General features: G+C 40.3%; 2 protein-coding genes across 2 annotated transcripts; one reads left to right on the top strand and one right to left on the bottom strand.

Moving 5' to 3' along the window:
• Positions 1-1,090: 1,090 nt before the first annotated feature.
• dolpp1 (dolichyldiphosphatase 1) lies at positions 1,091-6,950 on the top strand. The gene is made up of 8 exons (XM_006796783.3): positions 1,091-1,183; positions 1,856-1,956; positions 2,126-2,210; positions 3,515-3,614; positions 3,915-4,013; positions 4,931-5,059; positions 5,205-5,294; positions 5,712-6,950. Exons 1-8 carry the CDS (start codon positions 1,108-1,110, stop codon positions 5,746-5,748), a joined length of 717 nt encoding a protein of 238 aa, XP_006796846.1. The 5' UTR covers positions 1,091-1,107; the 3' UTR covers positions 5,749-6,950.
• Positions 6,951-41,146: 34,196 nt separating this feature from the next.
• Positions 41,147-114,258, bottom strand: ntng2b (netrin g2b). Its single transcript, XM_087843819.1, is given in 26 exon segments — positions 41,147-42,392; positions 43,526-43,660; positions 47,276-47,443; positions 52,509-52,583; positions 53,736-53,828; positions 56,261-56,338; positions 56,499-56,594; positions 56,781-56,861; positions 58,029-59,888; positions 59,996-60,076; positions 60,989-61,090; positions 61,180-61,275; positions 61,405-61,512; positions 61,700-61,804; positions 61,939-62,052; positions 62,258-62,353; positions 62,670-62,792; positions 62,965-63,078; positions 68,732-68,756; positions 68,758-68,819; positions 71,692-71,889; positions 72,820-72,849; positions 73,945-74,123; positions 98,112-98,755; positions 111,554-112,312; positions 113,612-114,258. Coding segments are annotated over 25 exon segments (5,106 nt in total). The 5' UTR covers positions 111,773-112,312; positions 113,612-114,258; the 3' UTR covers positions 41,147-42,168.
• Positions 114,259-143,803: the final 29,545 nt, after the last annotated feature.

Genomic DNA, 143,803 nt, shown 5'->3' with positions numbered 1-143,803 from the left:
TAAAATCATCAGGAAAGTGTTTACAGGGGTTAGAGCTGAAGGCAGTTTTCCCACAGACTTCTGTAGGACTAAAGTCTTTTTGCAACCACAGCGATTTGCCCCTTGTGGTCATGAAATAGAATACAGGCAAAAGTAAATCAGCATTGGCTTCACTTTTTTGGACCTGAAAGCTACGCCCATGTTTAGTTGTTTAATATTCTCAAATAAATCCTTCTGGCTTTGAACATTGTTCAGAAATGATGGCGGGCCAGTAAAGTGTAGGATAGTGAAAAGGCTCAAATTAAGCTTAATCAGTAATGAAATTAATTCAAAATGCACTGATACCCCCATATTGGCCCTGCCATTCACCTATTAGCAGTTAAGATGACATTTATGTGTTGTGTGAAGGCTAAATGTACAAATATTTCAAAACACTTCAGTTTAAAAAAAAATAAATTAAATAATCTGCTTCTTGGACACAAGGTGGAGTAGGTAACATCTATTCCAAACAAAACAAGTAAAATAACACAAGTAAATATTAAAAAACAAACAAATCCACAGACCACTTGCATTTGTGTTTACCTTAAAATCTTAAAATCAGTGTATCCCTATTATTAGTTTTGAACGACAGTTCCACTTTTTAAGTGGCTTATAATGGATCTATACAGTATTAGCCACAGTTTATCAAGTCTCCTGTAAGGATAATTTATACCTTAGCCTTTGTAAAGGTTAGCTTAAGACTACTAAATTATGTTTTGACATTTGACAATTTGGCTCAAATTAATTCATATTTTAACACACAAAGAAATCTCAGATGCAAATTAGGTCAATTATTCAAAGGTTAAAAAATAGTCTGGGTTAATGCCTTAAATTAATGAAGACAATTGTAGATCATACATGTTTTTGAATGAGTGCATTTTTGGTATTTTAATGTAGGCGGCCCATTTTTTTTTTTGGTTCATTCAATAATTCTTCTCTATGGACAAAATAGCTCGTCTGCAGATTGCAGCTGGGATTGGTCGTCGCTTCCACTGTCAGGGGACGTTTAAGTGCTGAGCTCCGCTCTCCATTGGCTGGACACGTGTCTGGGCGTTTCACTGTGGGACTGCCCGGTTGTGTCCGGGTAAGATGGCGTTGGAAGAGCAGTGCTCGGCACCACCTCGATGGCGGTCCATATCTTTGACACACGTAGAGTTCCCCGAGGGTACGTACACTTAGCGTCTTTATGTGTCTGCTGAAGCTCTGTCGACACCGGCTGTTGTGTAATTTTTCGGGCAGTGCGTGTTTTGTTGCTGCTGAATGAACACGGCCGTCGGTGTTGCTGCCAAATTGTGAGCTGCTGTAGAACCAGCAACACAGCGGGAAATGTAACCCGGACTGCAAAATTGTGAGACAGCGTCGCATGCGCAGTTTGTCACAATGTCCACAATGAAGGCTAGTTAGCCTGCTAGCTGTCTTTATATCGTCTTCGGTATTTTCTTTCCGCTCTCTGCTAATACGCCGTGTACTGTAACGGTTATTTGACCAAACTCAAGTATTTAAAAAATAGGGAAAAAAAGTATGACTACAGTAGAAATAAATTGGTACTCCTCGTAAAGCATTGTAGCCAGCATTGTAGCTAACATACTAGCTAGTCCCATGGCCTGATACTGATCAGTGTGACTAAATCTCATTGCACGTATATGTCTGAATTGCACCCAATAATGTGCTCTGTTAGTTTAAATATGGCTTAGCTACTTAACCACAACAGCTTCCTTCTTGTAGCCACAGTGTCTTGGTCATCCGGGTTCACTGAGAGACACAACTTGTCACTCCCACCAGTGACTTCTACTGTTTATGTGCCATTTAATATCTGTAATCTGTTAATGTGTTTTAGATGATCTGACGGGACACTTGCTGGCCTACATCAGCCTCATCCCTATAGCAATTCTTGTGGGCTTTGTTACACTCATAGTGTTTAAACGGGAACTGCACACGGTGAGTCCTGCACATGTACTTGACAAAGTTGTGGTTTTAGAAAGGGCACAATGTTTAAAAGTCCGCCTGTGAAACTGTCAATTGTCTCACAGGAACTTGATCAGCATTGTCAGACAGGGCAGAAGTCTGCAAACACTCATGCATTGCCTTTTTTTTCTCATAAAACTAGATTTCCTTCTTTGGAGGGCTTCTCCTAAATGAAGGAGTGAACTGGCTGCTGAAGCACATTCTCAGAGAGCCGCGCCCATGCGCAGGTGGGTGAAGGAACAAGTTTTTTTTAGTTTTTTTTTTTTTTACGTATAGCAGGTTGGGTTGGGCAAGCATTACAAAAACGTAACGGTAGCTAGAGTTCATCTTCTGCTATCAACCACAATATCTATTCAGGTGCACAGCACTGAAACCTGAGATTACAAATTTATCTTGCTATTATCTCTTTATCTCCGAACTGTGTGATGATGGCATCAAGATGATTCGAGAGCCCCAATTTAATATAAAAATGGACTAATAGCATCTATCATCATTTTTTTTCATCCAAAATTTTTTTTTTTTTTGTCAAATATTGAATTAGAGCTAAATAGAAGTACCTGTAGAAAATGCCGATATCCACTTCAGCTTCATGAGTAGTTTTATTCTTTTACTAAACCCAAAACAGTGCCTGCACTGGATACGCTGATCAGCCACAACACAAAAACCACTGGTCACCTCATTAAATGGAGAATATTGGGCTGATGGCGTTTCTCTTTAGTTTGTAGTTGCAGTCCGCCTAATATGCCGCTCCTGCCTTATCCTCTTGGTGAAAGTACTCAGTTTGAGGCTACATAATAGATGTGGCCCAGTGGCTACACCCATCTTTTATTTTGTCCTAACCTCACTACTTGACAAAAACTCCTCAGGAACATAATAATAGGCCATATCCAGCCTCCAAATGTCCCAGAATTCTATCATCATCATTTGCTGGAATAACTGGAAAAAGCTCACTAAAAGACTCCACCCCACAGCACCCAGGGGATCATCTGCCATTGACCCAGAAATCCTGTGCCAATGCTCCATCTGTTTAAGAGTGGGACGTACACATTGTTAGACACATGGTATTATATTTTTGGTTGATGAATACTTCATTGAAGGGGAGAAAAGTTTTATTGGCTGATAATAATGGCTTTGTTTTCTTTTGTTTTTTTTCCCCTCTTCTTCCAGGTTTTTGGACAAGAGCATTTAATTGTTTTCTTTACGCATGATTAAAAAAACTGAATAATTTTTGGGTTTTGTTTGTCATAGCCGAACTGTTGTAAAGCTGGAGTTACTGTGGAGAAATACTTTATTTTTCTTAAGAAATATAAGTAAACAAAATCATAACCTAACCTGGAATCAAAAACTGCAATTTTGTTTTCTTTAGATATACTATAATCTTGTTACTATAATGAAGTTAAATAATGAGATGCATTTAAGAGTGGACTAGTAAACATTGGTGCCTGTCCTGACCAGAGTGTTTTACATTAAGATATTAGGTAAAACCAATATTGTAAATTAATGTTTATAAGATTCTGTTGTCTCTCTGCAGGGGCTCACACAACCGTGCACACAGAGTATGGGATGCCCTCCAGTCATTCCCAGCTTATCTGGTTCTTTGTTGTTTACTTCTTTCTTTTCCTTTATTTAAGGTGAGTTATTTTGTTGTTATTTGGGGAAGTTTAATGATAGAAACATAGTTGTGAAATAATTCAAATTGCAGCAGCTACTTGACAAAGTGAATTTAGTCTAGCAGTAGGACTAGTGCAAACATGCAATGTGTATTGTGTGCATCTCAAACAAGCATTTCATTTCTAGTTTTCATCTGGTGCTCAGTTTGGTTATTTGAGGTCATTACAAGAATGGTTTGGGTTATCAGTAATTATTCCACCTTAACTTTAAAATGTGCCAAACTGCTGTATATTATTATTTATTTATTTTCCCCCCGTCAGAATGCATCAAACGAACAATGCTCGATGTGTGGACCTTCTGTGGAGACACATACTGTCCATTATCCTCTTGGGCATAGCCTTATCAGTGTCATACAGCAGGTAAAATCCAATCCCTATCCTCTTCACATATTCCAGATCATTCCTAAAATCTGAAGTTCATAGAAGAGTACTCTAACAAACAGTAATATTAGTACTTGTTTTACTAAAGTTGACCCTCATTATATAGGTCTTATGCATGCACTGTACACCACATCCTTGCCCCTTTTCTTATTAACTGTTTTCTCGGCCCTTGTTATGATAAACAGGCAGGTTATTTATTTTATTTATTTATTTTTGCTGGTTCAGGAGGTTCCCAGCATGTTATGTGATCATTTGTGACACTAGACTACATGCCTGTACTCTGTTTACAGATGCCCATTCAACTCTGCACTTTCATGAGCCGTCTTTATTTGTTGAGTATGTTTAGGACTTTAGTCCATTCATGACTGTTCAGTAGTGTTACAGAGTGAAGCTGCTTCCCTCGCAGGTGATCTTTGGGGAGGAGGGAGAAACGCGTTATTGCAACAGAAGTCGATTTAAAGTCAAGGAAGTTTTGACCTGAATTGGCAACCATTACTGATGTGATGGGGGACGCAAAGCTCAGTGGTTCTGTATTGGCATTTCTGCCAGAAATTACATAAGCAACACTCGATATAATTGTATATTCTTATAGTGCAGAAGCTTTTTATGTTCTCTTATCTATAAATAATTGAGATATTGACTTTTTTTTTTTTTTTTTTTTTTTTTAAATTAGATGGTGGCAATTATTTGATGAAATGAAGCATGAGCATGAAGAATGAATGTCAGTAGTGGGTGTAAAACTCAGAGATGACATTTGACCAGGCTGCTCACACTTTGCAAAGAACTTGATTTCATTTGTAACAGCATCACTTTTGCTGAGCTGATAACACTTTGAAATGGTTTGAAATGCATTTTGATTTTTTTTCTTTTCTCTTACTCACTCACTCATTCTTCAGAGTCTATTTGTTGTATCACACCTGGAGCCAGGTTTTCTACGGTGGAGTGGCTGGTAGTACGATTGGCATAATCTGGTTCTTTATTACACAAGAGGTGCTGACACCAATATTCCCCAAAATAGCTGCATGGTAAGTAGTTCTCTCATTTTTCTGCTTCCTTCATGTGTCACAGGGGAGGGCAACTCATCCTCTGCCTGAGTTGCATGAAAATGGTCTAGTATCTATTGTCTAATGTTCATATTTTTCTTTTTTCTTTCTTTTAAACAATTCACAGGCCAATATCAGAGTACTTCCTGGTACGAGACACAAGCCTGATCCCAAACATCTTGTGGTTTGAGTACACAGTGACCAGATCAGAGGCACGGTAAGATACTGTGGTGGTGGCATTTCACTCGCTCTTCTACATCTGTGACTATCGAGGCCTGACTAAAACAGGTTTTCCGCTATTCAGATTTTAGACACTTGGTGATGGTAGCAGCTAACATGTGGGCAAGCCGGTGCTAATTAGACGTGACACATTTAGAGGTCTTCCTGTTTTCTTTTTACTGTGCCGTTAACTGAATGAAAATTTGGTGAAGGAGTGTTGTTCAGCACTTTCAAAGCCAAGTTCAGCTTCAGTAGCGCTGAGAGCTTGAGACAAAAATATTCATGTCACGTTTCTCCCTGCTTAGCAAGACCGTTGATCCATTAAAATATTTGGTGCTTTAAATATGACTGGGTCTCCTAATATTTTGAATTTGCTAATTTTCTTTTCTTTTTTTTTTCTTTTCTTTTCTTCCAGGAACAGACAACGAAAGCTTGGAACAAAAGTTCAGTGATCTACAAAGTTCATTTGTGAAACTGAGTTTAGGACCACACACGTGCACACAGATACATTCCCATTTACAGACGCAAACAAATGTTCACTCAATCCCTCCCTCCCCCCAACCAAAAAATGGCAAAAAAGTAAACACAAAAACGACACTGGAGAACCATCATCTGGACTGACGTGGTTGCAAAGGAGTAAAGGGCAAAAAAAACAAACACAAAAAAAAAATATTTACAGGTGGCAAGAGTGCCTGGACCTGGCCCGGAGCCTACAGCCTGAGCAAGTCCGTCCCCACGCCTCTCCTCCTTGTACAGCTTGCCTAAAAATGCTCTTCAGTGCATGCAAGACTGTGTAAGAGGCATACTATTTAATGATAGATTAATATATATATTTTAACTATAAACTCACGCTGACAGTAACGGTGTGTTGCAAGAGCTTCAAGGAGCCAATTACAGGAGCCTTTGCTCAAGTTTCAAACAGATTGATGGGCGTCATTGCAGCATGTACTTAGTGATTCTTTTTTTTTTTTTTTTTTTTTTTCCCTTTAAAAGAAATATTCTGTTGGATACTATAGCTGGTGGGGTGGGTGGGTTGATTATGGCTTTGTTGGGGGTGATGTGGAGTCGACCATTTTTCATTGTTATAGACTAGAGAATGAACAGTTTTTAAAATTGGTTATGATGTAGTATAAATATGAATTTGCACTTTGTTAAATTTACAAGTTAAAATAAGACTAACACTAGTTAAGTATCATGAATGACCTTCCCTGTCTTTTTCCCTCATTGGGTTTTGCTTTGTGTCTCTGCCAGTCCTCATAATAATGATATTAGACTCCAAAGCTGATCTGTAAGCAGTGTAAATTTAATGAACCTTCTGAACTAACAAGCTATAAGTTATGGTTTCTGTTCATATCAACCTTTAAGTGGCACAGCAGTGGGTTTGAGTTATTCTTTTTTTTGTTGAACACACTTTGGACCGAGGTGTTTTGTTAATGCCTCTTGCATAGTAGCAGCCTGGGAACAGAATTCTGGGATTTGTAATTTTATTTTCTTTCTTTCTTTCTTCTTCTTTTTTTTTTTCCCCCCAGCAAGTTTCAGGTCTTTTCTGCAGTTGCGGAGACCCTTTTTTTTTTTTTTTTTTTAAATTTTCCTTCTCCCCACTTTTCCCAACACAACATTCCATATCAGATAGTGAGAAAATGAGTGCTGAGGGTGGACTTTTTTTTTTTTTTTTCTCTCTCTCAAGACAGGAAAAAATCCTCAGGTCAGTAGTAGCATGTGATTATGCTTATTCCTCAAAGCCTGCGGCAGCTGATGTTGGAGGCTGTCAAGTGAGCGCCGAAGCTGATTTTAAGTGTCACCATTAGCTCCACAAAGGGAAGTAGATCTCTTAGTTTGTTTTGGGTTTTTGTTTTGTTTTGTTTTGGTTTCTTGTTTTTTTTTTTCCCCATGTGTAACCTATATCAGGCTGAATAAAAATGTGTTTATGTACAAGTGATGGTCAAATGTCTTACTTTGAAATATAGTGACACCTTGTAATGGCTAACACATTCACTTGACTAGCAAAAGGTTGCTGGTTTGATTCCAGCCCTTTGGGGTTGAGTTAGGAAGGGCAAGGCCAGTGTGAAGTTGCCAAATCAAACATGAACAGCTACCTGCTGTAGTGACCCCACTGTGACCATGGATCAGCGGAAAATGGTTTCTTTGCTTACATATAACATTTTACTTTGTAGCATATTTATTGAGCCAATGCGGCACTAAAACAATAAGACAAACACTACTTTTTTTTTTTTTTTTTTTTTTTTTTTAAAGAAAGTTCAGCTTGGTTATAATTTACAATTTAGACTGCTACATCTTTTCCAGCATTCTCAGAAAAAAAAAAGACATCCTCACTTTCCTCACATCAGTTTGCACATTTCCAGCAAGTCTGAAAGTCAATATTTGGTACGACCATCTTTATTCTCCAACATAGCCTGAGCTGTCTCGGGCAACTTTTTTCAGCTTTGTTTCTTAAAGAAGTCTTAAGGAATAGTTTTCCAGGTTTCTTGTTGGGCATTCAAAGCTTTTCTTTTGATTTTGTCTACCTTTTGTTCTTTTCTCTGTTAAAATGATCCTACATTGCTTTAATAATGTTGAGGTCCATGCTCTGGGGAGGCCAATCTGTGACTGGTGGTGGTCCATTGTGTCGCTTCTATCCAGCTATTCTGTTACTGTTTTAGCAGTGTGCCTGGGATCATTGTCATGCTGTAAAATGAAGCCAGTCCCGATGACATGCTTCTCAGATTTTATTGCTGGATAGATTAAAATCTGACAGTATTTATATATTTATTTATGAGTCAACCAGTTTTGAAAGCATCCTTGACACTATCATCAGTGTCATCAGTCTAACATGTTTAAACGAATCACTTGTTTCCCCAGTCCCCCTTACTCTGCTGTAAAATGACAGTGAAACATATTGTTGTGGAAAATATGTTAAAATTCAGTTTTTTGCTTCATTTGCCAGAGACTGGGGAATTTAAACATGTACCGTATGTTAACACAATATGATCCAGTGTTGGTGACAAATCCATGCATCCGTCTGTTTAGTTGAAACAACGAACACGCTCTCTGTCTTGTTAAGGAAACTTCATGCACTTCTCTTCCTCTATTCCCCAAAGTGACTGCTGAACACTGCTGAGAAAATACTTCAGGCATATCCTCACGACTTGCACGGCTCAAAAGAAACGTCTGCCCTATTTAAACGACCCATTCCATTTTTGATTCACTTTTCAGGTCCTACCTCAGGCTATCCCCAAACACCCATCGGGAACAAGAATAGCCTAAATTATGAAGACTGCAGTCTATTTCTGTTCCTTCAAGCTATTACTTCTGTGTTGCACTGTTCAGTTAAGCAGCAAGCACTCCTGAAGAAAAAACCCTTTGGATGTGATTCAGAGGAATGGCTCAGAGCTGTTTGGTCAGTCTCCACTCCAAATATGTCAGATGTTTAATTCTGGTTTTTCATAGTTCATCAAAAAATGAAGGCATCAAACTCTTGAATTAAGAGTCACAGAGGTACCTTGAACTTAAAGAAATGTAAATCAAAACAGAAACCTCTCGGCACTATTGTGATCAACACAGCCAGACTTCTGTTTTTTAAGCGGTCAATAATGTTAAACGTATGACCAGCTATCTCAAACAGGAGAAAGATAAAATTGTTTCTTTTAGGAAGAAAAAGCAGGTTGGGCCTATTTATTAAAGGGGAAATGAGATGATGCAAAAATAATTATTCATCTTAAGTTTGTTTCCTGTTTTGTTTTTAAAACCTCACCATCTCCACTTCCTGCCCTTGTGTACTTTTCCAGTTAGCACTCCCACCTTTGTGTATTTAGTCTACATGTTCACTTTTTACCACAATTATTTCTTGTCAGATGCCCTGCCTTTGTACTGACAGGATCATCAAACTGTTTATTAAACCACATTGAAAGTAATGATTGAGTTTTAAACTTTTTTCATCCTACTAAACCAGGGGTCGGCAACCTGCGGCTCTTTTGTCCTTATACTGCGGCTCTGCGTGGTTTGGGAAAATAAATTAGAAGTATTTAGCTGAAGTGTATTTTATTTGTGTTTAGTTCTTTTTTTAACTTGTAGTTATAAATTGGAAAATTATGATTTTGAAATATAAAAATAAAATTATATTCTATTATTTTTTCATCGCTCAAAATAAGCGTCACACTCGCGGAAGCCAGTATACCCGCCGAAACGCCGTGCATTTATCGAGACTTTCGACCCCAGGTAGGCCAGTTATGGATCTTCGGATCCACATTATGTCGGCAGCTGTTCTCCACGGTGAACTATGTTAAAAACAAACACCGCTCACGCCTCACAGAGGACAGCTTACAGTCCTGCGTAAAGATGAAAGCCCCGATTCGCGCTGCAGACCACGCCCCGCCACACACATTAACCAGGTAAAATACATATTTAGGCAGAATTTTGCAAATATCTATTTTTTTTTCCAACGGAATAGTGGTTTTTTTTCCAATTACTTTTTAAAAGTCAGGTCAAGGCTCCAAAAGCCCAAAGGCAATATAAGGGTGGCAGCTCACAACAGTTTTTGTTTGCTACATGGATCATTTTAGTTCAGCTGGGTGTCTTTCCTTTTGTTATATTTCTTTAAGAGTTCAAAATATGTTAATTACATAAATAAAATTTAATTTTCTCTGTAGCACTTCATGGATTTCATAAGCAACACACCTTAGTTGCTCTGTGGATTCTTTTAAAAAGCAGTTAAAAACTTTTCTGTTCAAACAAGCCTATTGTTGATCTACATATTTTATATTCTTTACATTATTTACATTTGATCTTTTACATTGTGTATAATGTCTATTGATTGTATTGTTTATTTTAATATTTGTGTACAGCGCTTTGTGACTGCCTGTCTGTGAAAAGCGCTTAATAAATAAACTTTACTTACTTAATTTAGTTGTTCACACAAAGCATAAAGGTAAAAAAACAAAACAAAAAAACACTATATACAGTGTTATCTTCATTTCAGATTTCAAAAAGTATTTGCGGCTCCCAGTGTTTTCTTTTGCGTGGAAACCGGGTCCAAGTGGCTCTTTGGGTGTTAAAGGTTGCAGACCCCTGTACTAAACCCTTCTATTGAGTTCATATTTGTCCAGCCAACCTGCTGAAGTTCAAACAGAACATCAAAATGGGCAAGAAAGGTGATTTAAGTGGTTGTTCGAGCCCGACCAGCTGGTGTGAGTTTTTCAGAAAGTGCTGATCTGCTGGGATTTCCCCACAAAACAACCTTGCCAAAAAACAAAAAAAGCTAAAAAAGATGAGATGTCCAAGATCCAAGTCCTCGGATCTCAAACTCAGTGGGAGGGAGTTCCAGAGTTTGGGGGGTTACTGATGCAAAGGCTTTCGTTCTCATCCTTGTATGACGTACAGCCAGCAGGCCCTGATTACATCACCTCAGGGACCTGTTGGGGATGCATTGATGAAAAAGTTCACTGATGTATGTCAGTGCTTGTCCATCCAGGGTTTTAAAAGTCAAAACCAGAATCTTAAAGTTGACCCCAAAGTAATAGGATACTCCGTGTATCAACCATTTGTGACAGCTTGTTTTGATACTTCTTAAATTTGACACTTGTTTTTATATTAAAACATGTTTTAAGGACTCTTAAGAAGGCTTCTGCTCTTTGTGCAGACAATAATCAACATGAAATTTCTTCTATAGACCACTCTGTAAATATCCCGTTGTTCCCTCTGATGTTGCAAAACCATTAGATGCACCACTGTCACATCGGTTGACGTGTTCATTAGCCTAAACATGAACATTGTTGTAAATCCTACATACAGCATCCTGCCGCTGTGAATACTTGCATCGCCAAAAATGTATCAGTCCACAGATGAAAATAGTCCCAAACAAATGCATTATTTAGTCCTGCTAAAAACTACAATGCCCAGCATATTCATGGAGAACAAATGGCTTCAGACTAATGCATTTCCAGCCTTTTTGTTTGTTTGTTTTTTGGGGGGGTGGGGGATGGATTCTGCGCACCTACTGACGTGCGCTTTAATTAGTTCCCCGGAGAACAAATTAAATTGCTAATCAAACAGCAGCCCCAGTTAGATTAGTAAGCAGCTGTGTAATTCAGCTCCTCCACAGTGGAATGATTTGTTGGGATCTTGTGTGCCATGTTAATCGCTTAACGGCTGGCTGACATGTATAAATGGTACGTACCGTTTTCAGCGAGGCTTTGTATTGTGTCGTGTTAGCCTGGCATTTTGCTTTTGTAATGGCAGCTAATGACAGATGTGAGTTGTGCCAACCTGTGGCTGTGCGAAACCGAGACAAACAAAATGTCAAGCTCCTCATTCCTGTACAAATGACGTCATCACATGGTGGCGTGCTCGGAAGGGTAAATATTATTTATCTGAACGTGATTAAAAAAAAGGACAGGGAATAAATCGAGTTTACTGGTTGTATTTTACAAGCTTATTTGTATTTGTCCCCTGGTTTGGTTTCTTTCTCCTTTAAAAGCTAACCAGGCTTCTGTGAATAAAGGGCTGCCTCAACATTTACTACAACAAATAGAATGGCTATCTTTCTAAGTTGACATTTCTGTAAGATTTTTACTTTCAGACAAGTTACATTTGTGCCAGCAGACACTGGCAAGAATTTCAGTGTGTAATCTCACTGGAGGTTGGCAGCAACTTTGAGTGTGTTCTGTCTTGGCAATGGAAGCTGTTCAACATCTCTGTTCAGATTTAAAGAAATCAAGAAGCTTATAAAGGCTCCTTTCCCTTTCTGCAGTATTTACATGGTAAGAGTCGTTCCACGATTTGACACAGTGATTCCAAAGAGTCTTCAGAAAGTTAAATTACAGTGAAGTCCACACGGCTTATTATTATCCTTAACTTGCTACATAAACTGTGTAAAACAAGCATTTACAACCAATCTACATAAATGATGTCCTACTGAAATAAATCGCCCCTTTAAAATACCGGCGACCACCAGTGCTACCCCTCAGCCTCCTCGTAGACATGCCTATGGAATCAATTTCAAAATCCTCTTGACCTCCGACCTTGAACTTGAGGTCAAGGTCACTGTAGATCCCATCAGGGCGGAGGTGGCATGAGGTGGCCACCCCTAGTGCCACCCTAATTTTGCATATGGCAGTGTTGTTTATGAATATAAGCTAGCATGAACACTTTGAGCCTAGCTACAATTAACACTGAATATGAATTCTAAAACTGAATATATACATATTGTAACTCCCCTTCTTTGAAAAATGGTTTACTCGAAACTTCAAAATGGCATAAGGATAAGTGTTATTAACCCAATAAATCAAAATGAGGTTTACATTTTTGGTGAAAAATACATAATTTTGTTCAGGACAGAGTAGATTTCTGACTTTCTTCTGTCAATTTAAGCACGTAACACTTTAAAAAAAAAAAAAGTATGTCCAACGCCGCCCATCTGGTGGGGTAATGTCAATACCCCAAACTAAGTGCTTTCTATCTAACATTCACACTGCAATGAACACACTGAGAGCAACTCAGGGCTTGGTATCCTTCCCAAGGATACTTTGGCTGGAGCAGTCAGGGATTGAACCGCCAGCTTTCTAATTAGTATTAGAATGAGAAGACCTGCTGTACCTACTGAGCCACAGCTGCCCCAGAAAGTGAGGCAAGTTAGATTAACTTATTTGTTTTTAGTAAGAATTACTTAAGGTTGATGCAGTCATTTGAAAAAGTTTTCACAGGGCTTAAAAAAGCTTGTAAAATCACCATAAACAGCAATAAACGTGCAGTGTTTGTTTTCTGTATGAATTTATCAGTCACTTACATTGTTATGGAGGAATTTTGGACCACTCTTCCTTAAAATATTGCGTTGGCTTGTTGATGCACAGCTCCCTTAGGGTCATTCTATGGCATTTCAGTCAGGTTTATGTCTAGACTTTGACTTGGCCATTGCAGCACCTCGATTCCTTTCTTTTTCAGCAGTTCTGTTGTAGATTTGCTTTGTACCACTGTGCTCGATAGTTGGTTTGAAGTGCTGGTGCTAATATGAGATGTTCGGTTGTCTCCAAATGTAGTGCTGAGCATCATCCCCAAACATCTTCACTTTGGTCTCATTTGTATGCCGCACTGTCAGTGAACTTTAACATGCCGACTCAGCATTATAGAGCCTGAGATGTAAGCTCTTAGGCTTTTTGCCAGCTTCTCAACATTGCACAGTCTGAAGATGGGGTGAATTTGCTGGGACATCCACTCCTGGTAAGATTATGGCATTGTGTTAACACACACTTGAATACTGAAGACCTGGATTCTGCTTTTATAGCAGAGCTTACACTTCCTGATCAGGTGCATTTGATTAGCAGCGCCTAGCTGCTACTTACCCTCTTAGTTCTGATGAAAGCAATCAGGATGTAATTAGTTTTGTATCAGCTGTAGCACTGGTATCACATTGCTGTAAGTCACATGAACCTAAGAGTGTAATGAGGCAAAGAAGCTCTACTTAATTACAAGTTAAATGAACATCAAAATGAGTTTATTAAATGGTAGTTAAATCAGTGTTCCTGTCCCTGTGTGGTGTGTGGGGCACCCAAATACAAGAAAATCTTTACATTATATACAAAATGTAGATATTATGTTTAAGTTAATGTTATTTTTTTCTCTCGAGGCATGCTGTGAGTTTACATTTTTAAATAATAAATAAAGGTAAGTGAATTTGTCACAGAAAGACAACTTTCTGAAAGGCAACAGCATAAATTTAGAAGAACATATCTACTGAGAATTGGACGATCTTGGAACTGGATAGTAGAATGAAACTGCAAAAAATGGCAAAGACAAGTGAAGTATGCTCAGAGAAAAGGTCAAACACAGAGAAGGCTACTCTCTTTGTCAGCAAAAAAACAAAAACAAAAAACTTTTTCTATCCTCCACAGATGGGAATATTGTCAAGGACTGAAAACAGGCAGACCCAGAAATACTAACAGCAGATTGGAGCACAATCTGAGTGAAGCACGAAAGACCACTTTGGAGATGAACAAAATGTCCTAATAAAATCTAATGTACTCACAGTTTTATGATCAACAAGGAATAAATAATGATGTTCATGCAAAGAATCATAGCAACACTTTAACCCTATATTCATATTATTATTTGTTATAGGAAGAATGAATTAGCAGCAAAATTATCCAAAGCTTACTGCCACCTGCTCAAATAAATATTTTGGCTATCAAAAAATCAAAGTCTTGGCCTTCCCAGAGTCCTTCCCTAAAACCCAAAGTCCCACAGTACAACTGTGCGGTCTTCCTTGTAGGTTGTTGCCAGGTTGTCAATGATCATATCTGTCAGATACATGCGTGATTGAAATATGGAGAAAGCGGTTTATGCCTCACTAAGCAGTTCTGCAAGGCAAATTATGTCAAATCAAATACTAAGACACTCAAACTGCAATATTTATTGAAGCCAAATACTTTATCTTCATCTTGAACATCAATCCCAAATACATCTTGTTGCTGGATATTTTTGGTTTAGAAAAGTGTGGTATCTTCCTTTAAAAAAAGTAAAATCATTTTCTTAGATGTCTGATTACCAAATAAATTAAATTCAGTTATTGAAGTTAGTGTGGCTCATTGTATTGAAACTTTGTATCCTCATATTGGGAAATGTTGACTTTATTGTGTTATGCTGTGAAAGAACCCGATGACTGCATATGTGCACCCCCATTACTTAGAGATGTGTGACTGCTATGGAACAAAGTAATAACTTCCTGCTCATAGAAGAAGCTTAGTATATATACTTATTAGGTTCAGCAAATCACAAATGGCTAGGAGAAATTAAAAATGGATTGCAAACAGGAGCTCGGGTTTAAGGATATTAAAAACGGGATTCAGTCTCTAGGAAAAATGGAAATAATGATTTTTAGTATATTTTGTATATTTTCCTCTATTTGCATACCTAATGAAGGTGTTTTTTTTTAGCATTTAGATAACATATGCTCTAACTACAACTATAATTCAGTCTACATGCTATGGTGGAACAAACCTTTGTATTCTGTATGCTTTATATTTGACTTTACTGTTGAATAAGTACCACTAGATGGCACCCAGCGCACATTGGCAGTGAGCAGGTTGCCATCACAGACACAAAGATAGTACAGGTTTATTGGAACTCACCACCAATCAAAACACAAACACTGCACCAATTTGCACCTGCTGTGTGGCACAGTTAAATTAAATAAAACACAATGGAAAAAGAAAACCCTCAAAACAAAATACAACAAAAAGGACAGTGGAAGTGTTTTTGGGAGAGGTTAATGTGACAGAACAGCTGTGAAGAGTTGCACTTACACACTTAAAAGAAGCAAAGGATTCACTGGTGTTGTGACAGAGAAAAAGCTGCAAGTTAATGTGTGTTTTAATCATGTGATTCATATAATACTGTATGTACGTTTGACATTAGCCGTTTACTATTAGCTTGTCAGTTCCACAGCTGTTTTGTCACGTTATTGTCTTCCAAAAACCACTCCCACTGTGTTTTCCGAGTTGTTGTTTTTTTTGTGTGCTTTTGATGCATTTTTCATTTGCTGATGTTTTTTGAAAAAAAAAAAAATGCAGTGGATATGACCTTTCAGGGCCACTGTAGTTTATGCTTCAGATTTGTTGAGTGAAATCTCATTTAATACTCTGTCTCTGTGCATTGCACTTGCACAGTTCTGAAATTTGCTTGTAAACTATATTCGCTAACAATAGCTGATAAGAACTCTAGCCTCTCATCTAAATATGGTAACTTGCAGCTCCCAAATACTAACACAGCATCCTCCAAAATGCTAAAGAAAAATGGAATTGCAAAATCACTGGGTGATGGCTCTGTCCATCTTTGATATATAGTCCAGATACCACAACAAGACTGATATCACCTTAAAAAAATCTAAGTGTTTCACAAAATACTTTGGCAGTATTCTTGCTGGCTTCCTCACACGGATTTCTTTTTCTCCTTTTCTTGTTCAATAGTGTTTAATATGTTGGGAGCGACTGTCTTAATCCTAGCTCACTGGGTTCATTGATTAACTCACAAGTCAGTTGATATACAGCCAGTTCATGAGAAATACAGTATGAGAAAATATGGCGAAAGTTCACCCTCACGTTGGTTTGATTTGATTATCCAGACACAACACTTGTGGAGCACTGGAACACATAATATAACCAAAACCACTGTGCATCACTGGATACAGGAAACTCCCAACAACCTGCTGTTTTGAGCATCCTGGTGTCCAGCCCTCACAATATGATTTTCACTGTTCACTTCCTGCCTGTTTGGTCCAAGTTCTTGATAGGTAGGATATGAGCAGATAAATAATGTTATTCTTTCCACTTTCAGCAGCTTTAATGTTGTTAGAGAACTATTTGACCAGTCTAACTGATCAAACTGGAGCTAATTTTGACTTACTGGGCATTTTAGTGTCTAGTGGTGCAAATTCTTCTATAGCTGAATAAAAAAGAAAGTCAGTGTTAAAAAAGTTAGTTGGTAAAAAGAAAGCAAAAAATGAAGATTCAACAGCATCTTGAGCCATATTTAGCAGCAATAGCATGCAGTATTTGTTTTCTGTATGACTTTATGAGTATTTTTCATTATTGTGTGGAAATTTCAGTTCACGGAGGTGTAGGCATTCATTTAAATATAGCCGTCCTAAGGTTCCACCACAGCATTTCAATCAGATTGGAGTCTGGGGGATTGTAAGATCTTGATTCTTGTCTTTTTCAGCAATTCTGTTGCAGACAGTCTGATCTTGGAATGAGTTTCTGGGAATGTCCACTCCTGGGAAGATTATGGTATTTGGGTTAACACACATCTGAATGCATCAAGCCAGCAAACTGCAAAAACCTTTGCTTTTACAGAGCTGCTCGTAGTTGTTGATGATGAATTAATCAAATAAATTGGATTAGCAGTACCTGGCTGCTACTAACCTTCTTATTTTATATGGAAGCAGTCAGGATATAATTCGTTTTATATCAAGGATAACACTGGTATCAGATTGCTGTAAATCACATCATCTCAAAAGTGTAACAAAGTAAATGAGCTCAACTTAATCTGAGGGTAAATTAACTTGGCTTATTTATTTATTTGTAAAAATACATTAAGAACATATCACATGAATGACTTTATTTATATATTCATTTGTTCCCCATTTAAGTGGGCAGAGGTCCCTGTGTGGTGAATGTGGGCCTTAATCTAAGAGAATCTTAACATTACATACAAAATGTAAATACTTAATTCCTATGGAGGCAGTAAGGATGTACTGTGTTTTTTCCACAGGACCACACAGAGTCCAGGGAGGAATTTCATTTTCACACGAGTGTATTTATTAAAGAAATTTCTCTAGCTGTTAGCTCTACCTGTTAAATAGAGCTGTAAAAACTTCATTTCGTCCAGTCAAAATCATCTGTCATATGCATCGCTGGCTATTCAGCCTGCTTTAATTAAATGTGATATAAGCAGGGTGGGGAGTTATTTCTAAGAAGATAGACTATGGCATGTTGCTGCACTAAAATTATGATAACTGATTTGCAATTAAATACCGGAGAGAATTTTTTTTTTACATGCAATACAATAGGGATTTAAATTCAAGATATAAATGAATTGATAAAGTAATTAAATGCATCTCATTTTGTTTTGTTTGAATAGAAACTGAAGTAACTGATGGAAGCTTTTGTGGTAAATGGAAGAAGAGTAACTTGAATAAAAATACATTCCCATCTTAAATGTAGTGTAGTAATAGGATGAATTACCATAAGATGGAAGTACAAATATTAAAAAGTCTGATGCGCTTCAATAAGTATCATTTATGTAAGTAAACATAATTTTCGTGTAAATACTTTTAATGGCCGGACCTCTCTCCCTGTCTTTACATAGGCTTTCCACTTGGGGGCAACAAACACTCACCTGCACGGGTTGGTTGGTTCAAGGACAAAACCGCTATTTAAAGGACAAAAAACTAAGGTAATTGATATCGTCATTAAATTTTACTGAAGTCTACTATTAGTTTCACTACGCATCTAACAAATGGCTGGTAGACTTAAGAAGTGAAAGACTTTGTAAAAGCTTTGATTGCTGAGATTTCTTTTTTAAACCTGTCCTCTCACCTCCAACAGTTTTATTCTTTATTTAGACACAGAGAGAGAACACTGAGGGAAAGAGACAAGAGTCTCCGACAGGTCCCACTCCTGGGCCAGTTTCTAAACGTGTACTTCTATTTTTACACAATATCAAGCTCATGTTGCAATTTTAATATTCTCGAGGATGGAACAAACAGAGCAGTGGTACAGTTCTCAAGCTGTGGTCTGGTACTATTTATCCCAGATATTGGTGTGCGTGAAACATCTGTTTATGTAGCCTACAGCTGCTTTTGTGAAACCCCAACACATTCTTATTCCCAAGGCATCGCATAGTGATGCTTGCTCGGAAACCTTGGGTGTCAAATTTTAAAGCACTGGGAAACCCTGTAGCATAAAGGTAGCATTATGTCGCATTGTAAGCAGGTGTTTTTGACTGTTTTGCTTTTTTTTATCAATTAGCTCTGAGTACCTATTCTGCTTGTTTAGATTACTGATAAAACAATGCACTATATTGCCACAAGTATTCACTCAAGCATCCAAATCATTGAAATTCATATGTTTCAATCACTTACATGGTCACAGGTGTAAACAAAACAAAAAAACACCTTCTTTTACAAGCATCTGTTAAAGAATGAGTCGTTCTCAAGAGCTCAGGGAATTACTTGCTATTAAATATTCCATAGTCAACTGCTAGTGCTATTTTAACAAAGTGGAAGTGATTGGGAACAACAGCAACTCGGGCACAAAGTGGTAGACCATGTAAAACTTCATGTCATCTTCACATTAGCTCAAGAACACGTAGAGCTTCATGGAGCAGTTTTCCATGGCCAAGCAGCTGCATCCAAGACTTAAATTGCCATACCCAATGCAAAATGTGGAATGCAGTGGTATAAGCACATCGCTACTGGACCATTGTTACGCCGGTTTATTGTCGGTTTATGTCCGACAATAATTTCACGGACCAGCCTTTAAGGTGTTGCAGATAAATACAACAAAATAAAACCAGTACCGGTACAAAAAAATATATATTCATAACACAAGGGAAAAGAAATAACGCTCAAAACTGATAAAAAACCTGAAAACCATGAATTTCACAACCAAGCCTCAACCCGGTACTAAAACGACTCACGGACCGGCCCAGGGGTTGGGGACCACTGCTCTAGAGCACTAGAAATGTGTTTTCTTCAGTAACGAATCACGCCTCCCCGTCTGGCAATATGATGGACAAGTTTGGGTTGGCAGTTGTGACTGTGGCTACGTCCACACTGATCTCTCCGTTTTGGCCTCCCGTCCACAGCGAAAACGCAGACTTTTGAAAATGATGACGCATGTTAGTCATATGATGCAGTCATGTGACCAATTAAACTAAGATAGCAGAGGGCATTATACAGCAGTTGTTTTGTTTGCTCTCAATTTTGACAGCCCCATTGAAGATTAATATCAGTTTGTACATGCTCCAGATAGCTTTTCTTCAAATTCTTTAACTCTCAATTGCTTTTGCAACTTAGTACTTTTGTGTTACTCGCAGCAACAACTCCACCTCATTGTTAGTCCATTTAGACTAGCCAGAAAGTAAATAAGTGGCAGACAGAAATGAGGCAGGTCGAATCTTTTTGCGTTTACTGCAGTACTGGAACGTAAGTGTTTTCGGCCGTTTCAATGTGGACGTGCAACTCTGTAAAAATGACTGAAAACGCTAGTGTGGACGCGGAGCGTTTTCAGACGAAAACGCCGTTTTCAAATCTATCCGGGCTAGTGTGGATGTAGTCTGTATTGTGCCAAGCGTAAAGTTTGGAGTAGGGGGATTATGGTGTGGGGTTGCTTTACAGGAGCTGGGCCCCTTAGTTCTTAATACTTCAGCATACCACGACATCCCCAAACTGACTTTACAAATATGCTTCTGGAAGAATGGTCAAGAATTCCCATAAACGCTCCTAAACCTTGTAGAAAGCCTTCCCAGAAGAGTTGAAGGTGTTATAGCTGCCATTAGATTAACTGTGGATTAGGAATTGGATGTCACTGAAGTTCTTATACAGACAAATGAGCAAATACAGTGTAGTTTGGGTTAAGTTTAGGCCTTTTACACTGGTTTTCAAAACCACATGTTAGAACTAACATCTGATATCTGCAAGAGGCTTTTACTTCGATTTATTTATTGGCAACAGTGACTGACACCAGCTGATAGCATATGGCGTTTATGTAAAGCCCTTACAGTGCTGCTTTATCAAAGCTGCCCGCACCTCAGTGATATACACTATGGTCCAGATTTACTAATGCGTTGTGCCAGCGCAAACTGGGCTTTGACTTCCAAAAAACCCCCAAAAAACATAATGTTGGCCTTTACAAAGAGAGCGCAGCGAGAAGTACACCAGCTTATCGCTTACTTGAGTTTTGCCATAATATAACTGTGACTCGTAATTTGCTTTGCACTACGAAATTTGATCCTGGTTATTTAGCTCACTGCTCTGCCCACTCTTTATTCCTGACCCCCTCTCCATCACACTTTCGCCTCCTTTGTCCTTTCTCTATGTGCCCCCCTCCCATCTTCCTTTCTACTTCTTTTCACCTGTTTTCTTTTACAGCAACACTTAACCTCTTCACGACTCCAGATCATCACTTTGCCTTACCACCTAGCCTTTTATGTCTTTTCAGTCTTCACTTCCTATTGATGCCTTTTCCATTTCACAGCCAGACCTTTTTGTGTACTGCCTTCTTCCTTGTGCTGCAGTTGCTTGTACGGTTACCACAGCAGCCACTACTTGATTCAGGTGAAGGCCGGTTTCTTTCAAAATTCCCCTTACTTTTGACTTCAGGGCACAAAGAAGGTGTTAAAGGAGCCAAACAACAAAATGTCTTTGCTAATTCACATCGCTTTAAAGTAAACTAACATGATAAATAACAGATTGCAAGACCATGACCTGTGCATTATTAAATGGTTTATACATGAGACTGAACTCAGTTAAGTTGAATCTGTGAGTAAAACTGTGCCAGTATTGACCTCTTTGTGTTTGTGCTTTTCTTGAGCTTTTGCTTCTTTGTATTATATTCACACACTTTCAGAAATAAGAAATAAGGGTACAGTAAAAGCTCCTTTCTGTCCTTACAGGAAGATGAATGTATCCCCTGGGGCTATTAAATGACATAAAGGTAACTGTGTGTACTTTTTAGAGCGCCAAAACTGGCACATATATGTTCCCAAATAGTAAAATATACACACTTGCACTGTCTCCTCTAGATTTTATGAATAATAACAAAAATATAATATAAATAAATAGGTTCCCCTACACTGTTTTGCACCCTTTTTTAAAGGTCAGTTTTTGTAGACCAGAATTTATATGGCACTTTTCTAGTCCTACTGATCGCTGAAAGCTTTAGACTGAAAGCGACATTTAAGCATGTATTCATAAAGTGCTTTTAATCTTTACACTTCTATCCCACATTTGGCTCACAGCCAATGCCAAATCACCAGCTAAGTCAGTGGTACCCAAACTTTTTTTGCTGGGCCCTCCTTTGTTTTACAAGAAAAATGTTGCTCCATTGCGGTTTATTTCACACCTCAAACATTTAGTAAACAATTAAGCAAATACAAGTAATCTGCAATAAATTACAGGTAGTAAGAAAATAAACTACTAACTCTTTTACGCTACGTCCACACCTACACGGGTATTTTTGAAAACGCAGCTCTTTCGTCCACATGTAAATGGCGTTTTGAATCACCGAAAACAGAGATTTTTTTAAAACTCCTTTTTTTCGTTTACATGTGGACGAGGAATACAGAGGTCAAAGGTATGTGCCTTTTTTTCACGTCACGCTGTGCGCCACGTTATTGTTTACATGAGATGAATTGCAGAATGGCAGATAGAGACAAAATACTGTTAATCTGACTATCTTCAGGTTTTACACGCTTACGCGGTGTAATTATTTTACATGTAGCTGTTTTTTTCCTGTGTAATAATATTCAACATTGCTATCAATACATTTTTCAAAAAAATGCCTCTCTGTGCAAAATGGGTTTAAAAACATAAACAACTGTGGGATCCTGTTTGTCCGTGATTTAGACAGGGGGAACAAATTGTAGCAGGATCAGCCTGATATTATTTGTATCTCGCTGTAACTTTACTGTATAAAGAGCAAACATCTCCAAAATGTCAGGAGTAGTTAGTCATTACAACAAGTGTTTGTGAACTGAAAAATTGTTTGTCCGTGATTTGGAGAGCCCAGCACTGCTCCCGACAAAGGGTATACTAATTCTGCAGGGGAGACCTACCTCGGCACTTGTGCAGGTGAAACCAAAGGGAAGATATGCTTCACCAGATTTTCTAGTCTTTGGCTTAGAATGAAGTTGGTTTGGTAACATGTTCAGCTATGCTTCATCTCCTGCCTTGCGTTTGTGTGGGTGCCCCATGCTAGCAGTGTACAAGCATTGTTTTTTGTTTTTTTCCCTTTTATGCCGCACCCTGCAATGGCTCTGTGCCCCCCCTAGGGGGCAGGCCCCACACTTTGGGAAGGTCTGAGCTAAGTAAACCCACATGTGCTTGGACTTTGGGAGGAAGCTGAAGTTACCCAAGGAAACTCATACAGACACAGCAAGGACGTGGTTACTCTACATAAATAGGTTACATCCATTCTTGGCTCAGGAGGTAGAGCAGTTTGTCCACAAATAAGTAGGTTTGTGGTCCTTTGTTGGCTCCAGACTGTCCTTGGAAAAAATATTAAACCCCAAATTTTCCACAAAAATGCAATTTATTCCATATGTGTATACGTTAAAAAAGGGAATTTATAATAAATGTTTTTTTTTAAACATATAAATGTTAATAATTACTGTGTACGGCCAATCTTAATTCACAGTTTCACCAAGATCGGCTCACCTGTTAAGGAGGAGACAGACAGACATATCTTTCTACAATTATAAGGCTGTTGTCGAAATTAAACCATATCAGCCTCGCTTCCCTAACTGTACCCATTTCTAATCTTTTCTAATCCCAATAAAAATGTTAAAATCTTCAGCTCTGCCACCTCCAGCTCAGCAAACCACACATTTTAGCCGGTCAGTCCTCTTCTCTCTAGAGCATACCTCCACCTCTTCAGGCTTGCTTGTTGCCTACGCTCACTACAGATCACACTGTCATCTATGAACATCTCATTGATGGAGACACCTGCCTGACCTCTGTCAGAGCTGATCCTTGATGTAGTCCCACCCCTACTTTGAATCCATCTATCACTCCTGAAACGAAAACATGGTGAAGCTCCTTCTGACTTTCTGTACTTCTCCATCAACACTCTCATAGCAAACATCGCATCTGTAGTTACTACAGCTAGATCAAGCTATCCTTGATCTTTAGAATCAGTACCAGTACACTTCTTCTCTCTTTGTCAGACATCCTTTCACTCTTCAAAATTGTGGTAAACAATCTTGATAAAAAGTCAAGTGCCCTCTCGCCCAGACATCTCCATACCTCCACAAATATGGCATATGGACCAAACACCTTTCCTTCTTCTTTACATGTCACTAATCCTATGTTGACTTTTGAAATATATACATTTGTATTTAAAGTAAAACCAAGCTTTTTTTGTGCTCATTGGGTGTGTGCACTCCTTGTGAATTCTTAAACTCTAAGCACCTTTCCTATTAGGTTATCAGGCAGACATCAGGCTCAGGATTACAGCCAGGATCTGTCTGCATTCCTCCCGCATCTTCATAATCCTCACAGTCTGAAAGAATTGCTTGTGAGCCTTCTTGTGGTTATGTGTGTTGTCACCTGTTCATACTTCTGTTGTGTCTTAACAGGGATGTTGACGCTTCCCATTATAGCTTCTTATTATCATCCTGTACTGTAGATGGGCTGCTACAGCACTCTGATACAAAAGTTGTCTTCGAGGGAGTTTGAGTGAAAACCAATCAAAGACAGGAATGGGCGTAATCCAATTCAGGCAAAATTTGAACTGCTATATTTGTGCAATTTGTATGTGGAGCAGCAGGTGAATCACTATCCAGTAATTCACAAGAAAGAAAAATTAATGGAAATTGTAACATAATAACCATAAATGAATGCATCAGATTTGTTTTTCTGTTTTTCTCTTCTCTCTCATGGCAGATTTGTCCTTTATAACTCAAATATAACAAGATGTTTTGCCTATATCCATCTCCTATGTTTTCCACTGTTTACAGGAATCACTCAGACAGGTTTTGTAATGTTAAATGATTCAACAGCCCAATCAAACTGATGAAGGCTTCAAGATAGTGAGCACTGGACTTTACTAGATGTAAAATTATTATGATGATTTCAGTCTCACATCTAAAATATGACAAATCTTTGGTTCAAGTTAAAATTTTGTGCAATCTAATGTTCTCATTTTTGGTTTTTGCCATGATCTTTGCAGGTTAACCTGAACAGAATGCTGCCTGTGTGATTACTCAACTTTAAGGGCAGTGCTGCCAATACCCTAAAAATACCCCAAAATGTCAGTTTACAAGTCTCCGGCACTCATTTTATTAGACCACAGTCTTTTGCATCATGCATTTAGAATCTTTCAGTGCCTTTTTGTAAAGTCCTGTCTTCTGCCATCTGGCCACTCTCCCACACAATCCAGATTTGTGAAGTGCAGCACTGACTGTTGCCTCTCCAGAAAAATGTCTTGTTGCAGCCAAGCAGTGCTGTAGCCCGGTTGGGCAGGTCCTGGGATCCCTGTCACCTGCACGACTGGGGCTGGCCGTTGCATGTCCGGATATCCAGTTGTGGAAAAGAAGCTGAACTCTATTGACGTCCATATTTCTGACGTTCTCATCATCCAAAGTATTTTTCATGCATTGGCGTATGAATTTACCAAAACAGTGACGTGAATTTTCTGCGAGTGTGATTTGGTGGATCGGTTTTGTTGTTTTTCACTGCAGTACTTCTGAATACTCCACTGAGTTAAACAGTAAGTTATTCCTGAGAAGCTCCTTGTCATGCTTTGTGTTTAACTGATGGTACGTGTCACAAAGTGTGCAGTGATGGACAGCAGAGATCCATCTGAGAGCTGCGGGGAGCTTAGTTCACATGCTTTTCTGATTTCTTGAGCTTTCTGACAGCATCATGAATATTTGCCCGTATCGACACCCTTCACCACTGCAATGTTTCTGAATGTTTCCTGAATCTCGTTAAATTTTCAAACACCACAGGGTGTGCAGCTTTTAGGCAAGCTCTAGTTATTTGTTCATTTATTTTTAACAGCAGCAGGCCAGCAATTAATAATTTTCCACCGTGAAAATCAGAGTAGCAGTTTATCCTCGAGGATTTGCCTTTGTACGTCAAATCGTCATTTGAATCAACACATTTATCGATTCCCTAGTTTGAGGTCAAGCGCAAGGCTCAATACAAGGTAGTTATTGGAAGGAGGGATTAAAGGAGAATTGCAGCAAAGCCGGAAAAAACAGAAATAGATTGTTAGTAAGATAATGTGAAAAATGTTGCTCTGTTATGCTTCAGTCTGACTCTTGTAAGAGTCCTAAATTATATATATATATATATGTTTATTTATATTGGAGGTAAGAAAAATAGTTTTAAATAGATCTATATGTCATTATTACTGCTTTGACCTACATCTCAGTCTCCTGACCTTGAACTAGAGGTCAAATATGAATCTTTATACAGACTTTCTATATGTTTACACCACAAACAAGGCTTTTTATCAATATCTGACCAATAAATGATTACGTTGACCTTGGCTGTGGACTGTTAACATGAGCACACTCTACACCCCTACAAAGTTTTATCAAAACATTTTCAAGCTATTGTGTTTACAAAATTTAACCTTGTAACAATACCACTGTTACATGTGTTGGCAGGAACTTTTGTATGTGTAGTATGATGTATAATTTTTTTAAAGAAATTTTTATGGTAATATTTACAGACTTTGATATTTTTATGGCCATATTTTTAAGCATTTTAAGGTGTTTACATTCAAAGCAGCAACAGTAAAGATATGATAATAATGAGGATGGTGATGATAATGATTATTTTTAATTGAGCCATTATCTATGATTAGTTACTCCTCTTTTGACAAGTCAAAAAGTTTCCATTAGTAATGGTTTAACAGTATAGAACTACATGGAGCACTGCTGCTCTATAAATGCATTAAGGAAATGCTTCCAGTTTGCAACACTTCAATCCATCTGATAACGGTGTGCAAGCAGTTGTAAATGTTCATTTTAAACAGCAGGTACAACATCGGGTTTTTGTGGCATATCTTGCAGGACTTTATTTATTTACTTTTTATCTTACCTTTGTCAGAGCTGGGTAATAAGAAAAAGGAAACTTTACTAAATTTGGGCCACTGAATTTTGGTAAAAAAACAAAAAAACAAAAAACATTTTAAGTGTGTAGAGCAATATGTATGAAAACAGCATTTCTCATGGCCAACAGGGTGTTTAAAGAAAGAAAAACAAATTACGCTATTTCCTGTTGGCTCTTATCTGCAGCTCTCTTGCTGTGAAAGCATAAGTCATGTGCTCCAGTACGTCGCCATCGTCAATGGCAGTGGTACAGCATATGATGGCATGGCAGACCTGGTCACAGATGGTACACTTAGGCGCCCCAGAGGCTGCCTGCTGGCAGGACACACACATTACACAAGAAAACACTGTTATGTTCTGCTTCCGCTTCAGACACGCTGACCAAACACCTTCGTTAGGTCCTCGCCTGTACAAATATCACTGATATGCTCTTTGGGTATCTGGCAGATTCTTCATAAAGCTCAGTCTTTCTTTCTTTCTTTTTTTCTTGTGTTGAGAGCGGTGGATATACAGTGGATTTACAGCAGTTGTGAATTAAGTCTTGCTTTCCCTAATTGTTTTGAACATGCTAAAATCAGATCTGCAAAACATATGCCGCAGCATGTGTTCACTGCAAAAAGAAAACAAAATTCTAGCAGTATGCAGTACATTTTAAAAGCTTGACACACAGATGAGTGTATTAGTATTTTCTCATATCCTCAAGATTGAAAACCTTGACTTACATTTTTGAATTATGTTGATTTTTCTGAAGAACTATTTTAAACACAAGCAGAGTTTTATGTAAAATCCAAAGATGTTGATAACCGGTCGCGCGACAGATAATTGCACTCCCTGGTGTTAGTTCTGAGTTCGGGTTCCTAGGTCTGCAGGGAGATGCTGAGCAGGCTGCCTTTCTTGCTCTTTTTAGATTGACCTTATTGACTTCATCTCTCTCTTTCTTGTGATAAAGTGCTTTTGGCAGATCTCATTAAAGCTAGACTTTACATCTAAAAGAGGTATATAGCAGATCTCCTCAAGGCTTTGCATCTCTTTAGCAACACTGAAAAGTTGTTGAACTACTCAGAATTTTTAAAGTCCCTCCGTTTCTTTTCCTAACCTCTTCAGTCTTGATATTTAGAGAGTTCAGTGGTGACGCGAGCTCTAAGACGCCAAAAATAAAAATGCAGATGAAAGGCTAAATAAAAGTAAGGCTTGTAAGTTAACTCATTAGCAGAGTGAAAATGACTGTGATTGTTTAGTTTCCTCATTTTTGGGGTTGTTCTATGGATTATAATGGGTCCCAATTAGCACACCTCCTCTCTTTGATTTGGACTGAAAACTCTCATATATTATTGGAAGGATTTGTGTCTTCAGAGTGAAATCTCTTGAGAAGTATCAGATGGATTACCATGAAATTTACATAGAAGTCTCCTGTAAAGTTAAATAACAGCAGCTTTGCCAATGCCAAATTCAAATCCAAGTCACATGTTTATTCCTGCACAGCAGTGTGGACTTTGAAAACCTGCAACTATTGTTTTCTTATTTTAGAAACACATTTCTTTTTTCCCCATCAGTATACAGTAAATGCACATCTGAAGCTTTCATTTGATCATTTAGACGTGTGACAGTAGCTGACACAGTGCTCTGCCATCCATAAAGAAGCTCCAGGAATGGGATGAGTGTGAGAGGAGCGTTTGAGAGAGGCACGCAAGAGCAGAGACCGCAAAAGGGATGGAAATATATTTCCTAACAGAGTTCAACAAAAGCAGGGCAACTTGGGACGTCCTTTCAAAAACTGGTAAAAATGGAAAAAAAAAACAAATACATTGAAAAAAGGAGTCTTTTCTTGAAGAGATATAGGAGGGCAATGTGCACTCGAGATTTGATATAGTATTTAATACCCACAGGTTTAAAAAAATAAAGAAATAAGCAAACAAAAAATCCTACATTAAAACAGGAACTGTATATGTTACCCTGGTTAAATATTTTCACAGCATCACTTTTACTGACTTTTTGCATGCCTTCTCCAGTTTGTGCTGACAGTTTCACTGAGAAGAGACCGGGCTGTTTTGTCTTTAAGGCAAAATTCTCAGTCTTCAGGTGACCTAAACGACAGGTAGCGATGATGTTTACTCTGCAGATATGCCTTTCTTAAATGCTGGTAATACTTTGCTCATGTACCAAGCTTATTTAGCTGCCACGTTGTCTCTCTTTTGTCTGTTTCTTTTACAGTATAGTTCTTGCTGTGCTTTGTTTTGACCTCCATATTGCTGAGTGGCGCAGTCCTCTCGGATCTCATTTTTAATCGGCTCAGTTGGACAGGCTGAAATCAGAGAAGCTGGTTTGTGAATTCCCTCTCGGTGCTTGCACTGAATAAATGTGTAAACCTAACTGCCTTGATGTGTGATGGTTCAGCGGAAGAGGACCCAAACGCAGGACACCAGAGAGAGAGATAAAAATAGAAAATCCAATTCTATACTACCAGCCTTAGGCGTGTGATTTTTAAAATAAGAGCGTTAAATATGTATCTCTATTCTTCTCAGAATATTTCTTAGTTTTTAATGTTTTCTGCAATAAAATCTCAATTTGTCTTTTTTGTTTTGTGACAGAATGAAGTCAGTTCATTTTTTCTGGCACATTTTTGTAAGCCTCTGTAAGCCATCACAGAGGATTTTAAATAAGACAGTCAAGATGTGATTGAAGCGCAGACTTTCAGCTTTAATTGAAAATGGTTTCACTAAATTATTTCATTAACTGTTTAGGAATTACAGCCATTTATATACACAGCTCACACATTTTAAAAGTTTCAAAAGTAAGGCGACAAACTGACATCCTTTTAAATATGAGGGTTACTTTTAATACTCGAACGAAGATCTTTTGCAGTCAAAGACGAAGATCTGTCTGATCGGGTTTGCAGCATTTGACTGAATTTGAGGAGAGACTACAGATGTGTACACTTCACAATTCCTTCTGATACTTCTATTAGCTGTGACATCATCAGTAGACACCAGCGAAATGGCGGTGATACATGCCACCATGTTTAACAGACGACGAGGTATGCTTTTGCAATACTTTTATCTTCCCATCACTCTAGTGCAAGTTAATATTGTATTTCTTCAGAAATATCGCCTTCCTCTTCTTCAGTGTAACCAGTTGAGTGCACCTTGATGCAAACCTTTAATATAGAAATTAAAACATCTCTTGGTTATGGACTTTGGCATTGCACATCTTTCTACTTAACAGTATCCTTGAGTTGTAAGATCTTGTGATGTTGTTTTTCATAACCAAGGAAACAATTTTGCAGTCGTCTACTGTAGCTATTTTCTGTGGTTTTCCCAACCTTTTGATGTTGCTGAGCTGGCCAGTGAATTAGCTTTGAGGATGTAAAAGCTTGTTGATTAGGCCACTCCAGGCATGTCTAAAGTTTATTTGGCTTTTTAAGCCCAATAACGGCCTGATTCACTTGTGTTAACAGTTCAACACTTTCCCTTTGGTATCTTGTACAGCGCTTTCTGCTTTATTTGTCATGGTATAATAAAAGGACAGGCCTTACCCATCTATGGCCCTTACCCGTCTAAACTCTTGATAAGTCACCAGTCACATCTTGTGTGTCTGATTTAAAGGCTCTGTGTCTATCTGCAAAGGTATAATTACAAAAAATTGTGCCACTGTTTAGCTGTACACATTAAAGTACATGGACTCTGGCACTTGAATGTGGATGCGTGTGGGGAATGACAGTCAGGTCCCTGGTGTCCCTTAATGGCTAAAGTTCCCTCATATGAATAAAAGTGTCTAGTCTGCAGATGGCGGCACCCTGCACCTGTGATTTTGGCATATCATTGCCAAAACGCATACCAGATGTATCAGTGATAAAAATGCAAAAATATTCATGCCCAACATTTCATGCAAACGCTGAAATCCCGCTGTAGAGCTTCAAACATTCTCCTTAGAACGATTTTATCAATGTAACTTCTGGCTTACATTGCAGAGACAATGCAGAGACAATGCAGATGACAAACAGTGGAGACATTTACTCCATGTGCAGAATTGGATCAATGAACTCACCACACGCTACAGCAGACTGCGAGCGTGCAATATTCTCAGCACATTTCTATACCATTTGTTTTGCAATTTTCAAGTAGGGTCATGCTTTAAAATAGCTGTATTAGCTCATGAATCACCTCTTTTTAGTTTCAAAGAGACATGAGAGGTACTTCCCAAAGTCTGACCTGCACAGTGTCCTCCTCAGTCATGCTAGTTACCACTACAGGATTGCTGCAGAAGCACCAAACTACAGTGAACCATCAGTGATGCGGATGTTTAAGTTTACATCACCAAATGGTATGAATTATTATAACCTAAGCAAAGTGTATTAGCAGAATTCAGCTGTGGGGGAAGGGTGATTTTATTGGGTGGACCTGAGCCCCGTCCATAATGTTGACACTGGTGTGAAACCAGTTTCAGATCAGGCATATTGCTGTGTCACTTTGTGTGACTTTACATCATCCCGATCGGTTTCCTTGTCACAGGAAAGTCTTTGTTTTGTTTTTACATTTTTGATTTGGATAGTTTTACAAAGTTTTGCAGAATTTCTTTTTCTCATTTTTTCATTACAAACTGAGAGGCAAACAGTGTTAAATTTGCATATCCGTGAAAAAAAGTAGTTAGCACATTTAGTAATGAAAAACACGATGGAGTTAGCTTGTTACTGCTGTTTTTCTGACCTCCTCGTTTTGGCTAGCTGCAGTGTTTGTGTAGGAAACAAGCCACTGCTGTGAGATGACAGCAACAAATAGGGCATACTAGATTAAAGGACTATCTCCACGAAATAAACAAGCGTGGACTTCCACGAAAAAGTGAGTCCAATTCACACCTCGTTTGCCTTGTTTTCCTGTTTCTCTCACGCTTTCATTATTTGTGGTTAAATGTCGTGCCATCGCTGTTTGCACAGTATTTAACTACCTGCAGTGAAGTTCCTGTGGTGGTTTTTCACAGGCCTGGGAAATCAGGCATTCATAGTTTTCCCAGTGTGATGTTCAATAAAATGTGCAAAAAGGCTTAAAAAAAAGGTCCTAATTTATCTATTTATGTTTTGTAAGTTGTGATTCAGTATGAGTCAGGAGCTTATATAAGAAGTCAGGAAATATTGTATTGTGTGCAGCAAACTGAAATCATGTTCTTTTTTTAGTCTTTTAGTATTTAAAGCTGAACCTTCATCAGTGTAAGGTCTGAGTTCTTGTTGAAACTCACTCTTGTTTTTATTTTTAGCAGCACAAATGAAAATTCTGAGAAGAAATAAGAAACCTGATGATGATGATGAAAATGTAGTATTGCAAGATATTAGACTTAATATTGTGAGTGCTTTGATTCACCCTGGTCTCGTGGCTTCTGCTGCTGTGATGTGACAAAGGCTCCTTTTGCAATGAAACAAAGCGTCTTGTCTGCAGGACATGCTTTCTCATCCGTCCTCTGTCTTCCCAATTGTCTCCTATTTTTCTATATCGTGTGTTGCTCGAGAAAGCGATGAAGTCAGCATACGCCAAAAAGCTGATTGCCAGCAGAGGTGCATTGGAATCAGTCTTATTCATGATGATTTACTCATCTATCTAGCCTGCGCTCACAGTGCCCTTGACTGTCCAGGCCAGAGTACACTCCAGTTTGTCTCAGCATCTTAACTCCTCTCTCACCCTCGCTATCTCTGTCTTTCATGCACAGCAGGGCTTTTGAAATGCACTCCAGCAGAGCTCGCATTTCAAGATTTTATGCATTTGCAGTGACACACTGTCCTCTCACATATTAGCAAAATTTGATTGGTGGATTTGATTGATTTTTATTTCAGACGCTGCTGTCACCGAGGAAGCATTGGGGATCTGTGTCTGGGCATGACATGCAGCAATCATGTCAACCAGTCAAACAAACTGGACTTTGCACTCAATCAGTCACTCTTGGGTACCGTACAGGTGGCCTAGTGTGAGTACAAACTAAAATGCTGCTTCAGCAACAGAAAACAACCCCCTTCCTTTATCACCTCAAGCCTTGTGTGTACTTTGGTGCCTTCATTTCCCTTTATCTCTCTCTCCCTCTCATGTGACTCTTTTTTGTTTGTTTGTTTTTTAATGTGGGAAGGTTGCAGATATTGTGGTAAAATTCTTAAAATGTCAGAATATAATTTTTCAAGCAATATAATTGTGTCAGTGGAGGTGGGAAGTAATGAAGTACAACACTTTGCTACTGAACTTTTTACTTTTACTCCCCACATTTTCTACTTTTTCACACAAATACCTGTACTTCCTACTCCTTATATTTTCAGGCTTGTTACTTTTGGTTTTGGTTATTATTTCTGGTCAGTGCAAGCCCTCAAATATCAAACCAATTTAAGTCTAAACAGAGACACATGAAAGGAAATCCTGTTTGTGTATTAATCACCAGGGCATGTAGCTTAAAAACAGATGAAACCTTATGCCATAGTCAGGGGCCTTGTTACTGGCTAAGGGTCCAGCTGCTGTATTTCACAGGGAGAGAAAACTTCACTCAGAGATGGAGAAAGATAAGAAAGACAGGGCAGGGGAGGAAGAAGAGAGGTTAGATTTAAAGATAAGAATGGCTCAGTTGGACTGGAAATGTAAAGGTTAGATGTTCATGTTTTTAAATCAGAGATTGGGTCTGTACATGTGACATTATGTTTTTATATTGTGAAACATGCTGCAAAACAAACTAAGGTACACTAACTGTGTTATTTAAAGCTTGTATGAAATGCAATGTATGGTGCACAGTGGCTGTGGTCCTTATGGTTGGAGTTCGGTTACATGAAGTGTAGCAGAGATTAATATAGCACACATCAGCTGATCACAGCCTTTATATCAACAAAATCTCTCTGGAACTCTTAATAGCAATTATTGTGAGTGGTTTCCCTGTGTTGAGTCACTACAACCGATTTCAGGGTTCCCCCAAATGCTGAATCCCACTTTAACCTCTTTCCCACTCATCTGGTTGTTTAGAGGTAAAGTCACTCCCTACAATGTCGGCAACAGAAAAGAGAGATAATGTTTTTCCTTCTTTCCTTTGCTCTTTACTTCAGTGATTCAAGCTGATTACAATTATAATTAAAAATTAGGAATACAAACTTTATTTTAGTCTATCTACTAATATTATTTTATTATTGCATTAATATAGCACAAGTTAGTTTTTGACTTTCTTACTTTGAGTATATTTCAAAGTACCATTACCTTTTCACTTTTACCTGAATAACAAAGTTGAATCAGTACTTCAACTTTTGTATTTTTTAACACAGGTATCTGTATTTCTGTTTAAGAACACAATGTCTGTACTTTTGCCACCTCTGTGTGTCGGTATAAATGTGCTGTTTCTATGCATTTTACTTAAGATGCATATACAGATTAACCCTGTTCCTTAAAAGACACACCAAACTGTGACCAGCAGTAGTAGGGATTATAATGCAAAGAAATTAGACTAGAATGTTTTTTTCCCCTAAATTTGTTTTCAATTTTTCTATAGTTACTAACAACAAGTATGTAAAGTGTTAGTTTATGAAGTTCACAGACATCCAGTTGTACATTTCCACATTAATGTACATTTGCAGAAGCAGCATAAAGGCCAGACATCTGAGCCCTTAAGTTTTACAACTGGTATTCTGGAGCATTGGTGTCAGAACCACTGCTACCCTGAGCCTGACAGCTCAGTGAATTGACAAAGATTTTATTTTCTGGCCTGAAGCACCGACAGTTTGAGGGTTACATGCTGCACAGCAGCAGCCATTTCTCAGACATATGCCAACACATTTGAAATATGGGACACTGATACTTCAGAAGTGCGAGTGCTACTAAAGGACAGTGTGAGAAATAAGAATAGGGAAGACAGCCAGTCTAAGGGCCATTGTAAGCTCTTTCCACTTGCTTATTCGTCAAACAGTCAACAGACAATAAAACCATCACCTTGAATGTTTCAGCAGGTTGTGACAACAAGGTTAAACATTTCATTTTAGGTGGCAAAAGCATTGCCACATAAGGATCTAGGACAACTAGAGTGTGTAGCTTCATATTTAACACACTGTAATGTGTCATTCAGTGGGCATCACTGGGCGTTTACCTTTATAGAGATAATAAAGATGGTAATGTTGCATCTTTTGCAGATGTTACACCTATGCAGGGATCCGTGAGGTTGTTAGGATACGATGACGTGTGAACAGACAGAGTCTTATTGTTTTCTGTGAACAATCTCTGGCCCAATAATTAAAACAATATATATAGGGGGACTAATAATTATGTCCTCATCTGTACATCCATAAATACAGTCATTCATTTTCTGTATGAGAATACACCACTGAGACATGTCAGCCTTCCTGCTCCTACACTTTTAAAATATCCATTATGGGTATTAGTGCTTGACATCAGGGGGTGCACAGCATCAGCAGAGACTGCAGCCCCAGGTGGAGATGAGTGGCTGTGTAACCCAGCAGCCAACTGATGTTCTACATTTATGACACTAATATTTTTTTCAATAAACTAGTATTTACTAGAGAAATTCTCTATACTGTGGTGAAATCCCCAAAAAGTATTAAGGTATGAAAAAGGGCCCTGCTAAAGTCAGAAACCCTATACAGCATAAACTTTGCATGCTTAAAATCAATACTGATTCTGTATCATTTATGCCATATACAAGTAATAAGCTCCGTTATAAGTACATTATTAGTATTTTATCCCTGCTGTCATTAGGGATGCTTCTTTGTGACCCAGCAATAATTTGATTTCCTCTTTAGGTAGATTTCATTATTGCTGACATGAACTGGCTGCTCCTGTGTTCATAAAGTTGTGCATTGTTAGTAGATTCTTTTGGACCGGCCACTCCTCTCAGCGCTTTTTGTCTTTTTTCTTTAGGTAAATTTGCTCTGCTCAGCAAATAAGTGTAAGTCGCACTCACAAACTCACATAGCCGGTGTGTCGTAGTCTTTCATAGGAGTAGTGCCTAGACACCTCACTGAACCACCGTATCACTATTTCATGTGCAGAATTTTAGCATGCTCTTTCTCTGTAATGCATCTGTGAACCTGTTAATTTGACCGGTTAATTTTTTCATTTATTTTTAAATATTTGTGTTGGATTTTGTACCCAACAGATTTTTTACCTTCTTAAATATATATCTAAATATTTTGCCCTCAAAACTGTAGTGTAGCATTATATGGGCTGTTTCATTTTTGACCTGTCATTAGCATCACTCACCTCCACCGTATATCTTGATCCAACTCGTTTCTTCTTAACTACAATCCACCATGTGGACTTCAGAGTGTTGAAGATACATTTATTTCAGCATACAGCATACATTTTACTCATGTTTTAATATTTAATATATATTCATTATTTTTATATTTTCTTTTTTCATTCTATGTATTATTTTATTGTTATTTTTATATATATTTCTTTGTCTGCTTAATGTATGGTTTCTAACTGTCATCTCTGTTTTTTTTATTACTGGAAAGCACTTTGGTCAAATATGTTGTTTTTAAAGTGCTCTCTAAATAAAGTTGGATTGGATTGGATTGAATGCACGCAGTTACATTAAAGCATAGACACAAAAACATTTGAGTGTGCATGCCTGTGGTGTATTTTTGTGAGTTGCTTAGCTCACAAAAAGCAGTACCATGATAAAAAATGAAGGATGCCCACTCTAACGCTTGTGGTAGTCTCTCCTCTGAGTTTATCACAGGCTAATCCATGAAAACAGTGTCAGTCTCATTAATTGCTTACAATAAACAGATAATAAGCAAATCCATTTTATGAGCTACTTTGCTTTAATTCACAGTTTAAGAAGTAAGTTTAATAATCCGAGTCACTTTCTAGTGTTTACTAAACCATCTATGGACACCATATACTTTCTTTTACAGTGTTGCCTCTTTAATTAACAACGGGACTATCAAAATGATTGCCATGCTAATAAATCCTTATGTACTGTATCAATCACTTAATGTACCCTGACTGAATGGATTATTTTCATGGATTGATGTGGCCAGTAGTGATACGTCTTCTGTGGTATTGGGTTTTTGTGTAGCTAGTATCTCAGAACACAACTTACGTTAACTACGGATGTTATTACTGGTCTATCCCTTTTTTCCTATCAAGTGATGTAAACAGATATCACAGTATGAACAGAAACACACAGAGTTGTCAAGTCATGTCAAGTCTGTGCAAGTTAAACAAACTCCAAAAACCCCCAAAACATGAGGTGTTCTGTCAGGCTTTTTCCACGGGGATTGTATCGAGCAATGCTTTGCTAACCATTTTTGCAAAAGATGATGAAACACGAGTAAAACTTCAGAGAAACAACTGGCCCTAGAAGAGAAATCAGGTCATGTACAAGAGATGGTAGGCTGTGTAAAGAATGACTGGCAGAGATCCCTGGGCACCAGCCAGGGGGAAGGTAATCGACAATTGTATCCGCAAAACAAAAGATGTTTAGAAAAGGAAATATTAGGGCAATAAAGACGTAGAAGCCTCAAGGACCCAATGGAAATCTAAGAAGCTGAAAATTTAAACAGGAGTCAGTGTTACAGCTGGGACAACAGTGTCGAGATGACGTGGACAAATAGAGACGGTTTTCAGCAAACTGAGTCAGATTCAGGAGTTACATTCAAGGCGATAAAGACAAACTTCAGCTGTTGTTCTTTGTCTCTGATCTTAAAAATACACACACACACCAGCCCATCTATAAGATCATAGCGTAGTAGTGATGTCGGTGGAATGTATGTGGCACCTTGTATTTATTCCTTTATCTAATGGTTGGCTGTTGAAATTGAAATCTGATTCTACACAGACTCATTCTCTATTAAAACATATAAAGCATTAGCATAAATTAAAAGATTTGTTTCGTTTTCACTAAATATTCAACTATTAAGAGGTGAAGTGAAAAGATGAGCCGTCTGCTGATCAAAGAGTTTGCTCTCATTCAAATTTTATAGATCTCTGGGTTCAGCTCAGAGTAGCAAAACACAGTGTTGCTCTGTTTTAATTTAATTGGGTAGGTTAATTTGAATATTCATTAATGTCTATATTAAACCCTGGTGTTAAAAGTGCTCAGTTTTGCCTTGAATAGAGGCATCTTTTGTCACTTCCAAACTTATTTGTCTGTTTCTAATCACAAAAAAGGGAAGTGCACTATTTGTTTTGGTGAACTACAGCCCTGTTTCCAGAAAAAAGTTGGGTTATGGTAAAAATTGTCTGCAAAGGTAACACAGCAAAAGTGAGGTATTGTTTTGTTAGTATTGTTCTTTGAAACATAAGCAAATTTGAAATCTAATACCAGTAAGCTAGCTTATCTGGTTTTAAATTCAGAGCTGTGTGAAGGCTCACAGATTACAGCCATTTGTTATAGCATTCATCTTTGTACTTAAACACCAGTTATTTCAGACGTTTTCTGTCTTTTGTTGCTTGTTTTTTTATTTTCTTGCTTATTATGTTTAATCCAGTATATGTGTCGATCACTTATTATAATCATGAGTGAGTCTTTAGGTAAAATGACAACTTGTTGCTTTTTCAAGTTTGTAAAAAAATGAAACAAACCTTCAGACTTGCGTCTCAGACAGTGTTGTGCCCCACAAATGATCTCATGTTGCCTCTTCACATCTATCTTCTAAATTAAAGCTATCTTGCGACTGCAGCTATCAGTTGTATGTGGAAGCTCGGTTGACTCGGAGCTATTGGTTTTTATAGTTTGTCATTTTCATGGGTATGTTTATATCCCATTAACAGAGGCTTTTTTTTTTTTTTTTTAGCTCTTTGCACAAACACATTGTGGATAAACCTGAGCTGTCTTGCTTGAGGCTGAAGGATGACTAGCTTGCTTGCTACTCCTGACTCTGCTTTAGTTCTGATCTGCAATTCCTGACGTGTGAAAGCAGAGTAAACGTTAGCAAGTGAACAATCTAATTACTCTAATGTGATTTCTTATCTTTAAAGATATGTTCTGCTAAAATTACCTTCGTCAACATCTGTGTAGCGAAGAAAGAGAGACTTTTAAACATGATAGCAACAAAACTCAGACTGTAAAGAAGTAACAACTCTAACAACTCTAACAGGTGCAGAAATCCGCTTGGTGGAGCAGATGGACCAAGTTGAACTCGTATTTTTATTTCCCTGTATACAGTATACTGACTGTTAAGTCTGTTACACATTGCTCAAGACTTCTAATTCAGCTGTGTGGTTTTTTTTTTTTGTCGATATTATATGAATACATTTTAATTTTAATTAAGGTGTAGGATTGTTTTTCTGAGCTTACAGAACACCCCTGCTACTAACTTATGACAGTGCTGTAGATTATGATTTATTACCTTAGATTAAAGTGTACACAAAGCAATGTATTAAAAATTAGCTCAAACGTAATCATCTATAGCCATAATAATAACCCAAATAACACTGATGGGGAATGTTTTTCTGGAGAATGAGAACTTTTACATTTGATATTTAAAGTTTGCTTGTAATACACAGGAGTCATGTGTTTTCGTAGTGTAGTGTTGCTACTTTTACTAAGGGAACAGCTCTTGAAAAGTCCTCCACCATTGCTCATTGTCATCTAATGGTAAATATTTGATGGTAAGCATGGAGGTAATAACCTTTTTCAGCCAGGCCAGGAAGGAGTGCAGAAAATACTCAAAACTGTCAGGACATATAAAAGACTAGAAGTCATTTATCACATAATCATAAATCTGGACGTTTTGATCTGGTACAGTTTGTCTCATTAGTGTGTTAAATGTGTATAGTCAGGGGATGTCTTCTCTCATTAGCTCTCTACAAAAGTCACTTCATGGAACTTATATATATAGTGTGTGTTTGTGTGTTTTTTTTTTTTTTTTAAATTTCCTGTAAACCAATTAAACCATTAAAACCATCTGGTAAAACTGTGTATTTCCCCTTCAGCCATAACAGCGCTGGCCGGGTGGGATATGGGTACAGGAGCTCTGGGGAAGTCTGGCACCAGGACATTGGCAGTGGATCCTTCGTGTCCTGTGGGATACAAGTGAAGCCTCGATGGATTAATCTTTTCCCAGCACATCCCACGGATACTTGATTGGAATGGGAAGTTGGCAATGCGTTGATGAGAGTGCTTCTACTGTGGGAGCCCACAGCAACAACCTTTTGGTGGGTGGTCAGAAACAGAAATGCCACAAGCCAGTGTGTCCCAACATAACATTGTGTTGCAACCAGATGATCAGTATTATTCAATGTCGTGGCCTATGTATTATTTTACAATGGCTTGCTATTTCCTTGCGCTTCAAACGTACCTAATAAGCCAACCTAACTACCTTCTCTCTGTAACCTTTCTGTGTATTTTCAGTATGAAGCTGATATCAATATTCTTAATAAATCAAATCTGCTTATTTCCAAAATGTAAAAGTATTTCTTTAATTTAAAATACCGTGCGCTGTCTTTACAGTCCTGAACTTCACGAAGTAACTTAGTAAGGTCATGCACTTCTTTGTCGTTTCAAATCACAGACCTTATTATCAACCAGACTTAATCACGTTTTCCTTGTTCACAAGGTGGATATTTGTACTGCGTCTAGTACACTCAGTCAATAATGCATTTTCTTCTCAGCATGACTATTACCTGCTCTTTGATCCACAATGAAACGTGAGCTTACATCATTTCTCAGTGTTCTACATTCATAAACTATTCCTTCCCAAGTCTCAGTTCTTGACACCGTTCAGGCTCTGAGGGGATGAGCCCTACACACAGAATGGCTAATACAGCTACCAGCAGCTCAGACAGAGGGGAGTAATACCAGAATCCCCGTCTTGTCATTTCTCACAGGCTTAGTCCCGCTTTCATCTTTGATGTACACTGTATCCTAATGTAATGCAGCATTCATGTATCTTGATCCACTTTTGTACTTTGACTGACTCAGCAATGGGATAAGTGTAATTAAACTGTAGTTTTGCATAAAATAGAGGCTTTAAAGACATTTTCGCATGAACGTCTCGTAGCCTTGAATGTAGAGAAGAGTGAAAGATCTGGCGTCAGGGTCAGTCCCTTGGTCACTCAGGGCTGACGTGAATCACCGTGTTTATACTGTGGAAAAGGTTTTTAATTAGCCCCTTATTTTCACTGCATCTGCAAGTGGCATTTCCAGATATAAAAACTCGTTTGCAACTTTTATCAGAATAAAATAATTTATATTCTCTTGACAGGAAACAGTTCTTTGTGATTGTCAGACAGACTGTCGGCGGATAAATCGGAATAATCCGTTCGCAGTAATAAGCATTCAACACTATGTCCAAAGAGAATAAAATAGATAAAATGAATGACTTGCAACGATGCCTTTTTTCTTTCTTTCTTTTTTTTTTTGGTAACACCCCCTCTCCGCCTGCTACACCCCCCCCCCCCCCCCCCCCCGAAAAAGAAGATGATTAATAGCAAGTAACTGTGGACACCAAATGAATGAAAAAAAGTACAATCAAGAAGGCAAATTAACAGTCATATTTACTGCAAGGTTTAGACTCAGTGTAATAAAATGCTCTTTTTGGAATAGATGTAAATGTATTTCTTTTTTTATAATTTATTGTAACTCCAAACAAAAATAATTTCTACAAAAAATATTCAAATAATGTCATATAATATCGATACGTGGTTCATATCTTTTCTCTCTCTTTTAGACTTCTGATTAGTTAAATTCTTCTTCCTGAATACTGTGTGAAGATTAAATCTCGCTAAGTGTGGCAACAATCACTCATTCCTATAACAACCATAATAGTGACTAATGTATTATAATTCATAACCCCCTGGATATTATATAATATGTATAATCTCAGCAACTGCTAGTGGGCACATTAGATACAATGACTGAAGATATATATTTTTTTTTTTAGAAAAAAAATGCAGCAGGAATAGAATAAATGTAAAATCAAGTCTCAGATTAAGAGAAAAAAATGAAACCTGGTTAATATACTACGTAGGCCTCAGCAATAGGATCAAACAAGCGCCTCTCCGCTCGACCCTTGTCGACATGCCTTGTCCTCACTCTGAGCCCGACCGCACGCCCTCGACGTCAGTTGCAAGTGAGATCCGCAAGTCAACCGAGAAAGAGAAGACATTTAAAAAAAGAAAAGAAAAGTTTCGTGATTACAACAGCCATTCCCTTTGATGTGAAACAGTGGTGATTAAGTTTTTGTCTATGCTTTTTGGTTTGATGCACATTGCTCCAGCTTAGGAATAAAGGGAACAGTGGTTGGTATGATTTTTCTTTCCCCCCCTGCATCTTTTTTCTGTGAGGTTGCTCATATTTATTCTCTGTTTGTCCTTCGCACACCTGAGTGTACACCCAGTGCCATTACAGTCCTGTGAAGTGCGCATGTGTGTTTGAAACGGGAACGGGAGTCGAGTAGTGATCGGTGAGCGTGTGCGCTTTTAAGAGTGCTGCAGTGTTGGGTCCATTACAGGGACGACCCATTCCCATTTTGGGTCACCCATCGCCTCACAAATACGCTCATATACACATGTTTTAGGTGTGAGGCAGGGGGGTGGGTGGAGTTGGGGGGTGGGGAGGATTTTCGTGGCTCAATGGGGCGTTAATGTGGCCAGCAGGTAGGTTAGCAGAGTGCCGAGCAGCAGGGTGGCCGTGGAAGGGTGCGGCAAAGAAGCGCCGTTGCAGTCCTTGCCCGCCTCACAGCGCGAATGTTGGCACAGTACCCCCTTGAACTCTGGAGGACAGATGCACTTCAGGTTCTGGTAGCACGTTCCTCCGTTCTGGCACAGGAGCATCTCCTCGTCACAAACGTTAGCTGCAGAAAAGAAAAGAAAGGCGAGAATAGAAAGTGCAGCATAGGGAGGAAGTGGCGTAGAGGATGGAGGGTGAAGGATTTGCAGAGGTAAGGTGAACGGGAGAGACGAGTCGTGAATAAAGAGCGTGCGGGGAAGTGACAGAATGACAGGCGGTAAAAGGATAGTGGGGGAGTAAAGAGCACAAAGACGAAGGAAAGATGTACGGCAAAGAGGGAGACAGGTGGGGGATGATAGAAGGGGCAATGTTAGACAAAACATGATAGGAAACAGAAATGGGGAGGAGGAGAGGAATCCAGGGCAGAAAGAACAAAGTAGAAAAGAAAGAGCAGGAAGGAAAGAGCCAAGATAAATTCTCCAGTCTTTGCCCTGGGGACTACAACAGGTAACACCTGCCTTTTTTTTTTTTTTCGTTATTGCAGCCCTTTTCCTTGACTGTTTTTCTTGAGCATGCACTTCCCAGGGTGAGGTCAGAATCACTGTATCAAATCCAGCAGAAAATACACAACATGTGTTTTATTTGTTCAGAGTCTTTTGGAAGAATGAGCATCGTTGGGAACATAGGTACTGTAGTAGTAGTAGTAACTGTACCACATAACATACTTGACCGAAAAATGTTCTGAGGGGAAACGGGATCCAGCTTCCGTGACAAGAAGTAATTACATGTGCTAACATTTTTTTACTACACCAAAGATAATTGGCTCTGTTGCCTGGGAGTATCTGGAGTAAGATGTCACGGCTAAAACAAACTGCACGGCCTTTTAGTGCAGCATGTTCCATATTGTAATAAAAAACTCACAGACAGATGCATTTGTTTTCGTGTGTGTGTGTGTGTGTGCGCGCGTGTGTGTGTGGGTAGTTGGGTCTACTTGAGACTGAGGCCAATGGCTCGATGGTAGATGGCATAAGGAAGGCGTTTCCCCATAATAGGGTTAAGGTGCGACAGGGTCATCAATTAAATAAGAGGCTGATGTCACTAATGAGCTACGTGATCTATTCCTCTGTGAGAACGGACGACATCCAGAGCTGCACGAGCTAAATGGATGGTGCACTTGCAAAGGCCCTGGAAAGACTGCAACGTTTCCTCAACTCGAAATATTTTTAAACCACCAGAAGTCAGTATCCCCATACTCACGGTAACAGCCTTGCTTCCAGTAGTATCCTGGCAGACAGTCGTCACATTTGGCCCCCGTGGCCCCGTCTTTACACTGACAGAAACCTGTGCCGTTACACCGGTCATGAACAGAGCCCATCTGGTTGCAGTTACACTCTGAAAGAAGAGAAGGGTGGAGAAGAAGAACAGAATGAGTTAGTTATAAAAGCTGTCCTCTTTTCATTTTTTTCCCTGTTTTTTGGGTGGGGGCGGGGTTAATCTAGAGTAGAAATGAGTTTGGCTCAAAATCTACACATTTGTATTCAGACCACTGAGTTGTGTTTGATGTTCAACATCTTCAGAGCTCTGGTTCTGTGCGTGTGAGGTGGAGTTTCTCTAAAGGCGTCCAAGCGTTCAAGACATTCAGGGCTGAATTTGAGGGAATTTTTCAGCCTGCAGTGTATCACCTTGTTGAAAATTCAGTGTAGTTTTTCTTTACTTTCTTTTTTCATGCAAAACTCCATGACTATGTGATCAACGTAGTCCTGTCTGGGCTACCAAACTGTTATGATTTCAAAGGCATCTCACAGGTAACATTTATTCTAAAACAGCAGAGCACAAATTTTCAAGGTCTAGAAGTTATGGAGTTTCTCTATACTCATAATTATATAATTATGAGTATAGAAGGAAAAAACTTGGTACAACTGCCTTTATTCTCTAAATAGCCTGAGCTCTCTCAGGCAGCTTTCCTGTAATTTCTTAGTAGTAGTCTTCAGGAATAGTTCTCCAGGTTTCTTGAAGGACATTCAAAGCTCTTCTTTGGATGTTCGCTGTACTTTTTTTGTGTTCATAATTCCAGTAATTTTGACAAGACCCCCAACATCACTGGCTGAACAGCAGCCTCAAACCAGGACAGGTCCTCCACTGTGTTTCGCAGGTTGCTGTAGACACTCACTGTTACACCTCTCTTCTCTCCTCTCAATGGTTCTTGTGTAATTACGCATGCCTCAGCTTTTTCTCCCTGTTTCTCTTCCTTAAGAATGGCTTCTTAACAGCTTCCACTGAGACTATTTCTGATGAGGCTTCATTGAACAGTAGATGGATGAACTGAGGGGCCAGATGTAGCTCTCAGGTCCTGCGTCAGGTCTTTACTGGATCCCCACCCCCCCACTTCTTAGAGACAAGATTTTCAGATATTGTTCATCTGTTATAGATAGTTTTTTTAGGCCTGGCACTTCTACTTCTAGCCTCCACTTGTCCAGTTTCCTCAATTTGTTTTAAAGACACACTGCATACCATGCTGAAAAATGCCAAGTGTTCATCTATTTGCATAACTTTTTAAAAATTATTTTTGGCATTATTGCCAAAAATGATGGGGTTTTGTGACAGGCTGCTAGTAACAAAGTGCCTAAACATACAATTTAAAATGGTTTCTTTTGGTTCTTTTTTTGGTGTAGACACTACACTGGTTCTTCCCTTGAATTAGGTGACTTTTTAAATGCTCAGTTGGGTGAGAAAACCTGGAGAACTAGTGCTGTAGACAACTTTAAGAAATACAAGAATGTCTGGCTCCTTGAAAGCAAAATATCAAGAACTGAAGGATGGCACAAGACCCTTGCAGGTAAGCATTTTTCAACAACTTTAGAAGCCTTCTTAAAGTGTGAGTTTTTAACGCGGGGAGCATGGTAGTGTGGTGGTTAGCACGTCATAGCTAAAAGGTCCTGGGTTCGAATCTACAGGCCACAGCTGTGATCCAACTTCCTCCCATAGTTCAAAGACATGCACATTAGGTTAACTGGTAATTGTAAATTGCCTATAGCTGTTGTGTCCCTCTGTGGGATAGACTGGCAATCTGTCCAGGGTGTAGCCCACCTCTTGCCCTATGACAGCTGGGCTCCAGTCCAGTTATGACCCTGAATTAGATGAACCAAAGAAGATAGATGGATCCCAGTGCCATTATCAGGTAGTTTTTAAATTGGGTTACAAACTGCCTGTGCTGGAGAAACAGCTGCAAAGTCACAAACATACTCCATATATACAGTGTGCTGTGAAGTCTCCCCTGCCTGCTGTAGTTTGGTTAAAACACTCTCAGTTCATTTGTCTATTTAGTGCATTTCACTTGAGCTGATGTGAGAGCTGTCAGTCAGTGCACAGGCGCCCTATATTAATATGTATAGACTAAACATAATACTATTTTTTCTTAATAAATTGCTTTATTTCCACTAGTTACTAGGATTCCAAATATCCATATATCCTTGAATAATATTGAGATCAGTGACAGCTGGCAGCAGATAAAAGGTTCAAAAACTGCAGAGCTGCGTATTTAGGATACATTTGTCAGTGAGTTGATGATGAACTGATGATTCTATCATAATTTGATGTAAGCCAATAGCTTGTCTTTTGAGAAAACCCAAGATCGCCTTTAGTAATTTATTATAAAATTTAGCATTAAAAATTAATAGAAGTGGGGAAAAGTCTGAGATTAAGACAACCACAGCGCTGTGGTTGGCATTCCTGTGTTTGTGGGTCATGTGCATCAGTATTGGTTGACGTATGGGAGCTTTTATCTGTGAATGTGTGTGGGGAGACTGAGTGCAAACACATTTGTGTTTTACAGTGTTTGGCTTCTTGCTCAAGAGATGCTAGTTTGAACTGATTTCTGTTGCCACACTTGGTGTGCCAGTGTGCTGGCAGATAAGCTAATGGGACCTTATTTGTGCTGACTCCAAGGCCTGGCCCTGTGTGTGCCCTGACCGCAGTGAGTTTACCCTCCAACCCCCTGCAGTCCACCTAGAGATGGATCCAAATCAACACCAGATTTTCCGCTCCACAGCTATGCAAACAGAGTGACCTCTTATCAGGACGTGCCCTTAATGTGACTGACTTTAAAACAAACACACATTATCCTGCATATCACTGCAAATAACAATACAAAACTATTCTTTTTTTACACTACACTTATAAAATAATCCTACAGTTTCTGTTCTTCATTGTTTTGGCTTTGCATGGTAGAAGAGAAGACATGATATGAGTTTAAAGAGTTGGCTTCTAGCTTAAAGGATGCCTGAGGGTGTTCGCATTAGTACTGGCTGAACAGTGTCTGACTTCTTTTATTCAAACTGTAGTCCACCAAGCTTTAAGATAGTAGCGAAAAAGCCCTTAGAAACTCACAAAGCTTTGATTTCCAAGCAATAAAAACTTCTTGAGTGGCCACATCAGTCACCTGTGTATACTCTTCCACTTACTTAAGACTGCACTGAAAGGCAAGAAAGCCCTGAAACAAGCAGAGATTTCATCACAAGTAGTCGTATCATCCTTTGCTTTGTTTGTTCCTATCAATTAGAGTGGCTTCAAGATTTTGTTAGAACTGTATGTTCCCTGCAGTTTGAGAATAAGTGTCTAAAAAAGGCTATTTCTTCACTTTTTCTCTGATATGGATGTAAACGCACACGGCTTGAATCTGACAGCACTATAATCCCATAATTATCGTGCCCTATCTAAATTCAAAGCAAACATAGGCAAATATGTTTTATAAAAGTGCCGCTGAAAAAACATTTGCATTAAACACTACACATTAAAATTTGCTGCTACACCACCAAGTGTTGGTAACTTTGTTTTTAACTTAAGATGCATCATCTTGTTTGAAAATTTAAAAGCAGCCAATGGATCTTCTTACCTGTTTCACTGTCAGTCACACACACACACACATACATCCACTGCTGTCATACTGATGCGCTCAAGATCCCCACCCCCCCCCTTCCACATATTCTTCCCGTTTCCCAGCAGACTCACCGATGCAGACGCTCTCATCATCCAGTTCGGCAGAGGCGTTGCGGTAGAATCCCAGTCTGCAGTGTTGGCAGTTCTGGCCCCTGGTGTTGTGCTTGCAGCTGACGCATGTGACGATGTTCAGGTAGTCGATGTAGCTGCAGCGATTGGAGTGGCCGTAGCACTCGCAGTCTGAAAGAAAAAGTGGCGGATTTCAAATTTCTTCTCAGGTGTAGGAAAAAAAAAGATTCATGAATGAAATGGGATAGGAGGGTGGGGGTGTTGCAGTCTTGGAGGTGTTTTTGGGTGACACAAGGAAATGATAAATGAGCTGAGCTTATATAAAATGTCTGAAAGTTTTACTTTTAGATGTCAGTGGAGAAACAAATGATGCCGTGTGTGTTTTATGGCTTCCCTTTCTCACTCTATATTGGTTCAATAAAGACAGACCACTCCCTCTCCATTACTACACTCACCGGTTTGCTGAGTCTGCTTCACTGCGCTGCACTGATTACTGATGGGAATTGCACTATCCTTGCTATGGGTGTGTGTGTGCACGTGTTTGTGGCTATGTGTGCAGCTGTGTGAATACAAGCATGGTAATTGTCTCTGGGAATTTAATTGTGTTACAGAATGAGCAGATTATAAGCTGTAGAATAGTAACTAAGGGAATTGGTTTGAGGTGAGTGGTACAGTGAGTGTTTGGAGACTGCGCTTGACCCTGGTTAGGCTGATGGAAAACTGGCCTTTGTTCACGCCTCGGCAATGAGTCAATCTGAATAACTATTGGAGCGTGTGTAAAATACCAAAAAGTCGTTGTAGGAACAGTAAACTTTGTTTCTTTATTTTTAAAATGTGATGATTTTTAATTTTTAATTTTTTCAATTTGAGCGCAGCAATGTGTAAATTCCGACCAAGGTCAGGTTTGCCCCATGTTGCATCAGGTCTTCTATCAACAAAACTCAGTTTAAGAACTTGGTGTATCAAAATGTTGATGATGCAAATTGATACAGAATTCAGCTGCTCAGCAGTTCAGGGCTTCCTTTATAACATGCATATTATTTTTTTTGTTTTAATGAGTGAAGGGTTTGGACTGAAGACAGGCCAGTTTAGCACCTGAACTTTTCAAAGCCATATTGTTGGAGTATATAAAAGCTTTAGTTTGCCGCTGTCTTATGCCTCAGTGACACACTTTCTTTCTGGACAACTTCAACCTCATTTTGATTACTTTGGTTGCTAGCATCTTGCTACAGTCACCCACTGTTTGAATGTAAGATGCCGACTGGTCCCAAGCAGTAGCGGTTTTTGATACGGGCAACACGGGCGGTTGCCCGGGGCGGCATCGTGGTGGGGGGCGGCATCACGGGCATCGGCAAAAAAAAAAAATAAAAATTGCTCGTACTCATGCTGCCCTGACATCAACCAGCGCATATTGGGAATGGCATAGACACCGATCGGCTTTCTATCGCCCATTTGCTGGGAGTAAGGGCGCCCTCCGTTTGCGAGGTGCGCCTGCTGCTTGCGGCACAGGCAGGAGAGGGCGGGGCGGCGGGGGATTCTCTGGCTGGCTGGAGCAGCATCTAATAACCAACAATAATAGGATACAGACTCATAATTTGCGCCGATGTTTTTTCGAAATTCTATACGCGAAAAGTGAGCGCGAGAGCCCTCGGTGCGCCTGCTCGCTGCTGAAGTCAAAGTAAACTTTATTGTCATCTCCGCTACATACAGTCCAGTATATCTTGTTTTTGTTTTAATATAGGGCTGTTTTAATTTGATGTTTTATGTGTTTTATTTATTTATTTTGCTGTTTTCTGTTATTCTATTGTTTTAACTTATTTTCTGTACAGCACTTTGTTCCTGTGCTGGGTATTTTAAAGTGCTTTATAAATAAAATTGGATTGGATTGGATATAGAGAGACGAGACGACGAGGCTGCAGTTACAGCAATGCAAGTGAACAAACAATAAATATAAGAACAGTAAGAAAATAAATATACACTTTAGGAGGTAAAGGGATCAATAACAATTTAAAATTTATAATTTACAGTTTGATGATTTAAAGTCTCACACACAACCCGTCGAAAGGGGAGGGGGGCAGCTGCTTCCAAAAAGAGCACATTTCATTTATAATGTTGTAAATCCAAGCCCATTATGTATTCATGATTTGAATCCTGGGTTGTGTGAAATCCCAGAAATAAACCCTAGACAAAGCGAATCTGTGAACTAAGGTGTAGGTGTGTTAGATCATGTCGTGGTGATCCTCGAGTTGGGGGATGGGTGTTCATACTGGAATGCAAAATGAAAACCAATGGAAGATGGACAAGAAAAGTTCAAAGCCATCAGGTGCTCAGTTTAGAAAAAATAGAAAAGAAGAGGAGGAGAAACGAGCAAAAGATACAGGTAAGCATATGTGTTATTGGTTAATGGCATGGTCATCCTGAAACAATCAGAATCAGAATAATTTATTAATCCCTAAGGAAATTATGTGGGTTACAGTTGCTCCAAGAAGAAATGGTAAAAATAGCAACAGTAACAGACTGAACTCCAAACAATATATTATGTTACAGATTTTAATATTAATTAGTCATTGTCAATTGTCGATTTGTCCTGTTCTCATTGTATGACGAATTATGATGGCTGTTTGCATACTATGGATACTCTCTCTCTCTATATATATGTGTGTGTGTGTGTGTGTGTGTGTGTGTGTGTGTGTGTGTGTGTGTGCGTGTTTCTCTGGTGAATTTCGACAACAGTTTTATGTTAATGTACAATCCTTAATATGTTTTATGTGTGTGTGTGTGTGTGTGGGGGGGGGGGGGGGGGGGGGGGCAGAGGGAGTGTTAGCCCGGGGTGCCAAACAGGCTAGGACCGCCACTGGTCCCAAGCACACTTGGGCCGGAGGAAAACTTAATAATGTGCAAGTGAGTAATTGTTGAGTGTTTGCAGAGGAGTTGCAAGGTTTTTAGTGCAGCACCATGTAGCTCTTTGTAACCAGTTTTACTTTGCAACAACAGTCCCACAACCACTTGCTAACTACCTGGGGAACTACTCGTTACAGTACTTTCGCATTACCCTGTAAAGGACTTGAAACATACTGTCACTGTAATTACCAGGTAACTACTGTGGACACATATAAGACCTTTCTTTTAGTGTTTATGTAGCACAAGACAAAAAGACAAAGCAAAGATGAAAACTGGCACATAGAGACCTTAAAACGATTGCCATGGTGATTCTACTGTAGAAATGGAGGCAATAACGCTAAAAGCCTGACTGCTCATCACTGTCTTTGTTACTTGTTAAGGTTCAGGGTCTGGCTGCTGGGCTCGGGTCAAAATGCACTCAACTTTAACATCAATCTGAGTTTTTTGCCAGCTTTGCATTAGGACCCTGTCTGATACTTCTCAGCATATTCCATCTGTTTCTATCCTGCATGCAGTTTGCACTTCAGCAGTAACTATAAAAGTAATGCTGATCTCTCCAATGCTCAAAAGTTACGAACTTCAATGCCAAATCTCCTGCATGTGAACAGAAATTGGGAACAAAACACAAGTTTGTTTGTGCTTTTTTTTTGTCTTTCCATGTTCCCGGCATGCAGATAACTTAAGAACCTTTACAACCTGAGTAACAACATGATGTACAACAATCACTGAATTATGTACAGTAACTTGTTACATTACTGCATTACCCAACACTGTAGTAATCAGGTAGTTGACAACTTCTTTCTTTATTTAAAAAATCAGGACTTTGCAAAATGTCTGGCTGGCAACAAAGCTTTTATGTTGTTCAGCAATAACTGTGTCCTCACAGGTGTGCAAGTTACCTACCTGCACTACCAGCAGCCAGGTGCTGTCTACAGATTTCAGATCTCTTAATTAAACTTCGAGTTAAGTTTTTTGGTTTTGAATTTGTATAATTTTTGTAATTGTTCTTCTTAAAAAAATCATGTGTTTATATCAATGTGGACACCGGGACAAGCTGTGCATAAATGTGCAGATGCCGTTTCCTCCTTCATTATTCTATATTGTAAATATAAATCAATATAACAAAAAATGTTGTGAGTATTTTTGGTCCTACACTCCAGCCCTGCTTCCTCCTCTTTTCACTGTTGGTTTTTCCATTCACACTGTTTTAAATTCCCTTTTATAAAGTGCTGCGTAATCAGAGCTCTTAATTAAAATTTCTCTTTGTAATTCATGAATTATTCGAGCGGATTTGATTTCAGGTTTTTACTCCCTTTGCTTGTACGCTTGATAAGTTAAGACTTGTTACAAGTTTTGCACCCTAAAACCAAAACGAAGAAAAAAAGTGATAATGTGGAGAATGGTTTAAAATCGCTGTATAATTTTTCCACAGAGAGAGAGAAAAAAAAAAAGCCGGGTATAACCTAGTGTAGGATCTGTGTTGTGCAGAAGGGTGTAAGAGAGGAGAGGTTGCTCGACAGTCTCTTTACGATTATCTTGGCTGAGACTCGTACCTAATTAAGGTTTTATTAAGCTTCAGAAGTTGGCTGCAGTGGTGTGCTGCAAGGCATCACTGTCCTCTAAAGAGGCGTTTACCAGGCATGTTTATGCAAATACACATTTAAATGCACATTAAAAAGTCGGAGTTTAGCTGTTTAATCAGCCGTCACATTATTATTTTATTATTGTTTGGTTGATGATGCCAGCTGAAATATTAATGAGCTGGTTTAAAGGAAGCCAGCGAGAGGAGCACAGTAAAGTGCCTCTCTCAGCACTGAGGGAACCATGCTAGCAGTGGGAGGAAGAACTGCCTAATTAAATATAAATGGCCAATTACTCCACAGACTAGAGAGGCAATGGGACATTGTTCCACAAATGAACGTTATGAGTCAAGATGCTGCTTTATTGGTATTTATCAATTGTGAACCGTTAACATTAAATGACAGTTATATTGCAAGACAGAGAGGAAACAACCTGCATCAGAGAAGCTTCACGATTGGTGGAATAATGGTGCATTTAAATCCAAATTCTTACCTTGATCATGCACATAAACACAACCACAAAGGAGCCACAGATGCATAGAGAAAGAATGAGTGAAATGAAAAACAAAACAAAACAGACAACAGACAAAGGAGGAAATTCTTCCACAGATTTTCTACTTGAAAAGCATCATCAACAGTTTAGTGAAATGACAAAGAAACACTTTACAATTCACTGATCCAAAATCCACAGGATTTAATTAAGCTCAGATTTTCTGTCTTGTTCTTCAGACCTTGTGTTTGTGTTGGTCTCTTACCTTTGAAATCATCGTATATGATCCCAAACAACTGTTTGGCCTGGGGCTCTCCTGAGATCAAAAGTTTCAGCAGCCCTTGAGGGATGAAGCAATCTCTCTTTAAAAGTCAGCTCCAGATCATTCACTGTGCTATAGCCATCTACAGCACCATAGCTTCACACAGCAGGAGTATACCCTAAAGGTCAGTGTCAGTACTATAGAGGTGCTTATTGGAGGAGGTGGCAGGGATTCCCACTAGATCCTACCTTAAAAAAGGGGATTGCTTTGTTCTATAAAGCTGACAAAATCTTTAACTAGTGCAGTGTTTCTTCACTGGTCAGACAGCAGATTTTACAAGCATTTATATGCAGTAACGAAAGTACAGGTATGCCACACTTGGCTTCAAAATTTGATTTGATAGTTGTAGTATCTAAGTTGGACTGGCAATATGGTATAGCTGACTTTTACATGTAATTTTGTTGCATAAGTACAATGCAAAATGTAAAATCTTGTGGAATTGGTCCAACATAAATGCAATTGACTGGATACATTGACTGGATATATTCAGTATATATCAAGTATATTTCCTTATTGTTTAATAACTTGAAATTAAAAAAAACTTTCATTTTAGGTAATTTTTTAAAAAGCATATTTTCAGCTTTTAAGATTAATATCTGGTCCTGAAATACTGCCAATTAATTATAAACAAATGTGCACAACAGTTACACAATAAATGATCATATTCAAATTCGCATTATACCAGAGGCTAAAGACAAGCCACTAATCCCACCACAGTGCTGTAGTGAGACTGTGGTGAGACTTTGGTGGTCCAAAGTAAAGAAAGGACAAGGGCGATTTCATACACATTAATATAGAAATTTTAACAGATAACTGGGTAAACCTATGGTAAATATTGTATTAACAAATTTAAAGCTATGCAGAAAATTGGTGACAACCCTGTTTCAGTTACTAGAGGCAGAGAATAAAATCCACAACATTGCGACATATTTAGCAAATCTTGTGTCCAGGCAGGGACCGAATGAAACATTGCACATAATTTTATTTTCATATGTAGATAATGAAATCTGTTAGGGAGCTCAAATGAATAAAGTCATTACATTTCTTCCGTGCTGGCTTTTTATAACATTTTTATAAATTCAGGACGTTGTCCCCTGTTAATCTCATCACGATAAATTTGTCTGACCAGAGATGAATCACTGAGTGATTATTTCACATTTAAAATCCCACCTCGCCTTTTCCCTTTTTGCTTCTCCTCTTCTCTGTCTTCATCCTCCTCACGACCGACTACTTCCCATTCTGCTTTTTCAATACCATGGTGCGCTACAAATGAGCAACAACTCAGAAATCAATCTATATTGATGCTGCACAGATTATCTCAGGTTTTTTTGTAAAGAAACAGAGAGACTACAAAAATCAAAAAAAGATTTGTGGAAAAAGCCTTTGCTAATGCAGATTCCATTCATGCATTCTAATGTAATACGATATGTGTTCTTTCTGCATTATAATGTGTTGATCAGACAGAACACGACGATGTTTAAAATGTGGGAAAAACACAGAAACAGCATCTTCAGTGTGAAATTCATCTTCCTTTTCTACTCTGCCCATTTATTTCTGTGCCATCCTTTATGCTATTTGCTTTTTCTGTCCAGTCCTTCTGCATCATTCATTGTCTTAGATAAAAAAAATGATTTCAAAAAATGGCTCTGCTTTTGCTAACAGACTTAAATTTAGCCTTATGGTTCATGTTGACAGACAGGCCATCATGTAGCTGAAGACATATATTTAGTTATTTTTTCCAGTTTTCATTTTTCACCTTAGGCTGCCAAGGTTAAGTGATGGTGAAAGTTTCTTCTACTGCCTGCATCACAAGTAATATACTCTTTCTAGCTTGTGTAAGTCAACCGAACGTCAAAAGGGCTAAATGTCTTTTCAAATTTTATTTTGCTATGCTCCTTCTCTTGACCATGGTAAAATTACATTTTTGTTTTTGACCATGAGTTTTGCATAAATGTCCCTCAAATTTATGGGAGAGTGAAACGCCACAGTCATCAATGACACATCAAGAAAAAATTAGCTACATTTCATGATGAAATTCCTAGCACAACATATAGCATAGATAGCTTTCAGCTGTTGTTCATGTGAGGCTGGGGATTTGTGGTCACAAGTCTCATGTACATGTTTACTGTTCAAAAAATGTAAAGCAACACTTTTTAAACAGAGTGTAGACTCAGCTAGGTAAACTTCTGGGATATTGATCTGGTGAGTTAAGTAGCAGAGGGGGTTGTTAATCAGCTTCAGCTGTTTTGGTTATAATGAAATTAACAACAAGTTCACTAGAGGGGAAACACGGAGACAGCCCAGCAACACAGAAATGGTTTACAGGTGGAGATATTGACATCTTTTCCCTCCTTATCTTTTCTGTCTGTTTTCTCATTAGTTTTGCATTTGACTAGGTCAGTGTCACTACTGGTAGCATGAGGTGATAACTGGACCCTACAAAAGTTGCACAGGTAGCTGTTTGCTGTCTCCCAGTAAGAGGGGGGGGCATTACTCTAGGAGATAAGGGCCTAGCTGTAAGGCCCTTAAACCATCAGTAAGACTAGTATCTACGCCTTTATGCAAGGACTAGCAGGATGAGCATCGCCGGTGCCCTACAATATGACCCCCAGCAGAAACAGACGTCATGAGGGTGTCCGACATCATCTAGTGGACCCTGTTCTCACTGTCTGGCACAGTGGAGTCTGACAGGGATTTTCTCACAGAATTGCAGATTTGGCAATTCCACTGATAGCACCCCGCCCCTTTTACAGATAAGAGTAGGTTCACTCTGAGCACATGTGGAAAAACATGAAATGGTCTGGAGAAGCTGTGGAGAACGTTATACTCTGTAACATTGTTCAGCATGAGCGGTTTGGGGAGGAATATCCATGGAGTGACCCACAGACCTATACAGGACAGGCAATGGCATTCTGACTGCCAATCCTTCTCAGAGCCTACACTATTGTAGTGGGTCCTGGATTCCTCCTGGTGCACAACAATGTCCAAACTCATGCAGCCATAGAATGCAGACAGTTCCTAGAGGAGGAAGGAATTGATACCACTGACTGACCCCCACGTTCACCTGATCTAAATCCAATAAAACATCTCTGGGACATTATGTTATGTATCTGACGTCAGGGTGTCTTTGAATTCAGCCCAGTCCAGTCCATATCAGTATAGATATCCAGAATGATTTTTTCCCATTGACGTCTCACATGTTTTTAGTGTTCCCTTAACTTTTTGTGCAGTGCACATCACACATGTGGTTGACAGTCATATCAAAACCAAAAAAGGGATAAGAAAATAGCTCTTTCCTCAACTAAAAAAATACTAATTAAACAATGTCAATCTCTGTTCCTTTACTTGGTCCTACTGCAGTTTCTGTCATCTCAGTTAATATGACGCTGCCATTAGTTTGAATTTCGATACATTTCTTCTGTTTAAAGTAGCCCAATTTTTAATACTTTTCAGGTGATATTGTTAGCTTGTAAGAAAAGTTTTCTGCTGTACGTTTTATTATATAACTAACAAACTGATAACCATCAAATACCTTTTCCTTCTCTATGACTTTCTTCCCGAATGCCCGAGGTTGTTAATGTCATGTGCCCATGACTCTCATGAACATGTCCGGCAGACTTGGAAACAAGGAATGCATTGCATATTTCACTCACTAGCTACCAAAACATATCTACCACTATATCTAAATTATATACCTTGCCTGGGTGTATGCTCCTCGCCATGCTCAGATGAGGTTCTGTGGCCATGTGTGTGTCCCTCAGAGTTGTGCGAAACTGGCAAAATAATTGTTATCAACATTAGAAGCAAACATTTCTACAATTTCCAATATGCAGTAGCAGATTAGCTAAGGTTTCTTTATAGAGAAAGACTGTTAGTACATGTGTACTACACAAGGAACTATAACTGCAGTAAAACAATCCCAGTCACAGATACCTCTTCTTTCTGTATGCCTCTCTTCCTCCCTTCCATGTCCATGTGTTGTTATGTGGCCATGGGCCTCATGCACATGTCCATGAGACTTGTGGTGGTCTGAAACAGTAGTTGTTATTAACGCAAACACTTTAACAACTAAAGCTTGGGAACATTCGTCTCACATCTGAGACCCCATTTCTCTCTTTTGACATTAAAAAAAAAATGTAATTAAAGTTTATCTACTGCGTACTTCCATCACATGGGTGATCACTACCACTACCCCTATATCTAAAAAAGATATACCTTGTCTGTCTGTATGTTCCACCTCTCCATGCTCAGATGAAGCTTTGTGGCCATACATGTGTCTCCCAGAGTTGTGTGAGTCTGACAAAATAATTGCCATCGGTATTAGACAAAAACATTTCTGCTGTTTTCAGTATTCAGGGGAATTTTCTTCTAAGGGTTGCTATGCTTTATTTATGGAGAAAGATCATCTGACAGTACAGGTGTACAATAATATACACTCACCAGCCACTTCATTAGTTACACCCATTGAGTTGTTTGTTAATAATGGAAGTATCTGATCAGCCAATCACATGGCAGCAACTCTATATTTATTTAAACACATAGACATGATCAAAATGACCTGCTGGAATTCAAACCAAGCGTCAGAATGTGAAAGAAATTTAAGTGACTTTGAAAATGTTATGTTTGTGATGCCTGAGTATTTCAGAAACTGCTGGGATTTTGTCACACAATCATCTCTGGATTTTATGGAGAGAATCCAGAGAATGGTTCCAAAGAAAGACAAACTATCCAGAGAACAACAGTTCTCTGGGCTAAAATACATTGTTGGTGAGATCAGAGGAGAATGGCCAGACTGCCCTGGGCTAATAGGAACAGCATTAACTCAAATAACCACTTGTTAAAACCAAGGAAAGCAGAAAAGCTTTGAAAGCTTGAAACTGGTTGGCTTCAACAGTAGAAGACCACACAGCAATCAACCGTTGCAAGCTGAAAACAAGAAACTGAGGCTTGATTTTACAAGGGCCCACCAAAACTAGCCAACAGAAGTTTGGAAAAATGTTGCCTGGTCTGATGAGTCTTGATTTCTGCTGTAACGTTCACATGACAGAAACATGAAACCATCCATCCATCCTTCTTAACCAATGGTTTAGGCTGTTCAGCCTAATGGTATAGTGGATATTTTCTTGGCACACCTAGGGCTCCAACAGTTCCAAATGAGTACCATCCATGGACTTGACTATAGTGTACCTATCTTCTGATGGCTGCCTCCAGAAGGAAAACAGTGTCAAAAAGCTCAAATTATCTCTATCTGGTTTCTTGGTTGTGACAACACTGCACGGAAATGGCTTCCAAACTATCACGTCAATAAGAACTAACATCTCTGAGCACTTGGAAAAATTAATACAGTTCTGACAGCAAAATGGAGTTCAATCCAATACTTGCAATGTATACCTAACAAAGTGTCCAATGAGTGCACATTAAACTACTAAATACACTACTAATCATACCTAATATATTGGATACCTTTTCTTTCTGTATGTCCCCTTTCTTCCCTTCCATGTCTATGTTCAGATGAGGTTGTTATTTTGTGGCCATGAGTTTCATGCACATGTCCCTCAGGCTTGTTGTATCCATGTTCAGATGCTCTATGGCCATGAGCTTCTTCTACATGTCCCCCATGCACATGGCCCTCAGGCTTGTGGTGTCCATGTTCAGTTGTAGGTTTGTGGTCATGAGCTTCTACTACATGTCCAACATGCACATGTCTCTCAGGCTTGTGGTCTCCATGTTCAGATGCTCTATGGCCATGAGCTTGTTCTACATGTCCTCCATGGACATGCCCCTCAGGCTTGTGATGTCCATGTTCAGATGCTCTTTGGCCATGAGCTTCTTCTACATGTCCGCCATGCACATGTCCCTCAGGCTTGTGATGTTCATGTTCAGATGCAGGCCTTTGGCCATGAGCATCTTCTGCATGTCCTCCATGCACATGTCCCTCAGGCTTGTGGTCTCCATGTTCAGATGCTCTTTGGCCATGAGCTTCTTCTACATGTCTGCCATGCACATGCCCCTCAGGCTTGTGATGTCCATGTTCAGATGCAGGCCTTTGGCCATGAGCATCTTCTGCATGCCCTCCATGGACATGTCCCTCAGGCTTGTGATGTCCATGTTCAGATGCTCTTTGGCCATGAGCTTCTTCTACATGTCCGCCATGCACATGTCCCTCAGGCTTGTGATGTCCATGTTCAGATGCAGGCCTTTGGCCATGAGCATCTTCTGCATGTCCTCCATGCACATGTCCCTCAGGCTTGTGGTCTCCATGTTCAGATGCTCTTTGGCCATGAGCTTGTTCTACATGTCCGCCATGCACATGCCCCTCAGGCTTGTGATGTCCATGTTCAGATGCACTATGGCCATGAGCTTCTTCTACATGTCCTCCATGCACATGCCCCTCAGGCTTGTGAAATCCATGTTCAGATGCACTATGGCCATGGGCTTCTTCTACATGTCCCCCATGCACATGTCCCTCGGGCTTGTGGTCTCCATGTTCAGATGCTCTATGACCATGAGCTTCTTCTACATGTCCTCCATGCACATGCCCCTCAGGCTTGTGATGTCCATGTTCAGATGCTCTATGGCCATGAGCTTCTTCTACATGTCCACCATGTACATGTCCCTCAGGCTTGTGATGTCCATGTTCAGATGAAGATCTTTGTCCATCTGCTTCTTCTACATGTCCACCATGCACATGTCCCTCAGGCTTGTGATGCCCATGTTCAGATGCTCTATGGCCATGAGCTTCTTCTACATGTCCACCATGCACATGTCCCTCAGGCTTGTGATGTCCATGTTCAGATGCAGATCTTTGGCCATGTGCTTCTTCTGCATGTCCACCATGCACATGTCCCTCAGGCTTGTGGTCTCCATGTTCAGATGCTCTATGGCCATGAGCTTCTTCTACATGTCCTCCATGCACATGTCCCTCAGGCTTGTGATGTCCATGTTCAGATGTTGATCTGTGGCCATGGGCTTCTTCTACATGTCCACCATGCACATGTCCCTCAGGCTTGTGATGTCCATGTTCAGATGCAGATCTTTGGCCATGTGCTTCTTCTGCATGTCCACCATGCACATGTCCCTCAGGCTTGTGGTCTCCATGTTCAGATGCTCTATGGCCATGAGTTTCTTCTACATGTCCTCCATGCACATGTCCCTCAGGCTTGTGATGTCCATGTTCAGATGTTGATCTGTGGCCATGGGCTTCTTCTACATGTCCACCATGCACATGTCCCTCAGGCTTGTGGTCTCCATGTTCAGATGCTCTATGGCCATGGGCTTCTTCTACATGTCCTCCATGCACATGTCCATCAGGGTTGTGGGAGGCTTAAACACCACAACAATTAATAGTAGCTGGGAATTTCAAGTTGGGGGAACAGTCTAGCCATTGCTTAGCAAAAATATAATGCAGCAGAAGATTATTCATATGGTACCTGTAATTTCAGCTGTTCTGTGCTCAGATGGTATATTGTGGCTCTGGGCCTCATGTATGTGTTCCTCAGACTTGTGTTGGCCTGACAAAACACATTTATATAATCAGAAAAAATTTCTGATGTTTTTTTTCTAATATTCAGATAATATATTATATCTGAATATACGTTGGTATAATATATATAATATGTATAATAAATTCATAGTAAATTCAGCAGAATAGCTTAATTATCTTAACCTAATTGCTGTGAATCCAGCTGCTGAAACATCAAATTGAAATTGTTGTTCTGAATATGATCCTCCCAGTCCCAAATGCTTTCAGCTTTGCTTCCTACATGTTCCCACTAAATGTACTGTAAAGTGGATACACCTCCTTTTCTGATGCCCGTGCTCAAGTATGGCCACGAGTCCTGTTCAAGTGTTCCTCATGATGGTGGGAAACTGAAATGCCAATTTAGTTTGTTTTGTATTTTTTTTATGCTGTTATATTTAAAATTTAGCACTACATCTTAAATGAACCAATACACAATCTAACTGCTGAGACATTAAATTTAAATTATTTTTCTTAATACAGTCCTTCCAGGCCCCAATTTTTAGGAGGTTTTTGAATTTTAAAAAGAAACTTATTACTACTGTGTATTAAACTGAGAGACTTTCAGCTTTGCTTCCCACATGCTCCTCCTCCCCATGTCCATGTGATGTTTTATGACCATGAGTCCCACATTGGAGCTCAACATACTAACGGGAACTGGCAACCCACAATTGCCTTGAACAGAAGAAAAAAGCAAGTTGCCATATTTATTCTCAAGGTGACTTGAGTAGAAGAACAGAACAGCTTCGGTTCTTGATCGGGCTATTGGGTTTGATTTCAGAATAATAAAAACTATAATAAATAAATACAAATACTGCTACTAGTACTAAAATTAAGCTAAAATGCTATATTCAATCAAAAAAAAAAAACCCCTGCTACTACTAGATTTCAACAATACCTTTACCTTCAGGTTTTCTTTCCATATGCTCCTGCTGTCTGTGCTCAGATGAGGTTGTTGTTGTGTGACCGTGGGCCCCATGTACATGCCCCTCCAATGTGTGGGGGTCTGACACAACACAATCATTATTGTTAACAAGTTGTATTTCTTCTGTGTGCTGTGTTTCACCTGACACTACAACATAAAAGATAAAGTACCTGTTGTTTCAGGATGTATTACTTTATTCTCCTCGTGTCTCCATTCGTGCACATGCGAGGTTGTTCTGTGGCCATGAGTCTCGTGTGTGTGTTCTCCTGACACAATTTTCAGCCAGAACCAGAAAAAAATCTCATTGGGCAAACATTAATTTCTTCTGCTTTATTTATTAATAAAGCCCATGTTAAATCTATAAAGACTTTGTCTCCACTATGCTCTAAAAATACCTTTACTTTCACTCTCCTCCTCCTCCTTTCTTTCCACCCCATGCTCAGATGAGGTTGTTGGTTTGTGGCTGTGAATCTCGTGTACGTGTTCCACAAAATTGTGGGGAGCTGAAACACCACAATTGTCACTGACATAACAAGCCAAAACTGAGACACATTTCCATGTCTGGCTTCTGTAGTAAATAAATCGTGTTTTCATTTATCACCTGCATATTTCCTTACTCGCCTATGCCCTCTGCTATATAATTCTACAGTGCATTTGTTTAGCATGAGCAGGAAGAGTGCATTTGTATACCTTTCTCTTCAGCTTTTCTTTCTTCATGCCCGTCGCCATGCTCAGGTGAGGTTGTTGTTTTGTGGCCGTGAGTCTCACGTGTGTGCCCCTCAAACATGTGGGAAACTGTCACAAGACAGTCATGAATGTGTGTTTAAAAATAAAAATAAAAATGCATCTCTGCGGTTTTGCATCAGGACACTACAAGTTTACTACAGTTAGCTACAGAGTTGCCACTACAGTGCATATAGAACTGTCACCTTTCCGTTCTTCTCCTCGTTCTCGATGCACCACCTCATGTGAATTTTCACCGTGCTCAGATGACGCTGTTGTTTTGTGGCCGTGAGCGTCGTGTTCCTCAAATGCGTGGGGAACTGTCATACCACAGCTTTTATTCACAAATCACATCCCTCAAAAACCTCTATAACATGTTAGCATTTAACTGTAAAAGTTGCTTAAAAGAAGCTAAAAGTCTTCTGTTTATGATCTCCATTAAATGTATAGAAACCCTGTGTGCACACCAAATTGGATTCTGAACACTATGACATCATTTGGACCACTGTGCACAAAACGCAGTACCTTTGCTTTCTGCATGCTTCTCTTCCCCGTGCTGAGATTGGGTTGTGGATGCGTGTCCGTGAGTTTCCTGTACGAGCTCCTCAGACTTGTGAGAGACTGAAACACCACATATTTTTATCAACTTAACGGGAAGATGTGTAACACATGGCGAACGCTACTACTGTTATACACTTTAACTACAGCTCTGGCTTTCATGTATGTGTCCCTAAGACTGGTGGTGGTCTGAAACGCCACAGCTGTGATTGAAATAATGAGGAGAATTTATGATAAATACTCTGTCGTTTCCAATGTATTAGGGGACCTAGGGATTGCCAAGTTTAATTTAAGTCTACAGCACATCTGCACAACAAGTAAAGTAAGGTACATAAATCTACATATGCTGTAGATTTTCGTACTTTCCAACACTAGATACCTGTCTCTTTGGATTTTCTTTCTTCTTCCTCATCTTCCTCCTCCCTTCCTGCTCCGTGTTCAGACGAGGAAGTAGTTTTGTGGCCACGAATCTCATGTGAATGTTTTTCAGACTCGTGGGAGACTTAACACATCACAACCACGATTAACATAAGAAACAAAAATTTAAATACAGTTCTACTGTTTACAGTTTTTGTTTTTTGCTTTAAGTTACAAGTGCAATCTACTTACCATGCACACCACTAACTACACTGAGCTACTAACTACAGTCGCTACACTTCATACACAAGGGATACCTTTTCTTTCAGTTTCTCCTCCTGAATGCTCCTCCATTTTCTCCCCGTGCTCAAACAAAGATGTAGCTTTGTGGCCAGGAGTCTCATGCAGCTGTTCCTCTGACTTGTGGGTTTCTGACATAATCCAAAATATGTATTTGCAGAAAAAGCAACAATGCAAGATGTAGTTATTATTTTGATCTATTCCAAATTATCAAATTAACATACATAAAGAGTCACATCTTGATTCAGCCTGTTTCTCTGTTGCCTCTTAAAAGATGAAAGAACTAAAAGAAGAAATGAAGGCATCTGATTGCCCTCATTTAATTCCACCTGATGAACTTAAAAGTAATCTTCTGGATTTGGTTGGTTGGATTACCGGTTGGGTTACAGATTATATAAAAGGAAATATAGCTTTCTGGTCTGGAAAGTGAAGCCAACACAAGAATGGTGTCAAAACGTCAAGTTATCGACCACAAGAAAAATCTTCAAAATGGGACACAAATAAATAGAGTGACGTCTTCCTAACTATGTCCATCTTTTGAACTGTCCCAGTGTAAAATCAGCCTGAGTTAGTTTTCATTTACTTTTCCAATGGGATTAAGTCCACAGGACCTAATAAAAACACAGTCTTATCTTATCAATCTGTGAAACCTAATCTATATTTCACTTTTGAGAAATCCAACAAAGCTACTTAAATGTTCATTTTAACGACTTTCTTTTATAATTTAAATATAACTACCACACACAAGGTTTTTGTCTGGTTGACCTTTATCAGGTATATAGTTAATGTCCATACTTTCACACACACACACACACACGCACACACACACACACACACGCACACACACACACACACACACACGCACGCACATCCTCCTGAAATGTTTCAATCATCCAGTCAGAACTTAAAGTGTGATTAGCACATTTCACATGTATGTGCCATTAATCAGATTATTATTAAAAAAAACCCAAAGCATTAGACTGAAGCTAACCATAAATAACATCTATCCAACCCTTTTCTCGCCTGCACAGGAGAAAATATCACCAAAATAGCCTATACTCCTTAGAAACAACACCATGGCAAAGATCTTTCACAAATTTACACAGTTTTCCCCACATATTCAAATATATAAACCGATGAAGATGAAATACAAATATCAAGTAGTACAAATGACCTACGAACTCGTTCAAAAAGTGACTTCCTACTGAGTTTTAATTAACATGTTGCAGAAGTTTTCCGCCAATGCACCTGTCGTCTATGCTGGTGTGCAGGTATTTTTTTAGCTGATTGAAAGAGTTTCACACAATAATCGTCAGAAACCTACCAACATCACTTTTTATTGAATCAGCCTTCTATATTAAATCAAATGCAACCTAAATCTAAACATAATGTAACAAACATGTTCAATTAAATTCAGTTTTATTTATATAACTCGAAAGTACATTACAGTATTTGAATTATTTGAGCAAATTTAAGCTAGCGCTAGTTAATCTGTTTAATTGCATAATGCATTTGGGTTTAAATTGTGTTTCTTTTTAAGCCTAAAACCAAATAAATGTACTGGAGCCAACATTTTGGATAAGCTTAATGACAGCCTGTCAGCGAGAAGCGACATTTAGATATATTTCTGCTTCAGTTAAGAATCATGAGCTGTCACATTTCTATCACAAAACCGAACACTCAGAGAAATCGAGTAATCTACTCCACTTAGTTAAAGAAATACCCGTCTTTTCAAATATTCTCTCTGTTTCCTCCTCCTCTTCCTCCCTTTTCTGCCCATGCTCAGAGGACGTTTGTGTCTCATGGAAAGACTTGTGGGAGACTGGCACGCCGCAAACACAGTTACCTCACAGGATGCCCATTCTTGTTAAGCAATTTTACAGGCACCTATCCTCGACAACCTGAACAATAAGAGCTTTATAATTAGGCTGATACTGCAGTGGGTAAAGATTTCTGATATCGTCTGCCTGCATTCCCCTCTTCCTCCGAGACCTTGTTTTCCTCTTCTCTGCCTTTCTCTCTGTCAGATAGCGGATTGGCCCATCAGGGGCCTCAGCCCTGGGCTTGGGAAAAAGCTGTGAGAGTCAGAGAGGCTTGAGAAACTCCTTCATCACTACATTTTCACTCTGGGTGTGAAAGAAATGACATGCACTTCCTTTTATCTGAATGTCATGAAATGTTCTGACTGCTTTTGCACTCGTTCACTTTGTTCCCTCGCATAATGGAGGAGGATGATCCACCTCTGCTCTTGTTGTCTTTTTATCATATTAAACCAGAACTATGAATATTCATGAGATGCTATGGATATCTGAGCAAATTCTTCTTATGGGTGGATTTCCTCGGTTTTTAGATTTAACGTGCTCTCTGTTGCCACAGTCACACAAAACATCTCAAATCAATACCAGAGACACATTTCACTTTTGCTGCATTTATAATTGTCACTCGCTCCTGCTTTTCCTTTTTCGAGCATTTTCCTTTGTATATTCCGCTTTCCCAGAGGGCTTTATGCCATACCCAGAATCCTTTGCTTCAAGTTTTTAGGGCTAGAGAAGAGAGATGTAAAACTAGTTCAGTTTGTGGATCAAACCTCCTCCAGCTTACACCTTTTCCGTTAACTGCACCACAGAGTGGCACAGTTCAATAAATTAAAAAGAAATTATAATTTTTAAAAAATCCACACCAGATATGGTTAAAAATACAGATAGCCAATCCCATAATGTGACCACACCGTGCACGTCATTGAGGGACTAATGATCTCTAGACCGCTAGAGAATACAGTTCTCCTGCATGCCTCCATCTGTGTTCCCCCCCTTGAGGTGTTTTTCGTGCAAGCAATGTACGTCTCCAGTTGTTCTTGCCCAGAGAGAGGGGCATCCTGCAAGCGTCCCCCGCTCCCCTGCGGAGCATCCCCCTTCAGGCAATCTCCCGCCCACATCGCTCCTCCTCTTCATCCCTCCCTCTCCCAGGGCCTCCAGGGAGACAGGACGCCAGCAGCTGTTCTCAGAGCACCCGGGACCGTTTCACACAACTGGCACTGCGCCATCATTACATCTCATCATAGTAACCCCTGCCTACCTCTACTCATGTCCTACTCTGGCCCCACATCTGTCACAGCTGTGTGAGTGAGTGAGAGCGAGCGCACACACCGGCTGATGAACTCTCTTGTGGGAAAGCAGGATTCTGAATCACAGTTGTTTCAACTGGCTGATGTAGCACAGCGGTGAGCATAAACGCATTTAATCTCAGTAACCCGCGCAGCCTTGGGGGGGGCTAGGAGTGATCCGAACCATTCTTGGCATTAATCTCAATCAGCTCAGCTCGAACCATCTGACAGGAGACGCTGGCAGCCGGAGCCTTCGGTGTTCCCCCTTTGCTCCGCGCTGACTGAAAGAAGGGCATGTGTAAGAGTCAGTTGGGCTTAGTAAACCATGACAGTGATGGAGCTCTTCATTTGCTTCCTCACCGGCAGGTTGACGCTGTGCCAAAACCAGCAGAAAATGACCCCAAACGACACGGGATCGTTTTCATCTCGGCACTACGCACAATGCTTCCGGCAGTCTTTTTAAAGAAAAATGTGCTGCAGTGAGTTCACATAAATTTGGGCTCAGTCTCTGATCCTCTGATGCTCTGCGGTTCTCTCTGTGACTTTAAATGATGCAAAGACGATGTCGGCTGAACTAATCCAACTTTCTGTTTCTTTTTGTAGCCTCTCACACGCTCATTCACCCACATTAAGTGGATTTCACTGTCAGCACCTAAACTGAGCAAGGCTTCAGACATATGATATAATGCTGAGCCACGTTAAAGTGATGGTAGCTTGTGTATAAAAGCATGTTAGCCTGAAAATTGCCCATTTTAAAAGACTTTGACACCCTGTAAACCCCATCACGCTGGCTGTAAAACGATCTCATTCTAAATTAGATTTCTCTCATTTCTGTGAGCCTCCATTCTACTCTGTATCTACTGCTATCTATGTCTTACTGTGCCTTAGCTCTGAGCATTTATCCCCAGTTTTAACACAGCTCGTGTGATGGTGTGTCAGCAGATGGACATCGGGCTCCTCTGTGATTTTTTGTCGGTGGTGGCGATGATGTTGATCGACCGCTGAGCCATGTGCAGAGTTCTTCAGGACTAGATGCGACAGATGCGAGTGTTCGGGGATTGTTTCTGAAGGCGTAAACTCCTCTGGTGTCAGGGGAACTCTGCGCTGCTCTGGCAGAGAGGATGGTGATGGAGGGTGAACCTTTGTTGTAATATGAAGTGTGTCAGATTCTCCCGTGGGTATCAGTAGAGGCTTAGGCGCAGCGCTGGTGGGTAACACATTGTGTGTTAGCGGGGCTGAGCTCTCTGTAACTCGGGTTTCTGCTGGTGGAGCTCTGCTGTCTGTTGCATCAGTTGCATGAGGATGGAGAATGTAAATGCAATGAGGAATGTGCAGGCTATGGCATTAGCATAAGAGATGCTGCCTCAGATTGTTTATCCAAAGAAAGCCTAGCGCTCCCCCCCTTTTTTTTCCCTTCAAATGAGCACATATACGCGCACACACACTCACACACAAGTATGCGCACGTTCACACACGAATGGAAGTGAGAACCCGCAATGAAAGTGCGATTTCACACTGCTGAGACAGGCTAAACTCAAAAAGCTGTTCCACAAACCCTTTCTGTGCTGGAAATTGTGTCCTTTCTGGAAAACGCTGTGACTGCTAAAAGGTGTGACTATTGTTAATGCGGTTGTAAAATGAAATCACACAGTGTTTGTCAAAGTGTATTACGCCGTTTTCTTTGCACTTACATGGATGTGTCCGTATGTGTTTGCACACACTCAGCTTTGTCGTCAGACAAAAACAATGACAAATAATGGCAACGCTTATCTCTCACCTTCAAAACAGCTACAAATCAGTTGCTGGATCACTATAAATGTAACACAGCTGCACAGAGGTGCACCAGATTGCCACATAATCTAATTATACAAAACTGCATTGAAACCGCGGAAATGTCCGGGCTGATTGTCATGCTATTTTCCACTTAAGTGAATCATCAGTAAGCAGTTAATGAGAGAGAATAACTGAGTTGTAATACTAGCTGCGTGGTTCCTCTACACTTCACTTTATTGCATCGTTAATATATTTATTTTGCAGTTGGTTTATTTATAATAATTTAATTAAGACATATATTGTGTATGTTTCCATTGAGCCATCCATCCATTCATTTTCTCCGCTTATCCAGTTCAGGGTCATGTGGGGGGTGGGTGGGGATTGGAGCCTATCCCAGCTACCACGGGGCAAGAGGCGGATACACCCCTGGACAGGTCGCCAGTCTGTCTCTGGGCTTATTGTGTGTTTGTAGAATGTAATACCTGTAAATACAGGAAATTATGCAGGATTATTCCCCTTACAGATCCAGAACAGTCAGATACTTTAAATTTCCTGTATGATGAGAACAAGATCAAAGCTTCTTTGTAAGATGCTTGGTGAAAAGTACATCATAAAACTCATTTTACATTGGTGCAACAATGTAACAAATCTATTTCTGGAAGGACAGTAGGCTGTCCAGCTCCACAGAGAGGTTTGAAAGCAGAACCGGGAAAGGAATGGAGAAGAGGAATCTGGTAGGTTTTAAACTCGGGCTAGCAGTGGATTTTGAGTATGAGGTTTTTGAAAACTCTGAATCAGATGTAAAGGAAGGCATTTTAACCATCGCACTCATAGCTATCAATCCTAATATCACTCTACTGCAATCGAAACTAAAATACATTAAGTGAGTCTCACACTATGGCGCCTACCTTCACTTGTATTGAAATAATGGGGGGTTTAGAGAGCTGAAATGTGATTTTCCGACCCCAGAAACAGAGCTGTGGAATGTAATAGACTCTGTATATACAGAAAAAGGGTTAAAAATAAAAAAAGAAGTCTTTGTATCATTTCCAGCCATGCAACAGTGCCACCGCTCTCACACATAATGCATTGGCAGTCTAAGCTGATTCATTTTTAAATCCCTTAATATGAGCCTGTCTGTCTGCGCAAATGGACTCACTAACTGTCCCATGACACACTCTTCCATGCACACACCTCGCCTCATCGCGCGTGCTGAAGCGAGCATGTAGTGTCTGCTGGCGCGCACTGGCATTTTTATGCATTTGCATGTAATGAGATCATTTGTCACTTCAATTAATGTAGCCCGGGAAAAAAGTATAACAATAATTTTTAATGCCACCTGTCAGTCTTAGCATTCTCATCATTTATTACCGGAGTGTTAAACATTGATTTAGAGTCACACTAATGAATACATTGGGATTCATAGGCGGTTAACATTTTGCCCGAACACCTGACGGTAGCAGAGCGCATGGATGTTATTAATATGTCACATGATTTTCCAGACATGATCCAATCTCTCCGAGACCAAGGCCAAGTTCAATCTTTTCAAAAAATGCAAGTAATTCAGGAGAGTAATGCATCATCAGTGTGTGTGTGCGCACATATGTGACAGGTTTGCTTGTATGGCTCTTTTTCCGCCCAGAGGATCTGCTTTGGATAAACGATGAAGTCATGGGTCACGAGGGGTCATGCGTCTGGATAGGTAGATGTACGACAGGGTTTGGGGATTTTGGTTTCTCCCACCAGCCCTCCCCACTCACCAAACACCCATCTGTCCAGCTGACCAATAGGCAACGGGCTCATTGGATCAGAGCCTCTTGCCAATGCATTGCTAATCCTTATCTGAGCATGCTCACTGACTTAACTGGGGCAGAGGCACGACAAAGGCTGCGACTACTATAACATCCTGTCCAAGCATAAGCTGCTGTAATGTTTTTTAAAAGGTACATCTGCTCGGGAAGCACAGAACACATTAAAAATACAACTTATCATTGTTTGATTTTACATCAAAATCAATGAATAACTAAGCCTGGATTTTCATTTTTATATTCCTGGAAACGGTAATAGTATTGAAAATATTGTTTATATAACCGGCTTTTTATGTGGATATAAAAAAAAAAATCAAGCATTATAAGTGGCAAAAAGTTAAAGTATGTATTGTTACTTCTAACCTGGAGGTTTTAAAAAGGTTCTTAAGATACACTTAAATAAGATAAATGAAATAACAGTTTATGCTGTATTATTCAAGACTAATGGTGTTATTTGATCTAGATATTAAAATCAGGACCTTCAGTTACATGATATGATAAAACCTGTGTGTGTGTGTGTGTGTGTGTGTGTGTGTGTGTGCGCGCGCGCGCGTGTGCATCAGTGTGTGCATGTACAAACAGTAGTGGCGAACACTCTGTGAGAATGGAACCTAAGACCTGAGATCCCTGGGAGGTGAAGGAGGGGATGAAGATGATTTATGGGTTTTACTGAACTGCACCATATGCTCGCCATAAATCTAAACACACCTGCTCACAAACACACATTCACATGCACTTACACACATGCACACACGCACACACACACAGATAACAGAGGTTTGCTCACATCGGGGTCAGATTCAAGCCAAATACATTTCTCTAAAGCTGAGATTAAAAATAGGCAAGAATACAATTCTACAATAGGATGATCTTTCACGTTGGTCTACCAGAAGTGTAACAGAGCAGTGTTGTATATTTTTTTAATATTGCTGCATATTGTACATTTATATCTGGTATGTACAGATAGAAGTCAAGCAGAAACAACTTTTATGTATTAAAACTTGAGCCACTCCTCAGTTCTTGATATTCGGAACTTTTTCAGGATTGTTTTACATGGTGAATCACAAGCTGAAAGTATTTTTTTGCATTCATAATTCCATCATTATTGACAAGATCTTCAACACCTCTGACTTCACCGCAGCCCCAAACCATGACACAGCCTCCACCGTGTATTACATCACATTTTATGTTCTTGCAACAGGCTGCTACAAACAAAATCTGTAAAACAACACACTGATAACACTGGTTCAATCCCTCAGTTCAGTGTTTTTTTTTTAAATTGTAAAACATTTCTCCAATTGTTAATTCAGTATTTTGGGTTTTGTCTGATTAATGAAAGAAAAAGAATGAAGTAATTGATAATAAAAGAAGCTGTAGGTTGAGGCCCCATTGGGAATGCATTGTGTTGCTTTATTTTAGCATTATGACTAAATTTAAAAGTCTACGTGAGATATTCTGCAAAGTTTGTGTCCTTCAAACAGGACTTTAAAAGGCTCTCTGAGGGTTGTAGTCCTGTTTATGTAATGTTAAAGCTCCTGTCAGGCTCACCTAAATCAAAGCAAATGAGTGGGTTTTTTGAGTTCCTGTCGTCAGCCAAACAACAAAACTGCTGCGCTGTTCAAAACATGCTCTTAATGGATTTCCTTAAGACCAAAAAAAACTATCACAGCTCCTCCTACTTTCTAAGTGCTTTCCTGGTACTACATGAGAGGTTTGTTGCTTACCAAAATAGCAGGATTTAATTTAGTATGAAAGCAAGCCACGCTTTACAGGCCACTTTACCGTACAGTATATCGAGGCCACTGACCAAAATGTTGACATCTATCTCGGACTGCTCAAAAATCATTCAATCTGAATGAATAAACTCTGAATGACCTTGATGACCTTGCTCTCAAGATAAGACAACCAGCTTTTAACATTACCATTAGAGACAGGCCGAGCATTAACACCACAGAGGCACGTTGCTCATCAGAACTGCTTCTGCATCATATTGAGGACATATTGAAAAAGTATAAACCATCAACTTTCAATCTACCTATTCCTAATCTACTTTGTCGCACCTTCCTGAAGGCCTCCAAGTGGTTTGTGGGTAACAGCGGGGGGCCGTTCAGCTTCAGAGATGGTTGTGGTTGTTTCCACGTCGCCCTCGGCCCCGCCCTCACCTTCAGTTTCACCCTTAGCTTCAACTCCAGCTTTCACCTCTGTCCCGTCATCAGCTTTGGGAGCGGTAAACGTCCTAGATGAAGTTCCTGTTGTGGCTATTTGGCAACAAGTACAGATCTCCATTAATAAACAGAAGCTAAATGTGTGGGTAGGCTGAAACTGGAAAACCGAACCCGTAATCATCCCATTAGCTAGAATCATTATTTTCTTTGATAAATAACACCAATTTTTTTCTTTTCATTCTCTAAATAACCACACAGTTGTGTCTAACTGTCAGAGGAGACCATTTAAAAAAGAAGGCTTCTGCAGTGCAGTCCAATTGCTCAGTCTATCCATGCATCAGCCTTTACTGTTGGGCCATGTGGAGAAAAGCCCAGTGCTGTCAGGGTTGATGTTGCCACTTTGCCGATCGTTTCTGTCTAACAGCTCGGAGGCTGCGAGTCTCTCCACAGAGAGAATCCCTAATCAAATTCCCTTTTATTCCTGCCTCCCCACGCTCCTCACCCGGAATCACACTGCATTACAACACACTAACATATGCCCACATCCTTCTCTCCCTTTTCGTTCTCTCTCTCCCTCGCTCAGCTCCCTTTTCTGCTCCATCCACCCGCCGTTCCCTCACTCAGCCCTCTCTCATCGCCCCTTTTCTTCAATCCATCAACAGAAGTGTCTTTAGTCTAAATAAAAAAAAAAAACAGCAGAACTGTGGAAGAAATCCTCCTGTGCAGGTTAGTGTGATGTGTTGGGATGAAAGGACATGGGCGACAGAGAGGCCTATTAATAATGAAGCACGCAGGGCCTGAGCTGCAGCAAGTGAGGAGAGGAGATGCAGAGGGGGGGAAGAGGAATGACTGAGTCGAGAGCCAGCTGAACATCACAAAGAGAGAGAGCAGGGTGGGGTTTAGGAGATCCAGATGGCGAGGTGTGGGGTTAAAACAATGCAACAAAAAGGGGACAGAGACGAGACAGGGAGAGAAGCAGAGTGGAATAGCACTTCTTCTGCTTCGCTTTGCATTATTACTTACTAGAACCAGAGGGGGAACCAGCAATTGTACCTGAAAGAGAATAAGAAAAGGGAAGAGGATATGAGATGAGAGCTTGTTTATTTATGCATTCAGTTTGCCTAAAGACTTGACTCTGCCTCATTCATCAGACTCAGGTGGCAGAGAGAGCTAAAGAGCTGCTCTGCAAAAATAAAGGCTTGTTTTGGACTACCTCTCAAAGTCCTGAAGTAATTACTGAACCCGCCTCCTTCATTCTTCCTAATTTTATCTTGCTGCTCTCTCTCTAATCCCCATATTCACGGGCGCTCATCACATATGGATGCTTTAAGAGAGCGCTACCACTTTGGTACACTTGCATCAAAACTTCTGCCTCTCTTGCATATTTTTTTTCTCCCCGAGATTGTACAAACAGTTAGCCTAGCCCGAGCATGCATAATGCAATCTGTAGAGGCTCTTTCGTGAGCCGTGGCCGTTTTGTGTAGCATTTCGACGGAGCGAGCTGCAAACATTTGAATTTTTAAAATTCCACTAATGGGATCCAGTTTAAAAAAAAAGGAAAAAATGGGCGATGGGCTCGGGAGTTGCGTCGGTACCATTAGAACTGGGTCGGCAATGTCAGGTGGATTTAAAACAAAAGGCTAACAATAGAGCCATTCCCTGCAGTGTGTTTGTGTGTGTGTGAGTGCATATGCACAAGTACAGGTGTGCAGTTGCGGGTTTCTGTGTGCATCTCTCGTGCTCCTAAGTGTCTCAGTGTCTGTTTGGAAGGAGAAAGGCTAGGGAGGGGCTGCCCTAGATTATTATTTTATCATATCTAGCTACTGTAGCTGGCTATACTCTGAGAGGATTTCCTCCTCACACACTCCCACGTCATGACACGGCTCTGATGTGCTCTCTGCACAGAGGTGACAACAACTCAGCCTCTTCACCCTTTTCTTTCTTTTCCAGCCTGCTTTCATGCAGGACGTCAGAGTGATAGAAAACCTCTTTCATAAGTCGGCAACGATGTTTATATTCATTCAAGACAAAATGTGTCATGTTCCATCACTTTTGTAAAAAGTAGTCTTACAGTTGTGCAGCTCTATTATAATGAAGAAGGCTGATAAGTGTTATTAAAAAGAGTCAGTGATGTTATTTCTAACTTACACGTGTTGGGGGTTCCGTTGGGTGCCGGCAGGTAGGAACCTGCTTTCCAGGACTTGGCTTTGAAGCCCTTCTTGCAGCGCTGGCAGTCCTGGCCTGTGGTGTTGTGTTCACACTGGCACTGGAGGTTCCCGCCATCCTCATCTGGCAGGCACTGGGAGGCGTGGAGGTTACACTTACACCTTAAACAGAAATAGAACGGACACCCGTAAGACAAAATGTTCATGCGATGTGTGAGAGCTGACTGTGTATAAAGTTGTAATCACACCCAGGTTACAGTCACAGTGTTAATCATACTCTGTATTAAAGGAACATTTTTCATGTTCACCAAAGTGCAGCTGTGGACTGCTGAGTTCTCTGTGCACAGACACGCCGCACACTTCTTGTTCTTGTGTTTAATTGTTTAGCGAATACTCTAAATTACAGCATGCACGTCACAAAGAGTCAACTAAGTGTGGCCTCGCCGGCGCACTAGCAAACGAGACGAGCAGAATCATAGTTAAAAAATCGCGATGCCCTTGAGACTTGTCACTGTGATAGGTTTATTACTTAACTCTGTTTTTGCTCTCAAATGTATTCAGTGCTTTCTCAGAAAGTACTGGCAGAACTTCAGCGCCCATTTCTATTTTGATGCTTGCTGGTAAAGTTTGTACAGTTGCCAGTCCATCTGATTCTGTTTTTTTGTATTTTACTGGCAGCTGTACTCACACTGACTGTCTAAAGTGACAGCAATGAATTAAACTGCTTAAAAAAAACCTTGCCGGGTAACAAAAGTCCCAACTGAGTCAAAAACACTTAATTCATCAGTTTGTCAGATGATAGAAAATAAATCAGCAGCTATTTTGATAATCTTCTCAGAACATTATTTCAAATTTTTTGGGTGCAAGAAGTCATACGTGAGGTTTTTCTTTTAATCACATATAATATTAAACTAAATATATTTGGCTTGTGGGGGAACTTAAAAAGGTCGATCTGTACTCCTGGAAATTTTATTAGCCCTTTGTCACACATTGTACAATATTTAGTACTACCACTTTACAGGACATCTGAGCATTAATATGATTATAATAGCCAGTAGTATCATAGTATATGAAATGGAGAAGTAACTGAGAGTAGAACACATGAGATATGAGTAATAAGTACTCATATGATTTTTTTTTACATTTTATTTATTTGACTCATGATTTTTTTTTCACATTTAAACATATCAATGAACAGTGATCGTAGTAGTATTTTTAATATGTTGGTAACAATGGGATAATCTGCCAGCACATCAGTGTAATAGCTGGATCAAATTAACTAATCCCTTTTTAAAAATTTTGTGATTACTCTCAGTATAAAAGTATCAGACGTCTCAATCACACTAACAGGATAAGCACTAAAACAGACAGAAGAAAATGATATGAAAATGATAACAAAACAAAATAGCAGTGACTGTGTATGTTGGAACAGGGTAAAGGTCCTTTACCATAATAATAACATGAAATCAAATAGAAACTGGTAGCATTTAGCAGCCCTCAGTCATCAGAACTTTTACTGAACTTTACAAGGGTCTTCAGGTAGCAAACACACAAATCACAACAACAAACATAACATTTTTTACTGTATTTTCTTGAAACAAGGGAGCCCTGTATGGAACATAATGCCTGAAGGTATTTCAGTATTAATTACCGGTGATATAGTGTTAGAGCACACCTAGATAAAATACAGATCACCTCAGTTAAGGACCCCCGTGCACCACACCTGATATCTGCACAAAACCGCTGCCAGGCAATTTAAAAAATGAACAAACAAACAAAGAAAAAAGCAGTGGGACTGTACTGCTATTTAAATGAATTCCAGTACAGAGTGATGCATCACTGATGGTAATCTGATATGCAGCAGTAGTCTGTAGCCAGTAGTCTGACATGGATCACTGGTGCATATCAAACTACTGGTGAGACCTAGGGTAGGCTGAATGTTAGTATGGCATCTATGTGGATTTATTTTATTGTTACTAATATTTTCATTGGGAATTTGAACATTATTTACAATTTTAATGTTATTTAGAAGTTATTTGGAGTGTGTGGATCTTCACTTCATGACATCATTCGTGTTAGTAATGGCCCCTTTATATTAGACTGCTAATAGCCCATGACTTTTGTAAAATGAACATATAGTATCCCCTTTGCTTGCACTCATGAAAGCATTTTATCAAATGTATGTTACCATATTTTTAATATCTTTCGAAACATATTGTAAAGATATTACTACGCTGCGATCATTACACAAATTATTACTGCAAATATTAATATATAACTATAGTAACAGTGGAATCAGCTGATTAGTTTAATCATAAAATTAATTAAAATCAAAAACAATGACTGAATTCAGTTTAATTCAATGTTATTTGCAACAACATTTGTTTACAATACTAGAAAGAAAAACCCAACGATGAGACAACTCCCTATGAGCAAGCACTTTGTGACAGTGGGAAGGAAAAACTCCCTTTAACAGGAAGAAACCTCAGACTCTGGGAAGAGCAGCCATCTGCCACAGCTGAAGTCAAACTGGGAGCTGGTTCCATAAAACACAGCTAAAGGCTCTAAGAACCACAAGCAAGCCTGCAGTCCGAGAGTGGCGTACTCTATTTGAGTGATATGGTACTATGAGATCTGCATAGTGTAATGCTATCAGTTTATTTATTTGTGAGTCAAAGTATATGTTAATGTTGTTTTTCCCTTCTCAAATCCCCCCAACTAAGTCTGGACTTTAAAGAGAAAATAAATCAGAGTACACTGAAGGTGCCACAACTGTTGATAATCTATTTATCCACTTGCTTTCTGACACCGTCATTTCTGAGCAAATTATTGTTTGCAATTAGTGCCGGTGAAATTCAAGCATCTGAGCGTAGGTGCTTCTGTGGTTGTGTGTGTGTGTGTGTGCACCTTTGGGCAATTGACCTCAGCAGAGGACAGGGCCCAGGTGGGCTGATCCAGAGGCTGAAGTTCTGCCAAAAAAAGGAAATAAGGATCTTAAGGACACTCGGCAGCTACGACTTTAAATTACAGCCTTTTCCAGATGAGCGACTGGACTCCAATCTAGTTTGTTCCACTGGAGTGAACACCTATCCGTCTGCATCAAATATTCAAAGAATGGCCTCTGTATTCTGACGAGATGACTACTTCAATCTTCCTTTTGCATCCATTTTCTTTTTTTTGGGGGGGGGGGGGGGTAACTTTCAAAAATATGACAGGGACAGAATTATGATGACTGAAACTTAAAATGGAAAGAAATTGAGACAGTTGATCTGCACCATGAGTCTTACACAGAGTCGCGCAGATTACCTCAGTTTCTCTCCGATCACTGGAGGAGTTGACAGGATGTGCCACAGAGAATCCATCCACCAACAAGGCCTTGTTTACTGCCTGCTTCCTGAAGGACACGAGCTGTCCACTTAGCAAAGACGGAAATTGAACATCTCTTTTTCATGGAGAGAACGGTGCGTGCGCGAGAGCAAACGTGTTTCAAATGAGACGAGTGTGTGCGTGCGCGTTTGTGTGTGTGTTTCTGCTTCGTGTGATGCATTTGTCTGCGAGCGTCGATGACAGACAACAGATCAGAGAAGCTGAGGCGCGGTGACTAATGCCGGCACTGAGTGACTGACAGCGCCGAACATATCACTACTTCTCATCTCCTGTATCTTCAGTGATAAATCTCATCTGTCTCATCTTGAAAATGTAAGTGGGCTGAGTCCAAAACCTAGAAGCTGGAGATTAAACACAATGCTGAGGAAGAGCGAGCGGTTTCTAGGTATGCTGCTGTGCATTTTCAGGCTCACGGGCTTCATACCATCAGAAATGGCCTTCTTTCTGTCACTTAGCTGGAGAGCACAAATCCTAAAACCTGTGTGTTTGTGTGGGTCTGTGTTTCGAGTTGTGAAATATCACTTGCTTTCTCATCTTAACAAAATTCTCTGTTAATTAACTCGCGTTCAGGAAGCCTCAGAGTCTCACAGGCTGAAACTTTTTCTCGGACGCTTCATCTCCTTGACCTCCTTTTCTGACTCCTTCCACACAGGACAACCCAGGAAGACTCAGAGTACATCTAGCCTTGCACTCTTTCCGCATGAATGATGTTGACACTCTTGACTTTTCAAGTGCAGTGTTCCTGTAGCTCTGTCTCTCTTTCGGATGACAGCTTGCACTGGGATTTTTCCCGATCCCTGTCTCCAGTCCCCCCGCACACAAATAATACATGGGCACAATCATATGTTAATGTGCAAGATGTCTGCCTTCGCTGCAAAGTCATCAAAGTGGGAGAATCAGCTCTGAGCTGAAGGAAGTTAAGATGGGACAGCTGGATCCATCACAACAGTCTATTTGCTTGGAGTGGGAGAGACAGGGGAGATGAAATTAGAGAAGGTGAGCAGAGGAGGAGAGTGGGAAGGGCAAGAGAAAGCAGGGTGATAAGAGTGTCTAGGAACAGGGGAAAAATAAAGAATGCAAATGAATTCCGGTCTATACAAGAAACCATACATTTAATTAGCTGCTATGATATCTAAGGATATTTTGCCTTAAAGGTAGTCTTGGTTTCTTTGATGCTTATGTGATCCCTTGCATGTTTGTTCTTCTCTCACACACATGCATGGACACGAGTGACATAATGCATATTTCTGCCAATAATTTTACACAACTCTGCTGACCTACATGAGGCCATAATGCACCAGTTAGGCAGCAGTGTGCCAGCTAAAGCAGAAAGTAGACGACTGCTTACTAATGAACATGAACAAACACAGACTTTTTTTTGGACTTCTCTTGTGTTTGGTGAGAATACAGGATATAAACAAAATTGGTGTTATGTTAAGTGAAGTTCACTGACCGCTGCAGGATGTGAACACACCGTGAGCAGAAAATGTATTGCCCAACAAACCATGGGCTGTGTGACACTGTTTTTAGTTAAGAAAATGCTTGATGAACTAGCTGTGACTTCTTCTGCACCACCTGAATTGCATGATGCACTAGCTTTCCAAATTAGCATGCTTTGATTCCTGCAAATTGGTGCTTTACAGTTCGAATTGTGAGTGACAAAGTCATCCAATTTATATACATTAAGCTCTGCAGTATAAAATAATTACAGCAGAGTTTAAGCTTTTGATTCATATATGTCCACTTATTTGTCCAGACTTTCCCTTTTATAAATATATCTCCAAAGTTCCAAATAACACAACCTAACTACATCCTGGCCATGAAAACAGGAAATGAAAATCTATTTAGTTGGATTTAAACTTATTTGGTAGAATTGCGGATATTAAATATCAGCTAATGTCATATCATGGGAGCGATCTACATACACTCCATTAACCTACACTACCATGGGGCAATACCTGGACCCTACAGAGGTTGCACATGTTGTCCAACACCTCCGGGATGGCATGTGTGCCATTGCCAGCTGTGTCTCCCAGCACAGAGAATGGAGGAGATTCTGGAGAGCTGGACAGGACCGTAGAAGGTCATTAAGCCATCAGCAAGACCACTATCTGCGCTTTTGTGTAAGGATAAACAGGATGAGCACTGCCAGAGCTACAAAATGACCAGCAGGGAATGTCTCTGACCAAACAATCAAAGGCAGACTTCATGATGTTGCCTGAGGGATGTCCTCAGCAGGGTCTGGAGAAGACCAACAGTCTTCTCATTAGGACCATGCCCTGACATTGTCAGACATGCATACGAGCACGTGGGGGCTGTACAAACTATAACATCTCGTAAAATGGACTAACCTGCCGCATCAGTGGGTTGCTAATTTTCATTTCCATCAAACGACGTGGCATCCTTTGGTTCCTAACACATTACCCAGTCCATATCAGTGTCGATATCCAACATGTTTCTTTTCCCATTGAGATCTGATGTGCCTTTAATTTTTTTGAGCAGGGTATTTTCAGGTTACCCTGAAACAATTTTCAGACATATTGCAGATTGGTGGTTATTATAGGGCATATAATTATTATATCTCTCTATGTGCATCTGTGTCCAGCCCTGCCTGACTTTGTCTTTGTCCAGTCTCCCTGCAGCGTGTCTGTCTGAAGTCATGTCGGCCATGTGTATTTAATGATATGAAGACTGCCTGTTTTAGACAGCAGAGACGCAGCAATTAGGGGAATAAATAAGACGAAAGATAAACAAACATCAAGGGGGAGTCATGTGGTGGCAGAGCCTGAGAAAGCAGCTGGAAGCAGCAGTTAATGGGGCTTTATCTGTCTCTTTACTGTAGTTGAAGCATATTCCTCTATTCCTCTCTAGGGACACCGCTATCACTCCCTCTCTCCTATTTTCTGTTTTGCACTCTTCTCCCACTGTATCTGTTGCTACCCCCCCCCCCCCCCCCCACCCAAAAAAACCCCATCTCCTCCACCCTTTCCTTTGGCTCTTGATCTCTGTTTTCCCATTTTATCCTCCATCTCTTTCCCCCTTCTGTCAGTTTACGTATGTTCCCCTTTTAGCCAGTCGCATCAGTGTTCACCGAAGAGTGCATTGACTAAATTGGGTTGCGGACATGTGTTTGAGAGGAGTGGGTTGAGGAGAAAATAGAGGGGATTTAGACCATGTGGGGGGTTGAGCAGTCAGTACAGCAGGGAGTAGGGCAGTTGTGTCAAAGCCCTGACAGTCAGCTTGCCTCTCCGACTACAGCGGTGAGAGTTGGAGGAGGAGTAGAGGGAGGGTCTGCATTGACGTGCTCTAACCTGTGATGACAGACCGCATTGATGCGGCTCTGACCCAGCAGGAGGACTCCCTCCTTCTCCACTCTCTGTTCGATCAACCGTCACTGAGAAGGCCCACTCGACACTTGCAACTATTCCCTCTCTGGAAACCGGAAAACTCACAACTGGCTAAACAACCTGCTGTAGTAATAGTAGAGAGAGAGGCTAATAGGCATTGTGTGTCAGGGCCTGTTTGCCAGAGACAGAAAGCCCTAACATCCAGAGAGACCTGAATCATATTAAGATAATGACAAAACTGACTGCTTTATGAATCTGTTTATTTATATACCGCACTGGAATGAGGTAGATGGATATACATAATGTGTGGCTGTATTAAGTATTATAATAAATTACATTTGTATTATGATTGTGGTTCTAGCTAAATTGCAGAAAGAAAAACATGTTTCAGTAACCTCAAGCAAGTGTTTTATGGCTGTGCCCATAAAACGGTGTAATTATACTACGTGGTACACTTATGCTACTGTTCAAACTGTGTTTGTATTGCAGTGTTGGATATTTTGGCATCCAACAAATGAAACACATTTTCAGTGAACTGATAGATTTAGTTTGCAGCTCGCCAGATTTCCTCATTATGTTGATTAAAAAGTGTAATCCTGATATTACATAAACACAATTTCTGTGACAGGGCTGATAAAAGAGGCAGAGAAGTGCACTACAATCATAACGAATGCAATAGTCCAGCAGTTTGTCTACAATGCCAGATTTTTTTACAGATTTGATTCAGTTTCTGTGGTTTTGAGCTCGTAGTTTGGTCCAGAAACTTTTTGTAATTTAGATTTTGTCAATTGTGTCTAAATCTTTGACCTTCTCTGTGCAGAATGATGCATATTTGATGGGTTTGAGTCTACAAATTGTTTTTCCTGTGCCCCTTGAATCAGAGTTCAAAACATGTTCTGAATATATATTTTTTTGTTAGATCACAAATAGTTTGGAAGATTGATTGGATTGAGTATAAAAACGGAAGAGTGAAGGGCATCTTCTGTCCAACTTAAAAATTAAAGAAAAACAATGAAATCATTGAAATGTTAATTTATAGGCAGAGTAAATAGATGTACCTTCAAAATTTAACTGGCTAATAAAGTAGTAAATTCATAGCACATCACACATTTTTTTAGTTCTCTAAACCAGCGGTCCCCAACCTTTTTTGCGCCACGGACCGGTTTGTGCCTGACATTATCTCACGGACCGGCCTTTAAGGTGTCGCGGATAAATACAACAAAATAAAACTAGTACCGGTACCGAAAAAAAGAAGATTTATTCATAACACACGCGAAAAAACCCAGGAAAACTGAGTTAACGATAAAAACGATAACAAAATAACGCTGAAAACCGATAAAAACCCTGAAAACCATACATTTCACACCTGAGCCTCAACTCTCGTGGCCTGGTACCAAACGACTCATGGACCGGTACCGGTCCGAGGCCCGGGGGTTGGGGACCGCTGCTCTAAACAGTTCTTATCATGATCACGTGCATAAAAGTGCGCTTTTTCTAAACTGTTTGCATTCACACGGGCAGATAAGGGCAGTATTTTCACTTGTTTTCTGTGTTACAGTTTGTTAAGTTATTCAGTGGTTCAGGTATTCATTTCCTGTTACATTTTCAAGCCTTCTGTCCCTTGTATCTTGTCTCTAGTGTTACTTCCTTTTGGTTGTTTTCTTGATTGTACTCAGCTGTGTTTAGCTCTAAATACCAATGACTTTGTGGAAGTAACACATACACGTCGTATACATCCTTCCCTTGGCTAGATGATGACAGCTGCAGGAAAGTCCTACGGCACAGTGCATCCCAAGCATACGAGGAAGCAACCGAGCATGAAGTGGGAGTTCCATGAAGCGTAGATCATTGATCAACAGCACGCCTTATTGGCTTCTGCTGAAGTCTTTATCACCACGTCCCCTCCCACTTCCTCCCCTGCCTCGGCTTGTAAATTCAGAGCAGCTAATTGGACATGACTGCGTTTATGTTCCAGCTTCATAAATTTCTTTCTCTGAAGGGAGAGGATCGATTTTCCTCGAGTGCAACCTTCCGTAGCAGCACGAGCTTCTTCAAACGTTCCCTCTCCTCTCTACCACACCTCATCTTTTTTTTCACTCCCGCTCAGCTATCCATCCATCCACTCACGTGTACTCCCACTCTCGCTCCAGACTAAACAGGTAATCTATAACTGACCACCCCTGCTATTGGATGGTGAGCAGGAATTACAGTTTGCCTCTTTTCACAACCACAGCAGTTCTTTCACATGTTTTCTCTCAGTCCCTCCCACTCTTTCACATTAATAGCAGAGCTGATGACATCTTTTTAAACAAATCATTCCTCCGAAGCACTTTATCGGTCATTATCTAATGTAAACTGTTGACAGCAAAAAAACCACAGATGCTTTAGATATATTTTCGGAATCAATCCTTCCTTCCCTGCCTTCCATTTTTTCAGTTTGAACTTTCTGTTTTGTTCTTGGGTTTTTTTTGTAGAAAGGTTTTTAAAAAGAACATCTACTCGAACAAGGGGAAGGCCTCGGGAACTATGTGTTTATGGGCTACCATTCTTTGTAACACACACACACACACGCACACACGCACACACAAACACACATGCACCACTTGCTAAATATGTTCACTGTTGAGAGGTCACTGCATGTTTTTGGCACTGGGAAAAAACTGAAGTGAACAGTCCGGCAAAAAGACACTTTAAATTATTCAAAGGAATGACCTTGGTTGTCTTTGCAATCCACACCCTGTGTGAATTTGTACACTGTGTGTTTGTGTGTGTTTCTACAGTGGAGTGTTTTGGGACGTGTGACCTCCCTGGTGCGTTTTTGGGGTGATTCATTATTTTAGCACAGTTTGCTCTAAATTAAAAAAAAAACCAAGTGATTATGCACTAGACAGTGGTTGCTTGGGAATAGGCCTGCATGTAAATTATTAACACAGCATACAGTAAATGGCTATTGCTAGCATCCCTAGCTGGTGCTCGGACCTGAGAGCAGCCCTGCAGTTGGTCAGGTTTGGCCATGTAAAGTACAGCAGTCTAACTCCAGCTCCATTTGAGGTACCTGCTCTCTGAAGTATGTACTATATGCACAGCATCAAACATCTAAATAATGGAGCCTTAGCACATCCTGTTCTCCAGTCGGGACCTCAGAGGACTTTTCTCCAGAGCACAGCAGAGGCTGCCAGGAGTGACAGAGATATACATTGGAACAATTCAGGTTCCAATGTTTACCCTTTTAGCTGGCCTTTCACTCTGCAGAGGTAATTAATATGCTGCTTTTTATTTCCTTTGCTGTTTCCTGTGATACTTTATGATGTCACAATTTGTAAATAACTTTCTTACTCAGTTAAACACTGAATATATAACTTGCTTTAAGAGTTGGTTCCAGGAGGAGATTGTCTGGTTTCTTAAAATTTGTGGTCTGTAAGAAAATCATTTATGCTGCCAATGTTCAGTTCCCCTCTTTAACATGCAGTTTGCTTTAATGGGCATGTAAGCAATACTCATTATACTGTACATCTATAACCTGTACAGGCTCTTAGTTGTTACCCTGGCAACCCCCTGTAATCGTTTCGAGTTTTTGATTTTGCATATTAGAAAAAAAAAAGTGTTAGTAAAGCGCAGGAGCAGGGTCCCCATGGAGCTTCTATAAGTGGGATGTAGATATCCAGGGGAAGGATATGGAGTAAAGAGCAAGTGAGGAAACAAATTAAATTTGCTGATGCTGGTGTGCTGGTTTTTCTTCTTCTTCTTCTTCTTTTTCAAAATTTCATTTAAATTAAACTTTAGCCCTTTTTTTGTTAACGAATGAAGAAAATTGTGTGGTGAAGAGAAAAGAAGATAAGATGGTTTTTCTTGCTGTATTCATAATCATATCTGGCATTTTTGACACCTTCATGTTTTGTCTGCCTCCGCCCTAAATACATCAGTCATTCACCAGGCATCAAATACTGCCACTTTGTCAAATCTGCCAGCGTCTTGCAGATGTTTTCATAGGTGCTGGTATCATGACACACCTTGAAACCTTACAATGGCAACCCCTAGATAAATCTATCTCCTAACACATCTGACATCAGATTTAAATGCACTGGTATACGTGAGCTTCCTTTCAGTCATGTAGGGTTAATGTTGTGGACAGAAATGTCTTAACTCAGCAACAGTCTTTTCCTAAACCTCACAAAGCACCCGAACAAGAGAAAACAAAAGCAGAATCAGAAGTGAACCAAAGTTTTAAAATGCAAAGCTCCCAACAGGAACTGCAGTGTCCTGGCTGATGAAGTTGTCACTCCACTGCCACCCCTTACACTGCTTAATTGAATTCAGTTCAGTTCAATTTCTACAACACCAAATCACAAGAGGAGTCGCCTTAAGGCCTTTTATATAATAATAGAGGGGAAACCTCAACAATCAACCAAGGACTTGGCGACAGCGGAAAGGAAAAACTCCCTTTTAACAGAAAGCCGTGACCAGTTGGGCCAGTGTGTGACGGCACTGATGAAAAGGAAAACCTTGTGTTTTTTAGTGCAGCGCCATGGGACGTGTGACCGAACAGTAAAGCCTGACACACTGAGATGGGAACCATCAACCAACCGTGCTGACTGATCAACCCCTTTAGACAATGAATCCAAATTCCAAATTCCTTTAATTTTAAATATGTTTATATTGTCTATTCTGTAAAATAGTCAGATGTCTATTCATATTAATGTACAGAATTCACCTGCTTGCTGCTACTACTGCACATTCACCCAATGTATATACTATATATATATATAATGTTCTTCCTGCTGAGTAGAATCTTGGATTTTTTGATTCTGCGTCAAAAACAATTAGAAAACCTCTCATGCAGCCTGAAACTGTCATTCATTCCTTTACGTGCTTTAGTTACAGTTAAACTAATCTCTGTGTTTACTATAGAGACAGAAATGAGAAAAGCCCCACATCGGCGTTTTTACTTTCTTTTTTGTTTTGTTTGGTCGTCTCTACATGATTCTGATGAAAAGCTATTGCACTATAAATAACATATGCTGATTGTTATCACCCATGAATAGATGCACCCTCAAAAGTCAGTGACCACTGTGATGGGTGACCCTTATTAATTCATACACGCAAGACATATTTTACTGGCATTTGGCACTTGGCAGGTGGTAATTTAAGAGCCTGCATGCCAGCATTGTAATATTCATGATGCATGATGCAGCATGAATGATGCAGGCTGGCTGACACTGTCGTACTGAGGCAGACATGTCACTGCATCTTAAGCCCTCTTTCACTAAAGAGAGAGTCCAGCCTTTTGCTCCAGCCGGCCCCCGGTTGTCTTGAGCTCGCGGTGTGACTGTGCTGGATATTAGAGTGCAGCCTCCCTGCAGAGTCCTTACTGCTGCTGAATGTGTTTTAATGAACACTACAGCAAAGTAACACCTGGGGAGAGAGGAAATTGGGTGTGAGTTGGAGGGATGGAGTCGTTATACATCCTCCTTTATTTAAGATATAAACAAGGAAGATGACCTAATAGATGAAGGGAGGCAGCTGGGTGTGTGTACGTTTGTGGGGAGGCAGGGGGGAGTGATGAAGAAACAGAAACTCCGGGACAATATGCAAGGTTCTTCCTGTTGTGTGGTCCCCCGCAGAGTCCTGAAACCCCCAAGGGCAAAATAGATCTTTGCAGGATCTTTAAGTTGTTTTTTAGGCTTTTTAAGGTGTTGCGTATATCACAAAACTCAGCATATGTGGATCTCTTCTCTCTGATGGCATATACCCGCTGTATGAACTTGAAACTTGAACCATGAATGCACTTACAAATCTGTTTTCAGAAATAAGCATTGTGCAAACACATTTGCAAACCTACACCCGCAGGCTTTTACCCGTGTTTAGCCACTCATCTAATTACTTTACTATACATGCTTTCTTTTTGTTAGGTGCATGTCCTTTCATTTAAGCAAAAAAAAAAAACTAGTTTGCAAAAAGTCTCCCAAAAGTCACTAAAACCTGAACATGTGCATTCACACCAGATGCAAACATACACGCACGAATGCAAACAGTTTTTGTATTACAGCGCAATTTGTGTTTCTGTGCGTGCGTGTGTGTGCATATGTGTTAAAGTCTAATTCCGGTGAGACCGTAGAGGGGAGAATGCCTGGGGAAGAGGAGCTGAGCTGGGATCATCCAGAGGACAAGGGTTAATATAATTATCCTGCTAAAACCTTGAGACTGAAAGAACATCATTAGTCATAGCAAGAGGAGAGCTACCCAAGCCGCAGGCCAGAGGAGATGAGGAGAGAGGAACAGAGGAGGAGAAAGGGGAAATAGGAAAGCAGAGCTTCAAAACCCCACCAGTGCAGTTAGCAAGACAATTAGCACAAAGAGTAAAACTTGGGGGTCCTTGTTAAAAAAAGAAGAAGAAAGGACAGTGTTTAATAGCACTCTAAGCAGTGGCTGAAACTGTGTCGCTTATTCAGTAATTGTTATATTCTGCTTAATAATCTCTCTATAAATGAATTACTGGAGGAAAAAATGAATTGAATGAAATTACAGTCATATTTAAACTATATACATAATGATGCTCTTTTGAGGCAAATTCTCAGCATAATTTTGCAATAAATGGAATGAACTCTGCTTTAAGGAGGTTTAACATGGAGGCGTTTTTATCGAAGGGCACAGTATTTTCTCTTCATAAGCATAATAAAGACCTCAAAGATTCACTTGGAGCAGGTGAATTCACTGATCAGTCCTCCTCTTGTCACTTCAGGTGAAATATGTGAGGATGATGGGCATAACTTGTGTGGTGGGGGTGACTTTGTATGAAATATAGAAAGGGATGGGGAGCAGCGTACAAACTCCAGGGGAGCCCGCGTGGGTTGTCTTAATAAGACCCAAGCACCCCTGAAAACATGATTTGTTAAAGTTCGGGGAGAAGGAGTCACGTTTGCTGTTACAACTCTTTCAACAAACAACGACTCTTTGACCGACCTTGCAACTCTCCATGAGTTTGTAGCACTGAAAGATGCACAGGTGACTTGTTCCTATTATTAATGCAAAAAAAAAAAAAAGAAACCTCCACCCTAAACCCTACTGGCGAAGTTAGGGTTTTGCTAGCCCACTGTATGTAGCCAAATGACAGAAACTGGGTTGTTTATGAACACATAACATAACAGAATGATATATATGGGTGGCGATAATCACCAGAAAACTTTCAATTCAATTTGTTATATACAGGCCCAAATCCCAATAGTAGTCTCTAAAGGTGCTTTATATTGTAAAGATGCTACAATAATACAGGGAAAACCCCAACAATCAGACAATTCCCTGTCAGGAAGAATTTGGTAACAGTGGGGAGGAAAAACTCTCTTTTAACAGGAAATAACTTATAGCAAAACCAGGCTTAGGGAGGGGAGTCATCTGCCACGACCGGTTGGGTGTGAGCGGAGGGGGACGGATTATAAGACTCTGTGGAAGAGAGCCAGAAATGAATGCATACACTTCCTACAATCATTATAATAAGATTCTTATTAATAGAGATAATGATTAGAAATAAACAATATCAAGTGCTTTATGAATGCTGTACATTTTTCTAGCCACGCAAAAAAGTGGCATGATTTTTTTTTAATGCTTGAAAAATAAAGCATGGCTGTCAATTACAACAATTGTCTAATCTATTACTTTAATCTTTTACAATGTAATCTGTTAAATGTTGCGTTTAAACTTTAAGCATATATTTAGTCATGACTAATTGGCTTGGCTTTAAGCATAAATCAGTTCTGTTCTTACCAAGTCTTGCTTCTCAGGCTGTTATTTACTTATTTATCCGTGGGTACATAGAGTACAGGTTACCCCATTTGCCGAGCACGTGAAAGATTCCTTAACTGAGATTGGTAAGACTCCTTGGTACTGTTGCGTCAGGAAGACAATTTGGTGTAAAACTTTTGGCCAAATCGAGAGAGTAGCTGAAAGAAGCTTGTGTTTATTTGTCACTTTTAGTACAAATTGCATTAATTAACCCTAATACACTATGCAGCACATATATCTTTGTTAATATTCTCTCATTTATTTTTGGAGACTTAATATCAGATTGCTGGTTAGCTGAGAAACACAAAAGTACACAGCCAACTAAACTGACGTTATGATTAATAATTTAGCTTTTTCATAATGTGATAAATGAAAAAAAAGGTGTTAATTCTTTATTCTTTGTGTATTTAGCAGCTAATTAAAACTTACAAGGTATATATGAGAAACTGGTCAGTAAACTGAGCTTTTTACTAAACTGTACTCCTTCACTACCATAGCAGGAAGTTGCAGCAAGTTCTTGACCTTGAAAAGCACAGTTGACAGAACAATATCTTGTTATAGAGTTTTTGGCTGGGCTACATCAGCAGATAAAGATGAGTCTTCAGCAGATGACAAAAAAGTCAGAAAAGTGCTGAGAATTATTGAGAAGGCAAAAACTTGCAGACTGCAGTACAGCTGAAAGGTCCAGAGGTAGTGGTTTAGAGCCATTTCAGGTCTATTTCTATACAATGGATTTCCCCAAACCCTGCAATAGACAACCTGTCCAGCATGTGTGTCCCCTCCTTTCAGCCTGTAACAACTGAGACCGGCTCCATCCTCCCCTGGAGACCCTGAACTGAATAAGCAATTAAGAAAATGAATGGATGTTCTCACTTAATCACTTAATGTGATCAACAGTATTGGCCTGACGGTTGTGGAAGGTGTTAATTATCATTAATAGCTGTAACAACTCAATATTTTTCTTATTCTCTAGTCTCTTTTTTTCTGCTGCCTTGTTTTGCTGGTTTGAAAACTTTGAGACTCCGCGGCACATGATGGGACGATGCTGCTGTAAGAGCGAAAGTCTCCGACATCAAACGGCGGCTGATCACAGTGTGAGCCGTTGTGTTCCTCGCAGACAAACACACATTGTCTCTCACGTTGAGGCGCCAGTTGACGAGTTGTTTACCTGTCTACATGTTAGTAATGACAGACGCCTTCCAGGAGCGAAGACGCTGTGTGCTTTTGAGCACGCCACGCCTGTAATAATGCGATGCTAATTAATGTGGCCGACTAAGAACAAGCCATCTTTCCAAGGACACCCTCCCTCTACCTCATGTTCTCCCACTTACAATTCCCAGCATGCTTTTCAGCTTTAAAGCACGCTTGCGGTATCAAGAGATTCCCCTCTCACCAGATGCTGGGTAGGGCGTGATGCTGGCGCATGGTGGGGAGTATTCTTTATTGTATTTGTGAATTTAAAAGGATGGTTTTGGGATGCGTTCGCGAGCGCAGGGGAGGGGGTTTAAGAAGAAAAGAGAAATCAATCGAAGAGGGCGGGGATTAAAGAAAAAAAATTAATCTGTGAAACAAAAAAAAAAGACATGGAATAAAGGGAAAACAGGCAAAATCGCTGACTATAACTTTCTTCCCTTTGGTGGGGAAATAAACTGTGATTATCAAATCAGTTACAACCATTGTGTCATAAATCATCGCATATGAGGGGAGCAATGACACATTCCTCATTCCGGTCCCTCAGCTTTCTGCATGCCTTTCTTTTCTGGGGGAGTGCTCATGAATGATTTAAAAAGTGATCCGTTTCGGAGCCTCGGCTGCCTCGGAGGGAGATAACTCTGAGGGGAGGAGTCTGGGCGAAGGAAGGGTGGCCCACGCATGAAGGTTCCCCAAACATACGAGCCACCACCTTTATGTTCTCCTCATCGCACATCAAGCACAGACTGTGTATTTCATTCATGAAGGGTGGTGAAAGGTGGCAGTATTCAAGCACAAAGCAGTTTTCCTCATCAAACAGAATAAATGCGGAAGTTTTCAACTGTAGTTGGAAAATGCGGCGAGTATGTGGCGAGACTGTGACACTATGCGAGACTATGATGTGCACCGCGGCGGTGGCTGTGTGTGAACTGGAGAATAATATTTACAGAGCATCGCGCCTCGCATCATTCATCACAAAATCACACACCCCAGCTAGTCCCATGAAACTAGGAGTTAATCCATCATCTGCCTCCCTCTTTTCTCCCTCTCCCCTCTCCCCCACCTGATCCAGGCTTATACCTCCCATCCTCTCACCTTCACTCTTGCAAAGGACACGAAAGGAAACTTTGGTGTGATTCAAAAATAGCGTGACAGTCTCCAAAGTCAAAGTCACCCTTGGAAGATAATCAAGACATGAAAAAGACCGGAGGCTCCAAAAAAGACAGAGCAGAGCAGAGGCATCTGCTCTCCGGTGAGGGAAACGGACACACGCTGAGGCCTCCGAGATCTCCCGCTACCTGCCCCGTCATCCTCATTCATGTTTCTACTACAACGATAGAGCTTTGTAACAATTGGATTAAGCACTGAGAGCCTTTCGGGGTCTAATTAGTCCTTCCTGTAGGATGGAGTGCGACTGCAGGGTTACTTAATCAGGGTTACTTAAGTATCGTGACTTCCAGGTTTTAATGAGTTACAACTTCTTAGCATTGTAATTCACGTCACTGTCAGAGCTCCTAAAAAAACAACAATAAAAAATTAAATTAAAACAACTTTTCTTTGAAGCAGTCCTCCATAAAATGCAATTTTATTAAAAAAAAAACATAAAAACAACATTTAAATTTTCTATCAATAAAAAGAGCTGCAGTCTGTTGTATTCAAAGGTACCAAAGAGAAATTAAAGTGGGGTGTTAAAGTGACAGATTAACTGATTTTAAGGTTTAATGGATGGAGAAGTGCTCTTTATTGTTAATTAATGTTTTTGTTCATTCTGCAACCCCTCAGATATTATACAATCCTCCGAGGAAAGGAAGCCCAGATAGGAGCCTCTGCTCCAGACAGCGCGGACTCGTTCACAATGCGTGTTGCCCATGTCGTGTTTCGTTTTAGGTTTTGCGGTGTTATTTAATTAGATTAAATTAAAATGTCTTCATAAAGAATCTAAAGATTTGGCACCAGAAATGTTCCCCCTTCACGTCACTGACTGATGGCATTAACACACTAGCTGCCCGTGGATATCCTATCAGTACAATAGAAACCTGTCAGTGCAAAGTGTAAACACACACACACTGATTTTGAATGTTGGATTCTGGTAGAATCAGCACGTTTCCTTGTAGGTGATGAATAGCGTACCTAACGAGGCGCAATAAAATAATTTACATTAAAAAAACTAACGTTCCTAAAAAAAAAGTCTTTAAATTTCCTCTATTTTTTTCTCAAAGTTGAAACACATCTCATTATAGATAATATTCATGACTACAGCATTTTACTTAACAGAAGTAAAGCCATTTGTTGGAGAATTACAAAGGACTTCTGCTGCAACGGCTGTTTTGATAAAACCACAAAAGAAGAAGATGTACGAGTACATGAAAGAATTCACACAAAACTCCTTTTACTGCTCTTTCCCTCGGCAACATGTTAACAAACACCAGGAAAGTTTTCTGTGCCAGCTTGTTCCAGTCTGTGAGGAGATGGAGAGCTTAAACCTCTCAGCACATTAGCTCTGTCAGCATGGGGCCGGCACTGAGACAAACACAAACACACGACGGATAAATGAGTCGAGCAGACATGAAACGACATGACCGTGTAAAAACACTCTGAATATCATTAGCATTCATGTGGCTTGTTTCCTGCCCGGTCAGCTCTTAACTCATTTTCACTATTGGAGAATAATTAGTTGTTGGTAAAAGATGGGCCTTTCAGACAAGACTGGGCCTACCAGCTGTAATTAGTGTTTAAAGCCCAGAGAATGTTCTTTGTGTTCCTCTGCCTGCAGATGTATTTCCAGTGGTATTGATATTAATACTCTTTACATATTTTAGCTGCCCAAGGGCCTCCTTATTTGAGATGAAAGGCTGTTAATATATTGCTAATTATTAAACAATTAGTAGTTGACAGTATTTGACAAAATGATGTTTCAAACTTTGGCCTTTGTCTAGTCTATTACTTTTTTGTGTTAAAATGAATATAATAAATAATAATGAACATGCAGCCTCTGCAATCGCCACCAGGGGGCAACTTCTCTGGTTGCAGAAACAAGTTTGTCTATGAGGAAATTACACCTCTACTCCCTTGATTTATTAGTTCAATAAACATTTCCCAGATTACTTTTTGGTCCCAACTGCAAGTTTATTGCAATTCTTTTTTTTTTTTAATAATATGATGTTTATTTGTAAATAATGACCAGTAACACAGGGTAAGCATTAACACATAGCTGCCTTGTGGCTGTGGACTCACTAAACTGTATAAGTGTGGAGTTTCCCTTTGTTTCCCAGGTGGATTTACCTCTCACTGAGACCCACTATCTGACTAGGTGATGTCATAGTGGCTAAGGTCATCTTTTGGATACAGTCTATGACTGTGACACGTCTCCCCTCACCATTTGTTCTGTAGTTTGCAGAAGCCTATAGATTTAAATACTGATTGAATAAAAATGATAGAGGTGTCAGTGATGGGTTTATTTTACAAACACTGATACAAATTATGTGCACACAAATATTTAAAATCTGAATTTATATCCCCAGCTGCATACCAGGATCGTTAATGTTTTCTAGAAACATAATCAGTGCTGTAATGTACCTGCGCAAATCGCACCCATTACTCAGCTCACTGACAATGAGAAGTAAGAGACACTCAGACTACTTGGCTTCTCTTAAATGTCATCTTCTTCCATAAGCCAATCAAATCAAATTGAGAAGTTAGGCAGAAGCGAACTCGACGCTGCAGCGATTATGAGCGAGGGGAGAGAAGCGCTGCAGACTCCGTCTATCTCCTCATCCTGCTCCATCTCCTCCTCTCTGTCTTGGCCCCTAATCCACTTAGTTGCCTCTTTCCTGAGCTTAGAGCCTTTCCCTTATTCCATTATAAAGACCCACTGTACGACCTGCTGCTTATTTCATTAAAAAGGCCCTATCCATGACCCTATGTCTAATCCATAATGTAGACTACGGGCCAGGCACGGCCTGCTATAGTCCACGCCACGTTCCAGCTGACAGATGGAACACCGGGAACAGGAATGGAGAGAAGGAGGCCCAATGAATGAGGGAGAATTTGAGAGCTCCGCTTATGAGTGAAGCTTCCCGGTGAATGTGATTTCAATGATGTAAATGATGATAGAGCTGAGGCTGTGCTACTCTGCCTTTGATGGTTGGAGATGGCTTTCACATGGCCCATCAATGATATGGAAATGGCCAGATCTGGGGTTTGAATATAGCCTGTAAAATGAACATACAGCCCAGGGCTTTTAAAACCCCAAACACCTTGGCTTAGAGTTTCAATTGTAGTCAGTACTTTTGCTCATTACAGTTAACCTTGGGAGAACTTTGCAACACAAAGTGAGTGACGCTGAATCCTATGATAATATTCTATCAACCCGATCCAATTTAACTTTCCCCACGCTGCCTCTGTTTGACCTTCTCTCCACTCTGCCCACTTCAAAACCCCCCACCACACCTCTGGCTGTCCTCTACCCCAGATGCCCTCTCGCCGCTCGCCCGAGATCCGGTTTGCTGAGTGTTTTCATCGCGTCCACAAATCTAAATTTACAACCTCACTCTCATCAAATCCAACTTGCCTGCGTTTGCACTTAATGGCCTATCAGGTTACCTATTTATTGATAAAGCAGCAACATTTGCCCCTACCCTCCCCCAAGTACCTGACTTCCCGCATACCTGTGCCAGCTTTTTAGAGCCTGACCAGTCACTCTGACAATGCAGCGTCAGATAAAAGGGAAACGCTTTCCACAGAGGTAACATCTTACACCGTTTGATGGGAAAACAGCTTGCTCTGCTGTCTCTGTCCGCGGTCAGTTTGGGTTTTTAAAAAGAGTTAACCAATAATAATTACTTTTAACTGGGTTCAGTCAGAGAGCCACAGCTAGAGGCCCGGGGACATACAATACGGTCAGGAAGTGACTACAAGCCTCTCTCCATCGATAACACCAGCATATCTCATTACTGCTGCGACCTGTGGTACACTGCCACTCGGGCTTGATCATATAAAACCCATTTCAGCGCGCTGTCCCCGGCGGAGCTCCAGCGGAGTGGAATATTCATTATTCAAATTTTAAGCATTGGAAATCCTAATATGTTACTAAGGCCAGATGAGATGAGATGGAATGGCTTAGCCTTTTGTCCAGGGAACATTGACTAATCGTCTCGCTCCCCTAAAATCAATTTCCCAGCCGTAAGCATCAGACACTCCTGATTGTACTGTACTGTTGAGGACCCCCCACCACTATCACCTAATACTCCTCCTGGCTGCCCAGAATAACTTATTGATTACTGATTATGTTACGGGAGGTGTGGGTGGCCAGGGCGGAAGACGGACTGGCCTCAGTCATCTCCACAGAGCTAAATTTGGCTCCTCTGTCACCAGATCCAACACACGCTGACACTATCACCAGCTGCCACTGGCCCGGCTCTGAGGATGAGGAGAGAAGTTAAGAGACGTACACAAAGAGAAATTTCCCCCGAGCTAACAGTGTAGGTGTAGCTGTTTCAAGCAGAGTGGCACAGCGGGGATTTCATGTGTGATGATGAATTCTTAGATGCTGCGCACTTGTAGGCCACTAAATAAAGAGTTTGCTCGAATATATCAAAGCCAGAAATGGTTGATTGTTACATTTTTGGAGTTTGGTTGCGGTTCTGGTTTGGCGAGGGACTGTTGCAGCCAGGGGTCGATCCCTTGCTCTCTCTGATGCTATGCTGAGCCTGAAAAGTAGCTGTGATCAATACCTGCAGGCCCTTTCACCACTGCCAGAGGGCTGTTTGTGTTTGTGTGCGTGTGCTGTGTCAGCATCCACTCAGGACTTTATCAGACATCCCACCCCCCACCCCCATACCTTGACTCAACACACACACACACACACATGCACACACGCACAAACACACAAACACGCACACACAAAGGCCCCATCGGTCAACGCCTCACTCAAACAGTAGCTCATTTTCACTTTCCCCATCTCACTCTCAACCCCTGTCTGCTTCTCTCTCTCTCTCTCTCTCACACACACACACACACACACACACACACACACACGCACACACACACACAAATTATGCCTTCTTCTTCTGAGTCCATGCCATCCCAACAAGGATGTTAAATACCATTCAAATGTCAGCCTGCTGTATTGATTGGAATAATAATTCTGGAAGAATTCTGAAAGGCAGGAAAGATGGCTTGTTGATGCTAAGCAGCAGCATGACGGCCCGGGCATCGTTCACTGTCACAAAGTTGCCATGTAAGGGTTCCCGGCTCCTCTGGCAGAATGTGGATGGCGGTTTACGTTCGACCACCGAGGCCACGTGTTTCTGTCATTAATCATTGTCTTCACAGGCCAGTGACAGCCAGACCAGGACTCAGGCTGAGAGAGAGTATGTGTGGAGGTGTGGGGGTTGGTGGGGGGGTATCATTTGAAATGCCCTCAGATCACAGTAGCTGTGTGTGAAAGTGTGTGGCTGAATGTCAGAACAGAGGGTACATTCACTGGCAGGTGAACATACCTTATCTGTCATGTCTGAGTGCTGGAAAAGTAATACTGAACTACAAGCATAAATATGATCAGTTCCATATTGGATCTGGTCTGCAAAGATTCACTAATCTCATATTAAACAGTGTACGCATGTAAAATTAACACTTTCACTTTCATAGCTGGTGCTGGATGTTGCATTCTGTGGCTGCAGTGCCAGTCAATTCTGTATCAGCTACCCTGAAAAACTGGTCTATCGGTCCAAGCGGCTTCTCTCCAAGCCGTTGACTGTACTCTGCCAAATAGTGTGAGTACAGAGAAACATCCCACTATATCGTCAACGACTGCAAGCGTACAGTGTTTTTTTTTTTAAAGTTAAACAGAGTGCTGACTGTTCTGCAGAGAAATGTTCTAGTTGATCGTTACTGTGATGCATACAGAAGGCTCCAGTTAAAATTTTCATACATAAGATCAATATTTTGAACTAATTAACCTCGCCATTCTGAATCAAGACCTTCATTATTTTGGTCGAGTTGTGTGAATGTAATGTCAATGTGTCCGAACAATCAATGTCAAAAAATACGCCTCTCACTTAAAAATTTTCAAATTTCCACTGAAATTAATAAAAACGAAACATTTTCACCAACAACGAAACTCAAACACAGAAATCATTCTCAAAGCTAAAAAACTGAAACTAAACCTTTAACTTTCATACTTTGTGGCTGAATTGCTGCGGTTCCTAAACATGTTAACTTTGCAATAATACCACCCACTCTTGATTGTTGAACATCTAGAAAGAAATTTCACAAACTTATTTGCAGCAATGGTGGGATCCTATTACACTATGGCACTTGAATTCACAGCGCTCTTTAGAACAACTCATTCTTTCACAAATGCTTGTAAAGGCAGAATACATGGCTAAGTGCTTCATTTCGTATACCTATAGCAACTGGACTGAAAACATCCAAAGTTTACAGACAACATACAGCTTATAAAGCAATAATTAATAAATAAAAAATCAAGCAAATACAATAACATTCCCAGCAAGAATCATTTCTAGCTTCTTGTACCAAAACAAATGATGTAACATCTTCATTGAATAAGTTTATATTTCTAGTTTTAGTTACTTAAAAAAATACAAAGCTACATTCAAGATTTGATAAAAGATTCAGTGGCATTTAATTTGATATATGATTCAGATTTAACATAGTGCTTTGGACCCTTACCAAGTTATATGAAATGGAAAACTGTTACTGATGTAATTGAACTGTTGTGGTTTTGCTTTGGTATTTAATATTTCGATTGGCGACTATGTAAGCCATTGTCAAAATGGTTTTCAATTAAAACAAAATTTAATTTTATTTAAATTATGATATCAATATTTTGCAGCTTACCTTTAGTCATTGCTAGCTACTTCTAGCTACTTCTAAGAAGAGTAGCTAGCATACATAAAACATGTCTTCCCTGATGGGTTTGATTGTTGCTGGCTGTTGAACACAGGATTTTGAACACATTTCTCATTAGCAACTGGAGGTTGCCAGGTGTTTGCTGACTGGTCTAGGCCTTTAATGTGTTTTAAAGAAATTTAGCAGCTGAGCATCTTTGAGATTTCTGCTCCTATCCTCAAACATTTATTTGTGCCCTTGACAAAATCCTTTAACCCTTGTTAAGCTATTCTTACTAAGAGTAATGTTTGATTTTAAAAAGGATGCTGGTATTTTATCAAGATATTATAACTGGATAAACCAAATAAAATGGCTCCCATTTTATAAATATATAAATCTGAGTTTTAATACTTTGCAAATGTTCCTCTTAGTGAACTTCAGTTTAACACATATGTTTTTAATAGTTTTATTTTATTTTTTTTTAATTTATTTATTTTTTTGTCCTGTACGGCATTCTTAATAGTTTCATGTATTGTATTCACTTTTTACATTCAAAGGTGTGAATTTGTGTCAAGATGTAGTCAAAAGTGGCTCTCACCTGGCAGGTACCTCGATGTTGGAGATGGCGTAGAAGTACTTGAGTAGGTTGTCTCTCTGGACATAGGTACCTCCGAGGGCAGGCCTGAGCAGCCTCAACCTAAGGTTGGTGAAGGTGAAGAAGTCCTTCAGTCCCTTCATACTTTCCATTCGGGCGTACAGGTTGTCCATGTTCTGTAGCCGAGGTCCAGCAAACACAGCAAATCGTGCCCGCACCTCAAACTTCACATTCTTTTCACCCTTGGAGCCAACCCAGCGCGAGTACTGCTCAGTGCAGATGACCCGTGTGATGTTAGCAGGTGAGAGATCGCGCACTTGTTTGGGTGGCATGTTGAATGCATCCAGACAGTCGTCGGCATAGAACTGGTAGGGCTGCCAGGAGCGTCCGTGGTCCATGGACTTATCCAGAGCCATGATCGTAGGGCGGCCATATTCAAAGGAGATCTGGATATCGTCTGTGAGCTCCAGACTCTTGTTCCAAGACATGGTGACATTGGCCAGCAGGGGCAGTGGGTGGTTTCGCCATGTTACTGTCTGCCAGTAGGTAATTAGGCCGTTGCGCTCATTGTCCTGCATCAGCTGAGGAGGGTGGGCAAGGTCTGGATTTAAGGCATCGCACTCGTCACTACATAGGTAGGGGTTTTCCTAAAAGAGAGATAAAGACAGACAGAAAGGATTTAATTCAGGGTTCGGGAATGACTCTAACAAGAGGAACGGTAATGAATACTTGATAATACAGTGCATATTCCCGAAAATTGCATTTTTATTAGATTACTGCAAATTCACATTGACACTGGTGCCCTTTGAGTCCCTTGGGCAGTTGCCTGCTTTTCTCTTCTGGTCATCCAGCCCTAAATAGGCTCAGCAAATTCTCAATTGACAAGACAACAAAATGTCTTTGCTTTAAAAATGGATTTGTGGTCCCTGCAGTAGCTGCAGCCATCATTACTGCAACGGAAAATTATGTTAAGCTACGGATTTACAAATTCTATTCACAATCATCAGGATGTTCCTTTGTTCCCAGTACAAATGCTGATTCAAAAGATATTTATTTATTCCCACAATATCCACAGCTCAACACCAAAATCCTCCATATTATCCTCCCAAAAAAGACAAAAAGAGACGTGTATGGAGGGCCTTTCCAATGCACCAAGGGACAGAGAGCTTAAAAGTAAACTTGCCAAACAACACAACAGGAAGTGTGAAGGTCAAGAGGATCGTGCATCATCACTGTCTTTGCATAGACAGCAGAGTGCTGCTGCACTTTTAACTCCAGAGAATTGATCCTCCTCTTCTAGTGATGCCAAGACTTTCAAGTTGCTGCCCCTCTACACAACTAAAAGTCAACAGGATTAGTCACGCTGCTCACAGAGAGCTACGAGCCTCTTTACACCTGCAACGAGAAATGCTTCTGTAAGAATATCTCATGCATCTCATCTTCCCTTGATACCAGTAAGACAAATTCATCTTCCACTTGTTTAGGCTTGCAAATTCTGAAACAAAAAACAAAAAAAACTCCAAAAAAAACCATCAGGTCCATTACTACTTTATATACGTGATACAGCACGGCTTTCTCAGCATTGACAAATGTAATCTTTGGCTGGATTATGTTTGGGATCAGGGTTGAGTGAATGAAGTGCTATATTTAGTGTATGTACTGCAGCACAGTCACAGAGAGGTGGGTAAAGGGTGGGCTGCAGCTCCTGACAAGTGATTCCCATCTCTATGTAGATTTAGGCGACAAGGCTGTGCCTTCAGTTCATTTTGTATCAAGACATTTTATATATTAAACCAGACCACAGTCCTTTCCCAGCCCAATTTCTGACTGTCTACACATAACTATAAAATATATCAGTGCTATAGTCATTACACCAATGTTCTGCATGATCTGATATTCCAGCGAAAAGCAAATAAAATAGCTTGGCTTTAATCATTTTAGTAACTTGCCAAATATGTTAATTAACAAAAAACATGGTGTGATAAATGTAATTTCTAGGAGCCTAAGTTAGCATCCACTAACATTAAGACGTCGTAACTCCACCAACTTTTCAAACAAGTTTTATACATCTTTAATTCCACAGATGCTGGCTCGTCATATTAAAACCACTGCAGAGGTTTCAGTGAAATTGATGCAGCTGACTGTTTTAAGCCAGTTGTCTGACATCCCCATCACCACCCAAGTAAAAATATTTACATAAGGAAATCCCACAGATCCGCAGCCATCTCTCTTGGTGCTTAATTTGCAAAGCTCAGCTCGCGTGCTGTTTGGATTGTTTTACATTCAGAAGGCTAACCATGCCCCCAAGATGCACTAATTAGACTGTTAGAGTTATGATTTTCTACAATATTTAGCCTAAGTCACTAATTGCATCAAATACAAATATCTTTGTATTATTTGACCAAGCATTCACTCTATTGCCCTCATATACTGTCTTCTTTCATTACACATCACTTCACATTTAAAATTCAACATGTCACAAACAATACATGTCAGTATATTGTATTTATACATTGAATATGTATGTAAATTTATGTCAGTATATTTAATTGTTATTTAAGTTTTTATGTACCTTGTGAAAAAGGATTCCCATAACAGCGTTATGTTTGCATAATTACAATAATGAATCTTCAGCTGCGTTTTCATCCTCCTCTCTGGTTTTCTCCACTTGTAGTAACTGATTGCAGTTCTACAGCTGATGTCATCCTTATTCTTTTATTTATTCGAAATCTGGCTGTCGTTCTGCGTTTTACCGCTGCGTGCTTAACAAGCTCTTGATGGACTAGAGAGTATAAATATCCCTCTTTTTTTCTTCCACCTCTACCGCCCCTGCCTCTCCGCTGCTTCCTCCCCTTTCTTCTTCTCTTTTTTCATCCTCCCTTATTATTTTTACTTTTAGCGTTTGTGCTGTTTCCAATTGTAGTGTTTAAGAATGCACCAGCTCAACTTGAAATGTCATTTGGTAAAATAATAGTAATTAGGCTGAAAGTAACTACTACAGGGAGAAAAAAAACACCATCCATCCATTCGCTACCGCTTATCCTTTTCAGGGTCGCGGGGGGTGCTGGAGCCAATCCCAGCTGTCATAGGGCGAGAGGCGGGGTACACCCTGGACAGGTCGCCAGTCTGTCGCAGGGCCAACACACAAGGACAGACAACCATTCACACACACATTCACACCTAGTGGCAATTTGGATTATCCAATTAACCTATCCCCACAAACTGCATGTCTTTGGACGGTGGGAGGAAGCCGGAGTACCCGGAGGGAACCCACGCAAGCACGGGGAGAACATGCAAACTCCACACAGAAAGACCCCGGCCTGATGGTGGAATTGAACTCAGGACCTTCTTGCTGTGCGGCAACAGTGCTAACCACCGTGCCACCGTGCTGCCTAAAAGCTAAAAACACGTTTAGTTAAATAATTAGTTTGAAGATTTTCAATTATTATGCAGTAAAGATGGGCTGTTGTAAAGCAGACAAAGTTAGGTTTCATATCTACGCCATATAGAAAACTCCTCAGCAAGGTACTGATTCTTTAGCATTTGACCTGCAAGTGAGAACCCAAAACTGGTAGGTTTTTAAAAATTATTTCAAATTTTAAGTTGTTGGACAGGTTTTTATGTGAGTTGGCAAACTGTACAAGAGTCTCGGCGCAATAAATGCAAAGGCTCAATTACCTTAAATGACCTTTAGTCGTTTTTAGGTGAAAATTGGGCCAATGAGAGAAGTTGTTGACAAAATGACCTCAGGGACCCAGAGGCAAAAGCTGATGGGTAACGTGTATACTGAGAAGAGAAGAGGACCTGATATAGGTCCCTGGGGGTTGTCGTGTTTAGTGGAAGGTGGGGAAGAAGAACAGTTTCCTACTTGGACCTGTAACATCACATATCATGAATGCTCAGAGGCTTAACAACCAATGAGATGTTTTAGCAATTTATCACAAGGATCTGCCATATTGTTTATTCTTGTATTAATTAGACCAAAAGAAAGAAAGAAAAAAACATATTTCTCTTGATAATACCAATTTCTTGGTCCTGGCTAAAATTCAATGCACATATCTTGTGTGTTGTTAAAATATTGTCAAAATGTAATGAATTTATTTATGCAAATATAGTAGTCAGTTGATCAATTGAGATCTAATGACTTTTGGTGTAGCCATTTATCACATTGTAGTCATGGCTGCATATTGAACTGAAAAAGTGTATTACACCATGGATAGAAGCCTTAATGTAGAGTAATGTAATGGTGCTGCTGCTTTAATTTTAACAAGGCTAAATTTGATCGCCGGATGATTTCACCACAAATTTGTGTTTCGACGATCAAACACTGACCCCCTGCAGGGTTTAAAGGTTGGTTGTATATAATTTGAAGTTTCATTCTTCGTGGACTTGGTGGAGTCGGCAGGGCGCTTGAACATCCTCAAGCTGACGCAGCTGCTAACAAGCTTGACAGAGTTGGGTCTGAGTTTCATGGATATCTGAGTATTTGTAATATATTGAGAATACAGATGGAGAGTAGGAGAAGTGGTCAGAGAAGCTCCTTTGGGTTTTTTTCCCCCCCGCTACTAAAAAGAAATCAAGCTTTCTACAGCCACCTTTCAGTTCCATAAAGATTTTGGGTGGAGTATCACATGAAACAGCAGTTTCTTCTTTCTGTGAAAGCAGTACTGCACAATATTGATGAACCTTGCAAGTGCGTATCACGTGTCGCTGCTTCTTTGCATCTATTGCCAAGCCCTCTTGAATAAAGTCGTTGGACTGCGCTACAGAAAAGTGAGCAGTCACTCAAGCTCACTCTAGTGGCCTGATAACAAAAGCAAAAGTTACAATCCTGCGAGGCTGAGATTATAAATCATCTGATTTATGGTGACAGTGCAGAGTGGGGAAAACTCCAAACATAAGCAAACGCTGAGCTGGTGCTGAGAGAAGCTGTATGGCACAAAAGACACTGTGCGGGATCATAATGCATGTGAAGACACAGCAGTGGTATCTTTATACCAGAAACTGCAGATAATCTATCTCTCTGCTCACTGGAGCAACATAGCAGCATTGTTCCCCATCTGATAACCCAATTATCTCTCTTTGCACTGACTCAGATCGAGATCGCTGTCAGCGCAAACACACTTAAGATGATCATCTACAATGCTCATAAACAACTGCAACCAGAAAAAGTAATTAGGATCAGATGAAGAGGGTTATAGCGAGCCTCGGAGTGAGAGTAGCAGCTCCGTGGTGGATCAGCTGCTTCTGTGCCCTTCAATCCAGACCCGTCCACACACGTGTTTACACACACTCAAAGTAAGATTAGTACGCCTGTTGTTCTGAGGATGACCCTTGACCTACAAATCCTATTGAAAATGATCGCACTGTCACACTGTCCCAGATAGAGCTCCTGAAGTGTACCGGTGATAGCATTTCCTCTTTTCTCTGACACAGAAAGCATGTGAGTACCAGACAACATGAGGGAGTCATTACAGTATTTTACGGCATCAGGTCGAAAGCGTTCACCAACCTCCTCCGACCTCAGCCGGCCCTTTAGGATTAACTAGTCTGGAGGTGATATGTACTGTAATAAGCTGGAAGATTTTATCCCCCGTGAGAGACTTACATGAGGTTATGTTTAAGCCCTTTGTATGCCCGTGTCCTCCTTATTCCACCTTCTTATTCCCCAGCCAGGCTCAACATACGTATATACATATATATATATATATATATATATATATATATATCACTATATTCCAGGATACACACACACACAGACACCAGCAAACACAATCTTTTCCCTTACAGAAACACACAGATCCCAGCCAAATGCTGCGGCAGGTGGCCCGCACTGCTAAGCCCCTCCAGCAATTATCCTCACCGGGATCCCGTCTCCACGACAACAGCCGCCATGATGCCCCTGCCGTCAGTGGCTTTCTTGTTTTCACTCACAGGAATACAGTGAGATCCTAAATGATCATTAGAAATACCTCAAATGCTAAAAATGTGGCTCATGCTACGGCTGTGAGCACAGATCGTTGCCTTGTTTTTGAACACATCAGGAGCGACGAAGCAACTCTTGTTCTATAAAGAAAAAGAAAAAGTCCACCATCCATTCACAAAGAAGTATGCAAAAAATTTTCCTTTACATTTCTGTCCCTTCCTTTGCTCTTATGACCAGTTGTGTTCCCAAGAAATATTTTCTGTTGCCACCTTTCTCTATCACGCTGTCTGCTTTATTTCTACCTCCACTTATAGAGGTTTCCACAATACATTGCTAGCGAGGGGAATAGAGGTACCGACTCTCACTCAGAGAACGCAATTTATTTTATTTTGGAGAAACATCAAATGAAATGGCCCTCCCCATTAAAAAGGGCACAGAGGGGAAGAGAAAGAGATATTGCTTTTTCACTTATAACGTAATCTTTTATTTTGTTGGAAGCTTTTCCATCATGCTGCAAGTTCTTGTTATCCTGGATGGAGACAGTACATCAGTGTGTGTGTGTGTGTTGCCAGCGAGCGTACGTAACTGTGTATTTGTACATGTAAAGGATTACAAACCTTTTACTTTACCTGAAAAAGTGATTATCCGCTTGCTGGAAAATGTCTTGCTGGGTGCAAAACAGCAGTTGGCAAGTGTAAAAGTGTCTTAGGTGTGTGTTTGTGTGGGCGGGTGTTGTTTATGTCTGTGTGCGTGTATTCGTGTGCATGTGTGTGCGCAGGCAGGATTAAGTAAATGTTTACTGTAGGCATGTGTGATTGTGCATGAGGAGGAGGAGAGAATAAGAAGGACCAAGCAGAGACACCACGCTGATCCGAAGCAGCAGCAGAGCTTGTCCTGTTCAAATTACCGCAGTTGAACCAGCACGAGTTTTATTAGCAACTTATCTTAGAATTCAGGCAGTGCTTATAGCAGATCCAAAATATCTGGCAGAGTTACTGTTGTCTCCAAGTGTAGCGATTAGATGGATTCAGGGTCCGTTGTAAAATCTAAACTAATGGTAGTTGAGATGTAGGTAAGGTAAGGCAGAAGAGATGAGCTGTGAACTGTGCAACAAAGATCTTTATATCATTTTCTTTACCTTTCTGTATTTTTTAAATATTGCACTAGCAGTTTATCTCAAATGCAGTCTGCAAACACAGCTGAATTCACAGTTGACAATTTAAGAAAAACATTAAAACTCATATAACAGAATCAGATATATCATGTCTAACTTGCCTACACTGACCGCTACGAGTTGAGAGTTGGCGCACCGGTTATGCTAATGGTGGCTAACGTCAAGTGGGGATGAGGGGTGGGATATTGAAGTGTGGTAAGCTTTTATGTCACACCTCCAAGTATTTTGTCATGACAGCTTTACAGTCTTTGGCCCACTGCAACTGACACTGACGGATCACTTGAGGTAGGTCCCCAGTTCTTTCTCGGATCCCTCTGAAGCTGCATGAAGTTTTATTTTAAAGGTGCAGTCAGTTGTTTGGGGATTTTGTAAGAAAAAGATAATATTGTACTTGTATGTCTGTATGTCTGTATTGTACTTGTACTTGTATGCTTTGTTAGGAACTGAGAATTAATCCATTAAAAATACATTGTATTGTAGATGATGGGGCAACAAACTACAGAGGCTGAAATAGACAACGCAGTTCTGTCTAATTGTGTTTTATGTCTGTGGCTAGAGACCAGCCACATGTGTATTATGCCAAAAAGTGGAGGAAAATTTTAATTACACATTAAAATTAGACATGCGACCCCGCTATTTCTGGACAGATGGCAACGCGCCAACTAAACAACAACAGTTATAAGCTAACATTACGCCAGCTAACGTTAGGCTTGAGTGTCCTAAGAATCACACTTTCACTCCGATGCACAGTTTGAATAATTTCTCATCTCTTATGAGAATTTGTTCTCTAAGTGTCTGAGTCCAACAAAGTTTCATTAGCGCAGCAAAAACAGCACCGCTTACCAGCATAAAATTCAAGACATCCTCACCACTCACCTCAATATCAACGTCATTGGAGAGTATTGGACTGCTTTCACAGTTTTACAGCCTCTTCCAGGGTAAATAGACATGGATGTTTTCACCCACAATATTGACAAGTTTGTGAGGTAAACAGCCTGACAGCGTAGCCAGAAAGCAAAAAACTCAGATCAAGTCTGAACTTACTTTGCTATCTCGGTTCTACAGATGAAAAGCAGCCAGAGTTTTCGAGAAGACTTGGGGGTAAAAACTGAAAATATAGCAAAGTATTTAATTGACACATATCCGTTTTTAAAATATAATGTTTAGAAAAATTGGGTTTTTTTACACAAACAGTAGTATAGTGACTGTATCTGTTATGGGATGGAATCAAAATTGAATGTTTTTTATCTCACTTGCTTGCCTAAAACATGTTTGTCCTACAGCAGCCACCGTAGCTAGGATGATACACTTGAATTGAAATCTACTGACAACTGGTGGTGGGATTTTACAAACTGCACCTTTAAGTCCTTTAAACTGACTTTTATACCTAATTTAAAGTTGGCTTATCCCTCCTTCTTCTTGTGCACATCTGCACTGCTTCCTTGTTGCTATATTTAAATCACTTCCTGGAACTCGTTGCTGTTGTTGATGTTATGTTTTTTTAAAAATTCATGGGGTCGTTCTTTGTGAAGTCAACGCCGAGAGTCAGACTGTCAAGACTAATGCAGGCATCTGACAGAGAACATTAGGCAGAAGCGACCTGAACTGCATGTGCCATCCTTCCATCAAATCTTTTAGGCAGCAGTAATATAAAGTTTGCTTACCACCAGTCCTATGTCCTGTGACTTTAAGGACAACCTTTTTGACACACTGGAGTGATGTAAAAATATAAAACAGTGAACTGCTACCCAAGAAGACTGCCTTGAAGAGGACATAAGCCAGATTTAAGTAAAGTAGTTTTTTTTTTTATCTTTTTGAGCAGAACTGTGCATCTTTTTCTTCTGCACACTTTTTGAACTGAGGAGCTGCGCTAAGAGAAATAAATGTCAAACTCTGGTAATTGTAAGCCTGGGCGTCCTCATACTTTCAATCTTTGTTTTTGAAAACACTTTAGTCACTACTTATCCCTTATAGATTTTTTGGTAAACCAAGATGATCCGTGTCATGTTTTTCACAGCTTCACTGAAAACCTTAATCTGAAAACTTCTTATATGCACCTCAAATCATCCTGAAAGTTAGCACAGGAAGTATGCTCATGTGCAAGTGCGGGAAAGCGATGCAGGAGAGTGGAGGGTTGCTTTTGATTTTAAAGGTTTTTGGAAAGTTGACATCAAACTATTTTTTTTTTGGGGGGGGGGGGGGGGGGGTGCTTTGCCTTAGTGTAAGAAAATGTGGATTGTAGTGAGAGCCGGGGGGCCAAAAACTCTTCAAATCAAAGGAAATCATACCGAGTACTTGTCAATAGGCTGTTCCAGGGGATATCTGTATTTTCTCTGTCTGTTCTGATAGATTCTGATGCACTGAAGCGTTTGGACAGCTGCAGGGTGCTGCATCCTTGCCCTTGTTTGAATTTTCTAACCCAGACTTTTAAAGGATCCTCCTTACACTGTTGCCACTCAATCTCTTGTACACTGGACGGATACATGAAAGCTTCTTGCATTCGTAGTAGTATCCCCACTCAACACATCCCTCAGTACTAAGCATTACTCCTCTCCACACATCCTGATAGGTTAAACAAGGTGTTTTGCTAAGTTCACCTCAGACTGTCTAAGCCCTGCAGCCAATCCCTCTTAGTTTCACCTCAGTCAGGGATAAATCTCACTTATAACTATCCTCCCGTTCTGCCAACACATCTAAACACTCTCTGATCACTTTCAACTGTGTCCTAATGGGAGAAGCAAGCCATGCCATTACATCACCGCACCCTCCCCCTCCTGCCTTGTTTGTATAGTCACACTGTCATTCTCTTTAGCTGTCCGCTCCCTTCTCTCTCTCTTTTCCCTTCGATAATTATGCCCCTGCGCTGTCAAAGCTGCTCATGCTGTGCCCAAATTCACCTCCATGGGTGTATTATTAGGACAGTGGCCACCTGAGCTATCTTTCACCCCAGGGAGGCTGACTGACGATGGCCCACTGCTGGATGTGGGTGGCCCTTTTGCGCAGCCTTGAAGTCCCGCTGCTGGGCAGGGCAAGCCAGCCGGGCCTGGCATGGCTACACTGGGCAGGGAGTATGAAGTATGGCCATAGGCCCAGTCTGGGATGCACTGATCCACGCTACCAGCTGCCATCTTCCTCCCCTTCCTGCATGCTCCCTTTCCGCTGCTGCGCGGCTTCTCTCTCTTGTCATGTCTATTTTTAGAGCTGGCAGATTTCTACCTTCTAAAATGGGCAAATGTGTTTTGAAACAGGAAGGTGTGTGTGCGTCTGTGCGCGCATGTTTTTTGTGTGTGTCTTTCTTAGACATACTAGTGTGCACTGTTGGTCAACTCGTGCACGTTTCATGCAGCCCTGCTGGTTCCCGTTAACGTCACCGCGGCACTGTACATTCCAGTACACATGCACGCTACCCATTTGCATTCAGCTGCTCTCTGTTCTCCGCCCCGAGGGAGAGCGTTGATTGAAGGTTTTGGTTCAAAACCGAGAGACAAAATAACAAACAACAGTACGGTGAGACCTCTTTGAATGCTACATTGTTTTTTAATATATATATATCAACACCGTGTGCATTTAGTGTTGAATTCATCTTTCTGCTTAGCTAAGCTTGGATCATTATTACTTCTTCCTCGTTATTACCTATCCACCAGTACACCGTGCTGCCTCAAATCTCCTTAGACCATCGCCCCTCGACTGCAAGCTACAACTCCATAGCAGCTGCCGTACAGAGAAGCTACAAAGAGACTACTGAAGCTCCTAACACAGCACTAGTGACAGTAGCATCTTTGTCAAAGTGCTTGGAAGCCCGTCATGTTGAAAGAAGCCAACATGCTGGCCTGTTTGGCGAAGGAGAAAGGATGCTGCATTCCCAGGGAACAAGAGAGATAAATAGAGTAGAAAAAATGCATCCCTGTGGAGATGGAGGGAGCAAAAAAAAAAAACTACTGTAAACCAATGTGAGTGGGAGAGGGTGGACGGAGCTACAGCATGCCTCCACATCAAAACCCCAAAAGTAAATTCTCCCCCAGTTTTTGTTCTTTTACTACGACTGCTACGCACTGTAGCAGTCGTAGAGTGAGAGAAGTGGAGGGGGGGAAAATTATTTTACATCTTCCGCAGTATGTCTGTAGTCTTATTAAGAGTGAGGAGCTCTGCACTTTGGGTGATGCTTTTTCTTTTTTTTTCCCAGAGTGCCCTGACTTTCTCTTGACTTGTGGGACTGCTGAATGAGTGAATGTAAATGTACACCAATTAGATAAGAAACTGGCTTTTCTGTAAAGCTGCCAAATCTGGAAGGGTGGGGAGGGGAGGAAGAGGAAGAGGAAGAGGGGGAAGAAAAATATAGCACTTGCTTGAAAATAAATGATCTGTATCCTAATATCACTCGACCAATACCTGTTTGGCATGTGCAGCAGAAAGAAGCACAATATGATATCCCAATATGATATGGTGCTGTTCCTGGATTATTAAAATTAAGGTTCAACATTGCAAGCGACCAATCACATTGTTGTGATGTCATAGTTTTGTGACGTGGCAACACCATCACACCAGACCCTAACCCCTTAACTAAAGCCCTGTAAGCCTAACCCTAACCACGATCGCATCCTGACCTCGGTGCTCAGTGCTCAGTGATTCTGTAGCGAATATGAACAGATTTCATGGGTCATTACAAATCAGAATGAGGACTTAAAGTGATGACAAGAATATAGTCACGGTACAGAATTAAACCCGCTGTTCTGACATCCCTTGCTTCTTAAGTAAACTTTTATCTGACAGCTTCCCCGCTCACTAAATCCCCATCTAATGCACTTAGAGGGGAGAGCTGCTTCTAAATCCCCCCACAACCACCGACGACCTAAGAAGAACAAGAACTTTCTGCTCTAAAGACCCGATCCGATGTGAAACTGCTGACTAAGGCCAGACTCCTTCCTGTCCCGCCCTCCATTCCTCTTTCTCTTTCTGTCTCATCTACCAAGCAACACCACTCTGGATCCCCGAGAACGAGAGACGCTGGCCAGTCCTTGTAAGGAAGCCCATTAAGGCGTCCATCAATATTTCATCATTGCTCACTCAGAAACATAGTTATAGAAGTTTCCAGGCTGAGGCCATTAGGGGGCAGACGTCAATACGTTATGGCAGCGAGCAGTTCTCCTGACTTCTCTCTTTCCCCCCCGCCACACTCTTTCCACTAGCTATGTCCATCTCCCCTCTCAGGATAAGTCACATGAGAGGCTTCTCTCAAGACAACAGTGGTTTCCGCTGTTAAACAAATCATTAACCATTAGGTATCCGAAAACCACAGTATCCTGTGCTGCTCCTGTCAAATGACCCCTCCACCCTCCAAATGCCAGCCTATGTGGGATGAAGGGAGGCAGACAAGAGTGGAGGGCTGTTTGCAAAATCGGTCTTAACAACTAACAAGTCTCCAGTCACTCAGAATATAAACACCTAATTAACAGCATGACATGATTTTATAATGTGTTGTCGGCCGACCAACGCTCTGCGGAGACACTTGTTGTGAGATTGACTCAGGGCTGTTGAGACGGGTCTGGCACCCCCAGTACTGGACCTGCCAGTGAGTGGACACTCAGCGACAGCAGGGCTGATCATCAAGAGGGTGAACTTGTCTCACACACGCACTCAATACACACACACACACACACACACACACATACATACACGTGCTGTGAGTCAAATCATGAGTCAAACCTCTGATATAAAACTTTCCACGGAAGAGGCGGGAGGAAGCTTAATTTCATTTGTAAGATTTTATAACCCTTATTTCTAATTATTACACCTACATTAGTTGGGAGTAGCCTCCAGGCTTAAGTGTGTTAAATACTGCTGTAGCAGACATTTTAACGAGTTTTCCTGCAGCTCACCCTTTAGTGTCCTTGGAACTAAAAGGTCCCAGTGTATGCATTTTACCACAGGAAATGCGAGCCCCTCTAGAAGCCCTAAATTAAACCGGACACCGGGCTGGCAAGTCCATACTAATGTAAACAACACCTTTAGGTCAGTCCCCAGTCATTGCACTTGTGTCATTCCTTTCGGGTCCCTGTGGCTTTTACAGTGTGAATCCTGCTCTGACCTTAGTTAGAAATGCCTGTCATTACTCTTTTACGCTTCAGCCCTGTGAGCTTGTGATTTCCAAACTAATAGTTTCAACTTTTATTTCAACACTTTTAGATGCATTTCATTCAAGACCAAGGCTACTGTGCATCTGGCCCATGTGTTCCTGGTCACTATTTTTTTTTTACCACTTTCAAACATTATTATTACCATATCCTACATTTTAAAGTCACTAATAAAAGTGAAACATATATGATACAAGCCCTGACATGGACTCACCAGAGTGCAGAACCTCTCCGGTGGCCTTCCACATGTGATCCCAGGCGGATCCACCTTGATCCGCATAAAGTCTTTCATGGATCTAGGTTTTGGCTGGCAGGCGTAATGCTCCCACACCGAGCCCTCGTCCGTGCTCACCAGGGATTTGCACAGTTCGTACTGGCCCAGAGTGGAGGCCAAGCAGCGCAGCAGCAGCAGCAACACAGCCTGAAGGAGCATGGCAGGCTGGGGGGGTATTTGGAGAGGGGTCCGGCACAGGGTGAGGGGGCCACGGAGCTCAGAGGACAGGTTACGAGCATGGAGCGATAATCATAGGGAACGAGTGCACATCCCTACCACCATACTGCTGTGTTTGGAATGGAGAGGTCAGGGTAAATTGACACCACCTGCCTCCAGGTTTATTAATTCCCCAAAACGAAACACTGAATCGGCAGCTTTCTCTCAGCGTTTCTCGTCAGTTATTGGCAGCCCCAAAGAGGAAAGGAAAGCAGGACACTTCACTGTTTTGATGGCTGATTTCCTGAGGAAGATGGGCAGTGGGCGTGGGGGTGGATAATGTTACGGAGAGGAGTCTCGGCATGCACTCTAACCATAGTGTTGCAGGGAGTTGGGTGGGAGATGTTTGCGCGGATCCATGTCTCACAGAGCGGTGTCCTTCAGGGAAACGGTGGAGCTAGTTGGAGAGGATGGAGGAGAGTTTGATGCGTCTCCAGATGTATCCATTGGACATTTCAGATTTGTTGAGCTCTTCCGATTGTCCTGGAGGTGAAATGGGGGGACAGAAATAATAGGTTAATAGCTGTGTCCGCAATTTTTCGCATTCTTAATTTCACTGCAAATAAATATATACACGTGGCATTTGACAGGAGTATGCTCGATAAAACTTAAGTGCCCATCTTCGAAATGTCATTTTTATAGTAACGTTGAGCTTTTAATTCGCGGTGTCAGATTAAAAATGCAACAAATCCCACTGATTTACTCTGAAAAGCATCACAACTGCCCCCAAACTATGAAAACATTTAAAGTGAATATATGCCACGAACAGTTAGCTACAAGGAGTTTGTTTTACATACAGCACGAATATCTGAGTGTTAAAATAAAAGAAAGAATAGAAAAAAACCGCCACACCGCGTGGATAACCTTATGCGTAAAAACACGTGCTGCTGCCTGTGCGTGTGTGTTTTTGTATGTGTGTAAGAGTTGTTTTTGCTCCAATACCGGCGACAGAGTGTGGACTATACAGATGGTAATAACTGCACTGCAAGAAATATCCGTCGGCAAGAGGTATTTAATAGCCCAATATAATCTGTTTACTTTATGACCCGGCAAATGGTGCAAAAAATAAAGAGTGACTTATCCACAGTCTAGTTCAAGAAGGTTCCTCAGCGTAGTGCCATTTCATTTATACTTCATCAACCTCGGGCCTATCCAAAATTCAGCTTTGCTTCAGCACATCAGTAACTGGTGTGATAATAAAGTTCCGGAGCAACAAACTGCTAATTGAGTTATTCGCTAATATAAATAAATAAAATAATATTATTTGTATTAATTATGTTTCCATTTTTGGCCGAGTAAATGAGTAAATGATGATGATTATGATTTCCCCCCATTTTTGCAGCGTGGACTCACTGATTATAATCCGCCCGTCATCCCACACCAAAGGAAGTCTGGTGCTTAAACAGCCTATCCCATGCACACCCGGTGACTTACTTCACTTGTCAAGTGAAGTCGCCAAAGCTGTTTCCCGGCCCGGCACTGGCAGTCTCTCAGGGGTGTGTCAGTTTCTACAGTAGTGCATCCTTCCGTGGAGCATCACTCCAATTTTACATATATATGTATGTGTGGGGGCTATAATTCACGCTCAAGAATGAATGCATCAGCGCGTTTGTCTAAAGCAGAATGAATTAAGCTGCCAGTCCCCTCCGAACATCCTGAAGTGCTCCGGATATTGTGGAGGCTACAACTCATCAGCAGCTCTCCGGTGCTTGTCTGACTTCGCAGAGCTTTCGCAACAAACGCATCCCGCTGTGAAATGCTTTAATCAGATAAAACACTTACTTCTGACATGCATCTGTCGGGCAGGTCAGCACTTTGCTCGGAGTGCGTGCACGTCCACCCCCCCTGTTTGGCCAAAAAAAAAAATCCCCTTTACCATCCAGTGTACTCGTCCCCCGCCGCGGTCCTCACTGTACTCCCGTTATCAGCCGGCTCGCTGTTTGTTTAGTTTCTTTTTCTGTTTTATTTCTTTTTTCCTTTTTTTGCCGTCCGACGGATACTTTTTGATCACAGCGTAGATGGCTGCGCACGGTAGATCGGTGTCCTAGATCTGGAAACGGCTGCGAAAACAGGACTGAAATCCAGCGTCAAGGAGTATCAAAAGTATAAAATATTGAGTTTGTGAAAAAAAGGCTTGTGCCCGCCCTTCTTCCCCTCCTCTCCACTTCCTTTTCCCACTTTTACAAAGCTCGGGTTTACCCGGGATGCTCAAGGGCAGAAAGAAAGAGAGGAGGAAAAAAAAGGCTTTATGGAAAATATCTCCCTCCCTCCTCTCTCTCTCTCTCTCCCTCTCTCTCCCTCGGTTAATGCCTGGGCTAAATCCTTTTACCATCACTTTCAATCACTATCTGAGCTTTTATCTGCTCCAGCCCTGCTGCCTGAACCGGGGCGGTGCAACTTCTCCTATCCGCTCCAGCTCCAAACTGTTCCCCGTCAGCTGTGATCAGCACTCCGCTCGGCTTTAAAGGAGCAGCCGGAGAGAGAGGTGGGGGTCCCGGTGGTACCGTAGCCTTTACCTCCGTCCAGATTTGTGAAGATAACGTCATCTATTCTTCTGCCCGCGCTGTTTATCAGTTTATTCAAAAGAATCTCCCCCTTCCCTTCACAAATAGGTATTCCCGCAGTACTCCTGACGGGACTTGTAGTGCCGGAGAACGTTGTGACCCTATCCCACTTTGTTGAATTATTTATCATTATTCCTGAACCGCAAAATCGCCTTAAATTTACTTGTGAGGTTCAGTAACAGCAATTTTAATTTTAATTTTTTGCAAAGATATTAGGATGACTTTTGCGTGTCTGCAGTAACTGCAGCATATGGTGCCTGTGTGCACTGCACTAGGCTACTTTGATAAACGTGAGGTACATGTAGTTAGTTTCCTTACACTGCTCCGCGTGTGTGCGCGCGCACGCAGTGATGTGTAGTGCTTTTGTCCTGTCCATGGTCCTACTGTGAAACAGACTCTTTAACTTTTCAAGCAGTGAATGTTTTTTTTGACTCAAGGTTGTGTGACTTTCACCTGATGTATGCTGTTAGACTTGAAGCATTATCAATGATAAGGAATAATTCGAGTTATTCCAGGTGTCCCCAACCTCAAAGGGTCACTATAGTTAATCAACAGTATAGAAAAAAACCCCACATCAGTAGAGAAACAAAACGAATCCAGTTCTCATAATCATAAGTTATAACTGTGCACCCACTTACACAGCATGCCATCCATTAAAGGAGCAATGTGTGTTTTTTCTTCAAAGCAGTTTAAAACATTTGAAAGTTGACTAAAAAAAACATCATCAGAATGTGAAAAACAACTATGGCGCTACACTAATTATCAAAAGTATTTCCTTGTTTTTTCTAAACACCAAGTCTCTGTGGCTTTTAAACCCCAAAACACGCTGCGCCAAAACTGGTCCACCCCAAGGATGGACCCCAACACAAACAGAGTAACACAGTAACCCTCTGGCAAAGCGGATGGCACAACACAGAAGAGCTACCTCGTCAGGCCAGAACTCTGCAGTCTATTTACACCTACAGGCCAGTGGACACTCTTTCAATGATGAGGATGTACACATCCTGGACAGGGAGGAACGCTGGTTTGAGCGCGGAGTCAAGGAGGCCATTTACGTGAAAAGGGAAAGACCATCTCTGAATTGAGGAGGGGCTGGTTTCAGTCATTATGCAAATGTACTGTTTATAAGATCGGGGAAACCTGCAGTCAGCTGAGACTGAAGAAGTCACTTGGATGAGTGATGAAACGTTTCTCCCACAAAACGCTACGTCCAGATGAACAGAATCAACTTTCTGGAGATTTACTTACCTGGATGATTGAGAATGCATCAAGACATCATCACAAAGGCGTTTTGTCGGGTTGTGGTCAGGACTTTTTTTTGTCGTTGACCAAATTTTGAGTGAGCTTCTCTTATTAAAAACTTGTTATTCCTAGGTTACAAAATCTGTCATCTTCAGGGTTAGACATAAACAACTTGCTTATCAGTGAAAACGATAATCAGCTTCTCCTGCTAGCGCTGATTGCCAAGCTCAGAATGTTTATATCTTGGCAAGATGTGAAAGTTCAAGAGTGGTCACACCCAGCATCAGTAGTTTATTTATTTTTTATTCAAGTGGGTTTACAGGTCCGAAACACTCTGACCGTGGATAGCAGAAGTGCAACCAAAAGCCTCTGACTTTAAGAAAGTTAAAACTGGACTGGGAGATTAGGCCAAAAAATGTCAAGAGCAGTGAAACTTGGGGAGCTGGTGTGCAACAGAGGCAAATACTGCGATGTGACATATTCAAATCTCAAACAGAGACACTGCTGTTGGGACAGGTTTGCTGTGGTGCCATTTTTAGCTCGCGTAGCATTTCTCAATATTTTACACAGCACAGCAGTGCCAAACTTAGCAAAACAGAACCCTCCACTAAGGTGATTTAGTGACCTTTCTTTGGTCTTATTCTACTCAGAGTGTTGTTTCATAGATCGGGATGTACCTCATAATTCATTCTAACATATGCAAATGGTTTATTTGGCATAAGCCTAAAGGTCAGTGCACCTGGAAACCACAAATATCAACGTGATATCATGATATAATGTGTCAGATCCACACATTTTAAACTTCTTGTGTGATGCATTGGAGGTAACGTCTTGATGCATGCTCAATCATGACTGCAGGTTTCCCCAATCTTATAAACAGTACATTTGCATAATGACTGAAACCAGCCCACTGAAGGAACGATGGGCTGGGAGGTCAGTTCCTTAATCTTAATTATGCAAATTCTCATGACCATTGATCAACAACCACTGATCAATGGCCATGAGTACCATTCACAGAGAGTTGGGGAATAGCTGCAATCACAGCATTGTAAGATGGTGACAGATGTACTCTTAGCCCCCCTCCTCGATTCAGAGATGGTCTTTCCCTTTTCACGTAAATGGCCTCCTTGACTCCGCGCTCACACCAGCGTTCCTCCCTGTCCAGGATGTGTACATCCTCATCATTGAAAGAGTGTCCACTGGCCTGTAGGTGTAAATAGACTGCAGAGTCCTGGCCTGACGAAGTATCTCTTCTGTGTTGTGCCATCCGCTTTGCCAAAGGTTGTTTGGTTTCCCCGATGTATAAATCCTGGCCAATTTTTGGCGCAGCGCGCTTTGGGGTTTAAAAGCCACAGAGACTTGGTGTTTAGAAAAAATGCATCTCAAATCCTCCGATACTCCTGACACGTATGGGATCACTACAGGTTTTCGCTTGGGCAGCGGTTGTCCTTCTCTCCTGGATCGGCTGGAGCTTTCTTTTGGTGCCTTCCCAGCTTTGACGAAAGTCCAGCCAGGATAACCACATTTACTCAGGGCCTTCTTGATGTGCTGTTCTTCTGCCTCCCTGGCTGCTGTGTCAGTGGGGATGGTGTTCGCTCTGTGTTGTAGCGTGCTGATGACACCCAGTTATGCAAATGTACTGTTTATAAGGTTGGGGAAACCTGCAGTCAGCTGAGACTGAAGAAGTCACTTGGATGAGTGACGAAACGTTTTTCCCACAAAACGCTACGTCCAGATGAACAGAATCAACTTTTGGAGCCATACAATAATCACTTGTTATAGTACTCAGGTTACTTCTTTGTTTTTGTTAATTGTGCACTTTGTTATGATTAACATTACCATTGTTTAGAAACTATACTTAAAAACTATACTTAAAAATCTTACTGTGATGCTTCTGAAGCAAATACAACTGTCAGGCAAGCATCAACCTCCAGGGCTGCAAAATGAGAGCCAACCCAGAAGTGCCAAAAACTTTAGTGGACACTTGGGGCTAGCTCCATGATAAAATGCCCAACTTTATAGCATTAAAAGCTTGTTTACTAGATACTAAAATGTTCTTGGCCTTAATGGATAAGTCCCCAACCTTCATGACAACTCCTCAGGGGATAAGAAGTTGTCATGCTCCAGTATTCTTTCACCTGAATGCCGGATTTTGGGAATAGCAGATGAAATCCGCTTATTGGAGCAACCAGTATATTTTATTTTTGGTGTCTTTTCAAGCATTTTAATGGACGTTTCTGACAAATATCATGGCTTGCTTTACACAAAAGTTTGTGCATATAGTTTTGGTGGATGAAATTCTAATGATTTTATTAGTCTGTTTACTTGTGCAGATGCAGCTTGCTAACAGAGCTTGCTTGCCTCCAAAAAACAATAATGTCTGACTGAAAAAAGGCAACACTGTGACAGCCAAAACACTAAACTAAACACTACATTGAACCTTGAAAATGCAGGTACCTAAGTCAACGGGCTATGTCACGGTGGCTAAAAATCTGCCTTCTTTTATGTCAGTGCACTTATGTAGCTCAGTTTTAGGGGTGGGTTTTGATAATCGATTTATCGATTAAAATCGATTCTGGCTTGGATAACGTGATATCGATTCATTAAAACCCTGAATCGATTTTTTAATATAAATTTATTTTGCCCGAAATCCCAGAATCTCAGTTTCGACAACCACTAAACAGCTAAAACAGTAAATGAGAGCAGCTACACGGATTCTGCACAAAGACACACAAACACAAAGCTCGGACCGCTGACGGATCAGAATCAGTGAGATGTCGCCTTTCTCACCCGGCGGCATGGACACGGTCGGGGCTGAAAGCCGACAGCTGGCTGATTCTGATCTGTCGGCAGGTCCGCGCTTTCTGTTTACGCCCTTTTTGCGTTGATTCTAAAGCTGTTAGTTTTATCTCTCTCCAAACAATAAAAATAAAACTCACTGAACCAGCAGCAAAAGAAGATCCAAACTACGCTTCACATAAACATCGTCATGAATTCCCTCTGACTTTTGCTGTTTTGCTTCCACCACGATAAAAATCACACTTCATGCACAGCTCTCTCTCTCTCTCTCTCTCTCTCTGTACTTCAAGAACAGTTTCCTGCCTAAAAATCAGTTTTCTGCATTATTCGCTTGCTTGTTACGCACAAGTCTACCGTTGTTTACAGCGCTGTCGGCTGCTTTTTTTTTCCCTTTTACTTAATCCCGAAAAGAAAGCCTCATTTCTGCCGTTCAATAGGCTTCTGAACAAAACGCTGCAAAATGCTTAGCCGTGTCTCAAATAAAACCGCTGTAACTTCAGAGGTAATGTTCATATGTTGATTAATGGTTTTCTTTCGTTTTTGATCTACTGCAGAATACTTTTTATAAAATCCCAGGCCAGGAAAATCACCTTCATGTTTTTATGTGTTTTATCTTCAGCTACTTTGACACAAAGGCATCTGCTGTGATGCTCACACCTTTGATAAAGTCTTGCGAGTGTCAGCTTCCTTTTTATAGATACAAAAATATGTAAATGTACTGATCTGAATTATAATATTCCCGACTGTCTGAGGCAAAATTTCCCAAATTCAAATCGAATCGAATAGAATCGAATTGAATTGAATCGTGTATCGAATCGATTTGGGACCTTGTGAATCGGAATCAAATCGATTCTAGAAATCAGTGAGGATACCCAGCCCTACTCAGTTTGGGGAGACGGCAGAATAAATAGCCTTTATGTCACGGAAGGATTAGCATCATTTTGATTTTGTGGATGTAAGGAACAACAACAATAACAGTGAAATGTAACTGGTGCCAACTACTGGTGGTCCATCCCGTGCAAAATAATCATTTTAACTGATGAGCAAAAAAAAAATTTTTTAAGTGTCCTTTTTTGCCTTTTCCCCCGCAGTTGTTATGCAAAAAGGTAACTGTGATTAACCTAAGTTGTCTGTCCTGGTTCTTTTATCATTTTAACAAATTAAATGGCTTGTGGTTAAAGTTAGGGTTTGCTTCAATTCAATTCAATTCAATTCAATTCAATTCAATTCAATTCAATTCAATTCAATTCAATTCAATTCAATTCAATATACATAGCACCAAATCACAACAATAGTCACCTCAAAGCACTTTAATGTGCCCTTCATGCAGATGAAAAGAAATGACTCCAAAAGCAGAAAAATGACCCTCAATATTGCTTACTAGGGAAAGCAGTGGTTGTTAACCAAGACATGGCCGCAATTACTGCTGTTGCATGCTACAAACCTGCAATCTTGTTCTCTTTTAATGGTTGCTTAAAAGATGGGAACAGGTCTGCGATCACTCACAGTCAGCTACTGTTTCTAAAGAGACTGCATCAAAATGGACATAAAATAGCAATAAAAAAAGGAATCAGTCTTTCATAAGTCTGCTGTCAGTCTGAGATTGAATGAGGTCAAGTTGGCAATTGCATGAATTCTGTTTGCAGTAATACGGCAATGAACTGTGAAAAATCAGCAAAAATTGCAAAAACTGTTGCCACTTGTTGTGAATCTGTTGCCATTTAGACAGAAATTTATATTTAGTACTTACATTCAGAGTTCAGCTGGGCCCTCATAGATCTGACAAAGAAATTTGGCACTCTATATAGTAATATAAATAGAATATAACCAGCTGGAAACTAGTTGAGTCAAGTCCTCAATTGCAGTTGAGGACTAGTTGTGCTCATCAGCTCAGACTGACTCCGATTATTTGCACTGTACTGGCGATTTGTCTGCATTTATAAATTAGAAATAAATTAGACAGCAATTATTTGCAAATGTGTTCCAATCAGTCTGAGAGCTCGACCGTGACTGGTCAGAGACTGGTTGCCTCCCTCCCGGTGACCTGCGCAATCACCGTGTTGCAATTGGTTGCTGAATGCAAAGAGGAAAATTAAAGGCATTGGCCAGGCAACCATCTTTTCCTAGTTGCAAGGAGGTTGCTGTCCTATTTTTACACTAGTGTGACTAAGCCGTAACACACAAAATGACTTGGTGTGTCATTCGTGTGCCAGTTCATGACACCAAGCTGCATAAGTAACGCTGTCGTGGTGCCAAAACACAAGAACAGATGTGTAATCAGTTCATACTGGGCCAGAACACTAATTCACACTTAAGAGGTGAACAACAAGCATTTGGGATTACATAATTCACACCTTCGGTCACATTTTAGGGCAAATAGAAGTAGAAAGAGGCCAGAAGACTTAGGGGGTGGGAGAGAGAAAGAGATGTACAATTGAAAGGAAATTATGAACCTCTGTATGAAATGCCGGCAGTAAACCCAGGAGAGGATCAATACTTTGTCCTTGCCAAGCCTTCCCTCTCTTTTCGTGTCTTTGAGATGATCCTTAACCCTTTTTTCTTCTTTTTTTTTATAACTCCCAGCAAAGACCATTTTTCTAACTAGTTTAAGCAGGGCCAAGCTGAAAGACAAATCCCTCCTTCTGCAATCAATAGGGCATCTCAAATATGGCATTCACCGTTATAACAGGCTATCGATATAGAAAAAACATAGACCTTTAATCGACACTGCACTATAAGAGAAGAAAAAAGGCCCCGCTCAATTTATCAAACAGCCTCGGAGTCAAAGATGAAAGACGAACAGTGTAGCATTTGTCAGAGGCTGCGAAAAACTATGTAGCAGCCTATATTTCACTTTCAGTATTAGACTTCCAAAGGTCATCAGATTGTTACTAGTTAGAATTTGAAACTTTGAGCAACTGACCCTCCTACTTTTTCTTCCGCTCCTCTGTTTTCCTGGTGACTGATTTGAAGCCAGAGTTCATCACTGATTCAGCGATGGCCAGAGCGCGTCAGCCGTGCTCGAAATGTGACTTAGTGTGAATAAGCTCCAAACATTTATTTCACAAACGGATGCAGATTACGGGTGTAGGCAGTGAAGCCGGTCAGGCAGCTGACGTCATTTACCGCTTATCGCTTCTAACAGAAATCCTAATCGTGTTTTTAGCCATTTTCGACATGTACCTTTTATTTTTTTCCCCCCACTTTTCTTAATTCACTTGAATGGGCATCAATAATCGGATCGAAATGTCAACCCTCAATGTGATGAATGACTGATATTGTATTTTGGAATTCAATTATGTCTACCTAAATAGGAGCATCAATAACAATAGCACAGGCTGTCTTGGCTAATAGACTCGCGCACATAACAGCATGTAGCACAGCAAGCGACGCTGCCGTATTCATTTCCTGCAACAATGTTAGTCGCATGACCACGCAGTGTTCAAAGGGGTGCTGCTGACATGACATGCCATCCTTTAAAAAAAATAGCACACTTAATCTGCAATCGGTTTGGATTGAAATCTGCTGTGTGAACCGCACAAATGAACGGTGTCAAATCATACTCTCCTCTATCCTGTTTCTATTTTGTGTCTCCCCAACTTTCTCTACACTCTCCCAGTCTTTCACTCTCACTCCCTCCATATTTGTGTTTTGGCAGAGGATAGGGCTGTGAGAGTAGCCTAGCTGGCAGACCTTGATAAAATATACACCCTTGATCGTGGCAGCCTGTGGAGTTTGGAAAAGGTTCAGGAAAGGCCTCATCTCTCTCTCTGTCGCTCTCTCTCTCTGTAAAAACCTGCTTGTACAAGAGTCACATTTTTGCATCCTTGGCAAACTTTAGCAAAGCCCCTAATCAGTTTTTGGTCCCTTTGCTACAGGTGCATAAACTCAAGCACCTAACTATGCAGTCTGCTTTTACATCCATTCATGAAAGAATGGGTCGTTCGAAAGTGCTCACTGATTTCAAGTGTGGTGCTGTGATAGGAAGCTAACAATCAGACAGCTTGTCTCTTTACACCTAGATGTTCCATGATCAGCTTTAAGTGGTATTATTGCAAAGCAGGAGCATTTAGGAACCATAGCAACTCAGACCTCGTTAAGTTACAGAGTGTGGTCGCCTAACCGGCCAAACCTCCTCTGACATTAACATCAGTACAAACAGTGTGAGCCGCGAGTTTCATGCCATGGGTTTCCATAGCCCAGCAACTCCTGTTGGTGAAGGTAGCCCAGTGCTCATGTTCATCTTCCTTTGCTGCATGTGCATTAGGTTTCTTCAGCTGGCTAATATCTTATAAGATATATAACTACATAACTTATAAGATATTTAAAATCACTAGCACACAGGGACAAACAGTGATAAGAATATCAATGGAGGTTTTTCCCTTAAAGAGACAGTTCACCTCCCAATCACATCCATATATTTTGGGGGGGGGGTTTTTTGCTTTGATTTTGGTGATGTTCTTTCTTGTGTTTGTAATGTTATTATTTTTCCTAGTATTCCCAGTGTTTCCAAGCTTTTTTCTGCCTCTGTTTTGTTAGTACTGTCTTTGGATGCCCTCTGATTCGCTGATTTGCCTTTCCTACATGTGCCTTGAGCCCACCTGTATTGTTTGTACAGTCAGTCCGCTGTGTCTTGTTTTGGTTTGAGTTTGGATCTAACACATTGACTGTTTGCCTTCTCCTGGATATAATCTACCACTCTACACAGCCAAATGTTTAACTAACTGTCTTTTTTGACATTTTTATAAATACTGTTGATTGTTTTGCTCTTCTTTTATGTGTTGTTTAAAAGTTTAGATGGATGTACTTCGTGGCATTTTCACCAGTGAGCCCCATATGTTCTATCAGACTACAAAACACCTGTCACTATGAACACATTTCCTTCTTTGAGGAAAAAAAACAAAAAACAAAAAAAAACAGATGGGCCTTCCAGACAATGAATGAAGACATACACACACAAGCATGCACACTTGTGTCGCTCACACACAGACACACACATACACACGCACACACACCAATCATGGTCTCCTAGCAACTCCTAGTTAGTGGTCCTACCTTGGGGAAAGATGCTCTTTTCACTTACATCTGGTGTTTGCCCACCAGGGAAACCAGATATAACCTTGGAGTGACCCTGAAATGTATTTCACATCATTCCCAGAAACCACCATATACCGAGTTACTATTAAAGAGGTATCAGCACTACATCTACCTCTTTGTACTATAGCTTTATTTTTTATTTCTTTTACTCCTGACATAAACAGTTGTAGATGTAGACCTCTGTGTAAATTAGTCCTAGGAAGTCTGATGAGAGGTAGCGCTTAAAGATCCAAATGAAGCGCTGTGACACACACAGGCGCTCGTCTTTCTACATCACACATCCTCTCTTTGCAACACGCAAGGACAAGGTGCTGTGTCTGAGATTAACAGCATTTGTGGAGGGCCCGGTTGGTGTCCTGTCCCACACTGGGCCGACAACAGACACATTCTGCTGTAGTGAGTGTGTGTTTGGATTTGTGTGTGGAAGGACCTGGTCACTGTCTATTTTTATGTTTTTTGTGTGTATGCAGCCGTACAGGGGTGTTAAAGCTGTATCCGTCTGTGAGATGCACTGCATTTGTGTATTTGTGCAGGTGCTTTACAGTGAGTGGCCTCTTTTCTGCTTGTCAGCTGCAGCTTGACTGAACCTCCTCAGAGCTCCCATATGATCCAGTGATCGATGAGAACTTCTGGAGGTGCCTTTCACACACTCCTCGCTCCACTCTTCAACACCGCAAGTGTCTGTCGCCACTCAAGGTTACAGTTACAAAGACGACCTCTCTGTCACCTTTTTTACTCACTGGATTATTCGATTAGTCATTCGCGTCCTTGTTCCTCCTTACTCACTTGTTTGCTCGCCTATCTGTCAACAAGGCGACCTCAACAAATGTAGAGGTGCACTGGCTCTTGCCAGGAATTTTGCCCTGCTGGTAAATCTCACTGACATGACCAAAGCAGACACTCGAGCAGTGCTCATGTACTCTCTCACACTTTAGGCTGATCTCATTGTTTACTGACTCAGTCACACACTGCTGAGCCTGCCTTGTTGCTGTCATTCTCATGACACTCCTCAATGGATTTGGGTTTCGCATATATGAGTAAAAAAAGGACACTTTCTTTCTGAAGATTTCAAGGGCCGTGTCTGTCCTTTAACTGTGGGAGGAAGCAACAGTACCTGGAGTGAATTCATGGAGACACAGAGGGAGCGTGCAAACTCCACACAGACTGGATTCAAACCCAGGACCTCATTGCTGTGAGGCAGGAACTAAGCACTGTACCGCCATGCCACCTGATTAAAACACTTTGGATCTGAAAATGACATAAGCTCATCTGACCAAAGGACTGCTATTACTCCTACAGTATGAATATTATAAAACTTACATAGAAAGATCATCTAATGAGTCCATCCATCCAATAGTTCCATCCAACCAGCCAACCAGCCATTTTTTTCCCGCCTATTTATTTCCGGGTCATGGGAGCACTGGGACCTATCTTAGCTCCACCCAAATTGTACACATGGTCAAGGTCAGGGTAACCTTTATGGACTGTGTGGCAAATGAGCTACAATGTGATTGATGTTCTTGTTGCATATTGACCTGCTGGATACGGGACAACACCATGTCCCGTATGTAACGCAAGTGTTTTCAAGGTGCTTTAAAAAGTATTTCACTTTGAGTTGAGCGCATCACAAAAGACACAAAAACCAAAGTTTGTCAGTCTTTTGCACAATCATGCATGGGTACAGGAAGTGGGGTGCAGAGGGTGCTGCGGCACCCCCTACTGACAAGGTGTAGCAAAACATGTCAGGAAAATTAAATTTAAAAACTGGGGGTGGTAGCTTACAGCAGCAACCTTCAAATACTGATAAAGAAGATGTAAGAATCAAAGGCGTAGTGATTAAAAAAAATAAATAAATCAAAAGGACTGGTTAAAGACATGACAACTGCACTGAAGCTGATGAAGCGATACAGTGTTTTCTGTATGATAAGCGAAGCTGTCCTTTCTGTCTGCGTAAAGAAGTTTAACGACACATTTAATCACTGCGATGTTTAAAAATAACAAAAAGAGGTGCGATTTCAACACTCTTAAACGGTAAGAAATAAATGTGTAAAATTACAGAAAAAATTCTGTTAGCCCTTTGTTTGCCCTGTAATTATAAAATGGAAACTCTTTATTTACTGCCATCGGTGAGATCTTGATCAATACAAAAAGCTGTAAAACTTAAATTACAGTTAAAAGTCTAAAATGTATGTCCTCCTTCACATTGTCCAAAGCCGTTCAGTGGGCCAGATATGTTTGACACTCCTGCTTTAACAAGTTTAATATTGCAATTAAAGTCTGGAAAGGCTTGTGAGAGGTAGTAGCATGTGCAGACGCTTTGACATCCAGACCTTTCATTTCATTCATTCTCCAGATTAGCATCTGTCAAATTTGTACATTGAAAAAAAAAAAAAAAAGCCTATCCACCCACAAAACATTATCTTCTTTGTAAATCCACACACCATTTTATAATGCAGGCTTTCATTCTTGAAGCATTGAAAGTTGACATAACCTTGACGCTTTCATCTGGTTAAATTTGTCCTTTCAGAGCTCCTTCGTGGCCTCCTTCAGTGAGTTCTCCTCATATTCAGAATATTTTTGAGGACTTTGATATGTAAAAAAACAGCGTAGTGCGCCTTTAAAGAGGGGCTTCTCATCTTACAGGTTGCGATTCTAATCTCTTGATGTCATGGGAATTACTACCAACTGATTTATTTATGTTTATATTTTCTATTTATATCAGGCAAGATTGAGCACTCCTCATTTAACACTGCGATTCCTTATTGAGTTGTTCCTTTTAATGGTGATGGTTATTGATTGATCCTAATGGTTGTTACATCAGCGTTTTATGAAGTGGTTTCGCACTAACAGTGATTTCTACGCGGCGCTGGAGGTAATGAATGTGCAAATTTCATGTAACCAATGGCGAACAAATTATTTGGCATGCGCTATACCCGCTCGTGTGCCCACTTCAAATTCATAACTCAGATTTTTATTTTCAGCAAATAGATGCCGGATCTAGAGCAGGACAAAAGATTTACAGTCTGTTCAACAGAATGGTTTGCTAACAGTCTCTCAGCCTACTCACACCATTATATCCTTCACTAAATGAGCTGCAGAAGAAAGACTGAGATTTATCCTGGTGCTCTCAGGGCAAACAGAGCGCAGTCTCCTCTTCATACTGACGCTCCATGTTGACATTGGAGGGGCGTGGGGGATAAATCCAAGCAGGATCAATACCAGCTTCTCGTCTCATTGATTTGCTCACCCAACCTCGCCCTCGTCCCACCCGGAGGTTTTTCCTGCCACGCTGACCCCTGATGTCACCCGTGGATGCTCTTCTTCATTCATATAGCTACAAATAGTGCCTATCAATTTCATGATGGTGCCTTTGTTTAGTGACAGCAGCTCTTAGAGATCTCACAATATCATCTTTTAAAACAGGAAAGAAACTATCCCTAACAGTGATTGGTGAGATTTAATTTCTGTCTGTTTGTACGTATGATGCAGACGGTGCTGGCAAATCTCTGGGTGTGAACAGATTCTCAACAAAGCCACAAACAAAGAAATCCAAAGAAAACTTTGGAAAATGCTAATTGATCCAAAATATTGTTCATGATCATTTCTAATTTATGGACACATCAACATAAACATATTTATTCAATGAGGATTTTTATTGCACAAAGGCCAACTCTCAGCAACAACAATGCCTGTGTTTTGGTATTACCCTACACAAGTTTATTACGTTGAAGGTCTTTCCGATTATGTACAATTACACCAATTAACCGTGTGAGATCTAAGACCTCACTGATGATTACTAAAGGCCTAGACAAAAAGGACTTTTTTGGGGGAGGGTGAAATGTAAGTATGAAAATAAAGCATGTATTTCAATAGCATCAGGGCTAGTTTAGGGTCGGGCTGATCACAGATCAGGACGTAGACCTCAAACAGACATAAAAAACTATAAATATGGCCAGCTGAATGCCTGTAGCATCAGCTTTTGTCCCACGATGACCCACAAAGGTATTATCAACGAGGCTGCCACTGGAGGACCTTTGAGGCTCCGATGTGCTTTTACTTTTGTTTGTTCTCTGGAATCTCACAAGTCTTTTTATCTTTTCTGGTTAAAGTCAGTTTTTGATGTTCTGTGATTGGAGTTAGAGACACCGTTCAGTGAGATCTTTTTTTTCCCACTTTCCCGTGCGTAACAGGCCTAAGTTTGTTTACCATGGTCTGAATTAGATGATGAGTTTGTCAACTTTTAACTTTGTCTGGTGGTTTTATTTGTTTTTAAACAAAGAAAACTCTAAGGGAGCTCCAAATGAGCAAGAGATCAGTGGGAAAATGAAACAGAAATCATTTTAAACAGGTCAGGTGTGAAATTTATTTGGGACTTCTTTAATTGGAAGAACCATATTTACATCTTCCAACTAAACTGGAATTCTTTTGAGTGACATTTAAACATGCTAAACTATCAGAGGAAACACATTGTTGAAATTAGGATCAGTGGTTGTTGAAATTGGCTTTTGTGTGCCTGTATAAATGATTGATGATGAGTGATCCAGTTTATCATTAACCATCATTTATAATATTTCTGATCAATTTCATAAAAAGTACAAGGACATGTCAAAGTGACTGCTAACTTTTGAGCAGCTGTATAATATTTCCTGAGTTTCAAAATTTAAGTTTTCCACCACTGCTTCAGACAAAGTTGGGGAAAGGCTTGAGCTGTTTGGGTTTTCGGTTCTTTGGTAATTGTCAAAAGAAAGCAAAAGTGACAGAAACAGGAAACTATTAAGTGCATTCCTGCATTAAAGGTGATCGCTTCGTTGACCCATCAACCACCCTGACCTCCTCCCGCTGTGGACTCTGAGAGCAACATCACAAACTTTCTCTTTTTCTTCTAATGGAAAAGCATTCACCATATCATGAGCCTGTATGACTTTTTAAAGTACTTGTCTTAATTATTACCAATGTTCTACCGGTTTACCGATGTAGCACATGGCACACTGATAGCTGGAACATTGTGCATTTTCACTGCTAATGACGGCTTGTCTATAACCAGTCAGTAACCCATTGCTAACACTCTAACGTGGCTGTTGTGATAATTAACATGTGTAAATGTTGCTTATGGCTGACATTTTTGTCAGAATTGAGACAGTGTCAGCGACATTGTGTGTTTCTTTTTTTATGATTGAAAGCCAGTGGGCACTGAACAGGATGTCGGGCATCGTAACCTTTTACTGCAGTGGTGTTTTGTTTCCATCACCCAATCAGTGGTGGTCTTTGTTTATTTCTGTCCTTCCTCGGGGGTAAATAAGACCCCGCTCCGCCAGAGAGGAGTCTGGGTAATGAGGCTTGCGTCTTTGGAAGCTCTACATCTAACAGGTCATGGGGTCAGCAGTGGCGATCCAAGGGAAATGGATATGAGGCTGGAGGAAACTATTTATAATATATTTCTATGTGTATTTCTATGTCCTGCACTGCTACCCACAACCGTTGTCATATTAATCAATGCATCGAAAACACAAAACATTACAAATCAAGAGAGTCAAAAGAGTTAAGACACAACAAGACCAAAAAAACAGCAAAACCGATCATGTAAAAAATTAAAATACATTTAAAAAGTAAATCAAAGGTAAAGTTTTTGCTCGATATTTCCTAAATGTACACAGCAAATCCAGCATGTCCAAATTAACACTGTCAGATTTGATTTCAACACTATTAAAGTGTCTATATGGGTCCACACCAGAGAGTGTTAATTTAACGCTTTTTGGAGAGTTGGTACGTTAACTCTGATTTAGTGTTAAACACCAAATCTCTCTGGAGTTGATAATTTAACACTTGGTGTTAAGAGTTTATATATTAACTCTCAAAGAGTATTTTAGTTTAACTACATAAGAGTTATCTTCTAATTAATTCTAAAAAGCGGGAATTTTACTGTTCTGAACTTCTAGAAATTTCTTTTGGAAATAAACATTTACTAAAAAGACGCATTTATTCTGAACTGTGCACCACAATTTCAAAACATTTTCTGAAAGATGTAACAGTGTACATGTTCTCACTTTCATTAGAATTTTGTTTATCAAAAGGTCTGACATAGGTGAGCTGGTAAATGCAAATAACAGCATTCTCATCACTTATTTCTTCAATACAATATGCATGTCCTTCATTCATCACTTTGTGGAACTTCAACGCACTTCTGCTCTCCCCCATAGTCCATCTTCACAAGCATATCCTATGTGGAGATTGAATAAAAATTAGTTGACACTAATTAATGGCACAAATCAATTGCTGCACAGTAAAAAAAAAAGGAATCCTTTTTGAGCCATTACTTGTGTAAGGTATTTTCCCAAAAGACAAGGACACAGACAACAGGTAATACTGAACTAAATGTAAAACCTCAACCTTTTTCATTTTTACCTAAACCGTGTGCACAAAACTCTGGAGGGATCTAAATGCTAACGTAGAACCCAGTCAGGACATCTGCTACTGCTGTTTGCTCGTTTTTTTATGGGATATCATTTTCAGGCTTCAAGTAGCACCATTATGCCAACATTTCACATTCTAGACATTGTTTTAGGTGTATTTGACCAAAAATTTGACTGAAAACTCACATGCAAGCTTTTTTTCAAGGGTGTGGTATTTGCCCGCAAACAATACCTTTCAGCTAGCTAAAACAGAATATTATGCTATCAGCGAGCAACATGGCTAATGCCTTTCACACAGCTTTGTCTCAACTCCAAAGAGCCATAAGTAGAGCCAGAAGTAAAAGCTAATAATAATAATTGAAACAATCTTTGAAAAAATGACTTACCAAGCATGGCAAATAACTCAAATATGTAGAGCAAAATGTTCTGAAACGGCTTCACTTCAGCTTCGATTGGAGCCTATGGTGCTGGGGGCGGAGTCTGTGAATTTACTCTATTAGTGTCATAGCCCCTCTAGGAGTTAAGAGGTCAAGAGTTAATGTTTCCATTGTAACACCTCCAGATTTGAAATAGAAACACTCATTTTTAACACTCGATTTTAACTACTATCATTTTACACCTCAGAGTTACATTAAAAGAATGTGACTCTACTTAGAGTAAACTTAACTCTAAGACTACTAACACCAAAACATTTAACACTTTTGAATTTGCTATGTAAGGATCATTTAGAAGTATATATCTATATACCTATCTGAGTAAACAACAATAATAAATGTATATTTAAGATATTTTGGTAACAGATTCATCCCCAAACAATTTCTCAAAGTTGTTGTTGCCTAAAACGAGAAGAATTCAATTAAGAAGAAAAACAGAAACGTTAGAGGAAATTAGAGGAAAAGCATAATCAATCCCTCAGTCAAAACAGGATGTAAACAACTCTTCATCTTACTGCAGTTTTCCTCTCCAAGCAGCTCATCTAACATTCTCATTTCAGCAGAAACTTTCATGAAAAACTTTGCTGAATTTTCCAACTTTGATGGCTTTGGTTTCAGTTTCAGTGAATTTTAATGTGGCTTATTTTGCTGCTCGCTTATTGGACCTTCTTAGCATATTGCAAACACCAGCCCAAAAGGTAACATATACAATATATCAATCCCTCCATGTAGTTACTGCACTGCACAATATATTTTTTTCCTCTGTATATCACTCAGGGTCTCCCAGTGCTGTTTGGGTTCTGGGTTGAAAGACCAGCTAATTATCAGTGGATTAAATTAGTGTGTAATGTGAAATGTGTCACTCGCAGGGAGAAATGCAGTGAAACCTACCACCCAAACTCCGGAGCTCCTCTCGCCTTTAAAGAGCATTGGCAAGTCTTTCGGCTCAGTGTGTGGAGCCTGTGATTTTACTGACTTGGTGTGCTTTAACACAGCAAAGTGTTTAGTCATTAAAGAGTCAGATATTTCGCACACAGATTATTGCTCCTCCATGCCTGCTGCATGGCTAAGCATATGATCATTAGCTTGCATGTTAGCCCAATAGGCTTTAAAATATCACAGCTGAACATCCATTAAGTCTACCAGAATTCCTTTTAAGCCCATTAAAACCAGTAAAGCCCTGTTTGGTGAGTTTTGGACATATGAAACATCTGACTGATCAGATCATTTAGCTGGAGGCTGTGTTTTCACTAACTGGTAACCATGCATCAAACCTCTGACCATTTTTTTTTTTGGGGGGGGGGACTTGTTGCCTTTTCTTTTTCTGCATCAAAAGCCCTTCATGTGAGCTACAGCTCATCAGGACCCAGTGCCATCGGATGGAAACTCTGTTAATTACCGTCAGATCCAACGCCCTACAGTAGCTGCACGCTGCGGGGGTTCAATGTATGCCTTCGCTGCAACCTAAGGTTTCCAGGATTTAAAAGCATTTCTTCCCTCACTCCCTGATGTTTCCCTTATTAGACCGAGACAAAGAACATTGATTCTCGTGCAATTATTTTTTCCGCTCCACCACAACTGGATGATTTCCTTTATGCTTTTAAGCCTGTCTGCTTGGGTCACAGTTTACCAGACTATGTGCTGTAATTTACCTGTGCTTGAATGAGCATGTGTGCAGCACTTCTCCTGCTGTTCTTCTCATGAGTATGGACTCTTCTTTTTTTCATTCACCTTTCTGTTCTGTCTCTGTGTACGTGTAGCATGTGCTCGCATGTACAGTATTGCATGCATGTATTTATCTTTTTCCCACAGCATGCAGATGTGAGGCGATGGTGTTTGTTGGTGTACCTTTCCTGTCCACTTAGTATGGGAATAAAGCAGACAGTGGGTGGAGGTCTGGCCGTAAGATTAGCCCTCCTCGACTGCAGCAAAGGCAGGGCCGGCCTCTCCTCTGCTGCTCCCCACGTAGCCATTAATGTAAACACGATCAATATGTTTGTTGTGAGACCTGCACAGCTAAAAGGAGAGAGTGAAACCACAGAACCATGAGGTCGGAGTCTTCCCTCATTCTCACCATCTTTCTGTAAGCCATCATATTTAAATGTCCTTGTTCTCTTGGCTGCACTTGAATGTACTTTGTGTCTCTGACTTACTCGAGGGCTCTGGCTAAAACTACTTTTAGCTAGCTACCTCGAGTAAGTCAGAGTCCTGTTAGGGTTTGGAACTTTGCTAGAACCTGCCAGCGGGCAGTTGGATTGTGTGCTGATAACAGACAGACCTCTTTTTTAACATCTTACCTTTTAAAAATGCATCTCAAACTTCCGTACTGCTAAATCTCTATGGCACAGCTTTCTGAATGTTTGTGAGGCTCCATTGCTGTAGAGTGAATGGCAATGATGTGACTCTTCCATTCAAAGGCTCTGGTTTTAACTTGCAAAAAGTAGCAAAGAGAAATTATTTTGGAAACTAATAAGTCAGTAACAGAAGTCCAGTCTTCACATTTACCCTAGAGTTACAGTGATGTATGGAATAGTTCATGCAAAAGGTTTTCAAAAAGTTAAAAAATGAAGTTGTACACTTAAACATCACTTGTGCTGCTTTGTGTGGTAGAACAAACACACCATTATCGTTTTTTCTCTAAAATGTCAGTGAATCAACAGAATGATGATGCCAACTGTTTGGTGGCAGCTATATACTTGAATGAACTGCAACTTCAGAAAGAGCAAACATGTATCTAAGGTATTGTATGAATTATGCACCTAAAACACACATTACCTTGTATCTTTTTCCGTCTTACAACACCAATGACTCCTCTGCTGTCTCTTCTACAGCTCTACGGTCATGTTATTGGCTCAACTTCCTTTGTGTTTTATCCTCAGAAACAACAACAGACACGATGGAGTTTTTGCAAGTATAAAGGTTCTCAATCCAAATGCATTGTATACTCTACCACATTTTGTACTGGCTGCAAGTGGTTTCATATTCCAACCGTCCTGGCAACACTCTACTGAGAACAGGAATATGTTGCTCTCCTTCTTCATTATTCAGCTTTGTTAGTGTTGAGTCTCCACACTGACTCCATGTAATCCGTAACTCCAAGAGCTGAAAATTTTAAACGCACATTCAATACCAAACCTGTGGAATACTACTGTTACAGATGTGCCGATGTTTTGTGCAGTCACAGTGTGGTCCGTACCATGATGTCATATTTATGATGTTCTTCATCCTTCTGTCTCCCATTAACATTTAATGTGATATTTTAGGACTTCTGGGAAAACAAACAAACAAGCAAACAAAAAAAAAACCCCAAACTGTTAATTTTGTCCAATTTCACATCGGTCTAGAAACTTATACATAACATGAGATTTAACTGGTTGGGTCATTTTATCTCGCTCAGTTATGTTATTAGTGTGAAGTCTGTGATCGAGCCAAGATCTGTAGGTAGCAGCAGGCTGGCTGTTTCACAGCCACATCACACCATTCTGAAGCGTACAGCCAATTGCAACGTTTGTAGTCACTTCAAAGTATATTGACTTTTTTGTGTGTGTGCAAAGCTCAGGACAAGACTCTACCATGGAGTAAACCTGTCAGAAGTCTGAGAATACACGCACGCACACACACACACACACACACACACACACACACACAAACACACACACACTCGTGCATGTACTTTTCTGCCTTACAGCTTGTGAGTGTTTGCAGGAACAGAACTGAAAGCACAGACAGTGACCTGAATGCTCAGACTTATAAAATCGGTCCATCGAGCACAGTTGCATATACACACGACTGTTATGCAGGATTTCAGTGTGCAAAACTCAAATTCAAGCACACCTTCATCAATAATATAGTATTCCATATCAGTGTGGGAATTGTTAAAATGGGAGTCTGTTTGACTGATAGGCATCTTCACCTATATCACTCAGGTTGCTTTCTTTTTTTTTCTTGTTATTTGCCCCAGTCTGTCTTTACACAGTTTTTCTAGCTCCAAACACCTGAATAGATGGCTGCAGGTTGTTGTTCAACCTCCAGCATTTAGATAACTCCCTTCAGAAACCTGTAAGTGATTTTAATGATGTTATCCTCAGCTCATCTGTACATCTGCTCAAATCTCCACTGTATTTCTGACATGTTATAGCATTTCTTTATTCTTTCAGGATGTGAAAACCTATTTTAAGTGCAGTTATATAAATATCCTTTAAATGTTTCTAAGTTTATGAAATATTTTATTGTATTAATTATGTGCCAATTTTTATTACAGGTTAGGTATTTAACCTTCCACCGTTGAGTTTGGTCGTCAACGGAGACTGCAGCTGATATTTCATAAGCATTTAAATTTTGTGTCACTCTGTGCTCTGTGTTCAAGTTCACCATTTGTTTGTTCTTTTTTTTTTAATCCGGGGAAGGTTTTTGAAGGTTAGGAGCCACTGCAATGTTAGATTTGGTATTTAGATTATTTATTTGGATTATTCAGGAAATTTCTGTATGAATCTTAATATTCTCTCTCCTTTCAGTGTCAAAAAAGCCAAAAGGATTTTCTGATAAATCTATTCTGGTTTTGTTGACTTTTGACAGCTTTTGAGCATAGCCATTGTTTTCTGAAGAGCACACTGGTAGGTTGAAGCAATTTGCTTTTAAAAATAGAAACTTTCTCACTGATCTGTACCAAAGTGAAATCATTTAGTTACCCCGATTCTGGCTTTACTGGTTGTTTTTTTCTGTCTCTGCTGTTCCTCACCTGTTCATCACTTGTCATTCACATCCATAATCAGTTCATCTCCATTTTTTCCCCCCAAACATTAATCTTTTTTTTTTCAATGTTTATCTTTAATCACACCTGGAAAGACTTTGTGTTTGCACATCTAAAATGATAGCTCCTTTTTGAATGTGTTGTCTCATCTGCTGTCACTAGAAAAAAACACTACACACTCAGTACAGTAGTATAGAACCATAAAGTATGGATGAATACTGCAGCTCACAGGCTGTTGTACTAAAGATATAGAAAATATAGATAAACATTGCTCTGTTGTAGGGTCCACCTCTTGAACCTAAACTGAAGACACACTGTGATAGAATAAAGACATCTTCAGATCAATTTTAACTGTCTATGAGCAAGCATTTGGCGAGAGTGGAAAGCAAAAACTCCTTTTAAACAGGAGGTCTATATGCATGCATGCATTCATTTTTTTGTGTTTAATAGAAAATGTCCTACTTTTCAGCATCTTAGACCCATCAGATCTTCATTTTGGGTTTGTACATCTGGGTTTAAAATAAAATTATCAACATATTGTTAGTTTTATCATTAGTCCTATTATTATTGCTTTTTTAAAGAGTAGTAAAGAAGAAAATGGCAAACCTTTTCCAGACATTTCAAGGTATCACTCATGAGTAAATAATGCATGTAGCTGTTCAGGTATAGTTCAGGTATCCTGATCCTGGTTCGTTGACTATGAAACTGAGTCACCACAACCACAGTCCAACTTAATATTACTTATTATCTATTATTATCAGATGATACTGGACTTGGTGGCTTCATCTATCCACTGATATAATAGAATGGATACTCAATAGCGACATTATTTATTTTATCAGATAAAGGGTCAGTAAGCATTATTAAAAGCTTTACATAATTTAATTTAAAATAAGTCAGTATAGTAATTATTTGTGAATAATAGCAGAGTGCTGAAGCTGAACTCTTAAATGGATTGCAGCTATCGTTAATATAAGATTGGCTTGTGGTCTCTCTGCTTTGTCAGAATCTCGGGGGTGAAAACACCTTGTTGATTAACTTTGTAGTCAGAAAACGTGTGGGAGACAAACGATAGGCAAACATGAATTATTTGAAAGTTAACTTTAGCTAACACTTAAATCTCAGGAGAATTTTTAAAGGGCTGTGTGGGTGTGTAAATTGTTCACATCCACACAGTTCTTTGTAGATTGTGCTTTATTGACGTCTCTGTAACTAATTTGCCAAATTCTTTTGTAACTCTTAACTCTCTTTACCAGCCTAAATTAATGTTCTTTAGTGATCTCGTATAATCCTGGGTATCAATGAGCAGGGCTCTATTCAGTCACTCTAAGTGAAAATAATTCTCACATTTCAAAGGATGATCAATGATAATGCTTTTATGATTGGCCACCTTTTGACTATCGTGTTGCTAAGACGCGTGTTTGAAGTGGCCCTTGGTTACTTGACAATATTCAGTTTTTGTTCATCATGTTCTGTTTAAAATCATCAAGTTCCTGACAGTCACCACACTACCCAGTACGTGGATACATTAACTTACAGCTTCTACCCTTCCATCAAAGTGTAAAGTTAGTGGCATTAACAACATTTTCCTGACCTGCCTGGAAATGGTACCAATGCTTCGTTGTCCACTTCCGTTTATTGGCATGTTTGGGGGATTTGAACTGACACTGTAATTTTAATTTGATGTGTGTTACAAGATATTGTTGTAGCATCTATCTTCTATATTTCTAACTAAATTCTTATCACCTTATCACAACTGCAGTTACAGTTACTCTAAAAGTTATGCCCAGTGGCTCAACATTTGGTATCTAGCTAATATGAACTAATTAGTACACTTTGGCAATACTAAGCCTTCTAAACAGCAGCATTAGTGACACAGCCAAGTCAGGAATACATTAAAATGTATCTTTCTTTCTTTCTTTCTTTCTTTCTTTCTTTCTTTCTTTCTTTCTTTCTTTCTTTAGTTTTGTTTTTATTCTAGTATTGGTACAAGGAAGAATTCTCCACGAGATATTTGGAATGCAAAGGGATTTCTGGCAGGGACTTTGCTGTTTTCATTTTACAAGTTCAGCTGCCTTTGGTGTTTTTCTTTTAAGATATTACCAGATGGAATTACATCAGGGATCGGCTCTGAGCCCCTTCTTGTCTGCAGTGGTGATAGACAGGCTGACAGACGAGGTCAGGCAGGAGTCTCTGTGGACTACGTTGTTTGCAGATGACTCTGTAATCTGTAGTGAGAATAGGGAGCAGGTAGATGAGAGCCTGGAGAGACTGAGGTATGGTCTGGAGAGAAGAGGAATAAAAGTCATGAGAAGCAAGACTGAATACATGTGAGGCAGGTTGTCTCACTCCCACAAGGTGATGGTAGATGAGTTTAAATAACCTGGGGTCAACAGACAACTCACAAAAGATTACAAATGAGTACATCAGAGGTACAGCTCAGGCTGATTGTTTTGAAGACAACATTAGAGCAAGGCTGAGAAGTGCAGATGAGACATAGTGGATATATTGGATAAAAGATTTTGAAAGAAGGAAAAAAGGGGAACACCATAGAGAAGATTCATGGATGTAGTGGAGGAGGGCATGCAGAGAGTTTCCATCACAGAATCAGATCTTAGGCATAGCATCCTCTTCTGTGGCGAACCCTAAAAGAAAGGAACAGCAACAGGAAGAAGAAAAAGATGATCAAATAGACGCCACAGGCCTGTGCTGCCTTTCTTTGGTGCATTTGGTGTTAGCCCTGATGCAATAGCGCCTTTCCCTTCTGATCCCTGTGTCAGTCTTGGACCGAAAACTATGAATAGTTTGTTGAAGTTTATGCAATATGTTCTTTTGCAGAGAACAGCACTGTTATGTGTCTTACTCTGCATGATTGCATGCGCAACTTGAGTTGCCGACCTATAAAAAAATCATGCACTATGACGTCATAGCGCATTACCAAGTGGAAATAATGCAACTGACACATATTGAAGGACTTAACGTGTTGTACTGATCTTTGGTAAGTTTTCACAGTGACTTTAAGAGGCTTATCTTTTCTTTAGTTTCCTCATTTAAGTGTAGAACCAGTGAGCACATGCCATGACGAGGCATCCATCCATCCAACGACCTCTCAGAATTTACAAGAATTGCTACCCCTCCTATAGCATCGATCAGAATTTAGTCAAACTTAGACACTGATATGGTCATCATCCAATTTTATGTCAAGGTTAAGGTTATATCCATTATTTTACAGGCACTTACCTATGAATTGTGACAAATCACAAGCCAATGAGCTACTATTACTTCTGTGACATTCTGATTGCTTAAAGGGATGCATGAACAACTATGCCTTAAGTTTGTTCAGAACCGCTAGCAAAGCAGTAGAGTGTGCCACTGCATGTGAACATACTTATCCATGAATCATAGACATAATATTTCATAGATATGAAGTTAAAAGCTATTAATCCACATAATTATACAAGAAAGATGGAGAACGGCTCCACTGTTGCTCCAGTTTTGGACAGAGACATGCTTATAGTTCTAGTTTTTGTTTGCCTCCTTGAAACATCACTCTTGTTTTACTAATTTCAAAAGCCATTTTCTACAAAGTGTTCAGTATTCAATGTAATATTTGTTGGCTAAAAACAGTTTTTGTTTGGTTTGAAAAACAATCTAAGTTCGTGATCATCAAAAAGTGTAGAATATTGTTTTAGTTTAAGGTTTCCATGTCTGGCTTGTCACAACATTCTCATATTTATTCACATTACACAAGTTGTAAAATCCACAGACTATTTTAATACTATCAGATCTAGTTAATTCAAATTCTTAACCTTTTTTTTCAGATGGCTCAACTTACCCAGTTAAGTTCTTGAGCTGCGGGTCCTCTTCTTGGGTACCCATATCTTTTTAATCGAACCATAAGCCCATTTTCCTCAAATGTACCATGTTTAAAGCTTTGTTTTTATGTGAAAACTCAAAATGTGTCTGAAAACAGATGAAGATACAATTAATGTTATGGCTCACTGGAACATCTCCAGTAATTCTAATAACTTCCACCTGTTCTTCTCCTTCTGAGCCAGGTGAAAATATATTCTGCCCGTAGATTTCTGGAGTCTCTCACGCTGTAACTTCTAAATGTTGAGTGGCTTATTCGTGATCGTTCTCCTCGGGATCCCGTGGGAATTGTGCTCTAACAATAGAAGCTCAGAGGGATCCGATGGAGCAGTGGCACGGTCCGATCTTTGTTATGCGACATGTGGGCCCCAGAACATTTGTTCTCTTTCATCCCTCGATATGTGTGGGATGAACAGATCCTTCCCAGGAGAGTCCAAACTGTTTGCTTGCTTCAGCTCTCTCCACATATCTGCTTCATTCTTATTGCCATCCTTTTCTCTTTTTTGCCAGCATTCTTATTGTTTTATATCTGGTTGATCTCTATAATCTTTCGTCTATTTCTATTTCTATTTTGTTTGAGTTTGCTTTTTTCCCCCTGTTACCCGACTCTCTTTTCATTTCCTGTGATTACAGTAATGTTTGCCAGTAATGCGAGCCGTCTATGTACAGAAACACACGCACGCACAACATAGACATACGCAGAAGTCGCTGCTTTTATGAAGGAGTGTTGAAATCTGTTGAAATCTTCCTTTTTGATCCAGACTGAAATATTAAACTGTTGAATGAATCTCCGTTCAATTTTATGCACACATTCATGGTCTCAGATAGATGAAACCCTGATTGTGATGGTCCCCTGGCTGTTCCTGTTCATTGGGGTCATTCGTGTCATCACTGTGATGACATGAAGGTCCCTAGAATATAAACTACCACTGACAGATCAAAGTTGCCATTTGATAAGGTGAAATACCTTGATATTTTCTGGATCCACCCAGCTTTTTGTGCAAATATTCATGGTTCCCAGATGATATATCGAAATTACTTTCATGATTCACTAACTTAATTTATCCCATGGGTTTATGTATAAGATGAATTGACTGCCTAACTACAAAACTAGTTGATTTGAATGAGGTGCTTATATGATAAATGTGCCAATAAAATCATTCTTGAGGGTTTACTTTCACAAATGGGGTGATCACATCTCAAATATTACTATTTCCCCCAGATTATATGTTACACTGATAAGAAGTTAGGAAGAATACATTTTCCTAAGTCCCTAAGAGATAAGTACTTTGACCTCATCTCTGGGATTGTTTACTACAGGTTTAAATCCTCAAGTTTGAGATTTTGGAAGTTTATTTCTTCTATAAAAAGGAGAATTTTCATATGACTTTACAGAGACTGACGTGCTTTTGGAGCAAGCTTCAAGTAACCATTAAAGGAACTTCAGTTATAGACAGTTGTGCACTGGTTTCCTGTTTCACCCACCGATCCTGCTGTTTCTTGGGATTTACAAAATGTCTCCCTCCATGGATTAAACATTCAGTCATTTTGCTTAGAGCAGACGTTCCCAAAGTGTGGGGCCCGCCCCCTAGGGGGGGCGCAGAGCCATTGCAGGGGGGGCGTGGCATGAAAAGGGAAAAAAAAACAAAAAAACAACGCTTGGACACTGCTAGCACGGGGCGCCCACACAAACGCAAAGCAGGAGATGAAGCATAGCTGAATATGTTTCCAAACCAACTTCATTCTAAGCCAAAGACTAGAAAATATGGTGAAGCATATCTTCCCTTTGATTTCACCTGCACAAGTGCTGAGGTAGGTCTCCCTGCAGGATTGGTTTTCCCTTTGTCGGGAGCAGCGCTGGGCTGTTTAAATCACGGACAAACAGTATCCCACATTCTTGATTTGTAGTTCACAAACACTTGTTGTAATGACTAACTACTCCTGACATTTTGGAGATGCTAGCTCTTTATACAGTAAAGTTACAGTGGGATACAAATAATATCAGGCTGATCCTGCCACGATTTGTTCCCCCGGTTCAAATCACGGACAAACAGCATCCAACAGTTGTTTATGTTTTTGAACCCATTTTGCAGAGGGATTTTTTGAAAAATGTTGAATATTATTACACAGGAAAAAAAACAACTACATGTAAAATAATTACACCGTGATGCCTCTGCCTTTCTAAATGGAGGGACAGTAACTGCATGTATATGTAAGCGTGTAAAAACCTGCAGATAGTCAGATTAACAGTATTTCGTCTCTATCTGCCATTCTGCAATTCATCTCATGTAAACAATAACGTGGCGCACAGCGTGACGTGAAAAAGGCACATACCTTTGACGTTGCATGACGAACTCTATATTCCTCGTCCACACATAAACGCAAAAAAGGAGTTTTAAAAAATCTCCATTCTCGGTGATTCGAAACGCTGTTTACGCGTGGACGAAACAGCTGCGTTTTCAAAAATACCCGCGTAGGTGCCGACGTAGCATAAAAGACTTTATTAGTTTATTTTCTTGCTACCTGCATATTACTTGTATTTGCTTAATTGTTTACTAAATGTTTGAGGTGTGAAATAAACCGCAATGGAGCAAAATATGGGTGTGTGTGGTTGGAGGATGTGTTCTTGCGTGCGTGCGTGCGCGCGCGAGGGGGGGCGCAAACATTTTTCTTGTAAAACAAGGGGGGCCCAGCAAAAAAAGTTTGGGAACCACTGGCTTAGAGTATGATGCAAAAGTCTTGAGTCACCCATCAATTATTTATATTTTGCTGTCAAGTTCTGCAGGCTTTCTGAAGGTCTTTCAATGCTCTTCTTTAGACATTAGCTGCTTTTTCATTTATTTTCAATCCAATCTTTGTATTGGTCCTTGTTTTAAAAAAACAAACAAACAAACAAACAAACAAAAACATTTCCACAGCATTTTTAGTTTGTTTGTTAATCCACTTAACACTGCCCTACAGTATGAATTATTAAAGTATGGAAACCTAAAAAGATCAGTAAAAGATCAGTTACTGTTTTCTCTAAAGATAGCAAACAGCAAACATTTTATCTATAAGCACTTTGTTACTTGTCACAAAAAACAAAATTTCTTTAGTTGATTCTCGTAAAAATCCAAAGATAACGCAGTTTGACAGAAAAAATAAGCATTTTTACATCAACAATTTAGAGAACTATTCGATGAAAACTTGGCAATTCTCAACATGGTGTGCAGTGCATCCTTAAAAACATTGTGAAACCTGAAAAAGTGATGGACAACAGAAGAAGTGGCAGACCTACGTTTCCTGAAAGTCATGTTCTTAAAAAACATGACTTTAAGGAAGCTTTATAAGACATCTCAGTAGAAACGGTGTCTGTTTAGGAAGGCTGAAGTATGCCAAATTACAACAACTGGCCTGAAAATCACTGGCTCTTGTGAAGTGATGAAAAATTTGAAACTGGGTTGAAATCATCATCAGTTTGTATGCGGAGAATTCAGAAGGCAGGTACAATAGCGAGGGTCTACAGCCATTTGTAAAACACGGCCGAGGCTCTGTCATGGTTTGGGGCTGCATTTCAGCCAGAGGTGTTGAGAATCTTATCATAATTGGTGGATTTATGAATAATTCCTAAATGCAACAACATCTGGAAAGCATTTGTTTGGCAGAAAAACACAGAATGAAACTCTATCAGTCATTGATTGGCCTCCCCAGAGCCCAAACCTCAACATTATAGGAGTGTGAGATTGTCTTAACAGAGATTGAAACAAAAGGCAACAAAAATCGAAAGAAGAGCTTTGAATGTTCTTCATGAAGCCCGGAGAACTGCTCCCGAAGACTACTTCAAGAAACTGCAAGAAAACTTGCCTAAGAGAGTTCAGGCTGAGGCTGACTTTCAAGCTTGAATTGATAAAACTTGTTGTATTGCCAGGTGTGACCACCGGGAAAAAAATAGCATTGCTATACTGCAAACTTTTGTTAGTTAACATATATTTAATTTATCCTCTTTTTAAATCATTCGAACCCAGTGCATAATTAATTACCATCCATACAACAATCCCATCAGCAGTGCAAATATAAAGCTATCCCCAGTCAAAGGTTCCAAGTCCACGTCTTGTCCCCAGTTGCCGTCTAAAACAGAAACACACATACACACTCCTCAGCCCTAAGCCAGCAACTTTCCTGTGTGCAAGAGGTTTCTCTCCAGAGTCACTAGATCACTGTCGGATTAGCCCCCGATTTCCCTGCAGGCTACTGGGGTGCCCCAAGTGTGTCTGTATTTTTCATTGTGTGTGCCTGTGTGTGCGTGTGTGAGAGCAGGCATGCTTGCAAGTGAAATGGCAGGGAACATGGTGATTAACACTGGATGTGTGGTTGCTCCCGGTGCTGGCACGGTTGTGGGGAAGTGCTGAGCCGTGTAAGCACCTGCTTTACCCCCCTCCCCGCCCCCCACGTCACATAATAAAGACATCAAGTGCACCATTGCACTCCCCTACACATCCACCCCTCCCCCTTGTCTCGCTCACACAGTCCCATACTACATGTAAAAACATATTAAACGCAGGCAAATTTAGTCCCACATATCTATGCGTAGATATATGTATGGCTGCTGTGTATTTTGGCCTAATCGCTTTTAACATGGAAAACCACACTAAACTCATGTCTCCACCATCTTTCCAAGCGTGACCTCCACAAGTTGGCCAGTTAATCCTGGAACAAAACTATTAACCACCTTTAAATGCTCCATTACTCAGATCTGTGGTCAGCTTTGTTCCGGCTCAGTCTTCCACTGGTCCTTGGACTCAGCCACCAGACTTCAGATCACAGTG

The sequence above is a fragment of the Neolamprologus brichardi genome, chromosome 7 (assembly GCF_056152115.1).
Source record: "Neolamprologus brichardi isolate AB-2024 chromosome 7, ASM5615211v1, whole genome shotgun sequence".
Taxonomy (NCBI): domain Eukaryota; kingdom Metazoa; phylum Chordata; class Actinopteri; order Cichliformes; family Cichlidae; genus Neolamprologus; species Neolamprologus brichardi.
The sequence above is the reverse complement of the archived record's forward strand: the minus strand, read 5'-3'. Positions and strand labels throughout refer to the sequence as shown.

Coding starts and splice junctions, on each gene's coding strand:
- dolpp1 (XM_006796783.3), top strand. CDS start 1,108: ATGGCGTTGGAAGAGCAGTGCTCGGCACCACCTCGATGGCGGTCCATA. Junction 2,211..3,514: donor AGAGCCGCGCCCATGCGCAG/GTGGGTGAAGGA, acceptor GTCTCTCTGCAG/GGGCTCACACAACCGTGCAC. Junction 4,014..4,930: donor TTATCAGTGTCATACAGCAG/GTAAAATCCAAT, acceptor CTCATTCTTCAG/AGTCTATTTGTTGTATCACA.